Genomic DNA, 139,025 nt, shown 5'->3' with positions numbered 1-139,025 from the left:
TTTATTTATTTATTTATTTTGTATACAGTGTTCAGTCTGTATGTATGCCGGCAGGCAAGAAGAGGGCACCAGATCTCATTACAGATGGTTGTGAGCCATGTGGTTGCTGGGAATTGAACTCAGGACCCCTGGAAGAGCAGTCAGTGCTCTTAACCTCTGAGCCGTCTCTCCAGCCCTATTTTGTTTCTTTTAAAATGTTTTTATACTAGTTGTATATAAGGATGGGTTGCATTATTGACATGCTCATACATGTACGTAATTATTTTGATCATGTTTACCCCAGTACCCAACTAGCCATGCTGTTTTTTCTTTTTTTAAATTCTTCTCTCATATATTATGTCCATACTTCGGTTTCCCCCTCCCCCCTCCTCCCAGTTCCTTCCCTCCACATCTTCTTTCCCCCAAATCAACTTCTCCTTTCCCTTCAGAAAGGGTGGGCCTTTTTAGGGATACCAACCAAAGATGGCCTGTCAGGTTATAAGAAGACCAGGCACCTCCCCTCAGGGGAGGAAAAGGGTCCCAAAAGCAGGCAAACGAGTCAGAGACGGCCCCCATGCCCACAAGAAGACCAAGCCACACAAACATAACATGTATGCAGAGGATGAATCTCAGACCCATACAGACCCCTTGATTGTCTGTTGAGTCTCTATGAGCCCCTATTAGCACTGGTTAGTTGATTCTTTTGGCTGTTTTCTTGAGGTATCCTTGACCCCTTTGGATCCTACAATCCTTCCTTGCCCTCTTGCAGTATTCCCCAAGCTCTGCCTAATGTTTGCCTGTGGGTCTCTGCATCTCCCATCAGTTGCTGGATGAAGCCTCTCTGATGAGGATTATGCTAGGTTCAGGTCTACAAGTATAGCATAAGATCATTGGGAATCATTTCACTGACTTTATTTATTTACTTGTTGGTCTATCATGTTTGGCTCTATCCTTGGTCTCTGGGTTGTTCAGACACTAGTTCCTGGCCCTCCAGGCAGTGTCTGGCTGGGCTCCCTCTTGTGATGTAGGTTTTCATTTGGACTAGTTATTGGTTGGTTGCTTCACAAGTTCTGTGCCACTTTTATCCAAGCACATCTTGTAAAATGCCCCCTAATTCCAGTCATGTCTCTCAGCACTCTTCCCCCAAACCCATCCTGTTCTATCTTACACCTGTCAGAATGGCAAAGATAAAAAACATAAGGGATAGTTCACGCTGGCAAGGATGTGGATCAAAGAGAACACTCCTCCATTGCTGGTGGGAGTACAAACTTGTATAGCCACTATGGATTTACATCTGGGTCTTAATGAATTCGATTCCCATTGATCATCTTGTCTGTTTTTTTTTTTTTTTTTTTTTTTTTTTGAGACAGGGTTTCTCTGTGGCTTTGGAGGCTGTCCTGAACTAGCTCTTGTAGACCAGGCTGGTCTCGAACTCACAGAGATCCTCCTGCCTCTGCCTCCCGAGTGCTGGGACTAAAGGCATGCGCCACCACCGCCCGGCTCATCTTGTCTGTTTTTATGCCAATATCATGCGGTTTTTATTGCCATAGCTCTGTAGTACAGCTTAAAATCAGGAATGGTGATGCCTCCAGCAGTTCTTGTATTGTACAGGGTTGTTTTAGCTATTCTGGTTTTTTTGTTTTTCCATATGAAATTGAGTATTCTTTCAAGGTCTGTAAAGAGTTTTGCTGGGATTTTGATGGGGATTGTGTTGAATCTGTAGATTCCTTTTGGTAAGACAGCCATTTTTACTATGTTCATTCTACAGACCCCTGAGCATGAGAGATCTTTTTATCCTCTGGTATCATTTTCAAAGACTTGAAGTTCTTGTCATACAGGTCTTTCACTTGCTTGGTTAGTTACTTACCCCAAGATATTTTATGTTACTTGTAGCTATTGTGATGGGTGGTGTTTCCCTGATTTCTTTCTTGGTCCGTTTGTCATTTGTATATAGGAGGTCTACTGATTTTTGTTTTTGAGTTAATCTTGTATCCAGCCACTTTGCTGAAGATGTTTATCAGGCTGTAGGAGTTCCCTGGTAGAATTTTTGGGGTTGCTTAAGTATATTGTCTTATCACCTATAAATATCAATACTTTGACTTTCCAATTTATATCCCCTTGATCTCCTTTTGTTGTCTTATTGCTCTAGATAGAACTTTTAAGTGCTAAATTAAATAGATATGGAGAGAGTGGACAGCCTTGTCTTGTTCATTATTTTAATGGAATTGCTTTGAGTTTCTCTCTTCAATTTGATATTGGCTAGAAGCTTGCTGTAAATTGCCTTTATGTTTAGATATGTTCCTTGAATCCCTGATCTCTTCAAGACTTTTATCATGAAGGGGTGTTGGATTTTGTCAAAGGCTTTTTCAGCATCTGATGAGATCATATTTTTTTTCTTTCAGCTTGTTTATATGATGGATTACATTGACAGATTTTCGTATGTTGAACCATCCCTTCATCTCTGGGATGAAGCCTACTTGATCATGGTGGATGATCTTTTTGATGTGTTCTTGGATTCGGTTTGCAAGTATTTTATTGAGTATTTTTACATTAATAATCATGAAGGAAAATTTTCTGTAATTCTCTTTCTTGAATCTTTGTGGTTTGGGTATCTGAGTGACTGTGGCCTCATAAAATGAATTTGGCAGTATTCTTTGTTTCTGTTTTGTGGAATAATCTGAGGAATATTGGTATTAACTCTTTGAAAGTCTGGTAGAATTCTGTCCTAAAATTGTCTGGCTCTGGTCTTTTGGGGGGGAGAATTTTAATGGGGTCTTCTATCTCCTGAAGGGTTAGAGGTCTGTTTAAATTGTTTATCTAATCTTGATTTAACATTGGTAAATGGTATCTATCCAGAAAACAGTCCATTTTTTTTAGATTTTCCAATTTTGTGTAGTACAGATTTTTGAAGTATAAACTAATGATTCTTTGGATTCACTTGGTATCTGTTATGTCCCCCTTTTCATTTCTGATTTTTGTTAATTTGGATATTCTCTCTGTCTTTTAGTTTTTATAAGGGTTTGTTTATCTTGTTGATTTTTTTTCAAAGAACCAACTTTTTGTTTCATTGATTCTTTGTATTGTTTTCTTTATTTCTATTTTACTGATTTCAGCCCTCAGTGTGATTATTTCCTGCTATCTACTCTTCTTGGGTATATTTATTTATTTTTGTTCTAGAGCTTTCAGGTGTGCTGTTAAGTTGCTAGTAGGAGCTCTCTCCGGTTTCTTTTTGAAGGCACTTAGTGCTATGAACTTTGCTCTTAGCACTGCTTTCATTGTGTCCCATAAATTTGGGTATTTTGTACATTCATTTTCATTGAATTCTGGGAAGTCTTCAATTCCTTTATTTCTGCCTTGATCCAATGATCATTCAGTAGAGTTGTTCTGTTTCCATGAGTTTGCAGGATTTCTTTTGTTTCTGTTGTTGAAATCTGGTTTTAAATGATGCCAGGGGTTATTTCAGTTTTCTTGTGTTTATTTAGACTTGCTTTGTGATTGAGTAGGTGGTTGATTTTGGAGATTGTTCCATGGGGTACTGAGAGGAAAGTGCATTCTTCTGTGTTCAGGTGAAATGTCTGTAGATAACTGTTAGTTACATTTGGTGCACAATGTCTGTTAGCTCCAATGTTTCTCTTTGGTTTTTGTTTGGATGACCTGTCTATTGGTGAGAGTTGGGTATTAAAGTCTCCCACTATCAACGTGTTAAGGGTTGATGTATGAATTAAGCTTTAATTGTGTTTCCTTTATAAACATGGGTGTCCTTGTGTTTGGGGCATAGATATTGAGAATTGAGATGACATCTTGGCAGATTTTTCCGTTGAGTATGAAGTATCCTTTCTGTCTCTTGATTAACTTTACTTTGAAGTATATTTTGTTAGATATTAGAATGGTTACACCAGCTTGATTCTTAGGTCCATTTGCTTGGAAAATCTTTTTCTAATCCTTTACTCTGAAGTAATGTCTATCTTTGGTGTTGAGATATTTCTTGTATTCAGCAGAAGGATGGATTCTGTTTTTGCATCCATTATATTGATACTGAGAGAGATCAATGACTGGTGATTGTTAATTCCTGTTATTATGTTGTTGAGGGGTGTAGGGGTGTGTGTGTGTGTGTGTGTGTGTGTGTGTGTGTGTGTGTGTGTGAGAGAGAGAGAGAGAGAGAGAGAGAGAGAGAGAGAGAGAGAGAGAGATTATTTATTGCCTGTATTTTTGTGAGTATAGTTAAACTTGGCCTGAATCTGTGGATAGGTACTGTTTAAATTTGACTTTGTCATGGAATATCTTGTGTTCTCCATCTATAATGGCTGAAAGTTTTGCTGGGTATAGTAGTCTGGGCTGGCATCTGTGTTCTCTTAGATCTGTAGGACATCTGTCTAGGCCCTTCTGGCTCTTTGAGCCTCTATGGAGAAGTCGGATATGATTCTAATAAGTTTGCCTTTATATGTTACTTGGCCTTTTCCCTTGGCAGCTTTTAATATTCTTCTTTATTCTTTGTATGGTTAGTGTTTTGATGTGGCTCAGGAACTTTCTTTTCTGGGCCAATCTATTTGGTTTCTCTTGAGCTTTTTATACTTTTTTTTTTTTTTTTTTAAGATTTTGTTTATTATGTGTACAGTGTTCTGCCTACATGTATACCTGCTGGCCAGAAGAGGGCACCAGGTATCATTACAGATGGTTGTGAGCCACCATGTGGTTGCTGGGAATTGAATTCAGGACCTCTGGAAGAGCAGTCAGTGCTCTTAACCTCTGAGCCATCTCTCCAGCCCAGCTTTTTATACCTTTTATAGGCATCTCTTTCTTAAAGTTAGAAAATTTTTCTTATATGATTTTGTTAAAAATATCTTCTGGGGCTGGAGAGATGGCTCAGCGGTTAAGAGCAGTGACTGTTCTTCCAGAGGTCCTGAGTTCAATTCCCGGCAACCACATGGTGGCTCACAACCACCTTGAATGAGATCTAGTGCCTTCTGTTGGCATGCAGGCAGACAGCTGTATACATAATAAATAAATTAAAAAAAAATATCTTCTGGGTCCCAGAGAAACCCTGTTTCAAAAAACAAACAAAATTTTTTTTCTGGGCCTTTGAGCTAGGATTCTACTCCTTTTATTCCCGTTATTCTTAGGTTTGGTCTTTTTATTGTGTCCCATATATCCTGGATGTTCAACATGGGCACCTTAGCAGGGCTTCACCAGTGAACACTGTCTCTCCCCCTCTCCCATTGCCCAGTAGCTGTACGAGTTCTTGGCAGGGCATGGGGCATGGTGGCTCTTGAGAGGCCGGGGGATCTCTGTGAATTTGAGGCCATCCGGGTCTGCATAATGAGAGTTACATAGACCGTCTCAAAAAACTGAAATATAAAAAATAAGTGCAACATCTATGTTACACATACCTGGTGTCTGGGTTCACTGCATTCCTCCTCCTTCTAGCTCTTGCATTCTCTGAACTGTTTGTTCCATGATGTTTCCTGAGCCTTGGAGGGAATGGTGCAGTTATCCCACTTATGGCTGGGCATTCAAAAGTCCTGTATTCTTGGTTCTTTGACCAGTTACGAATTTCTGCAGTCATCATTGACTAGGGAAACGGATCAAAGAGGGTGATTTGATGGACACATTGTATCCATTTAGCAAGACAACAGCCTAGCTCTCTGGCTTGGGCCTACAAACACTCCAGCCATTGGCTTTTGGTTGCATTTACAGTAGCAGATATGAGTTCTCTTCTGTGGAATGGGCATCACCCCCAGTCCAAAAGTGGCTGGTTCCTCCTACCACAGATTTTTGGTGTACTGTTGCAGTGTGCTCATCTTGTCTGGGTCGGTATGCTGCACATGGGGTCCACAGCTGGGTGAGATTGTTGGTGGGGGTTCTCCCGTGGCATCCTGCACAGCCCATTCAGGCACTGTGGGAACTACCCAGCAGGCACAAGGAAGCCCTCCAGCCAAGTGCCAGCTTGGTTTTTCTGTGCCCCGTGTCTGTACCATGTGGTGGACTTGGAGACAGATGGAGATGGGAGTGAGGTGTGAGAGGACCTATTGATACTGATCTTCATAATTATCAATAGCCTGCAGTTCTGTGGCTTTAAGGAGTGGGCAGATTCCTTCTCTAATTGCTGTCTTGAAACTTCACTATGTCACTTGTTCTGTTTTATCAGTGCTTTGTGTGGCCTACAGTATTACATAGTCAAGAAAAATACTTTCTCTACAGGAGTCAGATTTTCTACTATTCCACTGGAGTGAGTGTGGGAATTGTGGCCTCTCTGTTAATCATCATTTTTATGCTCTCCAAGTTCATGCCCAAGGTAAGTGGTCCAGCGTCTCCTGAGTATTTAGGATAAACGTGGGCAGCTGGAGGATTTTCTTGCAGTTTTAGAATACTGGACATTTGCATTGTGGCTGATGAGTCAGTGTCGGTCCTGTCTTTGATCTGACCTCAAGCCTACAGACTCTTTATTTGAAACCATGTGCTCAGTGGGAACTGAAAGCCACTTTCTGTTTTTTGATTACACATTTAGGCTTTCCAGTTATTAGCATCTCATCTTCCTAGTGTTCCTTGCAGACTGTACCTTTTTAAGAGAAATGTTTTTATGCATTTTGAGTAGGTTGAATTTAAAAAAAAAAATGGTCTCATTTGCTTCTTTTATAAAAGTCTTAGAACTTTTGCTTGCATTTCTGCTTTGTCTAGAGAAGTCCCATTTATGTCATCCTGGTCGGAGGCTGGTCCTTTTCTCTGTACCTCATTCAGCTAGTTTTTAAGAATTTACAAGAGATATGGAGGTGTTATTGGCATTATCTTCTAGGTAAGTATCGTTGACTTGGCTTTTCTTTGTGCATGTTTATAAGCTGTTTGGTTAATTTGATTGTGAGAAGATGTTGCCTGCCAACAAGGAGGGCTAACTTGTAAAAATTTTAATTTACTACTTATTTCTAATCATCTTTTAAATTTAGATACTGGTGATAAGAATAGAACTTTGATTTGCTGGTGTTTATTTCTGCATTAAGCAAAATTTAAAACCTTTAAAAATTGGGCCGGGCATTGGTGGTGCACGCACTCTTTTAATCCCAGCCCAAGGAAGCAGAGGCAGGTGGATCTCTGTGAGTTCGAGGCCAGCCTGGTCTATAGAGCGAGTGCCAGGATAGGCTCCAAAGCTGCACAGAGAAACCCTGTCTCAAAGTAAAAAAAGAAAAACAAACAAACAAAAAAACAAACCACCACCACCACCAAAAAACCCTTTAAATTGGTTTTATTAATGTTAGTTTAAGTATGCTTGGGGACCTTGAGAAGTAAGACTGCTATGACTCTTGTATACAGTAAGAATCCTTAGCTGGGCGGTGGTGGCGCACGCCTTTAATCCTAGCACTTGGGAGGCAGAGGCAGGTGGATCTCTGTGAGTTCGAGACCAGCCTGGTCTACAAGAGCTAGTTCCAGGACAGCCTCCAAAGCCACAGAGAAACCCTGTCTCGAAAAAACCAAAAAAAAAAAAAAAAAAAGAATCCTTAAAAAACAAAACAACAACAACAAAAAACAATCCTTTGGTCACACAGAAACTTTTTCTTCTTGATAGGAACTTGATGTATTATTTGAGAACATTAATATGAATTTTTATATTTTGGGATTAAAATGAACTATTTTAGAAATGTTCGACATGTAGTTTTTAAAAAAGATTTAGTTTTTAATTACACACAGACACATACACATACACACATATTTTGGGGTGCTGTTGAGCCCTGGTGCCTGTAGATAGCAGATCAGAACCTCTGGAGATGCCATATGGTCCTGGGAACTGCACTTGGGTTCTCTGGAAGAGCATGGATACTCTTAACCTCTGAGCCATCTCTTCAACCCATTACATCTGTGACAAAAAGATAGAGTGATCTGTGTGTATGTGAAGTGGGTAAAGACTGGAGCACAGCTCTTGTCTGATCTCCTGGTTCAGTAGATGCCATCTAGTGAACTTACTGCGCTTTCCACATAATAGCTGAAGAAGAGTGACTTGTGCTGACTCCTCCCTAGGCTACGTCCTCACCGTTGGATTCATGAGTTTTGCGGTGTGCTACAAGTATGGGCCCTTGGAGAATGAGCGCAGCATCAACCTGCTCACCTGGACGCTGCAGCTGCTGGGCCTGGCTTCCATGTATGCCAGCATTCAGATACCGCACATTGCTTTTGCTCTTGTCGTCATTGCACTGTGCACTAAGAACCTGGAGTACCCAATTCATTGGCTATACATCACCTACAGGTGACTAAGGAGGCAGTGTGACTTGGTGTTGACATGTGGGGTGTGGGACACACTTTGCAGCAGAGCATGCAGAGCTTTTCCTTGGGAACCTTTGTAAGTGAGAAGGCACTGTGCTGTCTCCACCCTGTTCTGTCAGTTAAGTCTATTTTTTCTTTCTTTCTTTTTTTTTTTTTTTTTATAAAATAAAAGCATCCAGTAAAGTGTCATGTGTTCCTGTTACCACTAGATGGTGCAAATTATAGCTTTTTTTTTTTTTTTTTTTTTTTTTTAACCCTAGGCCTCAGGTTCAGTTTTCAGATCTTGTCACTGACTGCCAGATTGCTCCAGAGATCCCAGTCTTGTTTTAAGATGTAGTTCATAGCATGTTATCCTTGCAAAAGTAAATATGGAGTGGTACTTGACTCTGAGGTTGTCCATGGCTGTCCCATTGCAGATAATCAAAGTGGAACCTTCAGTTTCAGGAACTGAGTTCACGAACCACATTATAGCATCATTTTGTTGTTGTTTTTCTACTTACTGGAAATAAATATTTTGTTTGTCATTTATTGGAAAATAAGTGAATCTGACTACTCTGGTTTTTCACTCATAGTTTGGTATGTCAGGAGCTCACTGTAACAAAGGATGTCTGTGGAAGAGAGGTGGGGGTGATGACTCTCAATGTGTAGTCTGTCAGGTGTGTGCTGGGTCTCCTGAACAAGTGGAGGTGTAGGGGTGGATGGTGGGTTACTGATCACTGATGTGTGCTGTTATTTTGGTGAGCACAGAAAGATGTGTAAGGCAACAGCAAAGCCTGTCCCCCCTCGCCTCCTGACAGAAGAGGAGTATCGGATACAAGGAGAGGTGGAGACCCAAAAGGCTTTACAGGAACTCCGAGAGTTTTGTAGTAGTCCAGAGTGCTCTGCCTGGAAGACTGTATCTCGGATTCAGTCTCCAAAAAGGTAAACTCTTGGCCTGATAAGCCAAGTATTTATGGGTAGTTAATGATCTTGAATTCTAACAGAGATGGTACTTCTAGATAACTAATACATTGTGCCTCTTGATTACTGCTAACCTAGGAGTAGTAAAGAGAAAGTTATCTGTGTCATCATGTATTAGCAGCAATCCAGTTCCTGTTTTCCCAAGGCAGCTATCTCCTTGTTCGTATTATAGCATTAACATGTGAAGACTTCAGTACAATATGTAAGAGTGGCCCTTGTAAGTTTGACATAGATGTTGCACTTATTTTTTATATTTCAGGTTTTTGGGATGGTCTATGTAACCCTGGCTGTCCCAAGTTGCTCCCTGACCCTTTTGGTTGGGAGTGGTTGTACCAAAGAGTATGTGAAGTTTTAATTTGGAAACATGATAGCATGAAGTTTATAGGGCCATAAAAGCAAACAATGGTAATGCCCCTATCTCTTTATCAGGAATGTGGTGACTCAAGAAACCTTAGCACTCCGTAACTAAGGAGGACAGGGTAGCCACTGTCAGGCAGGATGAGAGTGCCCAGAATGTTGGCCTCTGAGCCCGTCCTTGTTCCCTGCCTGTTTCCTTCTCCAGTCTCTGTATCTGCAGAGCGAGGACAGGAATTGAGTTAGATTGCATATAATTTGAACTACAAGCATGCAGAGCCTTTCAGTTTGTTGTTTGGAGAGCCATTTGGAAAGGACAAGAAGCCTCCTAATGAGCAACCCTCTCTTTTGCAGATTCGCTGACTTTGTGGAAGGTTCTTTTCACCTCACGCCAAATGAAGTTTCTGTTCACGAGCAGGAATATGGATTAGGGAGCATAATTGCCCAGGATGAGGAGCTGTCCTCAGAGGAGGAGGGCTCAGAGTTCCCCACTGTCACCCAGAACAGCTTCCTGACTTAGATGGGAATCAGTTATTATTTTCACGTAGACTGGCGTGGTGCCTTGATGGTCTGTTTGTATCTGCTGTGCAATCTCCCAGGCTTTTCTAATGGCCTGAAGAGGGTGCAGAAGCTCTCCAACTGACATGAGGGGACTGAGTGGCTTACCCCTGGTCTCCAAGGGGTCCCTGAGGAAAGAATGGAGGAAGTAGTGAGTGCCATGGTAGCTTGCCTCTGACAGTTGAGCTGTTGGTCCGCTTTTCTGTTCCTGAAGCACAGCCACAGCCACAGCCAGCATGATATTTTAGCTCCTGTTTGAAAGTTCTCTGAATGATGGCGACTCTGTCACTGTGACAAACCCTCAGAAATGAATATTAAGTGCAGTAAAGCATTCAGACCATAGGCTGCATCTTCTAAGGTGAATTCTATAAATGTGAGCCATTTTTATTTCTGTCTGTTTGTATTTCAATGGGTGTTTGGAATAATCCTTCATCTAACTATTGAAGAAAGAAATACTTGTTGCTTAGCTTGTTTTTTTAAACAAATTATTTTTTTAAATGCAGCAAATTCATGTTTTAGAAGTGCTCCAGAGTGACAAGCTCTATTGATTCCCAGATATTTATTAGTATAGATATCCATGAAAACCCCTGGAGCTGTTGTGTTGAACCTTGAATTCTCACGAATTTGATAGTATGGGTTTTATTTATATTTTCCAAGCTTTTTTTATTCTATTTAACATTTGCATTTTCTCTTGCCTTTTCTCACCACTCACTTTTCTTTCTACTCAAGAAGGGTCTATATCCTTACCTGTGGAGTGTGCACAATTCAGAATCTGTCTCTTTTTGACCTCTGTCCTCTCCTTTTCCCTTCTTTTTTTTTTTTTTTTTTTTTTTGGTTTTTCGAGACAGGGTTTCTCTGTGGCTTTGGAGGCTGTCCTGGAGCTAGCTCCTCTTGTGGACCAGGCTGGTCTCAAACTCACAGAGATCCACCTGCCTCTGCCTCCCGAGTGTTGGGATTAAAGGCGTGTGCCACCACTGCCCGGCTATCCTTTTCCCTTCCTAACACGGAGGTTCCTTCACTTGTGGCCATTTTATTATTAGTTTTCTTCTCTGAGTCAGGGTCTTGCTGTGTAACTCATGCTCATCTTAAACTCTCAGTCATTTTACCTCAGCCTTTCAGTGTTAGAACCTTAAGTCTATGCTGTGCCAACCTTTTGTTTTTTCCTTTTACTTTTTTTGAGACAGGGTTTCTCTGTTATCCCTGGCTGCCCTGGAATTCATTGTAGACCAGGCTGACCTAGAACTCACAGAGATCTGCCTGCCTCTGTCTCCAGAGTGCTGGAATCAAAGGCGTGCACCACCACACCTGGCATTGCCAAACATGTCCCTTTTTTCTTGGTTCCCATATTATAGCTAGGAAGAGAAGTCTTGTTTACCTCTTCTCCCCCCAATCAGATCACATATCTTTGAGTTACTACACAATCAAGAAACTATCCCAGGGTTGGGGATGTAGCTCAGTTGTAGAGCGCTTACTGGTCGGACATGCCAGGCTCTGGCCGGATCTTTAGCACCACAACAAAACAAAACCAACCTTAACTCCTTGTCCCTGGCTCCTTTTATATACCCATTCTGTTCATGCAGCCTTCCTCACCACCTTCATCTTCCCAGATCTGGTCATTTGAGAGTCCCGAAACTATCTATAAGTTTCTTTATGTTCAGTCTTAGTTATGTAGCTCCCTACTCTGCATGGCAGATAATAGACCTTCAGGCGATCTTCCTGCCACCAGTGCTCTCAGCTGTCAGCATCAGACCCATTCCTCCTGAATTTACTGTCCCCATTTACAGTTCCATTTCTGACAGAGATGCTGCCTTCCTGTAGTGATGTCAGCTTCAGAATTCCTTGCTGTCGCAGAGACCGTTAGAAGCTAGTGGTGGTGTTTATGAGGGAGCAGACTCCCCAGTTTCTGCCATTTGCTTGGTTCTTTCATTGTGATCTTCACCGTCACACTGGAGGAAGCAGTGACTTCTGTGATTCCTTCAGCCAGGGGGGTAGGTACTCCCCCAGGTATACAGCATCAGACTCATTGTCTTAGGATCGTCCAGAAGGAAGCCCTCAGGGTTTCTTCAGACCTGCTATCAGCATTTAATTTTGAAAGACTCTGGGCCCTACTGCTAGCATTCAAAATGCAGGTTGATGCCTCTCCGGGTTGCCAGTGAGTTATTTCAACCAGTGTTCCCCATAGCCTTAAATTGTCCTAAAGTGACGACTACCTCAGCTGGTAGAAGGTGCAGCAGGAGAAGAGAAAGTGAGCAGTATCTGAGAAGGCGCCATGGGTGAAAGCTGCAGAGTACAAGATGTCTTTGTGAACTAAGAGTATGGTCAAAATCTGTGCCTAAGCTTCTGAAAGGGGCGGGGGGAGTGAAGCTCAGAGGCGCTCACTCCATGCTTGTCCAGCGGCACAAGGCTGGGGTTTAGATCCTGGCATCACAAAAAGCAAAATCCACTGCTAACAACAAAAGCCCTCCAAAACCTCTATAGAAATTGATATCCAGTATATTTAAGTGTAAAAACCAATTCAACTGTGCAAGTGGCGTTAGAGCCCTTGGTGCCTTTGCTCCCATCACTCCCTGTGGGTGGCAGCTTGCCAAAGGGGAGAGGGCTTCTGACTAGATGTTGATTTTCATGAGAAATCACTGTGAAAGACTTTGCTCTTCTATGTAGTGAATGCCCCGTGGAAAGATTTCAAGGCCATTTGTACCTGTGTTTGAATTTGGGGTGAGTAAACCAAGCTCATTTTCTTACCCATCTGGTAGTTGGAGAACTGAGTGGTGGTGTGAGAGCTGCTCTCAGACAGTGAAGTCAACCGCTGCTTTTGTATGATGTGTGTCCTTGCCCTGCTTGCCTGTGTGTCTGTCTGCTTCCAAGCTTCTGCATGCCCAGAGGCTGCTTGATGGATCTGTCTCATCCCTCAGACTGATCTCATCAGGGATTGAAGGGAGCACTGGGATGAGCTGGACACTGGGGCCATGTCTGCTGCCATGTCAGCGTCTTTGCTTAGCAGCTGTCAAGCCATAGATTGGTTCCAGGGCTCAGGGTCTCATCATTGGAAATCTATTGCTTCTAATGGGTCTGACCTGAGTTTACAGAGCATGGCTCCCATTAATGAGAACACAGAGGCAGTTGGCATAAAACTTTACAGTGCTCCTTTCCTCATAAGAACATGATGACCAAAGCCAAGGAAGGCTTAGCAACTTTGGTAACTTTGTTACCTTGAAAGGAGGAGCTGTTCTTTCCCACCTGCATATAACCTTTGTTATATGTACAATGAAGACTTTTTTTTTGCTGGTGATGGCTCTTTGGGTCCCACTGTTCTGTTTTCCATAAATACATCCTATCCTAGGACATAGCCCTCTATTGATTATGTTCCCTTTAGCCTACCCCACTTGGCATAGGTGATGAGGTTTGATGAATGAAAGGACCCAGATAGACCAGAGAATTCCCCTAGGCCTTGCTACCCTGAAGGTGCCAGAGAATTCCCCTAAGCCTTGACACCCTGAAGGGTGTGAGAATGGGTTATGTAATTGCCCTCAATCTTTTGTTCCAGGGGGAAAAAAAGAAAGATGAACTGAGATGGATGTCTGTGTTAAAATGGTCCCAGCTGTGTCCTCATAGCTCTTCTGAATTGAATGGCAAAAGTTGAAGTAGGAGGATAGGAAATTATACCCCCTTCTAGTATTCCTTTACACTCAGGTCTAGCATATGAGACGATCGTCTGTATTTGAATGAAGCGTTTTACCGGAGCGCAGGGAAGGACAGTGGGGCAGATTGAGCTGTCACATTAACTAGGCACTGAGAGCACACAGAGCAGCTGCTGTTCATGACCAAGTCTGCCCGAACTTTCCATGTAGTGAAATGATTTCTTTGGGGGAACTTAGGCAATTGTGGTAACCCAGTGGTATCTTAGTGACTTAACCGGATTCTGCTGCTGTTGGAGTCCATATGGTTACTACCTTGAACAGGTGGTTTGCAAGTCAGGCTTGGTAGTGTGTACCTGAGCTTGGAAGACTGAAGGAGGATCACTTGAGTCTGAACATTTTAAATTGGCAGGGGCAGCAAAGGAGGACCCCCCCCATCTCAAAGTAGTGTTTTGGTGCCTTATACAGCAGGACTCAGAACCCACTGGACACGCAAAGCATCCGAACACCAGTGTTAGCAGGGTCAGGGGTGGTTACATAGCCTCAAACATGGGGCTTTGGACCAATAAATGTCTTTTCCTTTGACACACTTTGTTATTTAAACAGGGTGCAACCCTGTAGCCCAGGAACTCAATATATAACTCTTTCTACAGCCTAGAACTCAGTATGTTGCCCGGGCTTGCCTAGAACTCTCGATACCCCTGCCTCAGTCTCTAATTGCTGGGATTACAGGTGTGAGCCACCATAACCAGCTTCCTCTTTCATATTTGGATGATAACTTGAAAATGGTAAAACTAATGCTTTGAACTTTGGGGCAGCATGAGCATCACTGTGTGACAGATTGCCCCTAATGTGAACCCCAAAGCCTATTTCTATGTCTATGGAATTGATACTGAAATAACAAGGCCAAGAAACTACTAGCTAAGTTTCAGCCTGTGGAAATGCCTTAGTGTTATTTAGATAAAATATCTGTCATTTACACTTAATAAATGTTAATGAATGTTCAGGAAGAACGAAGTTCCCAGGGATGGCTGTTTGCCATGGGTCTTACTTCCCCTAGTTTTCTGTAAGAAAAAGTGATGCCTCTATTTTTTTATTATTATTATATGGCTTGTAAACAATCCCAATTTTAATAAAGTTAAGTTTTATATTGCTGTATAGTGGCCTTTTTTAATTAAAATGCTTGACTATTTGGTTTGTGTGTTTATATAAATGTGTGGGTGAGTGGATACACATGGGCATCAGAGGACAGCTCAAGTGACTGTTCTCTCTTCCTTCCACCATGTGGGTTCCCAGGATCCAACTCAGGTCATCAGCCTTGGCAGCAAGTGCTCTTAGCCACCAAGTCTCTTAATGAACATACATTTTTTTGTGTGGATCTCATACTTTCAGATTACTGGCAATTAATACATAAGCTTCATATTATATATTTCCCTTTTTCCTAACCACACCTCCCTGTCCTGAGTACTGGTTTACTGTTTTGGAACCTGGGGTGGGGGATGGGTTGAGACAGTGTCTCATGAGGCCCAGGTTGGTCTTGAGCTCCTTATCTCATACCTCAGCCTCTGGAGTTCTGGGGTCACAGGCATGAGCCTGCACACCCAGCATCTTTTAAGTTACTATGGCTAGGAGGGTTGTTGAGTGAATCAGTGTGATCAGATGGCTGTCAGCTATTAGAAAACAGTGCCAAAAAGATTGGAGTTCATCATTGTCTTTCTGTCTGCTTCTTCAGAATGCAAGTTACATAAACAGTAAAATTCTTATGTTTATTGTCTAGTTGGGCTGAGTTTTGGCAGAGTCATTTGCATAGCCACTACAGTCAGGAGCCATTCCCGAATCCCACCATGTTCCTTTACATCCATTGTATGGAGTAGGCTTGTTCCCTTTTTCAGGTTGGCTCATACACTGCTAGCCACAGGCTTCACTGAGCCATACCTCATCCATGGTGTAGATAGGGTCAAAGGAAAGTGACTGCTTTACCAGTCCGCCCCACCCCACTTGAGCATGCTGGGTGCTGAAGTCCTAGCTGACTGCATGTGTGTTTTACATGTTGTAAACCTGAGAATGACCCCACTCTACGTTTCACCTTATAAAAAAAATAAACTAGAGAAGACCTAGTTTTTTTTATAAGGTGAAGGCCAGGATTTCACTATGCAGCACTGGCTGGCCTGGAGCTCCCTGTGTATACCAGGGGACCAGCTTCAAACTTGGAGAGATCCACCTTCCTCTGCCTGCCCAGTGCCAGAATTAAAAGTGTGCTGCCACACCCAGCCATGGACATCCCTCATCTTAGCTTCTAGATTTATACCTCCAGTTATATAGGAGCCCAGGCACTGGGGGTCCCAGGCAGGCCGGCATGGTTGGCAGCAGGAACTGTAATATCAGTACCAATGTTTTAAAACCAAAGTGCCATCTTGTTTTAAAGTGTGGAGTAGGCACATACACTAGTGAATGAGTAGAGGAAGACAAGCCCCAAGTGTCTGCAAACCCCTAGCACATAAGACCCAGTGTAGTGCCAGCTGTGGGAGTTTGCAGCAGTGTGTGGTCCTGGGAAAGTGTTTGTCTGCCTCTTGCTAGATCAGCAGTTACCCTGGCTCTGACACACTTACACTGCCCCACCCCTCCATAACAGGGGATTATGTTTAGATGCCACCTCTGCTTAGCTTTCTCTTTACCTTGCTTCCCTCCCTTCAAATAGATGTAGTAAATCAATAAATTATGTAAGGGCAGGTTGAAAATGGAACTGCTGATGGACCAGGCATATGCAGAGTGCTGTTGGAGCAATAGAGCACGGACCTTGAACCAAGCAGCAAAAGCTGAGAGTTGGAAAATCAAGTCTCCTTTGTTAAGTGATACAATTATCTTAATTTTCTCTTTGTTAGTAATTCTGAGAGAAGAGAGCAGGCAGAGGGGCATGCTGTCTAAGAATTTTCCTGGGTGGGCGAAGGCGTGTTGGGAAATTGGATTTTATAAGCTTGTACCTGTCCGGGGAGCCATTTTCTACTGGAGTAAAGCCCAGGAGACACCATCATGGGGTCTTATTTGGTATCCTGCCGCTGAGAATTGACTAAAACAGAAACCTCAGAACTTAGGCTGCAACCTTGGGTAGACAAGATCGGGAAAGGTGTGTCTGTCCCTGGTTCCCGATGTACTAGCTGTGGGACTGGGGCACAGGTGTCTGCCTCTATATTTTCCCATTGAATGAAGCATCTGCACTGCCGCCTCAGGGTGGGGCTGCTGGTGATTCGGGTGGTGGGTCCATGAAATGTGAGGAGCCACAGCTCAGACTTTAATCTGTGGGTCTGTATAAAGAGGTCTCACTCAGGAAGGGAAGTGGACAGGATTTGCAATTTTGTCACTTAGCCCTTCAGGACATCTGAGAATTCTGGGGCTCCCAGGAAGATAAAAAGTTAGCTTTAAGGGAGACACTGTTTCTCTGCTAGGAAGACCCCACCACCACCTCCAGCCTGCTTTCATCCATGGCAAAATCCCCAACTCTTTATTGGAAAATCTTTTCCTTGGCTATAATATCCATTTCTTTTGCTCTTATTTCCAAATTCTTGGAATAGTGGGGCATGAACTCTTCTTGAAGGAGCCCCTCCACAAAAGCGGGCAGATAGCCTTTCCCTAAAGGCAGGGAGGCTGGGCTCCATGGGCACGTGAAGAGTTAAGAGAGCCACACCCTCAGCAGGAACCGCTCTGGACTTTGTGCTGAGCAGCCATCTCTGGCCTCTTCTGGCCTGAGTGGCACAGGGACTACAGGAGGCAGCACAGAGGAAGGTCAGACGGGGGACACCATGGACAGCTCCTGTTAACGAAGGCATCTCTCCAGGCTTGGCGTTGTGGCTCATCCCCTATTGGAATTCCCCATCCCCATTCTCCAAGGACAATCAAAGTACACTCTTGTTCTGGTGTTGGGTAAGTCCTGCCTTGACCTGTCACCTTGGGGTGCCACTTCTGGATCTGTTTCTGTTTCCCCTTTCTCATCTCCAAATAGTCTTAATGCCTCTCAATCCAAACTTGAAGACGTATGCCCTCCCTACCTCTGCTTCACACTCTTTCCTGCCAAGAGGCTTCAAAGACTGTCTGTCTGTCTGTCTGTCTGTCTGTCTGTCTCTCTCTCTCTCTCTCTCTCTCTCTCTCTCTCTCTCTCTCTCTCTGTGTGTGTGTGTGTGTGTGTGTGTGTGTGTATGTGTGTGTTGAGACTGGATCTTACTTTGCAGGAACAACTTTTCAGGTTCGTCTGTAATTCACTGTGTAGCTCAGATTGGCCTCAAACTTACGGCAATCCTCCTGCCTTGGCCTCCTGAATGTTGTGATTAGAGGCACAAGCCATCATGCATGGCTACTTAGCTTTAATCTGAGATACATGGGATAATAAGAGTATCAACTTCATGTGCTGTTGTAACTGTGTAGTTAGTGTTGGGAGCCCTGCCTGGCCTGTGATGAATGGCCAGTGCATGTTTCCAAAGACTGCTGTTATCAGTATTCATATTGCAACCTAGATATTTAGGAAGTTACTGGAGCATGGGGAATGGAGGGGGGGGAAGGCGGGGTTCCTTCCTTGCCACTATTCCTGTTCTTCCTCTAGGTTCAGAGAGGCAGGAGAGTGGGGGAATGTGCCATAGTCCTGCTTGGGAGTGGCACCAACTATTGTACCAATTCTGCTGCCCCGCCTACTTGGTTCACATGCAGACGGCTTATTTCTTCCGCAGAAACACCTGCTGTATGCCTGCTGTGTGCAGCCCAACCCACATCCCTCCCTCTAGCACTCTTCCTTGCCCACTCCTGCCAGCTACTAAAGAATGGGGTGTGTCTCTTCAGCCAAAGTCCATGCCAGAAGATGATAGGAATAGGTATAAAATCTGAAGATTTTACAATTAAAGACAGGGCAGGAGAGACAGCCAGAGACTATTGGCAGTTGGGAAAGCAAACCCACCTCCACGGTCTATGGGGACTTCTGGTCTTTTGTGGAGGACTGTCTGTCTATATTCTTGAACTCATCACCTTGTCCAATGTCATTTAAAAAATGAAGTTCACTGCAGTAACAACAGAGAGGAGAGATCTCTGGAGACAGGCACTGTGGAGGGATTAGGTGGCTGAAATTGGGGTTGGGGTTGAGTACAAGCAGTGGGCCAGCAGCCAGGGAGCACTCCCTGAGGAGGAAGGGAGCACTCCCTGAGGAGGAAGGGCACTTTCAGTACCTGGCTGAGGAACAAAGCTTGGTTCACACTTCCTTCAGCCCTCTCCTTTAAGCACAATTCTGCTCCCTTGTCACTGCCTACTGATGCCACCCTTCCCCAGATGGGTGGACAAACATGGACCTATCTAATGGCCATCCCACCCCTACCCATCCGTCAGGGGGTTCCTCTACCTCCCTGGCTGGCCAGGCTGGTCCAGAGGCCCTTTTGACTAGAGGGCTCTCCTGCAGAGAGGGAAAAGAGGGCTCTCGTAGGCCCTTCTGCCCTCTTCTCCTCCCACCATGACTTAGCCCTTAAGCTGAGCAAGCAGCAGCAATTTGCCATGTTTGTGCCTAGGATCCTCAACCCTCCTGACATGCCTATCCTGGAAGGCTCCGTGGGAGTGGAGGACCTTGTCCTCCTGGAACCCCTGGATGAGGATTCCCTGATCAAGAACCTCAAGCTTCGCTACGAAAACAAGGAGATTTATGTGAGCTCACCGCGGGTGCCAGGCAGTGGGGTACCCCGAGGGTTCCGGTGTTCTTCCTGCCACGCTCATTCGCTTCAACCCCCTCCTGACCCCAGACCTACATCGGGAATGTGGTGATCTCGGTGAACCCCTACCAGCCGCTTCCCATCTATGGCCCAGAGTTTATTGCCAAATACCAGGATTACACTTTCTATGAGCTGAAACCCCACATGTGAGTAAAGGACCAGAGGGGCTAATGTCCACGAAGCTCCCAACTTCCCCCCTCCCCTCCCCTAAAGGAGGCTCTCCAGCATTCTCCCCAAGAGTCCATCCTAGGCCTGTCACTTCCAGACTAATCTCACCCGCATGACAGGGGTGGGTGGACCTAAGGCTACGGATGGAAAGATGCTGTCTTGGGCTGGATTCACATTAGTTATTGTCTACGTCCTTCCTGCAAGCTATGCTTTGGCAAATGTGGCCTACCAATCACTGAGGGATCGGGACCGAGACCAGTGTATCCTCATCACGGGTGAGAGCGGAGCTGGGAAGACAGGTGAGGAGGCATCTGGTTTGGGGGAACCAGGGAATCACATCTGGAAATGTCTCCTCCTCTCTCCAAGACAGGCCTGCCCCTGTCCTCAGTTCCCTACTTCCTCTTTAGCTTTTCTTTCTTCCTTTTTTAGCGGTTTATTTATTTTTATGTGTATGCCTGAGAGAGAGAGGGGGGGGGGGAGAATTTGCACCACATATGTGCAGGTGCCTAAGAATCCAGAAGAGGTCGTCAGATTCTCTGGAACTGGAGTTCCAGGTGGTTGTGAGCCACCTAATGTGGGTGCTGAGAACTCAACCTAGGTCTTCTATAGGAGTAGCAAGTAACACTGGGCTTTGGTGAAGCACACCTTTAATCCCAGCACTCGGGAGGCAGAGGCAGGTGGATCTCTGTGAGTTTGAGGCCAGCCTGGTCTACAGAGGGAGTGCCAGGACAGCCAGGGCTACATGGGGGTGGGGATGGGGGGTGGCAAGTGTTCTTAACCACTGAGCCATGTCTTCTGTTTTTCTTACTGCTGTGGTGTCAGATGTCAGAGTTAGGGGGGTGTGAGCAGGTATGCCCTGGCCGGGAACTCAGAGTTTCTTGTGCACAGAGGCAAGTAAGCTGGTGATGTCCTATGTGGCTGCCGTCTGTGGGAAAGGCGAGCAGGTGAACTCAGTGAAGGAGCAGCTGCTTCAGTCAAACCCAGTGCTGGAAGGTGAGCACTCCGGTCCCTACTGTGTCCATCCCCCTGTCTCTGTCCTCACCCCAGTCCCTCCAGCCTAGACATTCCTCCAAAAATCACTGTTTCCCTTTGGCACAAACAAACAAAACCCCCATGTGATTAGTTAGTAGACTGGAGAGGGTCATCGCCCTGTCACCACCCACAGGACTTCTTTCCCCTGGAGTCACTCTTCAGGAGCTGCAGTCCCCTCACCCTTCCTTTCTTCATCCCCACAGCATTTGGCAATGCCAAGACCATCCGCAATGACAACTCCTCTCGATTTGTGAGTGACCGCATCTGCCCGGGAGGAGTGGGGGTGTGTGCTGAGAGTGAGCAGGGCAGCACAGACCCCTCCCCATAGGTGGGAAGAGAAGGAGAGCCAAGGCTTTCTCTGGTCTCTCTCTCTGAAGGGAAAATACATGGATATTGAGTTTGACTTCAAAGGATCCCCCCTTGGCGGTGTCATCACAAACTGTATGTGTCCCCTCCCATGCAGCTCTCCTGCCTGCCAACTCTGTCCCCCTTTGCTCATCTGCTTCTCCAGGCAGAGACTTCCCCAACCTTTGGGAACCACTGGGGCTCAGGGTAGAATTAGAGCAATGTGTCAAGTTGTGTCCTGGACTCTCATGAGGGTGTTTCTCCACACTTTCCCAGATCTGCTGGAGAAATCCCGAGTGGTGAAGCAACTCAAAGGAGAAAGGAACTTTCATATCTTCTACCAGCTCCTGGCCGGAGCAGACGCACAGCTGCTAAGTAAGTGCTCTTCCTGGACACATGGCGAAGCACCCCAACCTTGTCCTATCCCCAGAACACTAGGCCCCTCTCCCGCCCTCCTCTGAAGCCCCTCCCCATGTCTCCTTGCCTGCATTTCCCACCCAGAGCCTTATGACTCCTGGTTGAGAACAAATCCCTGACTGCTCTGTTCTCTGTCTTTGCTCGTGTGGCTTGGCGGAGATTTGCCTTCATTGTCACTGTTCTTGTCCTAGCCCCACCTCATTCTGTTGACAGTTACATAGAGAGTGTTCAAGAACCTCCAAGAGCTTTGGTGACAGCACCTAGGGTTACAAACCCACCTCAGCCAGGAGCTTTCCAAGGTTTCTTTTGCTTGTTTTATTTTATTTTATTTTATTTTAATTTTTTCTAGATAGTTTCTCTATGTAGCTCTGGCTGTCTTGAAACTCACTCTGTAGACTAGGCTGGCCTCGAACTCACAGAGATCCGTCTGCCTCTGTCTCCTGAGGGATTAAAGGTGTGCCATTACCGGGCAGTCTTCCCTGGTTTTGTTTTTTTAGCTCTATAGAGGTTTCCTTCATTAATTCATCCATTCATCAAGTGCTTCTTGAACACCTGATCCGCTTTACGTTAGGGTTTAGCAACAGATCGGAGGGTGATTCAGTTCATCTGTCATAAAAGAACTCAGTCTTGTAGGGACCATGGTGTGTGAGCAGGCAAGGCAGTCTGGTTGGTTCCAGTAAACCTGTGCAGATAGCTACAGGAGAGGACAGCATGAATCCACTTGCCTGTCCGGGGAAGTGCCCACAACAGCCTGAGAGCTTGGACTGGCCAGAGGTGGCTCCCAGTGAGCATCACTGAGGGATCAGGTGGGACTTTCTCCTGACAACTGTTTGTCTCTCAGTCTCCCCTCCAGCTGTGAGAACCAAGGATTCCTAGCCCCTTAGGAGCCATTTCTTCGGTTCCTTGTTATTCTATGCTTGACTTTTGCATGGCTTTTTTTGGCTCCTTGAAATCTCTATGGTTCAGGAGACCCCATGGGTCTGTCTTATCCTCCCCCTTCTTGGCTTAATGGCCTTAATGATGTTCAATTTGTATGACTCACAGGCACTAGGGTTTTATTCTGCCTGGGTCCATACCTGTTAGTTTAAGTTGAGTCTGGGTAAATCTCCCTGGAGTCATTATTCCCAGGTTTTCTGACTCATTCTCTCTCTAGCTTCCCTTCCTTAGTAAGCTCCTCTTTCAGAGTCTGTGTGAGGAGGGAGCCCCCACTAACTCCAGCCTGATGTTCACTACTCTGATTCTCAGATCATTTGCATAAAATATAACCTGACTTGCCTGCTCCTAATCTGTGATCGGCCCAACTCTTCCCATCTTAGGGAAACAGCTTCCAGCATTTCCTTGACTCATTTATTAAAATGAAAAAAAAAAAATCTCCTGTTTGCCAACACAGAATATGGAGAGGAAAAGCAGCCCCAACAGCAAATCACTCATTTTGGAGGAGGACAGAAAAAAAAATCAAAATGTATCTTTCATGATGTGGGCTGGGAGAGTCTCATTTACCTCAGGGGAACACAAGAAAGCCATTCTGCTCCATGGTCGGCACTGGAGAGAGCCTTCCAGAGGAGGCAGCAGGGCCAGGGAACAGATACTGGTTGTGCTGACAGAACACAGGGCCATGAGGCTGCGGGCAAATAGGTCTTTTCTATTCTTCCCCCACTCTCTTGCCTGAGTAGGAGAGAGGGTTTGCTTGGTTGTTTTCAACATTTAGGACCCTGAGGGTGGGAATAAAAACCAGTGAGGCTCTTGTGCATCTGTCTAGCAGGTATGAATGCCCAAGCCCTAAAAACCACTTTAAAAGTTAGTTTACCAGGGCTGGAGAGATGGCTCAGTGGTTAAGAGCAATGGCTGCTCTTCCAGAGGACCAGGGTTCAATTCCCTGGCACGGCAGCTCACACCTGTCTATAACTCCAGTTCCAGGGCTTCTGACACCCTCACACAGACAAACATGCAGGCCAAACACCAATGATCATAAAATAAAAAACTTAAAAAATAAGTTGGTTTACCATCATGGAAATATATCAACCCCACCCAAAGGCCAATGGCAAGGGCCGTGGGGTGACTGCACGTGTCAACCCTTCCCCTCTATACTCACCCTTCCAGGGGCCCTAAAGCTCGAGCAGGATGCAAGTAACTACGCCTATCTGAACAGGGAAGTATCCAGAGTGCTTGGCATGGATGATGCCTCCAACTTCAGGGCTGTGCAGGTGAGGGGGGCAGACTCGAGCGCTTCGGCCATCCTCTGAACCCAGGATTTGCGAATGGAGACACTGGGCTGGCCCCTCTAGCTCAGCTCGCTTCCTGTTTTCTTCCCAAGAGTGCAATGTCAGTGATTGGGTTCTCAGAGGATGAGATCCGACAAGTGCTGCAGGTGACGGCTCTGGTGTTGAAGCTGGGGAATGTGGAGCTGGCAGATGAGTTCCAGGCCAATGGGACACCAGCAAGTGGCATCCGTGACGGGAGAGGTTGGTGCCACCTTGTAGATGGAGGTTCCTTGTCCTGCTTGCTCCTGTAGCCCCTTCAGCCCCAAATAAGCACACAGGGATATATGTTAATTATTAAAATCGTGGCCGATGGCTAGGGCTTCTTATTGGCTAGCTTCTTCTTAATTATTAACCCATTTCTGTAAATCTATGTATTTCCACGTGGTCTTGGCTTACTGGAGAATGTCTGTACCTGTTACTCCTTTGGTGGCTACATGGCGTCTCTTTGAGGCCTCCCTCTGCCTCCTTTCCCAGAATTCTCCTCATCTCCTAGTCCCGCCTATTTTCCTGCCTCTATTGGCCAAACAGTGTTTTATTCATCAACCGATAAGAGAAACATATATACAAAAGGACCTCCCCCATCGCCACCTTGCTGGAGCCCACTCCAAATCCCCTACCCCAAGTCCAGTCATTTTTCTATACCATCTCCAGCGTGACTGATTTACCCGACACACTCGCACTCAGCCCACTTGTGCTGTCCCTCCAAAGGGACTCCCCGATCACTCTACAGAAGGCACTTTGGAATGAGCTTCTGAAAGTGTTTCAGCTTTGATCTGCAACTCTCAGAGCCTTAGCGGAGTCTTCTGGGATATAGGGGCAGCCTGGCCTGTTTCAGGAGATTCCCGTATGAAAGAAGACAGGGCAGGCGGTGTGTCCCATTCCTCCTGGGGCAGCTGCATCCAGCCCCTCCCCACTGAGATGAGGTTCCCTCCCTGGCCACCTTGTACTTCTTTGTCATTCTAGGTATCCGGGAGATTGGGGAGATGATGGGTTTGAGTTCGGTGGAACTAGAGAGAGCTTTGTGCTCAAGAACCATGGAGACAGCCAAAGAAAAGGTGGTCACAGGGCTGAGTGTCATGCAGGTATGAGCCCTCTCAAATGAGCTGACTTTGAGCCTGTCCTGTGGCTGCCACATTAATGAGACTGTGCCCCACACCCCAGGCTCAATATGCTCGGGATGCCCTGGCTAAGAATGTTTACAGCCGCCTCTTCGACTGGATAGTGGGTCGCATCAATGAGAGCATCAAGGTGAGAGACGCCCTTCCCTAAAGCCCGCCTCACCTTCTTGCCCTCCGAGATACACACAGAGAGAGGAACGTGAAGAGGAAGGCACACTGCCTTTTAGGGATTTGAGTCCCACAGTCTGGTCCAGCTATTTACTGGTCTTTCACCTTCACAAAGATACTAAGCCCCGCTGGGCGGTGGTGGTGCAGACCTTTAATTCCAGCACTGGGGAGGCAGAGACAGGTGGGTCTCTGTGATTCTGGAGTTCCACGCACATCAATACAAACGATATATAATTTGATTCCTCCTTGTGGCTGAATAAAAGCCACGTTGTGTATACATTCTGTATTTCCTTACCAGCCCTAGAATGCAGTGGTTCTCACTCAACCTGTGGGTCGTGGCCCCTTTGGGGGTTGAACGACCCTTTCACAGGGGTTGCCTAAGACCATTGGAAAACACAGATATTTGCATTATGATTATTAACAGTGGTGAATTTGAAGTTATGAAATAGTGATGAAAATAGTGTTTTCACATCACGGGGAACTGTATTACAGGGTGGCAGCATTAGGAAGGTTGTGAACCACTGTCCTAAGAGAATTTAATGTCTTCCTTCTTCATGCCATGTGAACCCTCGTGAAATTCATTTGCATCTGCCCTTCCTTCCTTCCTCCTCCTCTGCCTGTCCTGCAGGAGATGCAGGAGGAGGACACCATAGTTCCTCTCCGGCTTGGTCAAGCTTACTGCAGTTCTGTTTGTCCCTACTCTAATCCTATCCACCTGGTGTGCCCAGGGGGCCATTCCTCATATTTGTGCCCCCCCTTCTTCAGGTGGACACTGGGGAAAAGAAGAAGGTTATGGGGGTGCTGGATATCTACGGATTTGAGATACTGGAGGTGAGAGAGCACCAGCCAGCCATTTAGGGGGACAGGCTCACAGTGGGTGAGAGAGGGGCCATGAGGGAGGAAGGGTCTGAGTTAAGCCACCCTCCTTTCCCTCGTAGGATAATAGCTTTGAGCAGTTCGTGATCAACTACTGCAACGAGAAACTACAGCAGGTGTTCATAGAGCTGACCTTGAAGGAGGAACAAGAGGAATACAAAAGAGAAGTAAGCTGAGTCTCTCCTAGCCTGCTAAGGGGCTTCCAGATGTGTGCCTTTCTTCTTGATCACAATTTCCTTCTAATTGTTCCCAGATGGGAACACAAAGGACAAAATGTTTTCCTCTTAACAGCTGAGCATTCAGCATTCCTAACTCACCCGGCTTCCCATCATCCATGTCCCCGGCTTCCACTCCAGGCCAGCCAGTCAGGGGACAGATGGATGGAAGGGCGTGTTTGTGTGCGTGAGTGTGTGTGTGTGTGTGTGTGTGTGTGTGTGTGTGTGTGGTGTGTGTGTGTGTGTGTGTGTGTGTGTGTGGTGTGTGTGTGTGTGTGTGTGTGTGTGTGTGTGTGTGTGTGTGTGTGTGTGTGTGTGTGTGTGTGTGTGTGTGTGTGTGTGTGTGTGTGTGTGTGTGTGTGTGTGTGTGTGTGTGTGTGTGTGTGTGTGTGTGTGTGTGTGTGTGTGTGTGTGGTGTGTGTGTGTGTGTGTGTGTGTGTGTGTGTGTGTGTGTGTGTGGTGTGTGTGTGTGTGTGTGTGTGTGTGTGTGTGTGTGTGTGTGTGTGTGTGTGTGTGTGTGTGTGTGTGTGTGTGTGTGTGTGTGTGTGTGTGGTGTGTGTGTGTGTGTGTGTGTGTGTGTGTGTGTGTGTGTGTGTGTGTGTGTGTGTGTGTGTGTGTGTGTGTGTGTGTGTGTGTGTGTGTGTGTGTGTGTGTGTGTGTGTGTGTGTGTGTGTGTGTGTGTGTGTGTGTGTGTGTGTGTGTGTGGTGTGTGTGTGTGTGTGTGTGTGTGTGTGTGTGTGTGTGTGTGTGTAGTCCTGATAAGAGTGAAGTGACAGCTGTGTTTGGCCTGTGGCAGACTGCAAGACAAATTGAGAAGGGACATTCTTCTGGGCTTGGCACCCTGCACGTCCCTTGTCCCTTTCGGTTCCCTTCTCTAACATGTCAGATCCTTTGCCTTCCCTGGGGTGCTGGGTGATGTTGCTGTCTGCTGTTAGAGCTGCATTATTCCAGAGTGACTCACAGAAGTGCACCCCGTGGTGGATTTCCTGATTTCTCTGACTCAGTGTAAACCCCTGCATCCCATGGCTAGGTGTTAGAAAAACTCTGATTAAACCAATCATCTTCCAAGTGTGAGCAAGTAAGCGAGTGGCAGGGTCTCACCCCTTAACCCTTCCAGAGATGTTCCCTGTGGGCTCTCAAGAACTGGTCTCGACGGCAGGGCTTCTGGCTACAATGCACAGAAGACTTTTAAAACATGGTTTAACACATTTTTTTGCTTTAATAAGTTAAAAGCTCAAAGGTGAAACTATATTTCAAAATTCAAAAAACTTGTAAAAGTAGGCAAATAAAAGTCTCCTCTCACCTCTGCCCCTAAACGCGCATTTTTCCTCCCCACAAAGACCAGAAGGTCTTTTACCTGTTTACACGCAACTATGTAAATGGACTTTTTAAAATATATATAACACATATATAAAAGCCAGTAAATACACTCTGTTCTGTACTTGTCATCCCTTAGCAAGGTGGAATCCTTTTTATGGCTGTGTGGTATGGCAAGGATGCCGTATTTCACTTAGGAAAGGTATTTTGGGAAGAAGTAGGAAGGCAACTTCACTGAGTTTCAGTCTCTTTTCTCTAAGAAACTGTGAGGGAAGAAGCAAAGGCTTGCGTGCCATAGCCTATGTTTGGGTATGGCTTCCTCTGAGAAGTCTGGCTCTCGGGAAGGATTACAACAGCTTCCTATAAGTGTGATGTTCAGGGAGAACTCAAAGCAGAGAGCAAGCCTTGCTTTAAAAAACTATACGGTCTAAAATATGTGCTTGTCCATATTTACTTGCGTGTGTTGTGTGTGCATGTTGTGTATGTGTGTGTTGTGTGCGTGTGCTGTGTGTATGTGTTGTGTGTGTTTGTCACAGACTTTGTGCGGAGATCAGAGGGCAGCCTGAAGAAGTTGATTCTGTCAAGCACGTGGACCCCTGGGGATAGAACTCAGGTCATCAGGCTTGGCAAAAAGGCACATTTACCCACTGAGACATCTCAGCCCTGGATCAGTAGCGTTTGAAGTGTGGTCCTGGACTGGAAGCAACCACACCCCTGGGGACAGGTTGGAAATGTCAGTTCCTGGGTGCATCCCAGACACTCTGAACTGGAAGCTAAGTTTAGGAGAAGGAGCAGTCTGTGCTTTAGCAAGTGCGTGGTGAACGCTGTCGAACTAAAACCACAGTGTGGATCTTTGAAGCTGCATCAGATTGACTTTGTTGCTGGGTAACAGCCCCAGGCCATGCCCTCTAGCTGGGCTGAGAGTGTCAGCACAGTATTCCTCTTCCCCATGTATGTGGGTCCTTCTCTCCTGCCATGCTGGGGTGAGCTCACACCTGACACACGTTTCCCTCCCAGCCCGCACCATCTCCAGCCTTTGGCATTGCCTCTGGTTTCTCCCATGTGCCTACTCAGTCCCCGAGACACACACACAAATTCTCCACCAACCTGGGAGGGCTGGGTTGTGAACTGAATCAAACCAAGGTCCTCGCCTAGTGACAGGGCTTTCGGAAGTTCCTTCCAGGGTGGGTTAAAGGAGCTGTGTCTGGCGAGGACATTGGAATTCCCTGGGACTTGTTTCTGTAACGGATGTCTCCCTTTGGCAGGGCATTCCATGGACAAAGGTGGAGTACTTTGACAACGGCATCATCTGTAACCTCATTGAACAAGTGAGTGGCTGTTCTCTCAGCCCTGGGACCTCCCTTTCCAGACTGCCTGAACAGCCTCCCTCCTCATCTCCCCCCCCTTCCCCCCACCTGTCGAGGATGACAAAAAGAGGGAAAAGGACCAGAGGCAGGGGGGGTGTTGAGGGCACAGCAGTGATGATGTGGACATCTTGAAGGACAAGGTCAAGCTTACACCAGTCTTGTCTCCTTGACCCAGAATCAGCGAGGCATCCTGGCCATGCTGGATGAGGAGTGCCTGAGACCTGGGGTAGTCAGCGACTCCACTTTCCTAGCAAAGTTGAACCAGCTCTTCTCTAAGCACAGTCATTACGAGAGCAGAGTCACCCAGAACGCCCAGCGCCAGTACGACCACACCATGGGTCTCAGCTGCTTCCGCATCTGCCACTATGCGGGCAAGGTGATACAGTAGTATGATATGGCAGCCAAAGGCAGAGGAGGGTGAGGGAGCACCGAGAGGCCCTGGGGTCTGAACCCACATCGGCTCCTCTGCAGGTGACCTACAACGTGATGGGCTTCATCGACAAGAATAACGACCTGCTCTTCCGAGACCTTTCCCAGGCAATGTGGAAGGCCCAGCATCCCCTCCTTCGGTCCTTGTTCCCAGAGGGTAATCCCAAGGAAGCGTCTCTCAAACGCCCCCCGACTGCCGGGACCCAGTTTAAGAATTCAGTGGCCATACTCATGAAGAACCTGTATTCTAAGAACCCCAACTACATCAGGTGAAAAGCCGGGCATACCGGGGAACATCCTTCGGGTGGGATGGGGTCCGTGCCCGGGGAGTTTCTTCTGGCATAGGGTTCTGGAAGCTCTCTCCTTGTGGAAGAAGGGACCAGATGAGGAGCTTGCTGAACATCCTGTGGCCAACAGGGTGGCTTCAGAAGACGGTGGAACTGGGGAGGCCAAGAGGGTCTCCTTTCACTTCTACTGAAATCCCCACCTCAGGGGCTTGGGGGGAATAGGTCAGCGTCCTTGGCGTGGAGTCTGCTCCTGAGTTTATGTTTTCTCAACTTCCTGACAGGTGCATAAAGCCCAACAACCAGCAGCAGAAAGGAAAGTTCTCCTCAGAGCTGGCTGTGGTCCAGGCTCGATACCTGGGGCTGCTGGAGAACGTTCGGGTGCGTAGGGCTGGCTATGCTTACCGCCAGGTCTATAAGCCTTTCCTGGAAAGGTACCGTTTGCTGAGCCGCAGCACCTGGCCTCACTGGAATGGGGGAGACCGGTAAGGACCACAGCGGGGAGAGAGGGGTTGAGCAAATCTTCTGAAGAGGGTGGATGGGTTCTTGGGGAAATGATGCTTCTCCTCAACAGGGCCTCAGAGGGACAGGGGAGGTGTGGATGAGGACTCTGCCCGGCACACCTCTCCACAGCTCTTCCCCCATCTGCCCCTGTAGGGAAGGTGTGGAGAAGGTCCTGGAGTCTGTGTCTGTGTCTTCAGAGGAGCTCGCCTATGGGAAGACCAAGATCTTTATTAGAAGCCCCAAGACTGTGAGTCAGGAAGTGGGGGGGGGGGCTGCGTTTGGTGGAGGCAGAATGTGGAGGTGTGAGGGGCTCCCCTGAGAAAAGAGGGTAGCAGAAAAGGCAGCATCCAGTGCGGGACTGGATGGTGCACAAGGAAAACACCACCCTGGGAACCAAGTGCTTGACCTTCCCTGCCGTGTAAGCTAGGAGCTCACCACAGGGCCTGGCCTGGTTGTAGTGGACACTAAAAGATGGGTGATCATGTAAGAAGCAGTCTGGGGAGCTCCGGTCCAGCACAGTGCAAGGGAGAGCAAGCCCCTCTTTGCCTCCACCCCAGCTTTTCTACCTGGAGGAACAAAGGCGCCTGCGGCTTCAGCAGCTGGCCACCCTCATACAGAAGGTCTACCGCGGCTGGCGCTGCCGGACCCACTACCAGCAGATGCGCAAGAGTCAGATTCTCATCTCTGCTTGGTTCCGGGGCAACAAGGTGCCACGTCACTTCCCAAACACCACTCCTGCTGCAGGGATGTGTGGTTTAGGGTGTGTCTTTTTCTAACAGTGCCCTGTTTCCTACAGCAAAAGAGGCACTATGAGAAGATGAAGGCATCAGCAATGCTGATCCAGGCTTTTGTGAGAGGGTGGAAGGTAAGGACGGGCAGAGAGCCCCCCCCCAACCGTCAGATGACGCGCCATGTTGTGACCCCGAGATTGCCTATCTCCTGCTCTGGCCTATCCAGGAGACTGGTGCCCAGGTCTGGGTGTGTTTCTGCCTTTATCTGTTGGTGACTTCGAATCATTTGTTCCTATTATAAATCTCAGCCTTCATTTATTTATTTTTCTGACTCTGCTTGGGTTGAAAACAAATAGCAGAACCTCTCCTAGACTCTCTTGTGCTGACATCTTCCTCACATATCTCTTCTAGGCCCGCAAGAATTATCGAAAATATTTCCGGTCAGGCGCTGCCCTCACCTTGGCAAATTTTATCTATGCAAGCATCGTAAGTGTCGGGCTAAGCTAAGGTGTGAGACTGGCGGAGAAGTTGGGAGAGTCTTAGGGGCGTGTGAGGAGGTGGTTGGTTCCAAGCTTTCCCTCCGAGTGTCTTCACTCTATGAGATGGAGCAGTCACATACTGGGAGCAGGCTCTGGTGTCTGTGGACACAACCACATCCAGCATCCCTTGGCTCAAGCAGATGCTGTGTGCATCCTGGGCCAAGGGAGAGACCCAGTGTTCCCACCTGAGCCGAGAACACACAGACCTGGGGAGAGACGGGCTGGGGAGTTGGCTTTCTTATGAAGTAAGTGGGTAATGAGGACACAGGATTAACTAGTCTGACCTCTAAGGTCAAAGGGATCACATCTCCCTCCTGTCTCCTCTGAATGCCCATAGAAGTGAGGAGGGGCATGTCTGGAAAGGGCTCCTACAGAAGGATGCCTCCAGCTGAGGATGGCTTCCCACAGGATGTCCCTTAGATAGTGGTGGCATTTCCCAGAGGATATCTTGAAAGCCACAGTGGGAACAGTGCCGCAGTGAAGCCTTGGATAAAAGCCAGACGAGATGGGAACGTAGGGGCCTTAGCCTGAGGACTGCAGGAAAGTGTAACTGGCCTTACTCAACTGCATTTGTTGGTTTTTAGGACCCTCGCCAAGGATGCTCAGTTGAGCATGAAGTGCCTTCATTTGGCACTCTTTGTCTTTGTCGTCCTAAAGCCTGGACTGCTTGACTGGGGAGGGGTGGAGTTCTGAAGCTGAGGCCTCCTGGCATCCTCTGCCTTTCTTTCCCCCTCCTTCTCCCTGTCTCTGTGCTAGCTTGGCCTGTTGGGCTGGCTCAACCATGCCCTGTCTCTTTCAATTCTACGTGCTGTTTGCTAGACACCCGAGGTCTGTGATCTGATTTTGCACTTAACCTCCTGACAGTCCCTTCTTTCAACTTTTCTTTCACCTGCACTTTGTCAGACAGCTGCTGAACATCACCTGGGAGCTATGTGGTTCAATAAATCACACCCTAAGAATCCTAGGTCATTGGTTCTCTCAACGCTTTTGGCACTGACAATACGCTATAATCTTTCCATACTTAATCCAAGGCCCTCTGCTTTCCCTAACTTGACAGGTTAAAAAACTAAGACCTGGGCCAGGTGTGGTGATGTATACCTTTAATTCCTGTACTTGGGAGGTGGAGGCAGGTAAATCTCTGTGAATCAGAGATCAGCTTCCTCTACATAGCAAGTGCCAGGCCAGCCAGAGTTACATACTGAGAGCCTATCTCAAAAACCAAAACAAGCTAAGACTCAGAGAGGCTGAGTAATTTGCCCTGGGCCCTATAGCTGATGAATGGTAAAGTATTTGATTTCTGAGTTTCCAGCCACTGCCTAAGATTGTCTTTCTAACAGAAGTTTTGGCAGCCCATGGCTCTAGGCAGGCTTAGACTCTGGAGATCCTGAAAAAGCAAGCACTGGGCAACTCCACAGTGGCTGGAAGGGTAGTGTGGGAGATGTTGGAGCATCTGGGAGGGCTTTGAGCTGCAGCTCACACACTGTAGAGAATCCTGGTGGCGGGAGCTGAACTATCAGATCAGCAAGAAGTAAGGTTGAGTGTCATTGTCCTTGAGCATGCCAAGAAGGAAGGGCTGTGGCAATGCTGTGGAATGCTGGGGGTCCAGGGGGTTCTGGGACAGCACCCTGGCCTCCAAGTGGAGGGTTTGAATGGCAGGGTGAGGCATCAGGCACCGTTGATTAGAGAGGAGGGCAGATGTGGTGTCCATCCATTTACCAACGCAGACAATAGCCCCAGCTGTAGGTCATTGTGACCTGGGAGACAAAAGCCAGGGGAGCAATATAGAGACTAGCTTTGATGTTGATGGTCCAGCCTCACTGCCCTAGGTGTCAGGTCCCCTCTTCCCAGACTTTCCGTTTCTGTTCTCACCTTCCAGCCCCAAAGCACAGTGCTCACCCACAGAGACCCAGGAGACAATTCTGCCCCACCTCTTCAGCTCTGCTCTTGTGTCTCACAAGGGGGCCGCTTTCCTCTTGGGTGTCAGGACCTGGGTGCGAGTCTGCCCGCCTGAGAGTGGCTCCTCTCATGACCCCATTCCTAAGACTCCGCTTTCGACGCAGGCACAGAAATTTCTCCTGGATCTGAAGAAGAATTTGCCATCCACCAAAGTCTTGGACAACACATGGCCAGCTGCCCCTTACAAGTGCTTCAACTCAGCCAATCAGGAGCTGCAGCGCCTCTTCTATCAGTGGAAGGTAAGGTCAGGCTCCTCCCACCTCTAGTGTGACCCCCCCCACACACACACACTTATTTTCCTTCTCATTCCTTTTTTTTGTGTGTGTGTGCGTGGGGGCGGGGGTGGGTTTCAAGACTGGGTTTCTCTGTGGCTTTGGAGGCTGTCCTGGAACTAACTCCTGTAGACCAGGCTGGTCTTGAACTCACAGAGATCCTCTGCCTCTGCCTACCGAGTGCTGGGACTAAAGGCGTGCGCCACCACTGCCCGGCTCCTGATTTCTTTACTGTGGTAAAATATACACAAGCAGCATCTGTCATGTTCCTATTTCTAAGTGCTGAAACTCTGGCGACAAGTCCGTTCAGGTTGTTGCAAGGCCATTGCCGCCACCCTCCTTCATACTTTTGTTCTTTGCCCTTTAGCCCTGGCCTCCCTCCCTGTAATCAGTCTACTTTCTGTTTCAGTGACTTTCGCTTTTGTAGGAAACTCCTGTAGGTGGCAACCACACAATATTTGTCCTTTCTGCGTCTGATCCTACTTCACGACCCAGGAAACACAATACGATGCCCGTGTTAGTCTAAGCCTGGTCCTGTGTGCTGGGCATCGTGTTTGGTGGGGCTTGTATTTGCTGGTGTCTGCTTTCTCGTCCACACCCTTCAATTTCCTGTCTCCCTGCATGGGTCCTCTGGGCCCCTTTCCTGTGTCTGGTTTCTGTCATGTCCCCTCGGTCCCTCTTCTCCCCTTGTGTCCTCTAGCCCCATTCTCTCACTTCCCTCCCTAGCCCTGACTTCCACCTCAGTGATCCTAGCTTTCTCCTCCTCGTAGTGCAAGAAGTTCCGAGATCAGTTGTCCCCGAGGCAGGTGCAGATGCTGAGGGAGAAGCTCTGTGCCAGTGAGCTGCTCAAGGGCAAGAAGGCCTCCTACCCTCAGAGGTGAGGGCCTGCAGACTCTCTAGCCATTTCTGTCACATGGCGCCTCAAGCTGGAGCCTGCCAGGAATGGAGACACCTGTCTGTGCCCTCCTTAAAGTCTCTGACCCAGCAGGCATGGGGGGGGGCAGGCACTGTGGTGTCGATGGTGTTGGTCCTGGGCCTTATCAATGGATCACTGAAATGAGATAGGGGAAGAAGGGGACATGGCTCTCAGGGAGGCGAGCAGGGCCTGGTTTTCACTGCACACCTCTCCTGTGCCCTCAGTGTCCCTATTCCGTTCCGCGGTGATTACATTGGGCTGCAGGGGAACCCCAAGCTGCAGAAATTGAAGGGCAAGGAGGAAGGGCCTGTCCTTGTGGCAGACACAGTGAAGAAAGTCAACCGTGGCAATGGCAAGGTAAAGAGCCACTGTGCCCAACAGTGGGGAACGGTCCGGGGCCAGCTGCACGTGTTTTGCCCAGTTGCAGGGATGGGTGACAATGCCTGTCCTCGCTATTTCCTGTGTCCTCTCTAGACATCTGCCCGGATTCTCCTCCTCACCAAACGTCACATGATCCTCACAGATGCCAAGAAGTCTCAGGCCCAAATTGTCATTGGGCTGGAAAACGTGGCTGGGGTGTCAGTCACCAGCCTCCAGGATGGGCTCTTCGGCTTGCACTTGAGTGAGGTATCTGGGCTACATGGGCCAGGTCCCCCAGAGTGGACATCCTGGCCCAGGTGGACTGGATATGCTAGAACGAAATGCACTGTGGGTCTTTGATGTCCCTCAGGCTGCTCCCAAGAGAAAAAAATATTAATCTCTACTATTTTTCCCCTTCTTCCTCAGATGTCATCGGCAGACTCCAAGGGGGACATCCTGCTGATCAGTGACCATGTGGTTGAACTGCTGACAAAGATGTACCAAGCTGTGCTGGATGCCACACAGAAGCAGCTCTCTGTCGCTGTGACTGAGAAGTAAGGCCATGAGCTGGTGATGAGGGACAGCTCAGGACAGATGACCGGACTACTGGTCATTGTGACCGGGAAATTCGTGTAATCAGAAAGCAAAGCAGACTGTGTCAGGGCAGGGCTTGGAGGTTTCTCTCAGTGCTGTCCACACCTCCCTCCCCTCACCACTGTGCTTTATGCACCAAGTTCTCTCAGGCCTTGAGTCATCTCATGGGTGGGGGTGTGCTGTGTGTTTGCTCTAGGGAGAGAACATCTAGAAAAGAGCGGGGCTGAGGGGACGGAGGCCTTAGCTTTGGTCTCTCTGTTTCTTCTCCCTCCAGTTTCTCAGTGAAGTTCAAGGAGAGCAATGTGGCTGTCAAGGTCGTCCAGGGCCCCGGGGGGAGTGGGAACAGCAAGCTGGTTTGCAAGAAGAAGGGGAGTCATTCCATGGAGGTGACTGTGCGGTGAGGAGGTTGGGGCCTCCTCCTGGAGATGCAGAACTTTTGTCCAGCTCTTTTGATCGTGAGGTGGGGCTTAGAGTTGAAGGGCCCTTAGAATCGGCCTTTCTGTTCCCTGGACCTTCTCAGAATCCTTTTCCAGATGTGGCATTCTCTCAGCTCTGGCCCTTTTGCCCACTAATAAATGTGTCTTAAAAAGGTCTGGGCAGTGTTGGTGGGTCCATATTATCTCCTTGCTCCGTTGAGTATACTTATTTGTTTACTTGACTCTGATTTTTACCCAGTTATATTTGGACCCTTCACCCCATCCCCCTATGCCATATGTCCCCTTAGGCTCCTGGGAACCAGACAGAACAGACAATAAGGAAAAGAAGGGGAATTGTCTCTGGCCTCCTTGACCGGCTGAGCTCTGGTGGAGTTTAGAGAGGCTGGAGTGGGGGTGTAGGAGTCTGGGATAGGGCTCAGGTGGCAGGTGGCCGATGAGCTGATTCATTAAGTGTGTCCCTGAGGGAAGACTTGAGGATGCCTGTCTTGGAGACCAGGTTCCTTGGCGATGTCGCCTGAAAAAGAAGCCCAAGGCTGCAGGGTCCGTGCAAGCTGAGGCAAACTGGGGTACTCGTGGGCCCTGCTCCCAGGGTATCTATCATCCTCTACCCCAGAGATGGGCTGTGTCACACCTGCCTCCCAGGAACCCTCTTCCTCTCCATGCCCTGGCGATGCCAAGCTATCTCCAGTCACTGTCCCACAGCTGGCGGCCCTTGACAGGGGCAGACTTCCTCTAGAACCGACTCCTTTCCTCTTGTCTTCCTTTATTTTCTCTGTATCACGGTCATTATTTTTTTCTTGGTCTCGGACTGTCATGCCACCTCACTGCCTCCGTTTGTGTGGGCTTTGACAATGTTAATCTGTAATGTCTTTTAGAAAGCTATTGCTTTATTCCTTCCCCGCTGTCCTTCATCTCTCTCTCCTCAGAGACAGCCTTGTCTCACTACCCTGTTCTGTCTTTGGGGAACATGCTGCACATAGCAGTGAAATTTAGATCTATACCCAGGGAGAGATTAGGGAGAACTGCCATTGTCTCTGGATGTCTCTCCCTCCTCTCACCATCTCCACCCTCCCTGCCTCCTCCTCCCCGCCTCCCCCCTGCCTTCTCCCTGCCTCCTCCACTGAGCTGAGGCTGGGTCCCTTGCAGCCTCCATCGGTAGGCAGCTCACGGGCCCAAGTAATCATGCTGGCAGGGAGACCTGATTAACTACCCTTCCTGCCTGCAGATTAATCTCTCTCTCTCTCTCTCTCTCTCTCTCTCTCTCTCTCTCTCTCTCTCTCTCTGAGCCCAAGCCCCCAGCTTTGGCACACCTTGCTCTGAGCTGCAATGGGCCCCGGGCAGACAGAGACTAGAGCCTGTCCTATTGGAGCTGGGTGGGGTGGGGCTGGACGACAGACAGCTCAGGCTCTGGCTAACTTCCCACTCCCCAGATGACAGCTCCAACCTTGACTTCTCAGAATCAGAAGATCCTGTCTGGCTGGGAGCGGTTGGTGCCCTGAGCCTGGTCGCCCCCGCTCTCCACCTCATCTCCTGCTCCCAGGGCCCAAATTGTCGTCACTTTCCCAGTGAAGTGTCTGGCCGTTTTCAGAAGCAATTTCAGGAGAAAATGCAGCTGCTGCTCGCAAGCCTGCTTTTCTTTTCCCAGGGCTGAGGGAGCTGCGAGCTCCCTGGGTGGGGGCAGGGATGGGGAGGGCTAACTAGGTCTTGGGCCTCCATTCTTCCACCATGCTGATGGATGCTAGTTCAAGGGTGGGTGGGGTTCCTACACTGTCCTCTCTCCCCCTGCCTTCTCTATGCAGTCTATGCCTCTCCATTCTTCTGGAGCCCAGGGTCCTGAAGTCCTATAGTGCTCCATTTTCCTGCCTATGGATTTCTTCTCACCTACGGAGAAGGGCTGAAATTGACTTTTCCATCGTGGGACTCGGTTTTGTCATTGGTCCTTCCCCAGCCTTCTGCATCACCACATCCAGGACTCTCAAAGTGTGGGCTGCTTCAACCTCTCAGGGCCACAAGCTCTCCTGGACCACCCTGGCTCCCCACACTGAGGAGCCACTCAAGGGCCTCTCACCTTAATCCAGCTCTGACACAGTCCAAGCTCAGTCATGTCTCCTCCGTGCCCTCAGGGCCTCTTCCTGACAGAGAGCTGCCATCCTTCTCTGTCCTGTGTCACACAGGGGCCAGCCCCACCCTCACCTTGGGATCTCTCCAAGATACCAAGGGGCCCACTGTTGAGTACATGGTGGGCAACACACATTGTCTTATGCACACTACCATGTGTCCCTAGAGAATGGCTGTCTAACTTGTCTCACCTCTGTACAACTGAACATACATACATACATACATACATACATACATACATACTTACATACATATGTGGGGTCAGGGATGGGAGTACCTGCTGCTACAGATCCTGGACTTTATGCAAGTCTTCTCTATGGAGACAGCATCTGAGATGTGCCTCAAATAAAGAAACATTGCCAAGAAAAAGCAAACAAAACCTCGATAGCCGTGTAGCAGCTCCACAGCTGCCACAGGCTCTTTACGAGTCATTTGGATGATTTGTGGGTAAAGTGGAGCTGCAACAGGCAGCTAACGCCTCCCTCCTTCATCCCCTCTCTAACTTGGGTCAGCATCAGCCCTTTCAAGTCTTTGCTAATCCCAGAGATCAAGGTGATCAGCTCCCTCCCAGCCTCGACTCCTGCCATCCTCTGTGAGATACAGCATCATCAAAGGACATTATTCATGGTGGGACCTTTGCTGATGCCTGCCTCCCTGATGTCAAGGCTTGGTGATGCTATGTTGGGGGGAGGGGCTGACCAAGCTGGGACCACCAGGCTTTTGGTCCTCAGCTTTTGAACTCACCAGCTTTTGCACAGCCAACTCCCTCCCTCTGCTCAACTTGGTCTTCTATGTCTAGATTGTTGCAGACTGGAGAGGAGGAGGTGGGAGCCATCTAGGCTAGGTCCAATTAGAAACAGAACCTGGGCTTCTCGAAGGAATGAGCACGTTATGCCATTTGCATGTGAACAGCCTCCCACCTCTATTCCTCATCCCACCAAATGTTCACAGCTCTGGGAGCTGGCCCATGTTCTTTGCACATACAGTCCTGCAATTAACTGGGCAATGAGAAGCTTTTAATGAGGCCCCATTAGCCTCTCCTATCGTAAAGAGACTTTGATACCCAGCTGCTACCCACGTTCTGGGGTGAACAAGGGCCCTGTGCAGCCAGGGTGACTTTTTATTACTGTGACCCAAGTCCCAGGGTATATGGAGTGGAGAGAAATGGGGGCCCCATTAATGCTACTTGTTTGGGGATAGAAATTTACAAAAACAAGACAAAACAAAAACCCCTTGGGCTCTGGCTTCCTTTTGTATAATTTGTTTTATTTTATTTTTTTGTGGGGGGAGGTGAGGGTTGTGACAGGGTTTCTCTATGTAGTCCTGGCTGTCCTGAAACTCCCTTTGTAGACCAGGCTGGCCTTGAATTCACAGAGATCTGCCTGCCTCTGCTTCCCGAGTGCTGGGATTAAAGGTGAGCACCACACTGCCTGGCGCCCTTTTCATAAATTTTTATTGAGCATCTATGATATGCCAAATACTATAGGGTAAGGGATACAATACAGACAAAAATTCTTGTCCTTTCGATGCTTAGTAGGATTGGTGTATTTGACTGAGACAAGAAATAAATTATCAGTGATAAAATATCAAAATGTTGGATATAAGTGCTGGAAGAAGAGAGTAGGGGGTACAGGGAGGAAGTAATTTCAAGTGGGGTGACTGGAGGTGTCTATGATAAATAGGGAGGCATATACTACTTTCTTCTCATCCCAAGATGTAAAAGCATTGAAGTTTCCAAACCTTTGAGACTCAGAAACATGGTCCTCTGTGCCTTCCAGAAGAATGAATGGTTTCCCTCAAAGGTCAACATGCCAAAGTAGTGAAAAGAGAGGCTTAGCTGGGTAGTGGCACATGCCTTTAATCCCAGTACTTGGGAGGCAGAGGCAGTGGAATCTCTGTGAGTTTGAGGCCAGCCTGGTCTACAAAGCAATTTCCAGGACAGCCAGAATTGTTACACAGAGAAACCCTGTCTTCAAACAAACAGACAGAGAGATTTGGGATAAGAAGAGCTGGATTGCTGTGTATACTGGAGCAAGTCACTGAACCTCCCTGACCTTGGTTTTTCTAATCAGAAAAAAATGGGTATATTTCTTATTTCTATTGTGGAGGTGAGGAATATCTAATCCCACTGTATGTCTAAGCTCCTGATGTGTGTATCCATACCCTGTGGCCAGGACCCAATTGCCACTTTCCCAGGGCATTACTGGCTCTCTCTGAGTTCTAATTCTGGCCCTGGCTCTCCTTCCCTGTCTCTCTGTCCTGGGCTAAGAAACTATAGAAAAGCCCCTCATCTGTACGTGATGTAAACAAGGGCTGGAAGGGTTAGAGAATGTGTCTGAGCTTTGAGGAAAAGGGGAGGCAGAGCTAAGCAGAGCAAGGTGAGAACAGGATGAGCTTGGCCACGCTGTTTGTTCGTTCTCTCCTCCCTGGAGCAGGAGGGATGGAAGGTAGAACTCCAGCAAGAGGCAGCTGAGGCAGCCGATTCAGTCAGGGAGGAGAAGGGTGAGGATATGGGGGGCCCGGGGTGGAGGGTCTCAGTCCAGCAACCCTGCTTCTCTCTTGGGGCAAGGACCAGGAGATGGGACAGCTTCCACCGGGAGGAGGAGGGCAGAAGGAGCCAGATTCATCCCCAATCTTCAAGTGGGGCCTCAGCCCCAGCTGTCTTGATGGTGGCAGGGACAGAGACACCTGTCTGAGCTGTTCCAGGCTGGTAGTCAAGCTTGGTGGTTTAAAGGGAGAGGAGCTGGTGAGTTATGAGAAAAAGGTCCGGGAGTCACACCTATTGAGCTAGACCCGGCATGCAATTTTGTGAGAGATCACATTCAACAGCATTCCTTAGAGTGCCTGCCTTGGCTGCCTTTGGAAAGTGGGCTGCTGGACAACTGTAGCTTGCTGCTGGTCCTGTGTGTGTGTGTGTGTGTGTGTGTGTGTGTGTGTGTGTGTGTGTGTGTGTGTGTATGTGTGTGTGTGTGTACACGCGCCTGCGTGTCTGAGTATGTGACTGCAGCCTGCATCTTCTTCCCTACCAGCTCTCCTCCTCCCCTCCAGCCACCCTGGGATTGGTGACTCTCAGCCCCTCCCCTCAGCTCCCCCAAACCCTCCCAGAACCTTTATCAGGGAGCTGGGACTGGTTCCTGCCACCTTCCAGAGCCCCTGCTCTCCGAAGCAGCACCAGTCAAGCTCCCTGATCCTACCGTCCATCCAGCTCCACAGGTAGGTTCTGGAAGAATGGTGTGGTGGCCTGAAGCTGGCACCGAGGATGATGGATGAGAACCAGAGGGGATAAAGGAGAGGGCAGCCTCTGATAGGCAAGTAGGGTACCAGGAAGGCCATCAGAAAGGGCCCGAGAATGGGGCTCTGTTAAGGTTTGGTGTTTGGGGCCAGAATCAAGACTGATTCTTATGGGTTAGAAAGTTTTTCTCTAAGTCTCGGGTTTATCTAGCACTGTAAGACAGAATCCCAGGTCTCTTGTCAAGCTAGGTAAAGACACAGACCAGAACAAATTCTGTGAATCTATCAATCTTACGATCTAGAGACCCCCAACACACATCATTGCTCATTGATGGGCAGATCCTGGGATGATGTTTGATGGGGACTCCCCCTTCTCAGAGATGCAGCTCACTCTCTTCAGATCAGGGCTTAGACAGGGGAGGTGGAGAGCTGGAAAAACATGATGGAGCCCAGCTGCTGGTCAGGAAAGCCTGCAGGTTCCCACCAAGCTGTCTTCCCTCCTTTTCACCTTTTGTCATTTAGGCACCATGAGGGGCTCCGTGCTGATTGCTGCCATCCTAGCGCTCAGCGTGGCTTGCAGCTTTGAGGCTGTCTGTGAGGAGTCTCAGGAGCAGGTGGCACCTGGTGGGAGGCACAGTAAGGTAAGGTGTCCCCTGACAGAGTCCAAGACCGCAGGGAGACTTGGTTCTGTCTGTCTGTCTGGAGGGAGAGACGGAAGTGGGCTGGCGGGGTTGGGGATTATGTCTCTAAATTTCTTTCTATCTCTGGTCCTCTCCTGCTTCTGTTGTCTCCAGGGTATCCCTCTGTGTCTTGGATATCTTGTAGATAAAGTGTGCCCTAAAAAAATGCTGCTTAGCCTTATGTGGACTGAGGGGTTTGCATTTATGTATTTAGGAGTATATATGTCACAGCAATTAAAGAAGAGGCAGGGATTTGAGAGAGCAAGAGGAGAGGACACGGGAAAGGTTGGAAGAAGGAAAGGAAATGGGAGAAGTAACGTAATTATATTTTAATTATATTTTTTAAATTAAAAAATATGTTGTTCAGTTTTTTTTGTTGGTGGTGACATGGTGATTGGGGGTGCTGTGGGTAAGTTGGCTACATAAGTTCTCTGTGGTCTGGCTCAGTTCTGTCTCTTGGCAAAGGACAGATCTCCCTCCATGGAGGCAGACTCAGGCAGAATTTCTCCCCCAAGTGGCCCTCTGCGTGCTATTTCATCTATGAGTTACACGAGTTCTTTTAGTTTCAAGATGCAGATACCGCCCCCATCCTCTGCTTACACACCTCCACAGTCTCAGGTGTGTCTAAGGCACTAGGGCTCTCCCTTCTCTCCTCTCCCATGCCTACTTCTAGCCTCTGCTTCGTCAGACAAGTAAAACAGAAATTGAAAAACAAGCCAGGCTGAGCCTGGAGCCCCAAAGTTCCTCCAAGAAAAAGAATAGGACTTGTCAGGGTTGGTGTAGAGGGGAGCGCAGGGAGGAAGTCTTTTCAGGGTTTTGAGTTGACAGCAGTTACAAATGCTTTTAAGAAGATTACAGGTGGGACTTATTACAAATTCAGCATGTGGAGCCTTCTGCCTCTCCAGCTCCAATCTGCTTAGCATCTCATTACAGGAGGTGGGCTGAGTATGTGAACAATTTGGAAAAAGTGGCTTCTGGGAAGCTATGAGCTGGGCAAAGGGGAAGGGAGGGAGAGGGAGGGAGGGAGAATGAGATACACACACACACACACACACACACACACACACACACACACACACACGAGAACATGCACACATGTGCTTGCTCGCCAGGGCCGCTGTGCGGGTGGCAGCAGTTGCATCAGATCCAAGCAAAACCCACTGCTCAGTAAGTATCAGGTACAGGTTGGACCTTGTGTTGTCAGGGTGGTAAGACTATCTGGGTTCTTCGGAGACAACCCTGCTACAGCACCTAGGGCACCAAGAAAACACCTCTGCCTCTCTCGATCAACAGAGACCCTCTCTCTCCCCAAGGTCTGTGAGGATGAAAGATACTGAGTAGAATTCATGTGTGTGTGTGGGTGCCTGGATGGCTTATGTGGGGTGTATCCTGGGTGTCCACTGTAGCCCAAGGACACTAGAATTCTGGAGAGGGACACAACAAGCAGAAGGCTACAGAGAAGTCAGTGAAAGGCAGGAGGAGGGAGTCGCCCATAGACACAGCACAGAGTAGGGACTCCATGTCTGCAGGTGTACCCTTGCTGCCCGTTGCTACCTGACCCCTGGACCAAGCCCTGTCCATGAGCACGGGCTAGAGGACACTTGCTAAGTGTGATTGGCGTGGGGGATTCATGGCTCACTCAGTGGACTAACCGCATCTCTGAGCAAGCTGGTTTCTGAACCTGTGGCTTTGTCACTGAGAGGTGGCAGGAGCTGGGTGGGGGTTCCAGGAGACAACCGCCCTTGGCCTTGGGAGACAGGACGATCAGCATCCCAGGGAGGCAGTCCAAGGCCACCAGGCCAGTCACCCGGAAGCCTCCACAGGGCTCCAGACTTTACCATGCACATGAACACCATAGGGTCACATTCAGATTCAGGTGGTCTCCAGGTTAAAGGTAGGGTTCTGCTTTTCTAACACGCTCCAGTGCTGCTGCCCCTGGGCCTACACTCTGCATACCCACTTCTCTTCCAGGGCAAGCCCGAGGAAATCTTGAAGGAAAGGGGGTGTTGGGTTCAGCTGTGGTGGGTTTGGGGCAAGGCTGTCTTGAGCAGGAAGAGAGCAGATAGATGGGGTGTGGACCTTGTCCCTCAGCTCTCCGTTCCTCTCCTCTCCATTCCTCTCCCCTACAAGGACTCTGACCTATACCAGTTGCCCCAGTCCTTGCTTCGGAGACTCTACGACAGCCGCTCAGTCTCTCTGGAAGGATTGCTGAAAGTGCTGAGCAAGGCCAGCATGGGTAGGAGGAGGCCCTGGAGAGGGAAGGGGCAAAAGGCAACTTTGATTAGATTGGCCTGGGTAACCCCTTCAGGGGGGAGGGAGATGGGGGGGCTGGGGGGCTGTCCTAGTGAGTTGGTGAGTGGAGGTGGGGGGGAGGGAGCAGGGGGGTGCTGTGGGCTGTAATTTGAATTCCTCTCTAATTGTTCTTTCCCCACACTCTGTGCTTGGTTTCACAGGGCCGAAGGAGACATCTCTTCCCCAGAAACGTGAGTAGCTTTTTCCTTATCTGTGCTGACCTTTTGCCCAGCATCCCACGGGCATGCAGCCTGTAGGCCATTTTTGCTGACCTCATCTCAGCTGGTGTGGACAGTTTGCCAGCTGCAATTGCTTAGCCAGCCTTTGTGAGTGGGAGATGGCATCAGGGAACAAGGAGAGAGCGGGTGTGAGGGGCATGGGAGGCCATCCTGTCCCTCACTGGTTGGTCACTGGGAACTAAGGGGCTCTCCTGAGGGCAATGAAGACTAAGCCAGGCACCTGCTGTGCTGGAAAACTGATGAAATGTGGGTGTGTGCGTGTTAAGTGAGGGGGTGGAAAGAGAAGCCAGCAGGTAACAAACCCACTAGCTATGGAGTTCAGGCTCCAATGTGATACAAAGGAGCCAGATGTGTTAACACCTTTGTAATTCCAGAACTCAGGGAAGAGAGGAGAGATGGAGAGCACAAGGCTATCCTGGGCTACACCCCAAGTTCCAGAGAAGTGTAGCATACTTAGACCTTGGAGAGAGAGAGAGAGAGAGAGAGAGAGAGAGAGAGAGAGAGAGAGAGAGAGAGAGTTCCAGTCTCAGACGTCTTGACAACATTGGCCTTTTCTTGTAGGTGACATGCATGATTTCTTTGTGGGACTCATGGGCAAGAGGAACAGCCAGCCAGGTAGGGTAAACACAGTGGGAAGGTCTGGGTACTGCTGAGGCTATGTCAGAAGTACCTCCCAATTTGTCATCAGAGAGGAAGATGAGACTTTTCTCAGTTGTAGTGAGTATCTGTGTTCCTTCCTTTCTTGGTCAGCTCAGATCTGCAGCCAGGATCAGTCACTTCCCTGAGCACAGTAGGACAGCCCTTCTGGGACTGAGAGAGACAGAAGGCTCTACCCCTCCCCATTGTTCTCCAGTGCTGTCTTTCATAGCCAGCCCTTCACTGATTTGAAAGAATTCCTCCTAACTATACTGTTTACCCCCAGACACCCCAACTGATGTGGTTGAAGAGAATACCCCCAGCTTTGGCACCCTGAAATAGGCCCCCAGTGCAGAATAAGGTAAGCACATTTGGCTGGAGGGGTTGAGGGAGAAGGATCGGGAAACTGTCAGCTCTAGTTTTCACAGAGGCTACCAATGCATTCACCTTTGAGTTAAAACACAGACACACCGCCAGTGTCCAGCATATAGTCAACTGCAGTGATGCTCAGAGATACACATGCCCTCTTTTGTCTCTTTCTCCTGTGTCATGGACCCTGTTGATTACTGAGCACAGTGAGAGGTGGTAAGAAGCAGGGAGAGGCATTCCGTGGGGCTTCTCCAGTGGTCAGCTGGTGTTTTTGGACACCGTCTTCTTGTGATCTATTCAAAAGATGGTGAGAACGTCCTTCAGTCACTGTGGATTTATTCACAGCTCAAAGTGTTTGCCTCCCAAGTAGGCTGAATTGTACTGAGTTACAGTGTCAGAATGCAGTCAGTACAATTACGATTTAGGAAGAGATTCAGGGATGCTAAAAGTCTGGAAATAGCTGGGAACCACATCTTAGCCTCCTAGTACAGCAGAATGTATTAGAACGCAACCTAAATTCAATCCTGGACCTGCCTTTCTCTAACTGTGTCCTATTGGCCAAGAGACTTAACACCGAGCCTCAGTTTCTCCATCTGCAATATAAGGATGGTGATAAAATCTCCCAAGGTTGTGGTTTTCCAAACAAAGCCTTCATAACGGTTCCTGGCACACACAGAGTCATCTATATTACGGCTCTTCCAGTCTGGAAGCTGAGCACTGGGGAGGGGTGGGTAGAGAATGTCCTCGAGTTGCCCTGGCTAGCTTTTGTCTGACAGATGAAAGACATCTAGGCCAGACCTCAGGGCTGAGTGGGCTGCGAGATTCCCCACTTGTCCACTAGTGTGAAAGCCCCTTAGGGAAGTCTAGTCAAAACACAGAAATATCTGTCTACCCACACGTGGCAACGGCCACTCAATTGATGCCTTCCTTTCTGCTAGCTTCTAAAGAGAAGGAAGACAAGGAGTGGGGGGTGGGGCTGGAAAGCCTCTGCAATCTACACAGCTCCCTCCCCTCTCCCTTTGTTCTGGAATTCACAGTTGCTGGCCTCAGGGTGGCCAGTCTGAGACCCAAAAAGCTGACCCTAGATACTACCTGTTCATGACTCCCTCAGACCAGGGACTGGGTCCGGTCTCCCATTTACTGTTGGGTGAGAGGGCACAAAGGGCTATAATAACTGTAACTTGCTGATTACATGGTGTTTACCATATCATTTTCTTCTCATTAGATGGTTATTTCAGTCCTGCCGATGGCCAGATAATTATACGGGTAGCTATATCTGGGTGACATACTCTCCTCCAACGTTATGCACTGGCCATAAAGATAATTACAGTGTAATTTTGCCATAGTATTTTACACAAATGGTAAATGCAAGTGCATTGTGGAAATCTACTTTTAATATTTTCTGGTGAATCCAAGTTCTTTCAGAGGGACTGAGCCAGTAATTGCAGCCTTTCTAATCTCACCACTGAGGGTATTCTAAACCTGTTAGGTGCCAGACAGATGGGACATGCGGTCCCCAGGGGCTAGCATTTAAAGATGATTAGAGGAAGTGGATCAACACGGATGACTGTGTCATTTTATTTCACTCACATGAAGCTACTGGAAACAGAAGTCATTGAGGGCCTGTCTAGGAAGGAGGACTGGGCTAAGCAGTGGAAGGAGCAGTCACTGGAGATGGGCTGTGCTAGCCTCCTGGGAGTGTTGGGTGACAGGAAGCAGTCACTTCACTGTTCTGCATGCACTCCGCAGACCATGACACAGCATTTAGAACATTGTGGAAGGGGCAGGCACCTGCTGCCAGCCCAAAGGCTGCTGGGACAATGAGAGTGAAGCTTTCCCTTCTGCAGAGACAGCCCTTGTTCCCTTGTTCCCTTGTTCCCTCAGTGGGTGGGACAGTGGGCATTTTGTTTGACAAAGATGTGGTTTTAAAGCTTTATTTGTTTATTTCTGTCTTTAGCACTCCACTTCTGGACCCCGGACCCCATCATCAGGACATTGTCTCTGTACCAATCCCAGAGCATGCTCCCGACTCCCTTTCTCTTTTCCAAGCTTGTACGATCCTCCTTTTGACTCCTTCTCCTGCTCAGCATGGAAGCTGCATATGAATAGTTTCAGTCCCTTGGGCACTATGGTTTCTGTAGTGTCCCGCATTAAAAATACAATGTCTCCTTTTCAACAATAAAGGGTTTTTACATAGGCGTGATGCGAGAGACTGGTTGATGAATGAGTGGGTTTTTCCAGACATGCGTATGTGCAAAAAGATACAGGGGCCTGCAAGGTGGTTCAGCAGGGAAAGGGGCTTGCCACACAGGCCTGATTACCTGAGTTCAATCCCTGCAATCCACCAAGGAAGGAGAGAATGGAGTCTCAAAGATGTCCTCTGATCTCCCTACATTGTGCCATGGCATGGGCCCCTTCCCTTACACACACACACACACACACACACACACACACACACACACACACGGGGGGGGGGGAGGTTGGGGAGGCAGACGACAGGGAGGGAAGAGCAAGACTAAAATTTAAACAAAAACACTACACATGATAGTTAAATAGACACATCTTCATTTTGAACACATACTAATTGTTCTAATAGAACCCTAAACAATTCTTCATACAATTAACACTGGATTTGGTGATTAAAAGAACAAATATACACCATTGTGGCAGCATGCACCTGTAACCCCAGTGTCGTGGATTATTTTAACTAGGCACAGATGTGTTAGATTTGTTTATGCTGTGGAATATTTAACTGTATAAAGGTGTGTTAGTTTTGTTTATGCTGCATATGTTTAATTATGAAAAGCTCTTTTACCTTGTCTGCGTAAGGTACCCAATTGGTCTAATTAGGAGCTGAATGGCCAATAGCTGGGAAAGGATAGGCTTTGGGGAGGGCAGAGAATAGATCAAAGGACTGCAAGGAGAGAAAGAGGGCTACATCGGGGCAAGATTGGCCAGCTAAGTATAGCGAGGCGGTGAAAGTAAGATATACAGAAAGAAGATAAAATGACCCAAGGCAAAACACAGATGAACAGAAACATGTTAAGTTAAAAGAGCTAGCCAGAAACGAGCTTAAGCTAGGCCAAACACTCAAAACTAGTAAGTCTGAGTCATGATTTGGGAGCTGGTCGGGGGCCCAAAAGAAAAAGTCTGGTGCACCACAGCACTCAGTCTAGGCCACAAGGGAGACTGTGTCAAGGGAGAAAAAAAATCCTCACATTTGGATAGTTTGTCGCAATCAAGGACTTCATAGTTCAGTTTCAGAAAAAAGGAACACAGACATTCCCAGCCTGGAAAAATTCAGCCAGCACTTGCCGAGCTTCGTAATTGGGGGGCTGTGTAAAGACACCCCCTCCACTCTCCAAATGTTAGCAGCGAGGGTTCTAAAAGATCAGGGGATGAGATGGTAACCATTGCCCGGTGCCGTTCCCTCTGGCTTACATCTGATTATTGCTGTCTTCAGTCAGAGCAGCTGTGATCTTCCCCCACGAGGCCCTCCTGAGGCTGGCTTATTAACATTCCTGCGTGAAAGGAGGTGGAAGGCTAAGGAGTCCTGCCCCTCTCCAAGGATGTGAAGCGATAAAGCAGGGGACCTGGAAGCTGGCTGGGACGAAGCTTTCATGAGTGTTGCCCATGCTGGGGACGGGGGTGGGGGGGTGGGGGCGCATTCCCACAACATAGCTATCCAAGTAGCCTGCTCCTGGAAGTAACCTGAAACTCCAAGTTCATAGGTTCACAAAGCTGACCTTTAGACACGATTGTCTCTTTGGTCTGTTGTTAACCTTGGACCAATAAAAATTGTCCCCCCCCAAAAGACCCCACAACTCCCATTTGTGGATTTTGTAGTATGGCGGGGTTTTGGACAAGTTGCTACAGAGGCCAAAAGAGAGAGGCAATGTCCTAGGTATTAGCTGGCTGTAGTCCTAGAAAAGGCAATCACTGCCTCAGATTCTTCCTCTGCACTGTGCCCATTACCAGCCCTTTCAATACTGGCATAGTAGACCCCAGAATGTGGCCTTACATGTCCTGGGTGTGGGTGTCTTTTAGTCTGATGTGCTAAAGATCACAACCCCACTGATCCAAACGGTGGCTCTGTACCCCAAGGGAACATTATGGGAAATCCCCGAGCTTCCCCTCATCACCAGGTGTGGGGTTGTTGTGCACTTGAGCTCTTGAGCTGGAGAAATGCAAAGATGAAGCTCAGCCTTCCCAAGGCACCATCAGGACCAGGTGTGGGAGCCAGATGCCGCTTCCTGCAGTTCTTTGACCTCAGGGAAGTTCTAGTTTCCAAATGGGTGTCCTTTTGACCGACAGCTGCACAGTATAGGTGGGGAAAGGAGAGAAAGCTGCCACTCATAGTCAGGTCAGAAAGTGACTATGCACTTGCTGGTGCTGAGGACTACAGCTGAGGATTAGAGACACTGAGGGTGTCTGTGACAACCTGCCCCTCACCCAAGGAAAGGGAGGGAAACAGTCTAGGCGGGTGGACATTGAGGAGAGGTGGGGTCCTTGAGGACTGAGAAGTTTCTGCACCATAAGTCTCTCCACCAACACAGCAGTCCAACTCAGAGAAAATCAAACCGAATTAGAAAAAGCTCAAGTTTGCCGGGCGTTGGTGGCACACGCCTTTAATCCCAGCACTCGGGAGGCAGAGGCAGGCGGATCTCTGTGAGTTCGAGACCAGCCTGGTCTATAAGAGCTAGTTCCAGGACAGACTCCAAAGCCACAGAGAAACCCCAGTCTTGAAAAATAAAAAACAAACAACAACAAAAAAACAAAAACAAAAACAAAAAAGAAAAAGCCCAGGTTTAATGGATACAATGCTCCCAGATGATTTTCTAGCTCTCCAGAGAAGAGAAAGAAAACTGAGGACAGTTTAAATACTCTGTGGGGGTGTTCTTGAGCATTTCTGGGGGGGGGGAGGAGGAGTCATCATCTGATAGCCTTCTGAGATGCAGCAGGTTTTGGAGAGAGATGGGGGTGGGAGACTTGGGGTGAAGTTCCCGCCAGTGCATCCCAGACTCTGGGTAATGGATAATGGACTGGGCTGAAGCTTCCACCAGAACAAGGGTGTGATGGAGATGAAGATGATGAAGGGTGGCTCTGCACAATTAGTTCCTGTTCTTAGCTTCTGGCTCAGGGTGGGGGAGGGGAGGACTCTTTGAGGGGCTGACCAAGCCCTATGAGTATATGGGCATCGAAGACTGTATTTGGTCTAATTTTTTTAGCCAGGGGTGGGGGGTGGGGGGAGGGAGGAGGTGGGAGGGTGGACCTGGGAGGAAGGGGAAGTGAGTGTGAATATTATGTTACAAAAAACCCCCAAATATTATGTTGCAAAAAAATCCCAGAACAAATATTATGTTGAAAAAAAAAAAAAGTGACCCTACTCCAGATTCTAGAGCCATTCCCTAGAAGTCATCCTTTTGACCTTTCACCATGAATTGTCTCCAGGGTATTTGAGACACTTTTGCAGGGTCTGGGAAGATTTCTTAGGGCTGTGATAGCCAAATGAATTCTGCTCAAACCTGGCGTGTATGCTGAGCTTTGACAGTTGTCTGCGGAGAAGAACATAAATGCAGAGAGGTTGCTCCCTGGTGGGGCAGGCAAATATTACAGCTCCAGGGATCTCAGGAAAACCAGTCTCTCTAAAACCAATCTTTTCCCCTCACCTTCCTTTCTTCCCTCACCACACAGCCTCAAATTCCCCAAATCCTCCTGCCTTCCAAACACTGGGAGGTGATACCGCATCCACCTTCTCAAATTTCTATTTACTGCACTTAGAAAGGCAAGCAGGGATCCAGATCCTCTTCCTGTTATAAAAAGGTTGACGTCTACAAAGACTTGATCCCTCTACTAAATTCCAGATCCCTCCTTCCCTTTGTAGCTTTGTGCACCTGTATCATTGTGACTGTGTGGTGATTTTCTTTTAACAGCACTAGATAGTAGTAAGTGGTACACACTTTGGTCTATACCTTCCAGGTGGTTTTTGCTGGCTGATGAAGCTGGCTAGGCTCCATACTCCAAAGATGACTAAGGCAACTGGTGAGATCTTGTAAGACCTGTGCCTGTGTCTAGAGTCATGGCTGAGCTCTGGGGGCTGCCTTGCCCAGCTGTGGGAGCCAGATCAGTTGTTGGAATATAGCATCAACCTTCAAGAAACTCTTCATTGCAGACCAAAATGAAATCCCCCACCCCACACTATAAGAACAGGTTGAGTGGCAGTTGTGTGAACTTTTGTGGGAGACAGGTGTCTGGTCACCCCAGATAAGTCACCAATGGCCGACCAAAGAAATAACTCCACCTGAGTCTGTCTTGGTTAGTGAGTGGAAAAATAAATAAATAAATGGAAAGGACACAAAACTGCTCCCAGGTATGGTGGAGGAGAAGGATTAGTGTAGATAAAAGAGGAGGCACAGCAGAGGTGGGGACATCTGGGAGAGCCCAGAGTGGACATGACCAGACTTAGCTGGACCATTTCAGGAGAAGAAGGGAAAGGAGAGAGGAGAGCAGGGGAACCGGTGCAGCAGCCAGGAGACCCAAAGGTACAAGAAGAATACAACCAAAATGGCTGGATTATACAGAGAAGGGCAGCCCAGGCCCCTGGTCTGGAAAGTTCAGGGTCAGGGTGGTATGCCAGCCAGGAGGGCCCTGTGACCGCTAGGAATACTGGGATGATGGGGCAGCCAAAGAGGAATCCAATGCCTGCTTTGATATGTTAAGTAAACAGTTCATCCATTTGTCCCAGGTGTGAAACCTAAGTTTGCTAAATCAATTAGGGTTACTTACAGGAGCACGAGAGGGGTTAACAGCTCATACACCCTCAGGAAAGTGGGTGTCCTCCACGCCGCAACCATTAACTGCCCATGCCCGATAGTTTCTTGTCAGTCTGTCACAAGATAGAGTCACCTGAGAGAAGGGAACTCAATTGAGAAAATGCCTCCATGAGACCAGGCTACGGGTCAGCCTGTAGGAATATCTTCTTATTGAAGATCTATGTGGGAGGGCCCAGCCCACTGTGGGTGGTGCCACCCCCAGTGTTAGGAATAAAGCATAAAGGGTTGGGACCGCAGGTGACAGGTCCCGGCCCTCCGTCCAGTGGCGCAGTGGGTGATGGGAAGCAGCAGGCAGATGGGAAACAGAGACCTGTAGACATGATTCATACTGGAAGTTTTATTGAGGGGAGAGGTAAAAAAAAAAATAAGGGAAGGAAAGAGAAAAGAGGTAAAGAGACAGAGACAGAGGAAGACAGAGGATAGGAGAGAAGTGGGGAGAGATAGGAAAATCCTGTCTGCCCCTTCAGAGGAACGGGGTGAGGGGTAGGGGGTGGGAGGGTGAGGGAGAGAACAGAAGTGGATGGAGCCTTTCTCTTAAAAAGTCAGGGTACATATTCCTGCCACGCTTAGGTGAGTGAGAGGTGGGGCCAGGTTTGCCTAACCCGGTAAGCAGTGTTCCTCCATGGCTTCTGCTTCAGTTTCTGCTTCTGGGTTCTTGCTTTGGCTTCTCTTCATGACAAACCATAAACTGTGAGCCAAAGAAACCCTTTCCCATGTTAGAGTTTAGAGAGTACCCTGGTGTTTCGGGGCCAAGGAATGCCGTAGAAATCACACCGTGCAACAGATCACGTGAGAGATTTATTGGTGGTGGTGGTGGTGGGGGGGAGCAGAAGGCCATCTCTGAGTGGGGACAAGAGAGAGACAGAGAGACAGAGTGGGCCATCTCTGAGTGGGGACAAGAGAGACAGAGAGACAGAGTGGGCCATCTCTGAGTGGGGACAAGAGAGAGACAGAGCGGGCCAGTGATGGTGAGGAATTTTTAAAGGGCACGGGCACGGGGTCGGGGTAGGGGACCTGGTTCCTAACATCCTACGAGCTGCTTTTGGTCCTGGTGTTTTATCACATCAATACACATCCTAACAAGGACACTGCCTATATGTCCTGGAAAGGGGTGGGACCTCCTGAGCCCCCACTCGTGACAGCTACTAATGCACCCAGTTTAGTCAGTCACAGCTACTGAAAAATTCCGGAGGTCATCACTGCCTTGTCATGCGCCGAGGATGGTGAACCCTGACCCTCCCCGCTTCCCCCTGACTCTTGTGTTCTTTTCTCCCCCTTTTTTTGTGCTGTTCTGTTAAACCTGAGATTCGTGAGGAGAAAACAAACAAACAAAAAACCCAACAAAACAAGCCCATGGCTGTGGAAGTAAAGCAAGCTGTATTTTGGGGTGCACCTGGGACTGGCTAGCCAGCTGCCTCACCCTAAATCAGGATTTGAGACAGCAGCTCCACTGGCCTCCTGAAGTCCCTCTTCAGGATAAGGTGTTCACAAGGTTGGTAGTTATACATTGTTAGAGGGATACACTGAGAAGGGAGAAAACGGAGTTTCAAGCAGTTTACATCAACCCTTAGAAACAGGAACTTCTTAATTACAAATAGAAACCTAATTTTGCAAGGATTTAACCCAGGACAAACAGGAAATTATTCTTTAACAAGGATTTAACCCAGGACAAACAGGAACTTCTTAAATACAATTGGAAACCTTAACTTTCGAGGACTTAGCTCAGGACAAACAGTAACTTATTCTTTATCTGTCTTAACACAAACAGAACCCTTAACCTGCATGGTCTATTTTTCTTATTTTGGTCTCCCATTAACTTTTGAAATGTGTTGTTCCTGGTTTGGTCTCACAGTTCCCAGAGCCCTGGAGGGAGAACTGAAGACATTTCATTCAGGACCGAGCATGCGATAACCACTTATTCTCAGTAGTTATCAGATATGTGTCTCTGCAGTTAACCACTGCCCGTTGCAAAAAAGCAGTTTCCGAGACCAAGGATGACAGCGACAATAAAATATAGGTATAAACATAAACGTTTGGAAGGCAATTTGAGAAAATGGAGTGTGATGAGGTCATGATGGTGAATCAAACTGTGTCTATGAGACCAGGAGATTGGGTGTAAGAAAGTCAAGGTAAAAAGACACAAAATAGGAAATAAGAGAAAGAGCCCCAGAAATCAGAAATAAGCAGAATTTCTCTGCAGAGAACCCAGCTGACACGCCCCACCACACCAATAAGAGCTGAGCTGGAGCCTGCCAGGACTCCACCAGGCATGGCTACATCAGAGAGACAGATAATGCTGCTGTACAGTCAAGCTAGACACTGAACTCATCTGGCCTAGCGAGGAAAAGCCCCAATACAGCAGTTCGAAATGAATACTCTCTGATTATCATAGCTTCGTGTACTGGGCTGTTAAGGCCCCTATGTAAATGCTATGCCACAGATTCTGTCTTCCTCTGAATTAAAGTTCAGACCTGAAAGATAGCTTATATTACTTCTACTTCACCCCTTCCTCACTGTCTTAATTTTCCACTGGTTTCAAGTTTCAGGAACCCACAAGGGGCTGGCTGTTAGCACAGCTCTTCTAGGCTTTCATGTAGCCCAGGCTAGCTTCAAATTTGCTATGTAGTTGAGGATGACCTTGGCCTTCTGACAGTTTTATATAAACTGACAATATGACAGTTCCATGGTATGGTTAAAAGGGGAGGCTTTTATTGTAGATATGAGATGTAGACATATAGGCACCTGGAAGAGTCCAAAGTAGAGACCGTATGGCCGCCAGACTGGACTTGGCCATGAGAGATCAGAAAACATAGCAGGGTTACTAGGATGAGTAGCTGGTAGGAGGAAAGTCTGTGCTGGGGGCAGTTTAGGGCAGGGGAGGATGTGAGAAGGGCTGGGATGCTGGCATGGATTCTGAAATGTGTAACAGGTACTAGGGGAACCTGGGAGCCAACTTGTGTTTTGGTAACCATATGTCCCTTCTGCCAGTGATCAGGGAAATGACCCCTTTTAGTAGAGGGGAACCAGCTTTAAAGTTCCTGAGGAACGCTGACTTTTATCTAACTGCCAGAAATCCTCCTTTAGCCAGGTTGAGTTTATTTCTGGATATTTGGACTACCTTTTGGAATTTTGGGAAATGTAGTGTCCTTTGGATCTGATGCCTTCTATCTTTACCTGCTGTATTCTGGGATTATGAACGTATACCACTACACCTGGTTTCTGTAGCACTGGGGATAAAAACCAGGCTCTCATGCATTCTAGGCAAACATTCTTCCAGCTGAGCTTCATCCTCAGCTCATGATTTAATTCACATTCTCTTCTCCCCAACCATTTAAACTGCAAGCCAATAATCACCGACTGCAGCTCTGCCACCTCAGAGTCTAGTATCTATATGCCTTTTGTTCATACATAGTAACAGTGACTCAGCACCAACAGCCATGTCATCACCAGGTGCCAGATGCGACATGCGTGCCCTCTCAAGAGTCCCCGCCATCACGGTTGGGTCAGTCTCTCTGTCTCTCTTGTCCTTGCTCAGAGGCGGTCTTTCACTCCTCATCCTTGCATGAGTAAATCTCATGCACATATCTCTTGCATGGGAGCTGTTATGTGGTGTGATTTCTGCAGCATTCTTTGGCCCCAGTCTGTCAAGGTACTCTTCTGCCGCCAAACCCTAACAGTAATTCCTCCCTTATGTAGGCAAATTTCTGGGTGGACAGTGGAGGCTCAGTTGCATGGCTTTATTGCCCAGGACAGGGACTATGCAACTGATGCCACAGCTGCTTCCATTCCAACCCCCTTTCCATATTGCTACTTTCCAAGATTGTAATGCACAGCCTAGTCTGCGGGTCACTCTGGTGACGATGTCCGTGCACTCTTGTGGGAGACTCATTCATCAAGGAAACTTGCCACTTGATGGCCACCAGCAGACACTGATCCACCCTCAGATGAGCAGTCAGAGTCGTATGTCTCTTCACCCACAGCAAGGTCAGTGCAGCTGAAGCAAGAAGACATACCATTGCATACCCTCATTCACCATGGGGTGGGAGTGTAAGCTGGTGTGGCCACTATGGGAAACATAGTGTTTCTTAAAAAGCTAAAAATAGAATTACCATGCAACCCAGACATATCACTTCTGGGCCAAAGGGTTTGACACCCTGCTGCAGAGATATCTGCTCATTCGTGTTATCCTGGCTGTATCCACAACAACCAAGGGAACGGAATCAACCTAGATGTCCATCCGCTGGCAGATAGTAAAAGCAGTGTGTATGTATGTTGTATAAGCGGCTTTTATTCAGCTGTAAAGCAAAGTGGAATTATGAAATTTTGAGGGAAATGGTACCAGATCTCCTTCAAGGTGGTTGTGAGCCACCATGTGGTTGCTGGGAATTGAACTCAGGACCTCTGGAAGAACAGTCAGTGCTCTTAACCGCTGAGCCACCTCTCCAGCCCCCACATTCTCTCTTATATGAAAGTCTTTCTAATTTCTAACTTTTATGTGTTTGTATTTGGGTGGGAGTGTGTTTAAGGCTCGCACACATGAGAGGACAAGAGAGGAGAGGATAATAGAGCACTGTGCTTTGAAAGCGGAATCCTAAGGATGGGAGTGAGGAACAGAAAAGATGGAGGAAGAGAAGGGGTGATGGTGGCAGTCAAACAAAACTATATATAGACACGAAAATGTTATAAGGAAACCCATTGCTCTGTAGCTAATTATAGAAGAGAAGGAAGACAAGACCTTTCCCAGAAATCAGGAAGGGGGCGGGGCTGCTTGAATACCACCCTCACTACAGGGGTCAGGGGACCTAGTCTTGTGATGATCTGTGCTAGTGATTGTAGCTGCTGACAGTTCAAAAGGGCCACAACCTTTTCATTGCCGGAGGACAGACCTAGCTACTAATAAAAACAATATTTTTGGAGCCTTTGACACACGACTTGTTTTTCAGTGTCATCTACCACTTGGTAGTGGGAATGAAAAACACACCACTTAGCAAACTGAAGGATTACTGAACCAGCTTAGGACAGTTAACAACACCCACCGTGTCCTCTCCTTCCAGTTTATCAAGAATTACTGAATCCTGCCACATGCCTGTTCGGGACCTGTGCCAGGAGGTCCACTCTCTCCAGGCAGGACGAAGGCAGGGGAGATAGTTGTGGTTTTACGGCTAGTCCTGAGCAGGAACATTTGAAGAGAGGGCTCAGGAGAAGGGTGAAGGCGGGCGATGGAGTTCTAGTCTAGGAGCCCACCCAAGGTGCAGGCAGGGAGGGAATCCTGTGACTCCGTCTGACCGTCCAGGGGGAAGGAGGGTCAGTTTAGGACTATCAGAAGAGCTCCCCAGGGGCCTAACCTGAACTACTCCGTTCGTTCATCCGTTCATCCGTTCACCCTGGTCCCCGTCCCACACACCCGCACCCACACACCCGCACCCAGGCTTTAGGAACCGCCTAGGAAGGTGGTAACAAACAAAACACGAGATAGGGGCTCTTGCACAACCACAGATCCCGGCCTTCAGGAAGCTCACAGGAGGAGACATTCATTAACCAAACAAGCGTATAAATTCTTGTAAAGCCGGTGGAGGACGGGCTCAACTCGGTTTCTCCACTCTCCGGGGGCGCTCAGTGTGAGCTCCTGGCTCCGCCCGGCCGTCGGGGGGCGCTGGCTCCTCCGGGACGGCGGGGGGGCGCTGCGGGCAGTGCGGCGGGGGCGCTGGCTCCTCCGGGACGGCGGGGGGCGCTGCGGGCCGGGCTGCGGGGGCGGCCCGGGCCGGCGCGGCGAGCGGCTCGGCGGATGGAGAGTCTGGCCGCGGCCGGCGGCGCCGCCTCCTCGTCGGGCCGGGCACGGCGGGCCGGGGCCTTTGTGTGAGGCGGCGGCGGCGATGGTGCTCGGACCCCGCGGAGCCGGGTAAGCGCTGCCCCTGGCCGAGCCGGACTCCCCGCTCGCTCTCTCGGCCTTTTCCGTCGCCCTGGCTGGGCGCGCCCTGCCGGTGTCCCCAGCCGGCTCTATCTCCCTCCCCGCGGCCGGGCCGCGGCTCTCGGGCCTCGCCTCGGCCGGCTCCCGCGGCTCCTGGCCTGGATCTCCCAGGGGCAGCCCGCGCTGTCTGGGGCGGCCGATGTGTCCCCTCCCCGCGGGGTGCGTCCCAGCCCAGTCCGGCCCCTGCCTTGGCGGAGAGGAGGGGACCGCGGCGGCGCCAGACCCTTGGGGCGCACTCCTTGCAAGTTCCGAGTCTGCCGGGTACCCGGACCCGCCCACGGTGGACCAGTGACCGCCAGGGCCCGGGAGACGCGGGGTCGGTGCCCAGGAATACTCAGACGAGTGCCGGGCCCCGGAAAAAGTTGGGAATTGTTGGTGCGGTGCAGAAAGGGGCGAGTTGTGAGACGCACAGCAAGTGACTAGCTGTCTGTCTGTCTGTCCTTCCGAGGTGTGTGGGAGCCGACGGGGGGGAAAGTATTAAAAGGGCTTAAAGGACTCTTCCCTATGCCACAGATGCCTTTCATAAGACATCCAGTTGTTAGTGTGAGGTTGATAAGGAGAAATGCAGCGTCCCCAAGTAATGTTAAATATCACAGTTGTGTTCGCTCCCCTTTCTTCTTTGGTTATGAGTTTAGCTTCATCTGCAGAAGGCCAGTAGCGTTGAGAAAGCAGCGTCTGGTACTGCTCTGGGAAGGGCCAGAGGGTAGGCGCATAGCCTAGGAAGGGCGAGATGGGGGATTCAAGCTGTGTCTGGTCGCTCATATTTGTATTTTAGCATTTGGGAGGTGGAGAGGCAGGAGGACCATGAGTTCCAGGCCATCCTTTAGGAACAGAGCAATTTCAGAGTAAGCCTAGGCTACGTAAGACCCTGGCTCAAAAACATAAAAGAGAAAGAGAGAGAGAGAAAAAAAAGAATAGAGAGTGTGGGAGTTATCTGGAGGCTTGAAATGGCAGCGGTGATAGGCAACTCAAGTGCAACTCTTACTTTTCCTCAGTAGCTAATGGAGCTTTGATAATGGTGTTCAAGTTATTTGTGGCATTTGGCATTGTCAGGGAAGAGGGTACACTGTTAGTGAAAAAGAAACTTTATTTAGGAAGTTAATAAAGAAACCCAAGCCCGTTGTTTTGGTAGTAGAGAGGCTTGTGTTCAGTAGCTCTACCCCCCACAGTTGGAAGGCTCCTAGCTTGACACCCACACCCCATACCCTTCTTTGTAAAATGTACAGTCTGGCTTCCTAGCCCAGACTGTCCTAGAACTCCGGATACTCCTGCCCTAGCCTACAAACTGCTAGAATTATAGATATATACTATCGCACCTGGCCTCTTAGGTTTTTAAAAGTATTTTATTTTTGTTTCCACAGTGTGAATGTTTGTCTACATGTATGTAAATGTGTGTAGGGAGCATGTAGACAGACAGGCAGAAGCCTGGCTGGAAGGAGATTAGGAATGTGAGCACAGGCCACACATGCACGGTCTCATTCATTCCTGTCTCTGGTAGTTGGGTAACCAGCCTGTGCTCACTTCCCTAATCTCCTTCCAGCCAGGCTTCTGCCTGTCCGTTTACATGCTCCCTACATTGTGTCATGTGGTTCTGTTGCCTGAAGAAGCCAGAAGAAGGTGTCAGGTCTCCTAGAACTAGAGTTATGGACATGTGGATGCTAGGCATGGAACCTGGGTCTTATGCATGAAGCTTTCAATGGTTGAGCTGTCTGCAATTCCAGCTTCTTAGATTTCCAAGACCAAGCTAATCGATTTTTTTCCCTCATTCCTTTGGGACTTTGCTGTGATGAATCTCTAGTTGGTTATATATGTAGGGAACAGATCATTCTCCGCCACTTGTTATCTTTGGCTTCAGTTCTCCTTGTCCATTTACTCCTGCTCAGAGCCCCCCTCTTAGGGATGTTTGGCTATCTTTCTTTCTTTTTTTGTTTTTGTCTTGTTCATAGATTGACCTTGGTGACAGAGGCAACTTCCTAGGAGCTGCTAAGATGGGCATGAGAATCAAACTGCAAAGCACCAACCACCCCAACAACCTGCTGAAGGAACTCAACAAGTGCCGGCTGTCAGAGACCATGTGCGATGTCACTATTGTGGTGGGGAGCCGCTCCTTTCCCGCCCACAAGGCCGTGTTGGCCTGCGCAGCTGGTTACTTCCAGAACCTCTTCTTGAATACTGGGCTTGATGCCGCCCGGACCTATGTGGTGGACTTCATTACGCCTGCCAACTTTGAGAAGATTCTGAGCTTTGTCTACACCTCAGAGCTTTTCACAGACCTGATCAACGTTGGGGTCATCTATGAGGTCGCTGAGCGCCTGGGTATGGAGGACCTACTTCAGGCCTGCCACTCTACATTTCCTGACCTAGAGAGCACCGCAGTAGCTAAGTCCTTGACCAGTGATAGCCAGTCTGGTACTCTGAGATGTCCTTCCGTGGATCCCACTCACTCCCTTGGGGAGCTCCGGGGGAGTGGGGAACATTTTGGTCCTGAGAGAAATTATGTGTTGCCTACTGATGTTGGCGGGAACTATAAAGAGGAAGAGAGGAATGTTACCAGCGACACTAACCACAGCTTGCCCCTGCCACCAAAGACAGAAGACCACGATGCCCCTGTTCCATTCACGTCTGTTCCTAGTATGGTGACCCAGTCAGTCCTGGGCAATGTCAACGCAGGCATCCAGACGGGCACGAGTTCTTGCCAGCCATACAAAGTTCAAAGTAATGGAGACTTCAGTAAAAACTTCTTCACCCCCGACAGTGCCATGGACATTACAACCGGGACCAATTCCTGTTTAAGCAATAGTGACCACTCCAAAGATCCAGGCTTTGGGCAGGTGGATGAGCTTCAGCTGGAGGACCTGGGGGACGATGATTTGCAGTTCGAGGACCCGGCTGAAGAGATTGGGACAGCTGAGGAGGTGATCGAACTGAGCGATGACAGTGAGGACGACCTGGCTTTTGGTGAGACTGACAACCGGGAGAATAAGGCCATGCCCTGCCAGGTGTGCAAGAAAGTTCTAGAGCCCAACATTCAGCTGATACGGCAGCATGCTCGGGACCATGTGGACCTGCTCACAGGCAACTGCAAGGTCTGCGAGACCCACTTCCAGGACCGAAACTCCCGGGTGACCCATGTCCTGTCCCACATTGGTATCTTTCTGTTTTCCTGTGACATGTGTGAGACGAAGTTCTTTACCCAATGGCAGCTAGCCCTGCACCGACGGGATGGGATATTTGAAAACAACATCATTGTCCACCCTCATGAGCCCCTGTCTGGGAAACTGGGTCTCTTCTCAGGGGCAGCCTCCCCCGAGTTAAAGTGTGCTGTCTGTGGGAAAGCATTGGCCAAAGATTTCCATGTGGTCCGAGGCCACATCCTTGACCATCTGAACTTGAAGGGCCAGGCCTGCAGCATCTGTGACCAGCGCCACCTCAACCTGTGTAGCCTCATGTGGCACACACTCTCTCATCTGGGCATCTCGGTTTTCTCCTGTTCCGTCTGTGCCAGTAGCTTTGTGGACTGGCACCTTCTAGAGAAGCACATGGCTGTGCACCAAAGCCTGGAGGACACCCTGTTCCGCTGCCATTTATGCAGCCAGAGCTTCAGGTCTGAGGCTGCCTACCGCTACCACGTGAGTCAACACAAATGCAACAGTGGCCTCGATGCGAGGCCTGGTCTGGGTCTACAACACTTAGCCCTCCAGAAACGGAAGCTGCCGGCAGAGGAGTTTCTGAGTGAGGAACTGGCTTTGCAAGGCCAACCTGGGAACAGCAAGTATAGCTGCAAGGTCTGTGGCAAAAGGTTTGCCCACACAAGTGAGTTCAACTACCACCGGCGGATCCACACCGGTGAGAAACCTTACCAGTGTAAGGTATGTCACAAATTCTTCCGAGGTCGCTCGACCATCAAGTGCCACCTCAAGACACACTCCGGGGCACTCATGTACCGCTGTACAGTCTGTGGCCACTACAGCTCCACGCTTAACCTCATGAGCAAACATGTTGGTGTGCACAAAGGCAGCCTCCCACCCGACTTCACCATCGAGCAGACCTTCATGTACATTATCCATTCCAAAGAGACCGAAAAGAACCCGGACAGCTGACGGGGTCTCCGCAGAGGGAGCTCCCAGGGGGCAGCCAGGATACTGATTTTCTAAAGGCTGTTGGTCTTTCCCCAGCTGATGCTACAGTTTTGCCTTGCTAGGAATTCTATTCTGTGTTGTGTTGAAAGAAGAAATAGCACATAAGCTGTTACTGTTTTTGAGAGGCAACAGCCCTGTTACATTTACCTCCATACCTACTCTTGCCCAAGGAGGGCTGCATTCTTGATTCTTTTGGGGCTGGTTTTTAGGATCTAGTCAAGTGGCCCTGTCAGCTAGGTCCCCTTTGCCAGTTTCTCTAGTTTTAGTTTACTGATAGTTTTTATGCTGCTAAGAATCCGGCCAATAGCCTCACTGGATGGAAGAGGCGGAGAGAGGTTTTTCACTGTGGGTGTGACTGTCCGACCTCTGGCTGGGCAACAGCTATGAGAAGGTTTGGGGAAATGTGGTTGTTCAGAAGGGACTGGCAGCAGGGCAGTTCATCTGGGGTTCCCATTCCCTCCTCAGCAGGGACAAGGTGTCAGGACCGAGGGCAGCTCGAATCTCCTGATTGGACACTGAAAATCTCTTGGCAGCTAGATCCAAACTGAGGACCAAGCTTTCTGTTTAGGTTGGAAAGCTTGGGTGTCCCATGGTGCCGCCCGATGGGGAGCCTGGATGGATGGAAGAAGATACTCCTCTTTTTCCTCATTTCCAAAGAAACATGATGATTTTTTTTTTTTGTTTTGTTTTAAGAGTATGTCCCTGGATGTCAAGCCTCTCTCACGAGCAGAGAGGACAGAGAGCCACTCCGATGTAGTCATCTGCCACTTGGCCGCCCCCTTAACCGTTTGTGGTCTCCTGGGCAGGAAGAGACCCCTCTGACAGCAGCAGTCTTGCCTTAATTCACATCGAGTCTCCCACTCAGGATGGTTCGACCTACAGCGTGAATGAGAAGACCCTGTGAGATGGTGGAGCCCAAGTGACTGGTGGGCTATAGCAGGGTGTGGCTGTCCCACTCTGGTCCCTTGTTTGCTTGGTGGTAACAGTCTGGTAGCTATGATTGCATCACCTCCAGGTGGCACTCTTGGATGGTAGCTGGCTTAGGCCTTCCAAATGTGGCTATTTGGCTCCTTTCTTAGTCTTTGAAGGGGCCTTGCCCAAAAACGACTGGAGGAGAGGACCCTTGATCTTGCATACTTAGAAGATGGCACTTCAGTAGCTCATACTACCTCACCCTGCTCAGGTGAGCTCTGAGAGTCCCTAATTTTGGGCCCAGCCGCTGACGCTGCCCCCTGGTGGGACTCAGCAGCACCCTGGGCTGTTCCATAAGCAAGTGGTTTTTAATTAACTCACAAAGCCTTTTTAGACATTAGTATTTATTTATTTTTTTGTTTTGTATACATATTACCCAGTATCTCTTTTCAATAAGTGACTTTAGGAAAATTAGTTTCTCTCAAGCAAGGAGTCATATTCCACCACATGGGTATGCTGTGGATTTGGAGAACAGGGGTGTAACTATGAGAGAATGTTCCAGGCCTTTTAAACAGCACATTTTTGTTTCTCCAGGTATTTTTTCTAGCAGAACAAATCTAGATCAAGTCACATGAAGGTTTTTGCACAGTTTTTTTTATCCTTCCAGCTTAGGGAGCCTCCTGTCCACATATGTTAAGACACAGAGGTAAACCAAAGCTGTATCCTTGTTGGGCCAGCTGCCTCTTTCCCCAGTCTTGAACTGAGAAAGCCTGTGAGTAAATGCTCAGGGCATTTTGGTGAGCTCAAATGATGAGACCGAGACAGTGGCCAGTCAAAGGCCGCCTTTTGCTATCTAAACTTCTGACATTTTTATCAGGAAATCATTGCTGTGACTTCCCATTTTTTTACACTGGGGATGTGTAACAAGCTACAATTATGTATCTGCTGAGTTTTCCAAGACTGCTGGTGAGGAGTGAGTATGGATGGCTGATTTGAGAGGGGTGGTACTTGATCTCAGCCAGGTTGCTGAGAGTGCTTTGAGAGACCCTTTTCCTTAGCATATGGAATCATAGATGCTGGGTGGTCTGTCTGCTTAACCTGAAACTGTGAAGTTTTCCCTTTTTGCCATAAACCAAAAAGCAGATCTTTGACATTTTGCCCTTTAAACACTAAAAACCGTACCCTCTGATCCCTTGAGGTTAGGTGATCAGGGAGGTCCAATTGGTCCCAGTCAGACATGTAGCACGTGGAGTCAGAGGCTCATGAGGCTCATTGTCCAAACCACGCTTCTGTGGGTAGCCCCACATTCATACCTGTCTCCCCTTCTGTGTGAAGTTGTGTTTGCTTTCCCCAGAGCTAGTTCATCCCTCTCTTGAGTTGATTTACTTGAAACATTACATGGTAGTGAAGGGTACTCAAGGCTACCTGGTGGAAGGTGATAATTGTATTTTGCATTTTTAGTTTTTAACTTAACACCTGTTTGATTTCACTTTCTCCTCCCTTTTGAATTCCAGTTTATCACTAGCCCCTGCTGTATCGCTTTAGAGTTCTCTTTGATCCTTGAATGTTCCATCTTTGCCTGTCACGTCCCTCCCCTCCCCCGCCCCTTTTTGGTCTGTACTCAGGACCAGCTGCACAGTTTTCAGAACTCTCTTGTCCAGCAATTGCAGTCCTAGCTTGTTTCCTAAGGGAGGTTGTAGTGCTGGTGTGGCATGCTGGCACACACAGCGTGGACTGCTTATGGCCCGAGAACAGGATGTGTCCTTGTGTGCCAGTGACCCCTGATGGCTCAGAGATGCCACACACTGCTGGAAGCTCTACTGAGTGAACCCCAGTATTCGGTTCTATGTTTTAAGATTCTGTGGAGTCCTGCAGTTCATGTTAGTCAGGAAGAAAAGGGGTGGTATTGGTGTGGGTTAGGTAGCCCTAAGGACCAAGAAATAGGAAAGAATTACATTTTATTTTATGGTGACATATCCACAGCCCCTTGTCTACAGGGCAAGCCTGTATGCTTCAGTACTTTTTCACCCAGGCGGGATTTTGCTACTGACTGGCTTCCTTCTCTGGCTTCCTGCTGTGCCGTGTCCACCAGATCCTAGACTACTCCACTTGCAAAGTTAATTTAAATCCCTTTATGGATGGACACCGAGACTGCTGGCATGGGAGGGGGCCCTACGAATTGGTCTCTGCCTATCCAGGAGCACCCACGTCCTCTCCCCTAAATCTTGCAGCAAGTGAGTCAGAAAGTGCACAACATTCATTTCAGCGTGATTATCATAATCCGTGTCAGAACGAAAATGACACTTGTGATGATGTTTTGACACCTTCCCAATGTTTGTCCCCACCCTCCCCCACCTGGAGTAGCTCAAGTCTCTTTTGAAGCAGAGAAGCTGCTGCTGTCTAACTCCTTCCATTAAATTAAGAAGTACTGACCTCCTAATATTTAAGTGTTTACTATCTGCTGTAAAGTTTTGTATATTTTGTAAACCTTTCCTCCCAAATAGTAGACGTCTAAAATCGTACATCTGATTCTTTTATATCCCATTGTTCAGCACAAAGTGTGGTTTTTATTTAGAATAAAAAAGAAAAAAGAAATTTGAAGTGGGAGTTGTTTTTTGTTTTTTTTTTTGTTTTGTTTTGGTTTGCTTTTTTTACCCCCCATGTGCATGCACAAATTTGCTCAGGTCTGGAGTTCAGATATCTGGCTCTGGCCAGCCTCAGGAGCTCACGCCAGCCCAACAGATGCCAGGATTCTTTCAGGCAACACATGGTGTTTTCCTGTGGCTGGAATTCCCCAGGACCTGCTTGTTGACTGTTTTGTAGTAGGTTTGAAGTCAAGCACTCAGTTTCTCAGGGAAATATCCCCGTGGTGATCTTTCAGCCTGGAGAGAACACTGGGTCTCTGTATAGGTCTCAGCCCAGAGTCAGGAAGCAAGGGTTCTGGCTATCACCACTTCATGATGAAGTAGCGTGTCTGAGTGGGAGCGGTCAGTGGGGAAAGGAAGAGCCAAGAGCGAGACTTGGTGCTTTGTAAGATAGAGACTCGTGTTTTCCCTCAGAACATGGCCTGCGGTCCATTTGGTCCTGAAGCCTGAGGCCCAGCCATCATCTGCTTGCTAAGTGTCTGCTAAGCGGAACAGCCTTGTAGTCAGTACATCTATTTCTGCTCACCTCTTCCATGGGTGGAACGGCCCCCAGGAGATCACTGAGTGGCACCTCACCTAAGGGAGGTGGCCTCTATGGTTACTGAGGTATAAGATGTATGCCAGAGCTCACATCACTGGTGTGGGCATCAGGACTTACCCTGTGTTTGTAAATGGGGGCAAGTGAAGAAGGGCTTTTTAATGTATTTTCTGCATTATTTGGTTAAATTTTTACTGTGCCTTAAGCAGCAACTGAGACTTCTGGGTCAAGCCAGACAGTGGTGGTGCGCACCTTTAGTCCCAACACTGGGGATGCAGAGGCAGGTGGATCTTCTGAGTTCAAAGTCAGCCTGGTCTACAGAGTGAGTTCCAGGACAGTCAGGTCTACACAGAGAGACCCTGTTTCAACTCCCCCCCACGCCCCAAGAAAAAAGACTTCTCGGTCAAAAAGCAAAGCCCTGCTCCTGCGTAACTGTCTAACTTAAGACCCGTCTAAGCTTTGGAATCAGTGAGCAGAGTTGGTTTCCCCTTACACATTTGACAGCACCTGTGAGGAAATGGTTTAATAGGTGGTTCCCTGGAGCTTGCTGGCCAGGCAGTTCAGCCAGTGATGAACTCTCAGTGAGGAACCCCATCTCAAAAGAGAGGTGGGAGAGCAATTGATGAAAACATCTGATGTTGACCTTTGGTATGCATACGTACACACGCGCACACACACACACACACACACAAACACACACACACACACTTATACTCTACACTCCATTCCAGTGTACTCCATTCCAGGTACACTGCTGGTGAGCAGAACCAGAGAGACAGTGAAGAAATGAGAGGAAACTATGGGGGCACCCATTACCGGAGCAGACTGGGTGATTGCATCCGCAAGTCTACCACTCACCAGATGGCATCCAGAGGCCAAGGACACAAGGCAGAAGCTAGAGTCTAAAGCTCTTATGCCGGCTCTCCATGTTCACCACCCTCGTTTCCCAAGTCTGGTAATGGAGCCTTTGCCAGAGGCTACTTATTAACAAGAGGACATCTTATCTATAGTGTTAATAGACAGGGAAACTATAAAAAGGCTTGGTTATGCCAGGCAGTGTTGGCGCACGCCTTTAATCCCAGCACTCGGGAGGCAGAGGCAGGCGGATCTCTGTGAGTTCGAGACTAGCCTGGTCTACAAGAGCTAGTTCCAGGACAGCCTCCAAAGCCACAGGGAAACCCTGTCTCAACCCCCCCCCCCCAAAAAAAAAGAAGGCTTGGCTAGAGAAGAACTTACTGTAGAGTCCTGGAAGTGGGGAAGTGAGTCTTTGACCTTCTCTCTCCCTGCAGGGGGACAAAGGCAGAGGCACAAAGTGAATGTCCTCTGATACTGTGATCACTTTTGCTGTGATCTGGGAGTTGGGGCGGGAGTGGGGTCACTGATGCCTCCCTAGGAGATGGGGTATCCTAGGTTCAAAGCTGGGAGATCATTACTGAGGAGGATGGGGGGGGGATACTATAGGGAAGTGGAGCCAGGTTTCCTGGCTGGCTGGGTGGAGGGGCCATCCTGCTGAGCCAGCCACAGGGTGCCTGCCTCAGACCCAGCTGCCGGACTGTCATCCCCACCCCCACCCCCCCTCACTTATCACCACACTGGATGATGCACAGCTAGGGAACGTCCTGCAGGAGCCTCCTGGGTCCTTGGCCTCTGGCCTCTTGTCCCCACAACTTGCAGAGTGAGCTGGAATACCAACAAGTGCACAAACACGAAAGCAAAGTTTTGCAAGGTTCCTGCGGGGCTGATTCCTTCCGGCCAGGGTGATTTATGAAACAAGGGCATCTAGTTCCCTCTGCAGAACGTCCCTGCCTTCCTAAACCCAGCTGGAAGCGTACAGCCCTCAGAGATTCCCAGAACGGCTGTCTCTACTGTTTATTTATTTCATGCCCCTCCTCCAGCTGTGTGGTCCTTTAGCCAAGGCGACCCAAACAAATAATATACCACCCAGGGGGACCTAGACTGTCCTTCCCAACCCTTCTCCCTCTCCCCACAAGCAACATTTTGATATATTTAAAATTGACTCTGGACAAGCCAGTCCTCCCCTGTCCCCTCCCCCAGATGCGCACTTTGTTAGTGATGGAAGAAAAGTCTGGAATCCACCTCAGCTGGCTATGGAATTGCAGAATGTCGATGAGGCGTTCCGAGGCGGAGAGGATGCCCCAGAGTTCCGTGTGGGATGGGGGTGGAGCTCTGCAGCCGGCAGGCTGCCCTCCTTAGTGATGATGATGGAGTGCTGGGTGGAGGATGAGGAGGAAGCCCGACGGCCTGCTGCTCTGGCCTGCTCCTTGGGAAGGTAACGGACCACAATGCTCAGCAGCCGGCCCCGGAAGCTTGGGCTGAGAAAGTTGTAGAGGATGGGGTTGGCGACGCAGTGCAGCATGGAGAAGCAGTCGATGATTTCGTAGAAGAAGTAGAGCAGGTTGACCAGGTGGCAGTGGAGGAAGATGTGGGTCGCATGCAGAGTGAGCAGCAGCATAGTCACATGGTAGGGCAGCCAGCAGATGACAAAGACGGCTATGTAAGCCCACAGCAACAGGCAGTGGCGCCTGCTCTCTGGCTGTCCTTGCTTCCGAAGCCGGCAGGCTGTCAGGATGTTGAAGACTGCAATGAGAGGGAAGGGCAGTAGGAAGCCCAGGATGGTAGCAGACAGGGCCACCGCCAGGGCCCACGTGCTGTACGTTTCAAAAGGTGCTAGGAAGAGGCACATGGGCTCCGAGCCGTCCATCAGCTGGATGTGTACCACCTCAGGCAGTGGGATGATGGCCGAGAGGACCCAGACCCCTGCGCACACGGCCCTCCGCACTCGGTGCTGGTGGCGCTGCCAGGAGGGAGAGGGGTTGGCGAGACTGACATAGCGGTCAATGCTGAGGCACGTGAGGAAGAAGATACTACTGTACATGTTGGCAAGGTAGAAATAGTGGGTGAAGCGGCAGGAGAAGCTGCCCCAGAGCCAGGTGTAGTCCAGCATGACCTCCAGCATCCAAACCGGCAGGGACAGGACGATGCCCAGGTCGGCGATGGCTATGTTGAGGACGTACAAGTTCAGCAGCCCTGCCCGGCCTGAGCGGCGCCAGTTGACACATATCACCAGGACGTTCTCCACTAACCCTACCACAAATATGGCCAGGTAGACGACAAAGAGGACTACTTGTTTGGCATTCTCGTTGAATTCCGTGTGGCAGTCGGAAAAGGTGTGGTTGAAAAAGTGGAGCAGTTCTGTCCAGTTGTGGATCTCTCCGAAATCATTGCCCGGCGCTGAAGTCGGGCTGGGCCCAGGGCTGGATTTGACTGACATGAGGACCAGCTAATGCCTGTTGGGAAAAGAAGGGAGGGTTGTAATAGAAAGTGGAGGGGTCCCCCAAAGGCAGTCTTTGTCGTCTCCCCCCACCCCCCAACTAAAAGCTACAGGGGCTAGGGGGGATTTGGGGAAGATTCTGGGGCTGAAGAGAAGCAGAAAGTATGTTTAGAACTCAAACTGTGACCGCCCAAGTTTGACCCAGGAACAGACATTTTGTAGGAACGTCAATGTTATTTGTTCCCATGGAGGCTTCTTTCCCAGCATTGACAATGCCGGCTTACCAACAGTCCCCAACTAATACTCCCCTCTTGAGACTTTACTAACTTAGTGCAGTTTTCATTAGGCTTTTAGGTATGGGATACACAGACACACAGACAGGCAGACACACACCCCTCACACCTCTGAGTCACCCCTGGGAAAGCCATTTGTCTCCAGTCTCTGCCTGCTGTCTTCCCTGGGAGAACACTCTCTCACCTGAATATCTCCTGGGAGCACCTATCCCAGAGACCCTGCCGATGGGGTGTTAGCTGTCAGGAGGCTGCAGAAGCTGAGGATGGGGAGCCCGCTCTGCTATTGCCTTCAGGAAGCTCCGCTCGCCTGCTGGAAGCGGCTATCACTGGCCAGGACTCTGTGGGAGAGGGCTGGGGTTTTTCCTGTATTCTCCCAATCCAGTCCAAGGGGACAGGATGTCCTAGAAAGGCTAACTGTGTGTGTGTGTGTGTGTGTGTGTGTGTGTGTGTGTGTAGATGGGAGTGTCAAACTGCAAGCATTAAAACCCAGACTTTCTAGCTGTATGATTTGGCCTACTTAAGCCTCAGTTCTTCTCACCTCTGCAAAATGGGGTAACTACAGTATCTAGTAAAAGTGAGATTTCAAGGCAAAATTAACTAATTAATTAAAAATTAGAAAAAGACCTCATGGCAAATTTCTCTTTTCTTTAATTAAGAAAAGAAGGTTTTTTTCATGGTGACAGATACGGATCTATCTGCAATTGTCTGCATGTCTGAATCCAGTTATGTCAGCACCATTTGTTGAAGATGCTATCTTTTTTCCATTGTATAAATTTAGCTTCTTTGTCAAAAATCAGGTGTTCGGGTTAATATCAGGGTTTTCAATTCGATTCCATTGGTCTATCTGTCTACTTTTGTGCCAATACCAAGCTGTTTTCAGTACTATGGCTCTGTAATAGAGCTTGAAGTCAGGGATGGTGATGCCTCCAGAAGTTCCTTTATTGTACAGGGTTGTTTTGGTTATCCTGGATTTTTTGTTTTTCCATATAAAGTTGAGTATTGTTCTTTCAAGGTCTGTGAAGAACTGTGTTAGGATTTTGATGGGGATTGCCTTGAATCTGTAGATTGCTTTTGGCAAGATTGCCATTTTTACTATGTTGATCCTACCTATCCAAGAGCATAGGAGATCTTTCCATTTTCTGGTATCTTTAATTTCTTTCTTTAAAGACTCAAAGTTCAGCCGGGCATTGGTGGAGCATGCCTTTAATCCCAGCACTTGGGAGGCAGAGGCAAGTGGATCTCTGTGAGTTCAAGGCCAGCCTGGTCTACAGAGCTAATTCCAGGACAACATCCAAAGCTACACAGAGAAACCCTGTCTCGAAAAACAAAAACAAACAAACAAACAAACAAACAAAAAAGACTCAAAGTTCTTACTGTACAGGTCTTTCACTAACTGACAATCTAGGCAATGGTGGAGAGGCTACCCTAAATGCTCTTCCCCTATAATGAGACTGATGACTGCCTTATATGCCATCCTAGAGCCCTCATTCAGTGGCTGATGGAAACAGAGCAGACACCCACAGCTGTACACTGAACTGAACTCTGGAACCCAGTTGCAGAGAGGGAGGAGTGATAGCAAAGAGGTTGGGACCAGGCTGGTGAAACCCACAGAAACAGCTGACCTGATAAAGAGGGAGTGCATGAACCCCAGACTGAAGTCTGGGAGGCCAGCATGGGACTGATCCAGACCCTTGAACATGGATGTTAATGAGGAGGCCTTGGCACTCTATGGGGCCCCTGGTAGTGGATCAGTATTTATCCCTAGCATAAAAAGGGACTCTGGGAGCCCATCACACATGGATGGATGCTTTCTCAGCCTGGACACATGGGGGAGGGACCAGGCCCTGCCCAGGATGATATGACTGACTTTGGAGAATCCCTATGGAGGGCTTTACTCTCCCTGGGGAGCAGAGGGGGGATGAGGTGGGGGAGGTGGGAGTTGGAGGGAGGGGAGGGAGCAGGGATTGACATGTGAAGCAGCCTTGTTTCTAATTTGAATGAATAAAAAAATCTCTTGGGAAAAAAGAAAAGGTTTATTTTATGTGTATGAGTTTATTTTGCTTGCATGTAAATGAATGCATCATTTGTGTGCCTGGTGACTTAAGAAGTTAGAAGAGGATGGATCTCCTGGAACTAGAGTTATGAATGGTTGTGAGCCACCAAGTGAGTGCTGGGAACCACACCTGGGACCTCTCCAACAACAGTAAGTTCTCTAACTATTGAGTCATCTTGCTGGGTGGTGGTGTGTTGGGACCCAGCCCCCACGGGGTCTCTAAGAGTTGTTTTCCACAGGTACCTCCTGTTTTCCTGACCTCAGCCCACTGGAATCAATATCCTGTTGTGAACCCTTTCACCTGGAGTTTTTGTAAGTTTGTATATAAAGCTGCTCCACAATAAAGGTGAGAGACACTCTCTCAGAAAGGATCAGGCATATAGTGGTTCTTCCAAATCTCCAGGCTTTTGCCCAATACTCGGAATTAGTTGTGGTGCAGGCAGCCACAGTGGTGGCTCACACTTTTAATCCCAGCCCTTGGGAGGCAGAGGCTGGCAGATCTCTGAGTTCGAGGCCAGCCTGGTCTACAAAATGAGTTCCAGGACAGCCAGTGCTGTTACACAGAGAAACCCTGTCTCAAACAAAACAAAACAAAACAAAAACCCAACAACAATGAAACTATTGAGTCATCCTTTCAGTCTCATGACAAATGTCTTATATGAATACAGAAATGTATGTTTTCATCTCTCCCAATGGCTTAGAGTCTCACTCCCAGTGTGTCTTGGGTCTTAAGCAGTGTGTATTTTCCTAATACACACAGGAAATCACTCAAGCTTTTGCTTGTGGCATCTCTGTCACATCCACCCTTGTCACCCTCCAGAGGTGTAAGTCTGCCATTGTGGGGAGTTAAGTTTCTGGACCCTCTCTGGGGCCCAGAGGTTGCCTGTCTTATACCAGTCATGTTAGGGGGACACCATAACCATGCCTCCTAGGGCCTGGCTACAGGTGTGCCTGACGGTTAGGTTGCTCTGTAAGTAAGGCATCTCCCTATTAAATACTTTAATATCTTCACCTGGCTATGCATGGTAAATCACCAGTTATACAGTCATACTGCACCAGACAGGACTTGGGCCTGCGTTCTGTAGGATGTAGGGCCAAAGGTGTGCTTAGCCATTTTAAAGATTTTTGTTTTGTTTTTCAAGACAGGGTTTCTCTGTGTAGCTGTGGCTGTCCTGGAACTCATTCTGTAGACCAGGTTGTCCTCGAATTCAGAGATCTACCTGCTTCTGCCTCTCTAGTGCTGGGATTAAAAGCTTGTACCACCACCGTCTGGCTAAAGATTTGTTTTTATTTATGTATACATGTATGTTTCAGTGTATACCATGTGTGTGCTGGTGCCTATCAGAGGCCCGAAGAAGGTGTTGGATCCCAGAGTTATAGGCTGTAAATCACTTTATGTCCTCTGAAAGAGCAGCAGGTGCTTTTTGGTGCTAAGTTGTCTCTCCAACCTCCAAATTAACCATTTTAAACTGTACAATTCAATGACGGTCAGTGCATTCCATGCTGGCTAGTTATATGTGAGCATAATACAAGCAAAAGTTATCTGAAAGGAGGGAGCCCCAGCTGAGAAAATGCCTCCATAAGATCTGGCTGTAGGGTGGTGCCATCCCCGGGCTGCTGGTCCTGGTTCTATAAGAAAGCAGGCTAAGCAAGCCAGTAAGCAACTCCTCTCCATGGCCTCTGCATCAGCTCTTGCCTCCAGTTCGTGTCCTGACTTCTACATAGAAGCTAGATAACCCCTTTCCTCACCAAGTTGCTTTTGGCCATGGTGTTTCATCACAGCAACAGTGAGCCTAACTAAAACACACAGACACCCCTTTCTAAGTCACTATCCCACCCCAAACCTCTACACTCATTAAGTCATGTTCTTCACTTGGCCTCTTTTGGTTATTGTTTCTTTTTGAGTGGCAGGACAAACTTTATGGAACCTTTCCGTTCTGGCTTTTTCCCACCTGCATAGCCGCAGTACCATGGAGATGCCCGGTCCAGTGGGCAGTGATGAGGCTTACCTTAGCTTGCAGGAGCCTCTCTGAGGGTGGTTTGCACGCACTCTAGCGATCACCACCACAAAGGAAGGGTTGCTCCACAGGGTTTATGGGCACACGCTGTAGGTGTGACCAGCGGTTCCTTTTTGCCTTTTTCCTGTGGTGAGTGTGGCTGGTTTTTAGGATGGGTTTATCGGTTCAGTTATTCCAGGCTTCCTCACTGACCACCAGTCTTTTTTAGGAGGATGGCAAGGAAATGGTCTTCACTGAGTTGAGGGCTACTTGTCGCCCATCATTGAGGCTGAGGGTTGCAGGTCAGCGGTGGCATTAGTCATTTCTGGAGACTCAATCTAGCTACCACCACTCACCAAATTGCACAGGATGGCACCCTCAGGCATGGTGCCCTCGGCAAGAACATTGCCAGTGCTGGCCTTCTTGCTACAGTACAGAACTGATTGGGGGTGGTGGGGTGGGGGTGGGGTGCCCTCAGGCAGCAATGAACAGCTGCTTCTGCTTCAAAACCTTGCTGTGTTTCCCAGTGTCCTCAATGAGGACATGCTGCTTGGGCAATCCACACTGTTCTTGTGACACATTCCTTAACACGTGGAATGAATTTCCTTTGTCCTTAGATGCTGAGGCCGGTGGGAGGCTGTGATCTTAACTGTGGCAGAGGCAGCAACCCAGTGCCAATCTGCTCTTTGCTTGTGTGACTGTTTCCGGGGCTAGTCACAGTGTAATGTGCGTGGACACTTAATTTCCTGTCATGGCTGTGTAGTGTTCCATTGTATGTACAGACCACCCACATTGTATTCATTCACCGAGGAAGGGAATTTTTAAAGTCTGTTAACTAGTCTTTCATTGTGGTGAATCCAGATAACGTTTATCACCTAAATCATTTTAAAGGGTACAGTTCAGTATTGCCATGACACTGTCATACACATCTCCATGGGAGAGGCCACAGTAGCTCTCTAACTCTCCCTCTGCCCTCTCTCCTCTCCTCTCTTTCCCTTCTCCCTCTTCCTTCTTCTCTCTCTCCCCTCTTCCTCCTCCCTCTCCTTGAAGGGTTCTGGTCATTTAAAAATCTTCAGAAAGCTTTTTTTTTCTCTGTGTGTGTGTGTGTGTGTGTGTGTGTGTGTGTGTGTGTGTGTGGTGTATGTGTGTGTGTATGTGTGTGTGGTGTGTGTATGTGGTGTGTGTATAGTGTGTGTGTGTGTGTGTGTGGTGTGTGTATGTGTGGTGTGTGTGTGGTGTATATGTGGTGTGTGTATGTGTGTGTGTGTGTGTGTGTGGTGTATATGTGTGGTGTGTGTGTGGTGTATATGTGTGGTGTGTGTGTGTGTGGTGTATATGTGGTGTGTGTGTGTGTGTATGTGTGTGTGTATTGCAGGTGTGTGCCTGTGGTGGCCAGAAGCCAACGTTAACTGTTCTTCTTTACTGCTCTCCATGTTATTTACATATTTTAAATAATTTATTTTTGTGTGTTTGCATGTCCATACATGTATGAGCAATGTGCTTGTGAGAATCCTTGAAGGTCAAAAGAGAGTGTTGGATCCTCTGGAGCTGGAGTTACTATTGTGAGCTATTCCACGTGGATGTTTCCACCCCAGCTCAGGTCTCTGGAAGAGCAGCAAGCTCTCTTAACTGATTTAACTAATGAGCTACCTTAGCTCCCCTCTTACAGATCAGCTATAAACTGATCGGCAGACCACTGGAATTCTCCTGTCTCCACTCTCCCTCAGCACTTTGGTGACAGGTAAACTCGGGTGTTGGTGACTTCTTTAATCACAAGGTCACCCTGCCCCCCCCAAAGGCTGAAGACTTTGGCATCCTTTTCCTTCTTTTTTATTTCCCTTGGGGGTGGGGCAGAATCTCCTTGTAACTTAGGCTGGTCTGGAATTCAATATATGGCACACATTGGCCTCGAACTCTTGACTCTCTAGCTTTGGCTTCCCTAATGCTGGGACTATGACTGTGCACCACCATGCCCAGCCCTAATTTTGCTGTTTTCCTAAATCTTCCTATTTGTAAATGAAGAAATCTGTCCTGAGCTGTGAGGAAGGTTGAATTTTCCAAACAGTTCTGCTTTCTCTTTCTCTTACTTTTTTTTTTTTTTTTTTTTTTTTTTTTTTTGGTTTTTTCGAGACAGGGTTTCTCTGTGTAGCTTTGGAGTCTATCCTGGCACTCGCTCTGGAGACCAGGCTGGCCTCGAACTCATAGAGATCCGCCTGCCTCTGCCTCCCAAGTGCTGGGATTAAAGGCGTGTGACACCAACGCCCAGCTTGCTTTCTCTTTGCACACATAGCTCTAGTTTCTCTTGTATTAGGATTTTTTTCCCCTCAGTAAGGACTTAGAATTTTCACTCCCTCTTCTATGCCTTTACACCACTCAGGTGGAGCCTCTGCCGGACCACACTTCTTTCCAAGGAAGGCCCTTTCTCTGGCCTCTTCACATTCATACACTGAATACCAGGGCCATGCTTTGGCCTTTTACTAGCTCTGTGAGTTTGCCCTCACAGGTGGAGACATCACCCCCCCTAAGCAGCCTTGTCTCACTGTTTGCTGGCTCTCCTTCCTCCTTTTGCTCTCTGCATTTGAAGCAAGAGGGAGTCCCAGGGCACTTTCCAGCAGACCCTCAGAACAGCTTCTCCTTGTAGTGTGTAGGCTCCTTGCCAGCCTGAGTCATACAGTTTTGCCTTAAGCAGAAAGAGCAGCCACCTTGAAACAATTCCTGGAAATTCACTTTCTCCCTCCCCTCCTAACTACACTTTTTTTTTTCACCCAAAGTATAGACAAGACACCCAAAGTATAATCAACATTACAGAGGAAGGAAGGTAGGAGGGGAGAGATATTGAGAAGAGAGATAAGCCTGGCAGCTTCTCAGAGTTGGTCTGGGCAAAGGGCTTGTGTTTTGACCCTGAAGAAAGGCTGAGACAGGCTGTCCCAGTATCCTGCTTGACTTGCCTGACCTGTGTGGCAGGGGCAGGTGGATAATGGAAGGGTCAAGGCTGAAGACTTTGGCAACGATCCCGAGTGAGCTTCTAGATGTTCTGAGTGAGAAGCTAAGTGTGGTCTCAAAAGCTGCTTTGCCCTCAGGCTCCCCAAAGAGTGGGACCTACCCCACATCCTCGGGCTCAGTTCTCTCTTGCTCATTCCGTCTCTGGAAGGCATGGCAATGACACCAACTCTGGGATCAGACCCAATTTCACTTATTCTACTGAGTAGCTGTGCAAAGTTGGACAAGTCACTTAAGCTATCATCTTCCATGTTTCTATCTGTTTGGTAGGATAATGATACTTCCCTTGAAGTACAGTAGACAGTGACTGCAAATTGTCGAGAGCCTGGAAGCTACCCTCTCTGGCCTTGTTACTCACTAGCCATTTTTCTCTAAGTTGGGTCAATATCAACTTCCTCTTCTAATTAGTTGTCTGGAGTTGCATTTCTCATGTAGAAGGAAGGGAACAACCCCAAAGGCCACCACCAGTCACCACAGAGGGGATGTGATAGGAGCAGCTAACATTAATTGAATATTCACTTTTTTTTTTTTTGACACAGCTGTAAGGGACATTAGTTTAAGAAAATCTCATAATTTATAAGGTGAATATTATCATAGATGAGACAATACACAGAGAGGTTAACCTGCTCAGGTCATGCTGCTGACAGGTCAGTAATCCTGTCGGGGTAGCACAATGGCTTCAGACGTGACCCCCGGCAAAGTTCTCTGTCTGCCTACAAAGTACTGTCTGCCTACACAAATTTCGTCTGCTATGTGCTTATTTATTTATTTATTTATTTTAATCAGGACTTCCTTAGATTCTCAAAAGGGGCCAAGATGTCCAGATATTAAACATGACTGTCCATGGACACCAGCTAGGATGAAAAGACAGAGGAGGACATCTACTCCTGGAGGTGCTGCAGCCCTGGGAAGTCTCCTCAAGGCACCTGTGGGTTTGAGGTGGTCTGCAAAGGGGCCTGAGAAAGGGAGTCACCATCACAACCCTTACCACAAGGTTAAGCACAGCTGTTTACTTACTGTCTCTGCCTTCCTGAGCAGGAAATGGGAAGGTGCAACTCCAGCAAAGGAAGAGGAAACTTAGGAAGATAAGAGACCCACAGGGCACCAGATACCAGTTTCCCCTCCCCAGCCATGATACCACCCAGAAATCTCCCAGCAGGCTCCGCCTTTGTGTCCTCCTTCCTTTCCCATGCCTCCCCCAGGCTCTGTTCCTTGCTCAGCTTCCTCAACCTCCCCCAGCTGTTCTGTGGATGTCCCTTGCTGACTCCAGAGCTATTCAGTTCCCGGTAACAGAAATTTTTTTTTCTCTCTCTGAATTCTCCAGTGCTTCCTGTGGCCTTCGGTTTCTGTTTCCACCATTTTGAAAAAACAAAACAAAACAAAAAAACCCACACACAGAGTTTCAGACGCCCCACAAGTTAGAGTTGAGAGGACTTGCTGAAGTCATCTGGATTCTTATCCCTGATAAACGAGGAAGGAAATGGAGGCTCTGGGGGAGTCTCTTATTGTCAGATGCCATCTGAAGCACAGGAGAAGAAGGAAGTCTTCTACCTCAAGTTTATTCACCTCTGCTGGATGTTGGGCCTCAACAGGTGCTTAAAACACAGAAATGGGGCTGGAGAGATGGCTCAGAGGTTTGGAGCACTGACTGCTCTTCCAGAGGTCCTGAGTTCAATTCCCAGCAACCACATGGTGGCTCACAACCATCCATTATGAGATCTGGTGCCCTCTTCTGGTGCAGATACACATGGAAGCAGAATGTCGTATACATAATAAATAAATAAAATCTTTAAAAAATAAAAAAAATAAAACACAGAAATGGTTGTCAGACCTTGTCTGCAGGGGGTCTCTAAGTCCAGCAAAGCTCTAGTGTCTGCATACTCAGAACACCATCCTGGCTCCTTCAGTCAAATGAAACCAGGCTAGGTCTAAGATGGAGGCTTCTAGATGACTACCATTTTCCTCTGAAAAAGACATTGGTTATTTTGCTATTTTGCAGGAACACCTTCCAAGGGAAGGTGTTCGAGAGGCACAGGCCCCTCCTGGATCCCTCTTAGGAAAGAAGCTAGATTGAGCCCAGCAGATCTGAGCAGTCAGGACATAGTGTGTGGGTACCATGAGAACAGGCCTCAGTTCCCCACTTTGCTCTGCTGAAGTGAGGCCCTAGCCAAGGAGCTTAGGTTGGTCTCAAACTTGTCATCCTTCTGCCTTTGTCTGCTGTGTGGGAATTACAGACCCACGCTGCTGTATCCAGCTTAGTTCTAGGTCTTCGACAGGAAGAAGGAAGGGCATCATTTCAGATGTGGGTTCCTGTCCCTGGTTAGAAGGATGTTGCAGCCTGAAGGGCTAGAAACTCATTTGAATAATCCCGTGTAGCCCAGACTTTTACCAGCTTTGGGATATGAAGAGGCGGTATGCCCTTACAATGGTGGGAACAGACATCACGGGATGCCTTGGAGTCCAGGGTGGCAGATTCCAAGCTAACAATATGTCAAGACTGAAGTGCTGGAGACGACCCGTAGAGACGAGTGGCTCTTGCTAGACTCTGGTTTCTTGTTTTAGGAGAAAAAAAAAACAAGATTTAGTTCTTTTTACATGTATGTATGTGTGCCAATGGGGGTGCAGGTGCCCAAAGAGATGGGATTATGGTGATTGTGAGCCACCCAGTGTGGGTGCTGGCAACTGAATTTGGGTGCTCTAAAAGAGCAGTAAGTGTTCTTAACTACTGAGTCATCTCTCCAGCCCCAGACACTGGTTTCTCTCCCCCTCATCTAAATCTTCATCTTCCCTAATTAAAGGACAGAATGCTGGGTAAACATGGGAACCAGTCTGGGTCATGAAAGCCTGGGTTCTGTCTCTGCCCATTTCTTTTTTTTTTAATTTAATAATTTTAATCACATGTAAGTCCCTTCTTCCTCTCCCTTCCCTCCCCCATCCATCCTCCCCCACCCCAGCCTACCCCCACCCCATCCACCCACCACTCCCCAGGCAGGGTAGGGCCCTCAACAGGGGCTCTGCAAAGTCCACCAAATCTTCCTGTGCTGGTCCTGGGCCCTTCTCCATGTGTCCAGGGCCAGAGTGTAATCCTTCATGTGGGATGGACTCTCAAAGTCCCTTCTTGCACCAGGGAAAAATACTAATCCACCACCGAGGCTCCCTGGAGTGCAGAGGCCTCCTTATTGACATCCATGTTCAGGGGTCTGGATCAGTCTTGTACTGGCCTCCCGGACAGCATCTGGGGTCGATGTGCTCTCCCTTGTTCAGTCTGCCCATTTCTTTAGCTCCTTGATCCATCTTCATCCTGACCCCCGCGCGCGGGGTGTGGCATCCTAGAACTCCACATAGGCGGTCCTATGGGATCCAGACCCTGGTCCTTCCCCAAGGCCTGAGGGAAATGCTATCCCATTTGTCCTGCCAGGATATACATTGAACTAACACCTTCCCTGTGGGTATGACTTAGGCTCTTGGTGCCTGGCTGAAGTTCAGGTTATCTTGTCATCTCTGTAGTCCTTGTCTAGCTGAGACTTTTCTGCTTCTACAGTGTCTGAGGAGCCTGGAATCTAGGTGTGTGTGCAAGAAAGGCCCCAGAACAGGAAGGGGAAAGACGATGATGGTACCCAAGGCTGTATGAGGACCAGTGCCCTCGTGTTATAAGTCTAAAAAACAAAGCAGACAGGGTAAGGAGTCCTCAAAGTGAGTATTAGCTTCTCCTGTGGTAATGTGACCAGAATACCTGGTAGAAGCACCTCAGGGAAGAAGGGGTCATCTTGGTTCACAATTTCAGAAGATTTCAGTCCATTGGTGTGGGGGAGCCATGGCAGAGTAACTGTTCTCCGTGATTTACAAGGCAGAGGGGCCAGGACTTAGAACCAGGGGTTGGGGGTTATAACCTACAAAGGCCCACACCTAGTGAGCGTCTTTCTCCTGCCATTCTCATCTCCTAACGATTCCTCAGTTTCCTTAACTAGCACCAACAGCTGAGGAGCCAGAATTTAAAACAAGAGCCTGGGCAGAGACATTTCAGATTCAAAGTACAAGAGTGAAATTTATGGAGGAGATTGCGACAGTTAAACTTGATCTTTAACCTGACAAGGCTTAGAGTCATCAGGGAAATAAACTTCTGGGTGTGTTGGTGAGGCCATTTCTAGAGAGTGGCAGCACCATGCCGTAGGTGGAGCCCTGAACTGAATAAACAATGAGAGGGCAGGCGTGTCATCAGCTTTCATTTCTCTCTGCTTCCTGCGGAAAATATATGGCCAGCCACCTCATGCTTTTGTTGTCGAGATGGACCGTACCCTCAAATTCTGAGCCCAAATAAACCCTTACTCCTTAAAACCCCGAGAACAGTCGGATCCTTGCAGTTCTTGTGTCAGAAAGAGGGACGAAAGTGACTTCGTCTTTGCTGAGAGAGACTTAACACTGGAACCAGAGTCGGGCACATCCCTGATGCAGGAGCCAATGGCAAAACTCTGCATACTTCTAGAGGAGTTTGTTAACATACCCTTTGCCATTGGCAGAAGCTAGGCAGGAGAAGCTGGCTTGTGCTCATCTGAAGCAATCATGGCTCTTACATATCAAGGTGGCTGCAGTCGTGCAAGCTAAGTCCACGCAGCTGGGGAAGAGCTTATACAAGCCATTCTCCTCTTCCCTTTCAGTAGCTCTGGGTGTTTCATTCATGGGTATTCCCAGACCCCATTATCTTTCTTTCCTGCTTTCTCTATGCCCTGTTCAGTTCTTTGTCATCTTAACACAAGTTATCTGGGAATGGGAATCTCACTTGAGAGAAATGCTGCCACCAGGTTGCCTGTAGGGACATGTTCTCAACCTGTGGGTCTCAATACTTTTGGGGATGGACCACCGTTTCATGGGGTTCACATATCAAATATCCCGCATATTGGGTATTTGCATTGTGATTCATAACGGTAGCAAAATTACAGTTACAAAGTAGCAACAAAAATGATTTTATGGTTGGGGGTCAGCACACCCTGAGGAACTGTCTTAAAAGGTAGCAGCATTAGGGAGGTTGAGAACCGCTACTGTAGGGCTTTTTCTTGATTAATGATGGATATGGGAGGGCCCAGCTCACTGAAGGTAGTACCAGCCTGGGCAGGTAGTGCTGGATGGTATAAGAAAAGCAGGCTGTGCAAGCTACTGAAGGGACCAGCCCCCACTTTAGCAGCTATGACAGGCTGCAGAAAAGATTCAACATATGTTCGCCTGACCTTGCCCCTCCTCCCAGTCACTAGATACCCACGTGGCAAGGAACCAATCAGAAGTTAGCTGATGTGCTTTATGGCACTTTATGGTAAAAGTGGCATGCAGAGCATAGCAACCACCGTGGGAGGGCCTATAGACCATAACAACCAGTTGACCAATCAATAGGAGACAGTTCGTCTAAGCCTGGACGCTCACCAATACCCTCTAGACACTCCCCCACCCCAGACAAGGTTACTCTGGGAAGGGAACTGATGTGTTTTGCTTCCTCCTTTGGCCTTTTCCTGTTGGCCTGCAGGGAATGACAGAGAGTTAGTTTGCTGAGTGCTGTAGTCAATGAGGAAAAGTGGGCTCAGAGAGGAATTTCCCTGTAAACGTGTCTATAGTCCAAGTGTACCTTCCCAGTGGCATTATACCTGTGTTCAATGATGCCTTGTAGCACACAAGGAGTTTGAGCCTAGACCTTGACTCATGTGGGCCATGAGTCATTTGGCATAGATGGATCTTACATGTGTGCAGGAGGGCAGAAGTCAGTGGACCAATTAGGGAGGGGTTGCTAAGTAGGAGGTGCCCAAGGACGTTTGTATATCAGTACAGAAAATCAACCTGAAGAACAGAGGTGCAGCAGGATTTAAAAACAAAAGACGAATGTTACAGAGAAACAGTGATCAGAAAGGAAAACTAGGCATCCTTGTCAGAAGCCTGAAGGTTACCCAGCCAACCACAGACTACTGTGTTCCTATTTCTCCTGTCTCAACGGCCTTGGCTCACTTTGTTGCCCAAGAGTCTGTGCTTGTCTTCTGAAAGCCATGTGGCTCTACCTGGTGGCTCTAGTGGGCATGTGGACCCTCCTGCGCTGGTACCGTGAGAGGCAGGTGGTGAGCCATCTCCAAGACAAGTATGTCTTCATCACGGGCTGTGACTCGGGCTTTGGGAACCTGCTGGCCAGACAGCTGGACAGGAGAGGCATGAGGGTGCTGGCTGCATGTCTGACGGAGAAGGGAGCCGAGGAGCTGAGGAGCAAGACATCAGACAGGCTGGAATCAGTGATCCTTGATGTCACCAAGACAGAGAGTATTGTGGCAGCCACTCAGTGGATGAAGGAACGAGTTGGGAACAGAGGTACCACTGAGACTCCTGTCTGTGTCTGTTGGTTTGACTCTGTTTGAAAGGGTCTCCCCTTCACACTCCCTGGCAAGATTCCTGAAGGGGTTTGGGGCACTTGAATAACAGCAGCCTCTTGCCCTCTCCTGACATTGCCTGAGTGCTTTCTCTCTCTCCAGCCCCTTCCTGCTGTCTCCTAAGCTCCCTGGTCTTGGTAAGAAGGTGTCCTGGTGAGGATTCTCCTTCTCACGTTCATGTCTGTGCTGTCATCTTTTCTGTGCAGAAAACCTAGCCTGCTGGATGCTGGTACCACCTTAGAGCAGGGCCCCTTTCTGGAGCAGAGGGTAGGACTTGTCCCTGGGCTCTGTGTGCAGGGAGGGTACCTGGGGCCATGCTGGAGTGATCTCCTGTGTCAGCACCGTACTTGCTCTTACTTGTCACCTGCCATCTCTCTGGAGGCAGACAAGATGGTTCCTGTGGAGAGCAGGCCAGGACAAGATTAAGGACTGACTTGAAAGGCTTTCCCTTCTTTCACCAAGTTTGCAGTGTTAATTGTAATTGGACAAAAGAAGAACCTTGGTTAAAAAAAAAAAATATATATATATATAAAGAGAGATCTATCTATCTATCTATCTATCTATCTATATCTCTCTCTATATATAAGAATAAGTTGAAAACATAGTGATTGTTCACTAGAGCATGTAAAACAACAAAAATTAACCCAGTGGACAAGAACTAGTAACATTTTAACCTGCATGCATTAACTAAATACATCCTTTTCACTTAAAAAGGGTGAGGAGTTTTTAACATTCTCAACAACGTTTCTTTGATGATTTTGTTTTTGAGAGGGGGTTTCTTTGTCTCTTGACTGTCCTGGAACTCACTCTGTAGACTAATCTGGCTTCCAACTCAGAGATCAGCCCTCCTCTGTTTCCCAATTGCTGGGACCAAAGGCGTGTGCCAGCATAGCCTGGCTTGCATGATACTACTTAATGAAGTAGAAAACGTTAGCCGTTAAGAAGGCTCCACTAATGAAGCTGCATCTTGGCATCGGAAGCTGGGGTTGCCTGGTGCAGCTGTGCTTGTTTCAGCTTGGGTTTTTGGTACTTGGGATCTTGATACTGGGCTGGCCTTAAGCACATGCTCTTTCTGCCTCAGCCCCTCCTGTATGGGGAGCACAGGTGTGTGCCACCACCTACAACTTGTTTCCTGCATTTGTGATCATAAGCACTATCTTAGGAATCAGTTTTCCTGAGCTTGTGTTGGGATCCTAATATTAAAACATCTCAGTTAAACAGTTTGCACCTCCAGAAGGGCAAGCTCTGGGTTTGAAGCCGCACATGGCTTTTGGGGCTAATTCTTCAAAACCCACAAGTAACACTTAGCCTTAAATCAAGTAGCCCCCAGCTGACCAGGCACGGTGGACAACAGTGACGACGTGCCATTGACGTGCACAGCCCCGACAGGGTGGTTGCCTGAAGATCTGTAACAGTGACTGAAAGAGACAAGTGACCGTGTCCTGTGGATGAGTGGGAAGAGAGGGCTCTGTTTTCTGGGACAGAGTGTGGACCTGTGCCTCAGGTAGGCACCTCAGGGAAGCTGGTCAGTATTGATGCGGGACATGCCAGATGATGCCCTCAGGTGAGGTTGTTGTCAACCTTGTTTTTGTGGTTTTTATTTATGTGGTTTTTGTTTGCTTTGTTTAAAAAAAAAAAAACACCAAAAACCTCCCACCTTGGCTCACAGCTTTGTCTAGGCTATTGGGTTTGTAGGCTCCTGTATAGGCCTCCCCAGTTCTGGGATGATAAGCATGCTACCGTTCTCAGCTTTTTACATGGGTTGTGGTACTCAAACTCAGGTCGTCATGCATGGGAGGCAAGTTCTATATGCACTAAGCTATCTCCTAACTGCCTTTCTCCTGTCTTTGCCACTTGAAAGACAAAGGCAGCACCATCTGAAAATGTAACTGAAAATGTGAAATATCCCTGTGTGTGACATCAGTCTGTAAAACACAGACAGGGCTTCCTGGTCTCCAGATAAGCAGAGGCACACCATGTCTTCAACATCCCTTCTTAAAACTAGCAAGTGAGGCCTGGAGAGATAGCTCAGAGGTTAAGAGCACTGACTGCTCTTCCAGAGGTCCTGAGTTCAATTCCCAGCCACCACATGGTGGCTCACAACCATCTATAAAGAGATCCGGTGCCCTCTTCTGGTGTGCAGGCACACACATGCAGGCAGAACACTGTATACACAATAAATAAACAAATCTTAAAAACAAAAACAAACAAAAAAACTAGCAAGTGAGAAAGGACTGCTTCTTACTTCCTAGGCAGGGAGCTGGCCATGAAGATTTAAAGGAGGAAGTGATCCATGCTGTGATCCCTAATCCTAGGGATTAGTGGGATTAGTTCCCCAACCCTGAGCCTAGGGCCTGTGGGATGGGTTCCCCAACCCTGAGGAAACCAGGCTGTTCTTCATGGCATTCTACTCTCAATTAAACACATGTCTAAGCAGTCTTACCTTGTTGAATATACATTTCATCCATAACTATACCTGGCTTGTGTGACTCTCTCTTCTTTCCACTGTCCCCAGGACTCTGGGGCCTAGTCAACAATGCTGGCATCTCCATTCCCTTGGGTCCCAATGAGTGGCTGAACAAGAAAGACTTTGCAAAAGTCCTGGATGTGAACCTGTTGGGCCTGATCGAGGTGACTCTGAACATGCTGCCCTCAGTGAGGAAGGCAAGGGGCCGTGTGGTCAATGTCTCCAGTGTCTTGGGTCGAGTGTCTTTATCTGGTGGTGGTTACTGCATCTCCAAGTATGGTGTAGAGGCCTTCTCGGACTCCCTCAGGTAATGGACAGGGATGTGGGGACCAGAGGGAAGTTTTGTCAGGACTTTTATTTAATCAAGGCCTTTAGGAGGCCATCATAGAGAGGACACTCTCTGGTTTTGGGGTTCTCTCATTGTTTTCTTGTTTGAGGTAGGTGATCATTCCCTGGGAACACATGTCCATGTCTCTAGTAAGGGCTGGGCTGAGACAGGAGTTCAGTTCATCTTTGTTTCTTTGTTTTAGAAACACAGTCTCACTATGTTACCTTGGCTGGTCTGGAATTCATTATGTAGACCAGGCTGGCCTCAAACTCATATAGATCTATTTCCTGAGTGCGGGAATAAGGAAATGTTAGGGTGAAGGATGTGAAGATGTGTACCACCATCCTGTCAAATTCAATTAATAGTACCCTTCTTGGGCCTGGAGAGATGGCTCAGTGGCTAAGAGTACTGACTGATCTTCCAGAGGACCCGGGTTCAGTTCTCAGCACCCACATGGCAGCTAACCAACTATCTGTCACTCCAAGATCTGACACCCTCACACAGACACACATGCAGGCAAAACACCATTGCACATAAAAAAAGTTATTGTCTTCCTCTGGAGGAGGGTGAACGAAGGGAAAATTTTTTGAGGTAAAGCTACATATGTAGGAAGAGTCCAGACCCTTGACCTTTAGTGATGCTCAGCTTGAGGATGTCCTTGAGGTGGGCTGAGCATCTCACTCAGCTCATATAGAAGTTTCTAGACTCTTGTTATAGTCTACAGACTACTTATCCTAGAATCACAAGAAGGCTCTCCCCCCAGATCCTACAAACTTTGGCAGCTGAGAAATTGGAAGAGGAGAGGGAGAAACTGGGCTGTCCTTGGAGTGGCCATCTCCAGGTCCTCAGTGGCGACCAGAGCAGTCATCTGATTTAGGGTCCTCTGGCAAGGGTCCAAGTGGGAACCTAGCAGTCTGGTTAGGAAGGCTGGTGGGGAAATCTGTCTGTCTGGGGCTCTCTGTGGCCATTGACTGATGGAATGTGCTGCTGGTTGCTGCTATTGGACAAAAGGTCAAGTCACATGATACAGGCAAGCAGGAGCCCGAGTGCCACGGACAAGAGTGTGCTTCATGTCCTTCACAAGGCAAATCTGAAGAGATTGAGTCAGGGGAGCCATTTGTACCATTAACCTGTTGGCTGCAGGGACCTGGGTGGTGATAAATGTGAGGCACTACAGAAGCAGCCGAAGAGTTGCTCTCGGAAGATCCTGCAGGAGCCATAGGGGTGCTGGCCTGAGAGCTTCCTGGGACAGGTTTGGGGAAGGTGCAAACTTAAGAGTGAGGAGGAGGTGACTTGGGCAAGGGTGACCCTTAATACTCGATTGTATAGAGAGGTCTTACCTAGAGCCTGTCTTTAGGCCGGTGAGGTGCATACGCCAAACAGTGTGAGATTCAAAAACACAGAGGCAATGCCCTCACCACAGGTTTCTTCCCCATCTGCCGCACAACCCAGATCTAAAGCTCATGACCTCTCCTCACCTCAGGATCATGTTGGCATGTGAATGTACTGTTATTGTGAGTTTTCTCTCAAAGTCCTCTATTGATGTCTGTCTGTCTTGCAGGAGGGAGCTCTCCTATTTTGGGGTGAAGGTGGCTATTATAGAGCCTGGAGGCTTCAAGACTGGTGTGACCAGTAATGACACGCTATTGCCAAGTGTCAAGATGCTGTGGGACCAGGCCAGCTCAGAGGTCAAAGAGATCTATGGCGAGAAGTTTTTGTTATCCTGTGAGTGGGTTTTGGGGATCAGAACAAAGTTGGGTCTAGAATTCTGAGTCTCCTGATGGTGTTGACAGCAGTTATCCCAAGGTGTTTCTCTACAAAATGAGGTTTTTAAGTTCTGTTTCCTTGGTGCTAGGTGGGCATCTTACCACATAAAGAGGTCCTGGCTTCTAGAACACAAGGCATTGTTTCATTTGAATCTCTTATTAACGTGACTTGAAAGTAGAGCCTGTGTCAGGAAGCAGTGATTTTCTGTGAACTTGGGCTAGTTCCCACTGTTCCAGAGACCAGAATGTGGTGATATCTTGCTTGTACAAATAAAGCTTGTCTGAAGATCGGGATGGACCTTGTCACTGGCTAACCATAGAGATCTGGAGGTCAGTACAGACAGACAGGAAGTGAGAAGGCTGGGAGGAAACAGGAAGTGAGGTAGCTGGGTGGGAACAGGAAGTAAGATGGCTGGGTAGAGAGGGGATATAAGTGGGAAGAAAAAGGAACTCTTAGCTGGGAAGCTAATGGGGTAAAAGTGGCTTTGGCTTGCTCCTTCTTCACTCTGATCTCTCAGCATTTTCCTCCATATCTGACTCCAAGTTTTTATTATTTAGACCAATTAAAACTCCATTTACACCACAGAGATCTCTAAACAGAGACCCAGGTGTGTTGTTGGTTTTTTTTTTTTTACTCTTTTGGCATTTTGGACACTTTTTTTGAGGGGCCCACCACCTAGCTCCCAAATAAATCACACATGGAATCTTATTACTTATGAATGCCTGGCCTTAGGTTGGCTTTCTTCTTGCCAGCGTTTCTTAACATAAATTAACCCATCTATATTTTGCCTCTGGACTTCTCCTGTTCTGTTCCTTTCTTTCCTTTTTACTCTATGTTTTGCTGTGTAGCTGGGTGGCTGGCCCCTGGTGTCCTCCTGTCCTCCTCCTGCTCTCCTCTTTCCTCGGTTCTCCTCCTGTTTATCCTCTCTGCCTGTCAGCCCGTCCCTCCTTGCTCCTGCCTCACTATTGGCCACTCGGCTCTATATTAGACCACCAGGTGTTTTAAGCAGGCAAAGAATCACAGCTTCACAGAATTAAACAAATGCAGCATGAACAAAAGTCACACAACTTAAAAATAATATTCTACCACACAGGTGGTGAGTGTGCATGGTTCTTCCTTGAAGCTGGGTTGTGGTCCATCCTCAGGACCTGGGACAGGCTGAGCTTGGGCATGGCTTCTGATGTGGGAGGCATAGGATCTAGAAAAGGTTCCTCCATGGGAGGCAAACACCATCTGAAACTTTTCTCATTCTGCATAGATCTGACAAATCTAAACTTATTGGACCAGATCTGCAGTGAGGACCTCTCCTTGGTGACGGACTGCATGGAGCACGCCCTGACTTCCTGTCACCCTCGCACTCGATACTCAGCTGGCTGGGATGCCAAGCTCTTCTACCTCCCCCTGAGCTACCTGCCCAACTTCCTAACAGATCCCATCTTCTACTGGATGTCCGTGAAGCCTGCCAAAGCTCTGTGAAGCCTCCACATGTTTCTGTAGTGAATGTCAGGTCATGGATCCTCAGGAGAAGGAAGGTTCCTGGGCTCAGTACAACCTTGCCATTGAGAGGGACATCCATAGGTGCCTGATTTTCTCCCCTCGGTGTGAACATGGGGGACATCGAGTGACAGGAGGAACTGCTGTGTCTAAACAATGATTCCCAACATGGTTGAAAATAGAAAGTGATCTTCCACATCTCAGTGTCATCATTTCCTTATTTTATTTTCAAAGATTTGTTTTTTATTTATCTGTCTGCATGTGAGTCTGTATTCCATGTGTGTTGGAGTACCCACAGAGTCCAGATCATTGCGTCCTCTGGAAGGCAGTTGTGAGTTACCTAGAGTTACCTAACCATGGAGTTGGGAAAAAAATTTGGGTTCTCTAGCAGAGAAGTAAATGCTCTCACCAGCTGTCCCTATGCCTAAACACATTCTCTCTCTCTCTCTCTCTCTCTCTCTCTCTCTCTCTCTCTCTTTCTCTCTCTCTCTCAAGATTTATTTATTATGTATGCAGTGCTCTGCCTTCAGACCAGAAGAGGGCAGAAGATCTCATTATAGATGGTTGTAAACCACAATGTGGTTGCTGGAAATTTAATTCAGGACCTCTGGAAGAGCAGCCATCTCTCCAAACCTGTCTAAACTCGTTATTTATATTTTTAGTTAATCATTTAGTTTATTTGAGACAGGATCTCATTACACTAGTACTTTATGACCTTCTAAATCTCCCAGTTTGCTACAGGATATCTGGTTTAGGTCTGAAACCCAAAGGGAATTTGAGGTTCCGTGAGGGAATGAAGAAAGGACAGACACACATAAAGAAAAGCTGGAACCCAGTGGCTTGCCCGTGCTTTGATGGAGACTCAGGTGCTTCCCCTGTACCCTGGGCCCTCAGCATGTTTATTATGGACAGCATAGTGGAGGGGTGGGCTATTTTATGTAGGAGGTCTGAAGGCAGCAGTCTCAGGCTGTAAACATCCTGGAAGGCTCAAGTCTTCTTCCATCATTTTATGTTACTGCAATAATAGAAACCCTAAGACCGTGACCACACAGGGATGCCCCAGAAAAGGAGGGTAGAGAGCTTTACAGTGGGCATCCAGAGTATATTCTCAGGAGCCCATCGAGTCTGGTGTGTGAAGCCTAACAAAGTCCTGTGGGTAGAGCAGTGCACAGAAGACATCTTGCTGGAGGACTTGCAGACAGAAGCATGGTCCTTGATTGCAGTAAGAGAAGTTTGAGCCCTTACAGGTCAGGACAGAGTGGTGGAAGAAATGGGTGAGGGAAACATGGCTTCCTCTCTGATGGAACATGCCTGGTTTATTTTGAGCTGGCGTCTGAGAGTCACCTGTGCACGTCTCTAGAGCCAGGAACCAGATACAAAGCTCTAGACACTACTCTAGAGGTTGTGAGTAAGGCTTTCTGGGAAATTAAGCCAGAAACCCTGTCTCAACCTAGTCAGGGGCATTCATGAAGGCTAGAATTCAAGATGGCTAAGCTCATGTCTGCTTGAATTCATGCAGCCAGAAGACGGGCATCTTGAGGTAGCAGTCATTTCCTCCCCCACATCATCTCTGAATCTTAGGGATCTGGGGTCCCAGGTGCCATCACCTTATTTTCCTTTGGAGTCAGACTTCCTGTTTGTGGCTGGCCCTTCCTTCTTCCAAGGGAGCTGCTGTACCAGAAAGACACAAGTGCGTCCTGACTTCTCTTTAGCTGCCCTGAAATTCTAGAGACAAGGAGAACTACTTTGTTTTTTGAGGAGAGTTTATGTCTGAGGAACCTGAGCTCAGAGCAGGATTTTCTTGTGAATGTGTCCTGAGCCCAAGTACAGGTTGAGCACCTAACTGTGTTCATAAAGTTCTGGGTTTGGAGCACTGGAGTGCAAGATGCAGAGACCCAAGGTGAGCCTGGGACTTGACTGTAGTGGGCGTGGGTAAGGAAACATGCATGCAATCCCACATGAGTAAAATCAGAGATCATAACTGAAGGAAGGTGGGTTACTGAATGACAGTGGTGTTTTCTTGGCAGCAGGTAAGGGAAGGCCAAAGGCCATTATATATCAGATGACCAACCAGGTGAAAGAGCAGAGAAGTGAGACAGCAATAAATATCACCACAGACAGTGGACAGAGAACAAGGTGCAGACTCCCTGCTGGAAGCCTGTGTTCCGCTGTGTCTCCCGAGTCCTCAGTGCCTGCTTCATCCTCTGTGAATAGAGGCCAGGCTCACTTTGGCACAGACTCTATGTGCCTGTCCTTTTCAAAGCCATGTGGCTCTACCTGGTGGCTCTAGTGGGCCTGTGGACCCTCCTGCGCTGGTACCGTGAGAGGCAGGTGGTGAGCCATCTCCAAGACAAGTATGTCTTCATCACGGGCTGTGACTCGGGCTTTGGGAACCTGCTGGCCAGACAGCTGGACAGGAGAGGCATGAGGGTGCTGGCTGCATGTCTGACGGAGAAGGGAGCCGAGGAGCTGAGGAGCAAGACATCAGACAGGCTAGAGACAGTGATCCTTGATGTCACCAAGACAGAGAGTATTGTGGCAGCCACTCAGTGGGTGAAGGAGCATGTTGGGAACAGAGGTACCACTGAGACTCTTGTGTGTGTCTGTTGGTTTGTCTGCCTGTGTGAAGGGAATGCCTGTGTAGCCCTGAAGAGATTCCTGACGAGGGTGCGGATGGAAGTGAAGTGACTGAAGACTCTTCCCTCTCCAGCATGACAGTCCTTCCTCTTCCTCCTACAGTCAGTCCCTCAAGCTCTCTTCTTGGTCAGCTGGTGCCCTGTGTAATTTCATGTCCCCACTTCTGCCTGTCCTCTTGTGTCATTGTATGCAGAAGGACTGGACTGTCGGCTGCTGAGTGCTAGGTTGGAGACTGAAGAGGAAGGAGGGCCTGGCCCCCAGCTCGGTGTGAAGCTGGCTGGTCATGTGCCAGATGCATCTCCTCTCTCAGTACTGGGACCTGGTCTCACCTTCCACCTGCAATTCTTTATGGGGACCAAGGTCATGGCCATGCTTAAGTGCAACATCCAACCCTGGAGGAATGCCTTAGGAAAGTCAACACACACACACACACACACACACACACAAACACACATACACACACAGAGACAGACAGACAGACACACACAGACACAGACACACAGACACAGACACACATACACACAATAAACACACAGAAAGACAGACACACACACACACAGACACAGACACACACACAATAAACACACACACACACAGACACACACACACACACACACATACACACAGAGAAACACACACACACACAGAGACACAGACACACAGACACAGACACACACACAGACACACACAGACAGACAGACACACACTAAACACACACACAGACACACACACACACTAAACACACACACACACACACACACAATAAACACACAGACAGACAGACAGACACACACACAATAAACACACACAGACACATACAATAAACACACAGACAGACAGACAGACAGACAGACACACACAGACACACACACACAATAAACACACACACAATAAACATACACACAGACAGACAGACACACACAGACACACACACACAATAAACACAGACACAGACACACACTGACACACACACACACTAAGACAAAAAAAAAACTAAATGAAAAACCACAAATCAACAGAAAAACAAGTTAAAAACAAAACCAACATAGAACAAATCAACATGAAAAAAACCCCTTAAACAATTAATACTTGGAATTCATTTTCTGTTAGCCAACCACTTCTGGGTATGAGGCTCCAATGTCAATACAGTGGATAAAACCGTTATTCCCTTTGCCAGCAGATATCTGTTTACAAATAGTTGCTTGGTTAGAGGTTGGACCTTGCATCCTTTTCCCCATCTCAGTGCTGGGTCACGTCTGGAACCTGTGCAAGTTTCAGGAATGCTGTCCCAACCTGTGAGTTCATATGCACATCAGTCCTGATGTGTCTGGAAGATAGCTGATTGGAGACATCTGTCATCTCTGGCTTTTTTGTTTGCTTGTTTTTTGTGTTTACAGTGTTCTGCCCACATGTATCCCTGGAGACTAGAAAAGGGCACCAGATCTCATTACAGTTGGTTGTGAGACACCATGTGGTTGCTGGAAATTGAACTCAGGACCTCTGGAAGAGCAGTCAGTGCTCTTAACCTCTGAGCCATTTCTCCATCTCCCACTTCTGGCTCTTAAAACATTCCCACATCCTCATCTTTATAGATCCCTGAGCCTTGAGGAGAGTGTTTGATGAAGTTTCCCTTTTCCAGGACTGAGTGTTCCAAAGTCTCTCACTCTCTGAGCATTGTCCAGGTGTGGATCTCTGTGTTAATTCTCATCTATTGCAAGACAAATGTTTTCTGGTGAGGGTTGAACAAATCACTGGTCTGTGTGTCTAGTAATAAGTATTAAATGTTATTTTAGTGTATTCTTTAGCAGAATAATAATATTAGGTTTTCCCTTAGGCCCATGACCTATCGATTATTCTTGGGTTTTTGACCAGTAGAGTCAGGTGTGGGCTTCATCTCATAGAGTGGGCCTTAAATCTAATTAAAAAGTTCTTAGTTACAACCATGATGTTTGTGGCTCTATTGTACCAGTATATCTTAAATGTTGAAGGTCATGGGGTTTGTAGCTAGGTAACACTGGTAACCTTTCTCCTCTGGTAGTGTAAAGAGTGTCATCCTGCACCTTGAATGCTAATCAGTAGGGGTAAGCTTTTAGTCAGGCACCCGCTCAACTTCTCCTAGTTTGATGACCTGAGTATCCTCTTTAGCAATATGGCCTTTCTATCAGGATGTGGAGAGCATTGAGAAGCCTCGGCAATGTCCTGTGATGGGGGTTGGGAGTTGGGCTCCATGGGGCCCTTTTGGCCATTGACTCACCAAGATGTAACCCATTCCTGTCACTGGAAGTTTTAATTGGTGCCTTGGGATGTCTAGGTCAGGTCTCCCCATCCTATGGTGGCCCCATTTAGATTCCTTTCATGTGCACATGTATTTTAGGAAGCTTCTACAGGAGATTTCCATATGGCTTTTCAAAACAAAATAAAGTAGGATTTAAAAAAAAACCATAAAACTCGATGAAAGAATATGGATATCCAGAGGGATGAGACATGCTTTTGAGACAAGGAGCCATACCACTTATTGAGGCAATTATTTGAAATCAGCAAATGTGATGCCTAACCTCAACCAACCAGCCTCCAATGCACTCTGCATAGAAATTGAGGATCCACGACCTAAACACCAAAGGGGGTGAGGAAAGGCAGACTGTGGGTGAGCTCCAACAAAGGGCACCATTTTCTGCTGTTAGGGTGGAGCAGCAAGCATTGTTACCTCCCTCACCCTGTCCCTGGTTTTTGTAAGCATCTGAGGAGAGATGCTCAATATCGATGACTTTGCAAGGCCATCTTCATCAGAGCCCAAAACAAAGCACTGTTTTCCCATATCTCCCCAGTCAAGTCTAAAGTTGGTTGTTTCTCAACCTATTTTCACCCAAATATTAATTTTGTTTTTTAAAATCTGTTTCCTCTCTCCCTAATCCTTCCTTATTATTTTCTTCCTTTGCCATTTGAAAGACAGAGGCAGCAATGTGTCTTAGTCATTATTCTGTTTCTGTAGAGGGATATCATGACCATAAAATTTTTTTTTATGCTTTTGAATAAAAGGTTTCTCTGTGTAATAGTCCTGACTGTCCTGGACTCACTGGACTTGAACTAACAGAGACCCATCTGCCTCTGCCTCCTGGGTGCTCAGATTAAAGGCATGGTGTGCTAGTACCATAACTCTTATAAGGGGAGGCATTTATTTGGGACTAGCTTACACTTTCAGAGGTGTAGTCCATTATCAGCATGGCAGGAAGCCTAGCTGAACACAGGCAATCATGGTGCAGGAGAAGTTGAGAGTTCTACATCCAGATCAGTTCTGCATGCGTCCTTCCAGGTAGCAGGAAGATTGAGACAAGGGTCAGTCTGGCTTGGGAATTTGAAACCCCAAACTCACCCTGAGGGAAACACTTCCTCAAGCAAGGCCACATCTTTAATCCCTCTCAAGTAGTGCTGTTCCCAACAACTAACCTTTCAAATATATGAGCCTAAAGATCAAATTCCTATTGAAGCCACCACCATAAGATAAAGAATAAAATATCTTCAAGAATGAGAATAATCTGTAAAATAAAATCACGGTTTCATAGTCTCCAGATGAATAGAGGAACAGTACTCTTTAACATTCCTTCTTAAAACTAGCAAGTGAGAAACAACTGCTTCTTACTTCCTAGGCAGGGAGCTGGCCACGAAGACTTAAAGGAGGAAGGTATCCATGCTGTGAGCCTAGAGCCTCTGGGATGGGTTCCCCAACCCTGAGGAAACCAGGCTGTTCTTCATGGTTACTCTCAATTAAACACATGTCTAAGCAGTCTTACCTTGTTGAATATGCATTTCATCCATAACTATACCTGGCTTGTGTGACTCTCTCTTCTTTCCACTGTCCCCAGGACTCTGGGGCCTGGTCAACAATGCTGGCATCTCCATTCCCTTGGGTCGCAATGAGTGGCTGAACAAGAAAGACTTTGCAAAAGTCCTGGATGTGAACCTGTTGGGCCTGATCGAGGTGACTCTGAACATGCTGCCCTCAGTGAGGAAGGCAAGGGGCCGTGTGGTCAATGTCTCCAGTGTCATGGGTCGAGTGTCTTTACTTGGTGGTGGTTACTGCATCTCCAAGTATGGTGTAGAGGCCTTCTCAGACTCCCTCAGGTAATGGACAGGGATGTGGGGGCCTAAGGGAAGCATTGTCAGGGCTTTTATTTAATCAAGGCCTTTAGGATCCCATTGTGGAGAGGACACACTCTGGTTTGGTGCTCTCTCACCTTCTCCCCCCTGAATCATTCATTGGGAAGGTCATTTCCATGTCTCTAGTAGAGGGCAGGAATGAGACCTGAGTTCAGTTCAACTTGTCCTGTCATGGAAGAGGGAGGGCATGGGGGACATTACTGAGGTAGAATTGGTTCTGTGAGTATTTTGGGCCAAGAATCCAGAACCCTGAGCTGTATGGTGCTAAACATGTTTTTCAGTTGGGATGAACATGTCATTCAAACATACAGGTAATTGTCAGGCCCCTAGAGAGTCCACAACCAACCTGCCCAGCATTAGAGAAAGGCTTGGAACCTCACCTGAAGACTATGGCAACAGACAGATTGAGATCGAGGGGACAGAAGTGTGGCTTTACCTTAGCCCAGTCAGCTGTGACAGCCATGCTTGTCACCTGTTTGTCAGTGTCCTGTAGCAGGACTGGGCTGCAGCAGAGTAAAGGTTAAACATGGAAAGCTGGAACCTGTATGTGTAGGTGGATTCTCCATGGGGGACAGGCCAGGCCAGATATGGAGGAGGAGGGTCACCAGGCAGGCTAAGGTGGACTTGTGGAGAGCCTGAGGGTGCTGGACAGTATGTATTTCATGCTGTTGCCAATTAAACCCTTAAGGGATGTTGAAAGGGCCATTTGGGGCAGGTACATCCATGGCTGCAGGGAACTGCAAGGCTGTGCTTGGGAGGGTGTGGCAGGCAGGGCCTTGCTCTCTGAAGACAGCTGCAAGAACAAAGTGGGACATGTCCTCAGAACTTCCCGAGACACATGAGGGTAGACTGAGACTTGTGACTGAGAAGGAGGTGACTCGAGCAAGCATGGCAATGATCCTCAGCGTCTGCAGTGCATGGACAGAGGTCTTACATGGTGTCACGGGACAGAATGCCTAGCTTTAGGCCAGTGAGCTCCATCCACCAGATATCCAAAAGTGTGACATCCAAAAGCACAGAGGTAATGCCCTCAACACTGGTCTCTTCCCCGTCTGCTGCACAACCCAGATCCAAAGCTCATGACCTCTCCTCACCTCAGGCTCATGTTGGCACCTGACTGTACTTTCATTGTCAGTTTTCTCACAGAAAGTCCTCTGAAGTCTCTGATGTCTGTCTGTCTTGCAGGAGGGAGCTCTCCTATTTTGGGGTGAAGGTGGCTATTATAGAGCCTGGTTACTTCAAGACTGGTGTGTGCAGTAATGCCACTCATTTGTCAAGTGCCAAGCTGCTGTGGGACCAGGCCAGCTCAGAGGTCAGAGAGATCTATGGAGAGAAGTACCTGGCATCTTGTAAGTGAGGTGCAAGGATCCAAACCAAACCTAGTCCTGAATCCTTCGTCTCCATTCCTGTTGCCAGTAGTAATGCTGTTATCTTTCCAATCAAAGAAAGCACATTTAAACCAATGGGGTGGGGAGAGTGGGTATGGGGTCTCATAGTTCTTTCATTCAGAACATGCAGCTCTGTTCCATCTGAAACTGTCACCATCACAAAGCTGAGAATGAGTCAGCGAGGGAGGCGGGGTTAGACAGAACTTCCCATGAGCTAAGACACAGGACGTGAGGTGCATGGTTCTTCCTTGAAGCTGGGTTGTGGTCCGTCCTCAGGACCTGGGACAGGCTGAGCTTGGGCATGGCTTCTGATGTGGGAGGCATAGGATCTAGAAAAGGTTCCTCCGTGGGAGGCAAACACCATCTGAAGCATTTCTCATTCTGCATAGATCTGACACATTTAAAGTCACTGGACCAAAAGTGCAATGAGGACCTCACCTTGGTGACAGACTGCATGGAGCATGCCCTGACTTCCTGTCACCCTCGCACTCGATACTCAGCTGGCTGGGATGCCAAGCTCTTCTACCTCCCCCTGAGCTACCTGCCCACCTTCCTAACAGATGCCATCTTCTACTGGATGTCCGTGAAGCCTGCCAAAGCTCTGTGAAGCCTCCACATGTTTCTGTAGTGAATGTCAGGTCACGGATCCTCAGGAGAAGGAAGGTTCCTGGGCTCAGTACAACCTTGCCATTGAGAGGGACATCCATAGGTGCCTGATTTTCTCCCCTCGGAGTCAACATGGGGGACATCGAGTAACAGGAGGAACTGCTGTGTCTAAACAATGATTTCCAATATGGTTGAAAATAGAAAGTGATCTTCCACATCTCAGGGTCATCATTTCCTTATTTTATTTTCAAAGATTTGTTTTTTATTAATCTGTCTTCATGTGAGTCTGTATTCCATGTGTGTTGGAGTACCCAGATCATTGCACCCCCTGGAAGTGGAGACATAGGCACTTGTGAGTTACCTAGCCATGGGGTTGGGAATCAAATCAAATTTGGGCCCTCTAGCAAAGATAGAAGTGCTCTCACCAGCTGTCCCTGTGCCTAAACTCTATTTCGTTAGTTTTAGACAGAATAGCACTATGTCACAGAGGTGCATCACGATATGATGAATACCTAGTTTTACTACAGCATATCCTCTGGCTTAGGTCTGAAACCCAAAGGGGCTTTGGGGGAAGTGAGGGACTAAAGAAGGGACAGACACACAGACACATGTACAGACAAGCTGGTACATCGTGGCCTGCGTGTGCTCTGATGGAGCCCTCAGCTGCTTCCACTGCACCCTGATAGCATGACCAAGATGGAAAGGAGCCAAGAATCTCCAAATGCTCCTGTGTTGTTCATTCAGGTCAGCCCAGGTTCTCTTGGAAAGTCGAGCAAGACCAGTGTATGGTGGGTCACTCCTACAGTGTCAGCATTGTTCCAAGGTGAGCCAGGAGGATGACTGTGAGTGAAGGCATGTCTGAATGTGAGCTTCTTGGATGAACAGTCTCTCTACACCCTTAAGAACACAAAACACACAACACACACACACACCTTCACTCACAATCACATTTTAGAAGAACCAATAGCAATTCTCCACTTTGTCGACTGTGAGGAAACTGATCAGGAGGGCTGAACCCACCTGAGAAGCTTTCTCTGGAGCATCAGTGATGGCTGAGGAGTCAAGTTGTTGCCCTCCATGCTGGGCTCCACTAGGGTCAGGGGCAGGCCTAGCACATAGGACATATCTACTGTCCTAGCCATGCATAGTGGACCAAGGGCATTTCGGTGTGACTGAGCAAAGTGTGATCAGAAGGAAGAGCCCCAGAATGTGGTTAAAGTCCACGATCACACCCTTGGAGGATCCCCCTCTCCCCCTCTTGCAGATTTCTTCATTGGGCGAACACTGGAATCTACTCAGGGGACCTGTGAGGGACTCTCCAGATGCCACAGAAACTGTCTCCCTCACTCCCTGTGCTGAGGACTGTGCTGCAATAAATCCCAAATCACGTCTTACTCGATCCTGTATGAGGAGTTACTTTATAGAAACCCCAAACTCAGGTCTCCAGCCCTAGATCCTTAGTCATCAGAAACTAACATTCCTTCATTTCCGGGACCCTGGGTAAGACTAAGCAGGGGCTGCATGAAGGTTGGACTGGAACAGGCTTGCACAGTGGGCCTGTTTCCCACCTTTACATCTCTGATTCCAGGCTCCATGCCACCCCTTCCTGGATGTGGAAGAAAGTGTGGTCTGGAGCTGCCCTGGCCTTCACTGGATAGGTGCTTCCTGCCTGGCTGAGTTGGACTCCTGTGGAGTCTTTGTCCCAGTAGATGGCTCTGCTCAGACTCTGCCTCAGCACCACAGCACAGACATCAGAACAGCTGAAGGGTTTAGACACTCACAAGTTCAGCCCTGAAATGGGACCAGGTGCCCCTGACCCAGGACAGTGGAGAGGACCAGCTGGGCACTGTCAGTTGGGTTGTACAGGAATCTCATTGGAGGGTTGGATAGGCTGAGGGAAGCTCACAGGACAGGCAGGTGTCTCTGAGGATTTGTCTTCAGCCCTGAGGCTCTAGGTGAGGGAGTTGCACCCAGACTCCTATTCTTACTGACTTCATCTGGAAATTCCAGGGACTGGTCTACTAGAAGCCCTTGACAGCAACTGGAGTGCATATTCTTGTCAGGACCAGGAAGGAATGAGCAGTAGGTGTGAGTGGGTTTTGACACGAATGAATGGACCTAGCGAATTCACACTTGAAGAGACGTGTGTTCATGGGAGGAAAAAGTACCTTCAGTCTCCCTTTGTTAAGGAGGCCCCTGTGTTCACTTTGTAAGGTTCAGAGCACTCTAGATTTTTAGGTCCCCTTGGCTGTTAAGATCATTTAAAGTCCCTTGGTCCCTATTGCTCTGGTTAGCAACTATTTCTGCAGCAGTGATAAATTAGGATGCTGGAAAAAGTGTACAGTGTGTAGCAGTTACTGTTCACTGCTCTGATAAAACTTCATGAGCAAGACAACTTTCAAAAGAAAGCAGTTAATTGGGTTTGGGCTCCAATGAGTCCATGATGTGCGAGCAAAGGCCTGGAGACAGGCCGCTGGAGCAGCATAGGAGCTCACATGTCAAGGAAGCAGGGAACAGGGCTAATGAGTGGAGGGAATCTTTTGTAACCTCAAAGCCAGCCCCCAGTGACACACCTCCTCCAACAAGACCACTCCCCCCAATCCTTCCTGAACATTCTTGAGACCCAGGATCCAGCATCCAAACATCTGTGCTTATCGGGGAACCCATGAAGGATCAGGAGCAGGGGGAGGTAGGGTAAGGAGCAGGTAAGGAGGAGGAACAGGAGTGGGGGCAGATACCAACCCACTGTGAAGGAAGAGTGGCCAGCTCCACGTCACACTTGTGACTCCAGGTCACAAGTCCCTGCTGGAGAGCAAGGCTCAGTCCTTGTGGTGGAGCTGAGGTCTATGCCACTGTTCTTACTCTGGTTGGGTCAGACACACTTGAGCTGTTGGACAAAGCCTACCTACATGTATGGCATGACTTTCCCTTTAGAGAACTGATGGCTCAAGGTGTCTGGCAGCTGCTCAGAGCCTTGAAACTTTGGCTTTTCTCTCTCTTCCAACCCTTCTAGCTCCTGCCCTCCCTTGTCCATCTCCTTGAGACCTGGCACCCTGTACTCCTTGTGGACTCCTCAATGGACAGTTCTGTGGGATTCAGATTCTAGCCCTGTGTTGGGACCCTTGGGGGAAAACTCCTAATTACACATGTAACACATGTTGGGCAGCACCTATAGGTGTGGGCAGACTCTTAGGGGTCTCTGGGTCTGGATAAGTTCCCGGGAAACCTGTTGGCGTTGTGGTCCTTGTTCCCCTGAGATTCCACTCATTTTAGACCCTTAGGAGGAGTCTTGATTCTGTATATGTGACCATACAGAGGAAGCCGCAGAAATGGATGATACAGGGCAAAATGATCTGCGCCCACATCCTGCTTTCGAGATCTATGAAGTCCTAGGGAATGAGGACCAGACATGAGGTGCTGTGAGACCTAACAAAGAAAGGCAGATAGACGGAGTTTGTGTAGCAAATGCACTGCATCGGAGGACTTCCTGAGTAGAAATCTGATCTTTGAGAAAGACAAGACTATCTGATCCATGCAAGTTGAGTTAGAAAGTGGTGAAAATCGTGGGTAAGGAGTTATGTAGCCGTGTCCTTGTTGGAAGGTCCCTGGTTTATTTCAGCTGGATTCAGAGACTCAGCCGAGAATGTTCCAAGAACCAAGCTCCGAGTATCTGTAGACATTTAGTGTAACTAGGTTTGCTTGGAAATTATGCAAGAAATCCTGGCTCAGGTTACTCTGGGGCATTCATGGTGGTTACAAGGGAAAATTGCTACCCTTATGTCCAGTTGAATCTGTAGAGCCGAGAGAAGGGTGTCTGTCTTCAATATCCTTCTATTGCTGTGCAGAAACACCATGGCTGAAAGCAACATGGGGAGGAAAGGGTTTATCTCACCCTACAGTAGACAGGCTTCATGAAGGGAAGTCAGGGCAGGAACTCAAGGCAGGAACCTGGAGTCACAATCTGAAGCAGAGAGCATGGGGTGATGTTGCTTCCTGATTTGTTCCTCTTGGCTAACTCAGCCACTTTTTTTTTTTTTTTTTTGGTTTTTCGAGACAGGGTGGAGGCTGTCTTGTAGACCAGGCTGGTCTCGAACTCACAGAGATCCGCCTGCCTCTGCCTCCCGAGTGCTGGGATTAAAGGCATGCGCCACCACAGCCCAGATCTCAGCCCACATTTTAACACTGCTCAGGACCACCTGTCCAGGGGTGGCTCTGCCCACAGAGGAGTAGACCTTCCTCCACAATTAACAATCAAGGAAATGCCACCCCAGACTTGACTATGGGCCATCCAATGGAAGCATTTTCTCAGTTTAGGTTCTTCCCATTTGATTCTGGCTTGTGTCAGTTGACAAAAACTAACAAAGAAACCAACACCAACAACAAAACTAACAAGGATGGCATCTTGAGAAGGTATGTCATTTCTTCCTCCACATCAACTCTGAGAGAGTCATTTTGTGCCTGGGGTTCCCAGCCACCATCACCTTTTGTTCCTTTGGGGTCAGACTTCTTGTTTGTAGTTGGAACCTCATTCCTCCCAGACAGTTGCTGTACCAGGAAGACACCAGCTTGCCCTGTCCTCTCTTTAGCTACCCTGGAGATTTAGAGACAAAGAGAGCTACTTTGTTTTCTGAGGATATTTTCTGACTGAGGAACCTGAGGAGGAAACCTGAGATCAGAGCAGGATTTTCTTGTGAATGTGTCCTGAGCCCAAGTACTGGTTGGCAGCAGCACCTGTTTTTAAAAACCCCTGGGTTTGGAGCACTGGAGTACAAGATGCAGAGACCCAAGGTGAGCCTGGGACTTGCCTGTAATGGGTGTATGTAAGGAAACATGCATGTATTCTCACATAAGTATTGGAAGAAAGATCATAAGAGAACAGAGGTGTGTTGCTTAACAGTAAGTGTGTTTTCTTTGGCAGCAAAAAAAGGGCATTTGATATCAGGACACCAAACGAGGTTCAAAGAGCAGAGGCCAGGCACAAATTAAATGCTCCAGAAATACCGTGGCCAGAGAGGAACGTGTGGACTGCTTGAGAGAAGTCCATAGTCCTCCTTTCCTACTTCTTCCTGTGCGAGTTGATGTCAGGCACATTTTGACTCAAGAGTATCTTGCTCTTGGCTTATTTTCTGCAAGCCATGTGGCTCTACCTGGTGGCTCTAGTGGGCCTGTGGACCCTCCTGCGCTGGTACCGTGAGAGGCAGGTGGTGAGCCATCTCCAAGACAAGTATGTCTTCATCACGGGCTGTGACTCGGGCTTTGGGAACCAGCTGGCCAGACAGCTGGACAGGAGAGGCATGAGGGTGCTGGCTGCATGTCTGACGGAGAAGGGAGCCGAGGAGCTGAGGAGCAAGACATCAGACAGGCTGGAATCAGTGATCCTTGATGTCACCAAGACAGAGAGTATTGTGGCAGCCACTCAGTGGATGAAGGAACGAGTTGGGAACAGAGGTACCACTGAGACTCCTGTGTGTGTCTGTTGGTTTGACTCTGTTTGACTCCCCTTCACATTCCCTGGCAAGATTCCTGAAGGGGTTTGGGGCACTTGAATAACAGCAGCCTCTTGCCCTCTCCTGACATTGCCTGAGTGCTTTCTCTCTCTCCAGCCCCTTCCTGCTGTCTCCTAAGCTCCCTGGTCTTGGTAAGAAGGTGTCCTGGTGAGGATTCTCCTTCTCACGTTCATGTCTGTGCTGTCATCTTTTCTGTGCAGAAAACCTAGCCTGCTGGATGCTGGTACCACCTTAGAGCAGGGCCCCTTTCTGGAGCAGAGGGTGGGACTTGTCCTTGGTCTCTGTGTGCAGGGAGGGTACCTGGGGCCATGCTGGAGTGATCTCCTGTGTCAGCACCATACTTGCTCTTACTTGTCACCTGCCATCCTCTCTGGAGGCAGACAAGATGGTTCCTGTGGAGAGCAGGCCAGGACAAGATTAAGGTCTGACTTAGGGAACTACATACTAGGAAGTTGTTTGCTTTTGTTGTTGTTTGTTTGTTTGTTTTGTTTTTGAGACAAGGTTTCTCTGTATATCCTTGGCTGTCCTGGAACTGACTCTATAGGCCAAGCTGGCCTCAAACTCACAGAGATCTCCCAGTCTGCGTCTCTCAACTCCTGGGATCAAAGGCATGTGTCATCGCTCCTGGCTGCTCTTCTTTTACTATACTAATAGCAAGAAAAGAGAGTGGTTTGAAGAAATCTAAATTGAGAATAAGCTTATTGTTCAAAACACTGGGGAATTAAAGTCAAAATAAAAATAACCAATGTTCTCCTTCCCCTCACATAAATCCTGGGAACATTTTTACCTATACGGGATTAAAATATGTGAATTCTTTTCATAAAAAATGATTAGTTTAACTACTTCAAGAACATTCCTTCAAATAATGGTGTTCAGTGACTTAGGACCAACATTTAACAAATCGCTAAGAATTTAAATGTATCTTGGGGCTGAATCCTGGAGCCTTTGCACATTTCTTTCTTTTCTTTTCTTATCATTAGTACTGTTATTATCATTTGTAAACAGGTCTTTCTTGCATGTGCCATCATGCCCAGATTGTTTCTTACTTTTTTTTTTTTTTTTGCTATAAGAATTGTCTTGGCAAAATCATTTATTTCAGTTATTAGCAAGCATGAATATGTTGAGATCCTAGAAATAAAATACCTCAATTAAACAATCTTCATGTCCAGAAAGGCATGGCACTGTTTTAAACTGAGGGGGCATCTGACTTATTGAGCCTGAACAAAAAAGTGACATGCTTTTTCCAAATCAGCTAGTCCCCATTCTTCATGCGTGGAGCTTAGCAAGTCAATGTGCTGTTGCATTGTTTAGGTGATGGTAGAACTTGCAGGGTGGGCCCGAAAAGGGTGAGTGAGGGTGACCTGTGTGCACACGTGAAGAGAGGCCACCATTTTCTGGGGCAGAAGGTGGAGCTCATGTCCTGTTGTTTGTAGCAAGTTTCACCCCCTCTTTCACACTGGCCTTGTGTTGCAAGCATTCCGGGAAAGTTGCTCAATATATATTTAAGACATTTTATTTATTCTTTGGTGATTTCATACATTAATGCTATGTGTTTGTATTATAGTCTCCGAACTCCTCCCCCTTCCCTCTCGTTCCTCCTTCTCCCTTCTTCCATATTCTCCTTCGTAACTCCACATCTTCTTTGTAAACAGAACACACCAAGTTTGATAAGTCATTCAGCAGTGATCACGCTGGACCTGCCAAAGCCAGCTTCCTTCAAAACACAAATTCAGCATGGTTTCCCCAAATTTCCTCCAACCAGGACTTAGAGTTTACGTTTCTCAAATTCCATGAGGATAGTAGCTTTTCCTCCGCCCCCTCGTCCCTTTTCATTTTTGTCTTTTCCTCTGCTCCCTCAACTGCAAGGTATTGTTAATCTGTAAGATGCAAACTTAGTTTCCGTGTGTCCAGATTAAGGGAGGTGTCATATGTCTTCAACATCTGCTCTTATTATCAGCAAAGGTGAAGTGGTTGCTTGTTGCTTCTCAGATAAAGAGCTGGCCTGCCAGGAATCAAAAGAAGGAGGTCTCCATGCCGTGAACCATGCCCTCCAGGACGGGTAGCACCAGCCCACAGACATCATGCTGTTATTTGTATTCTACTCTCTATCCAATGCCTGCCCACATGGCCTTACCCAGTGTAATGTGAATTTATTCATAACTAGACCTGTGTAATGTGATTCTTTCTTCTTCCCAGGACTCTGGGGCCTGGTCAACAATGCTGGCATCGGAACCTTTGCTGTCAATGAGTGGCTGAACAAGCAGGCCTTCGCAAAAGTCCTGGATGTGAACCTGTTGGGCCTGATCGAGGTGACTCTGAACATGCTGCCCTCAGTGAGGAAGGCAAGGGGCCGTGTGGTCAACGTCTCCAGTGTCTTGGGTCGATTGTCTTGCTTTGGTGGTGGCTACAGCATCTCCAAGTATGGTGTAGAGGCCTTCTCAGACTCCCTCAGGTAATGGAGAGTTATGGAGGTACTGTTGGGAACCTTCATCAGGGTGTTTTTGTTTGATCCAACCTCTGAAGAATTTTTTTCTTTCTTGTTTGGGGGACACTCTTACCCTCTCCATACCCCTGGTAGATGACCAAGGCCTAGGTTCACTTACCCTTGTACTGCCCTGGAGGACTGCCCTATGTACAGAAGGGACTTATCTGAGATGGCACTGGACATGGCCAAGAGTACAAATCCTCACCTTCTTGGATGCTCAGGTTGGGACTGTTCTGGAGGTGGCCTGAGCATCATATTCAATTCAACTTGTGCTTATCAAGCTCCTATCAAAGTCCACAATTCTAGCATGACATTGCTAAACAAACAACCCATCAACAACAAAACCCTAGCAACTGAGAGAGCAAAAGAAGAGAGAAAGAGAGAGCATGCCCAAGACTGAGAGATTTTTAGCAGTAGTGACCATGTTAACCATCGGACTTGTGGAGGGCCTGCAGCATGGGTCTGAGGTGAGGTCTGAACAGACAACAGGACAGTCTGGTTACATGGACTTCCTGGGTAAGAAAATGTTGACAGCCTAGGCCCAGTGTGATTGTTAACAGATGCCTTTAGTGCTGTGTCGTCCTGGAGCAAAGGGCGTGTCAGTCCTGGCAGACTGTCACGGGGTGACTTTTGGAGAGTCTGAGGGTTCAAGACAGATATAGATATAGATACAGATGATACAGATGCAGATATAGCAGGCGGTGGCATGGTCAAACAACTGAAGCTGTTGCATCACTTCAGCAAAGTGGGTTAGGTTTACTGCTAGATGTGGGGCAAAAAGTTGGAGTGCTTCAGCTGCTGACACAGAATAGCTCCTTGAAGATGTCTGAAGGAGCCAGGCAGGAACTGACCTGAGATTTCCTGTGCCAGTAGAAGGTGAAGGCAGGACCCAGGAGTGAGGGGGAACTGGTTTAAGCAAGCCTGGTGAGCCATTGTGTGTGTCCTATATGGACAGAAATCCTACTTGATTGTTGCCATAGGACAGAAATATCTAGATTTAGAACAGTGAGCTGCACACACCAAATATTTGGAGGGATGCTGAAAAGCACATAGTCAGTGTCCTTGCCACAAGATTCATCCCAATCTGCTGGCCATGCCAGACCCAAAACTTCTGACCTTTTCTCACCACGGGCTCTTGTTGGTATGTAGTATTGTCGAATGTATGATTTTCCTCCAAAGACCTCTGAATTCTTTGACCTTTGCCTGCTGTTGTCTTACAGGAGGGAGCTCTCCTATTTTGGGGTGAAGGTGGCTATTATAGAGCCTGGAGGCTTCAAGACTGCTATGACCAGGAGTGACACGCTACCATCAAGTATCAAGATGCTGTGGGACCAGGCCAGCTCAGAGGTCAAAGAGATCTATGGCGAGAAGTTTTTGTTATCCTGTGAGTGACCTATAGGAACCAAAGCTAAGCCTTGTCCTACATCTCAAGTCTCCTGAACCTTATGCTACTGGCACAAGGCCTGACCAAGGCTATCTTTTCTCACAGTGGAGATGCTTAGTCCCAATTCCTTGGGAGCCTATGGGATTCTGGCTGCTAGAACTTGGGGCTCTATTTTATCCAAATCTTTCATTATCTCACAGATGAAAGTGAAGCCGGGGGTGGGAGGCAGCACCAGGACTACCGCTCTCCATAATCTTGGGCTTGTTTCCAGTGTTGGGAGAGACCTTCCAGCTATTCAGCCAGAGAGTTCTCTGAACAGGGACACAGGTGGCTGAGTGTGCACAGTTCCTGAGGACAGACTAGGCTTAGATTTGGGCTTCTAATCAGAAGGAGGCATAGGTTCTAGAGAAACTATCTTCGGTTGGTCACAGAGCTGCGGTGATGGGATGTGGAGTCTCCCGAAATAATTTCTTTTTCTCTCCAGTGCTAGAAACAGTGAACTCAATGGTGGAAGCAGGCTCAGGCGACCTCACTTTGGTGACGGACTGCATGGAGCACGCCCTGACTTCCTGTCACCCTCGCACTCGATACTCAGCTGGCTGGGATGCCAAGCTCTTCTACCTCCCCCTGTGCTACCTGCCCACCTTCCTAACAGATGCCATCTTCTACTGGATGTCTGTGAAGCCTGCCCAGGCCCTATGAAATCTGTACTTGTGTGCAAAATTGGGAGAGTAAGGTGGGTGGAGGGAGTGAATGGTACTGCCATACACTGGTCACTGTATTCATTAACATGATTCTGCTTTCACACTGCTCAAGACCAGTGAAGTCCAGAGGAAAGAGCCAAAGAATTCTGCCAAGGAAGAGGGATACGAAGGTGCTGGCAGTAACTTGTTAAGCTGGGCAGCTTCCCAAGACTCTGAGCATCATGGCCTATTGAGAGAATCCATAGAACAGGATGGGGGAGGGGAAGTTGTGAACACCTAGGACATGCTTTGCCTCCAGCCCCTTTCCTCAGGATGTGCATGGGCCTGACTACTCACACCATCATGTAACATGGAAAGAGCCCACTTCTCAATCGCCTTTGTCTGTGGTGTCAAGTGGGAGGGCCATCACCAGTACTCCCTGTCCTAATGCCACATCAGCAACCTTCGGTTGGGAGACGGTAATGCAGGCGGTGTGCAATCTGGCCAAGACAGAGAAACCAATTGTTGATTTGTCTTGAAACCATGGCTTTCTCTGGATTCCTTTCATTATAGAATAAATGCCAAAAGGATTTCTTTGTGTCCTGTGCCTTGAACTAGAGGAGCAGTGAGGTGTGGACCATTGGGAGACAGAGTTAAGGGAGAGGGTACTGTCCTGAATATTACATCTGCACTTGCTGAGTTCCTCCCCCCATGGAGGAGAGTGACCATTGTTCCCCTTTCAAGCAACCTGATTCACAGGATAAGACAAAAGAGTGGGCATCAAAGTCAGAGATGCTCTTGGACTTGTCCTGGCTTCTCAAGACCAGGCTCCATGTGTCAGGAGGTTTGGGACATTCTTTTCAAGTGAGGGATGAGCAGAGGCACCATTTTTGCAGTAAGTGGCAAAGTCCTGGGTTTAGTTCTAAACTACCAATGGAAGGAACCTCCCCAGATGTAATGGTGTCTTCCCTAAATTTTAGAAATGGAGGCCATGGTGTCATTGATGAATCTAGTTTCACTGAGCAATGACTCCTGTTTCAAGAGAAAACAGACATTGACGTCCTGTTGCAGGGCTATTTGTTTTGTCCATTTTAAGCATTTTATTTGTTTTGGTTTTGAGACAGAATCTGGGAACATGACTTTGTGTCAATATACAGAAATCCATATCAATGTAAAATATTTGAGAATAGTGGTTGTTCAAAAGTAGAATCAATAATCTACCCTTTATCCCATCATGTCTATGCTATATCTCCCCCTTTCCCCTTCAGAAAGAGATCCCTGAATCTAACCTCCTTTGTTTAGCTTTCTTTCTGACTATGACCAACAACAACTTGTAACCAACCCCCCTAAACAATGACAAATATCCATAACCCACTGAATGACGAAAACCACTCAACTTCACCTCTTGGGAATGTAGGCATTGTGTTCATTAGACTGATTCCTGTTGTCTGGGGCCAGTGGCATCTTTTATTAGACCCTGAGAAAGTTGGGATAACAGTCAAGTCCTGGGAGAGCCAGCTGTTGTCTAGTCTTTGTGTGATGGGAAAATGTATGTCTTATCTGAGGTCTGGCTGGAGTAGTCTGCGAGGTTGGACCATGTCAGCCAGCAGCCTTGAAGCTCACAGCACTCACTGGTGGCTGGCTCCAGCTCACGGGTGGCAGCCAGTAGCTATGTCTCTCTATATACCGCCAAGAACCAGCTGGCCTAAAAGACTGTGAGCCTAGGAAGCCATAACTGCCTCCGTGTCAAAAGTTTTCTTAGCTTTCTCAGGCCTTATGAGGATAAATGTGGCTGGATGTTGGACTCAAGTCTTTTTCTGTCTCACCAGCGAGCTCCCAAGTGACCATATGGAGACTTATTATTAATTATGAAAGTTTGGTCTCTAATTTAGGCTTGTTTCTAACTAGCTCTTATAACTTAAATGAGTCAGATTCTATTCGTCTATGTGCTTCCAAGTGGCTCATGGCCTTTACTTCTCATCCTGTGTGTCTTGCTGGTGACCCCTCCTTCTTCCCAGAATTCTCTCTGCCCCCCAAATCCTGCCTAACTATTGGCCATTTAGTTTTTTATTAAACCAATCACAGTGACATGTATTCACACAGTGTAAAAGAATATTCTGCAACATGACCTAGGCTGAGCTTGGCTTTCTTTTTTCTTTTTTCTTTTTTTTTTTTCTTTTGGTTTTTCGAGACAGGGTTTCTCTGTGTAGCTTTGGAGCCTATTCTGGCACTCACTCTGTAGACCAGGCTGGCCTCGAACTCACAGAGATCCGCCTGCCTCTGCCTCTCGAGTGCTGGGATTAAAGGTGTGCACCACCAACGCCCGGTTTGAGCTTGACTTTCTTACCCTCTGCCTCTCTCTGCCTCTGGGTGGCTGGCATTTCTGGTATACACATCACAAAACCCACCTTAGCTTATTGTTATTTGGCAGGTCTTTAAATTTTTCTTTCTTTCTTTCTCCTTCCTTTTTGTGTGTATATGTGCATATTTGTGTATGCGTGTGAGTGGGTCTTATATGAGTGTGTGTACGTGCCTGTGAGGTCAGAGGACAACCTCTGCTGTTGTTGCTCTGGTACCCCCTACCTTGTTTATTTGTTTTTGTTGTTGTTGTTTTGTTTGTTTGTTTGTTTGTTTTTTTGAGAAAGTGTCTTGAACTAGATTAGCAGTCACCAGTAGAATAAGCTGTCTGGCTAGTGAGCCCCAGAGGTCTGCTAGCCTCCACCTTCACAGTATGAGATTAATCTGTGGATGTCTGTCTATGCTTCTATCAGCCGCTGGATGAGGGCTCTAGTTGCAGATTGGTAGGCGGAAAGGGAAGGAAGTGATTCCTTGGGTTTCAAATGACCCTTTCACAGGGGTCACCTAAGAGCATCAGAAAAGAGATACTTACATTATAATTCATAGCAGTAGCCAAGTTGTAGTTATGAAGTAGCAATGAAAATAATTTTATGGTTGGGGGTCACTACAACATGAGGAACTGTGTTAAATGGTCAAACAGCATTAGGAAAGTTGAGAACCCCTATAGATCTTCAGCCCTTAGAACACAAATGTTCCTTCATTTCTGGGACTGGCTCGTTTTTTGTGTCAATTTGATACAAGCTAGAGTCATCAGAGAGGAAGAAGCCTCAGCTGAGGAAATGCCTCCCTGAGATCCAGCAGTAAGGCATTTTCTCCATTAGAGATCAATGGGGGAGGGTTCAGTCCATGGTGGGTGGTGCCATCCCTGGGCTGGTCCTGGGTTCTACAAGAAAGCAGGATGAACAAGCCAGAGGAGCAAGCCAGTAAGAAGTTTGTAAAATTAATTTTGGATTCCTATCTAAGTTAATTTGTATGTTGATACAAATTCAAAATTATATTTGTGTATGTTCCTGTTTCTGTTTATATATTGTGTATGTTCTTATTTCTATTTTCAAGATTTTTGTACACAAATGTAAAATTATTTTTGTCATACTGGTATGTTTCTACTTCTGTTTAAGATATTTTGCATACTGATACAAATTGAGGGTGTTTTGTCTTTGCACTATACATTTCTACCTCTGATTAAGATATTTTATATATTATTGCCATTTTGAGGTCACTGTCCTCATGCTGCACATCTGTTTATTTTTATAATGTGAAGCTTTGTCTTTAAGCTATGTAGGTTATGGAGAATTATAGGTTAATAGTCACCCACATTTGTCATAGTTATGTTAGTTAGGTTCTCTAGATGCACTGAAATGTACTCTGCATAGATAGAGGATCTTCAAACACTTCAAAGACCTACAGAATATGGCATTTAAATGTTTTAATAATTTAGAACTCTGTTGGTGTGAGACATGACTGCTCCTGGCAGCACTGAGCTATTCCAGAGAGTATGATGGGCACCAGATACACTTCATATGGAGCTTGTTTTCTCCTTGGCAAAACTGGCCTATTGGGAAAAGAACTGCCCTTGTCTCAACTGCTGACAGTAAGCATGCTATCTAATCTGGACAACCAGGATACAAGGAAAAGAGACTACTGAACCTTGCCAAGACAGGATAGGACAGTCTTTTGAATTTTCCTGCTTCTGAAAATGGTCTGTCACATATTCTAGGCCTATAGCTAAAGTTGGTTGCCCAAAAATTGCAGAGAGACTTTGAATGACTCTCTGGGTAGTCAGCTGTTTCTATCATTTTTTGCATCTTTTGGAAGTCACTTGTTTGTACTTTCTACTTATTCAGGTAATATTATTTTCCTTCTCAGGTCTTTCAAGGGGTTGAAAACGAGATGACCACAGTTATTATCCTCTCTAAGGCATATTAGGTACAAGACTTAGACTTTTCAGGATAGGATAGCAACTGGAATAATCCCTGTTATTTGCCTATTACCTATTGCCTGGACAATTAGTGCGTGTTTCTTGCTTGATGTTGTTCTTGTTGGTTGTAGTTCCATTTTTATGTAGTTATTGCCATTTCTTTTTCTGGACAATACTTGATAATTGTTCTTTGTTGGTTTGGTTGGTTTTTTGTTTTGTTTTGTTTTGTTTTTGGGTTTTCAACATAGGGTTTCTCTGTGTAGCTTTGGAGCCTATCCTGGCACTCACTCTGGAGACCAGACTGGTCTCAAACTCTCAGAGATCCGCCTGCCTGTGCTTCCTGAGTGCTGGGATTAAAGGCCTGTGCCACCAATGCCCGGCTTTATTTTTTTTAAAGATTTATTTATTTATTAATTCATTCATTCATTCATTCATTCATTTATTATGTACACAGTTTTCTGTCTGCATGGATCCCTGCAGGCCAGAGGAGGGCACCAGATCTCATTACAGATGGTTGTGAGCCACCATGTGGTTGCTGAGAATTGAACTCAAGACCTCTGGAAGAGCAGTTAGGGCTCTTAACCTCTGAGCCATCTCTCCAGCCCAATAATTGTTCTTATTGTATATAGTTCTATGTTAGATTTAGAACCACCTTATTTAGACAAAAAGGGGAAGTATTGTGGAAAATAATTCTGCCAATAGACTTGGGGTACTGGCCTTAGGGCATGGCCTCTTACCTGCAGACATGACCTCTTATGAGAAAGTAGGGCTGTTGCTTCCTCCTTGGGAGGTCAAAGCAGAAGCAATCCTTGTGAGTGATCACATCTCCCCAGGGCAGACAGCAAGACACAGCAGCTGGATCCACAGCAGCTGGTTTCACCTTGTCCTGTATAAGTGAGTTTGTATTTCCTGTTAAAACCTCATAATAAAGATTCTTGTAAATTCTCATCAAATCAGAGCGAATAGGGACAAAAGGACTCTAAATGATCATAACAGCCAGGGGACCTCAAAACACTAGAGTGGTCTGGACCTTACAAAGTGAACACAGGGGCCTCATTAACAAAGGGAGACTGGAGGTACTTTTTCCTCCATTGAACACGTCTCTTCAAGTGTGAATTCGCTAGGTCCATTCATTCGTGTCAAAACCCACTCACACCTACTGCTCATTCCTTCCTGGTCCTGACAAGAATATGCACTCCAGTTGCTGTCAAGGGCTTCTAGTAGACCAGTCCCTGGAATTTCCAGATGAAGTCAGTAAGAATAGGAGTCTGGGTGCAACTCCCTCACCTAGAGCCTCAGGGCTGAAGACAAATCCTCAGAGACACCTGCCTGTCCTGTGAGCTTCCCTCAGCCTATCCAACCCTCCAATGAGATTCCTGCACAACCCAACTGACAGTGCCCAGCTGGTCCTCTCCACTGTCCTGGGTTGGGGGCACCTGGTCCCATTTCAGGGCTGAACTTGTGAGTGTCTAAATCCTCCAGCTGTTCTGATGTCTGGGCTGTGGTGCTGAGGCAGAGTCTGAGCAGAGCCATCTACTGGGACAAAGACTCCACAGGAGTCCAACTCAGCCAGGCAGGAAGCACCTATCCAGTGAAGGACAGGGCAGCTCCAGACCACACTATCTTCCTCATCCAGGAAGGGGTGGCATGGAGCCTGAAATCAGAGATGTAAAGGTGGGAAACAGGCCCACTGTGCAAGCCTGTTCCAGTCCAACCTTCATGCAGCCCCTGCTTAGTCTTACCCAGGGTCCCGGAAATGAAGGAATGTTAGTTTCTGATGGCTAAGGATCTAGGGCTGGAGACCTGAGTTTGGGGTTTCTACAGTAGCTCCTCATACAGGAACGAGTAAGATGTGATTTGGGATTTATTGCAGCACAGTCCTCAGCACAGGGAGTGAGGGAGACAGTTTCTGTGGCATCTGGAGAGTCCCTCACAGGTCCCCTGAGTAGACTCCAGTGTTCGCCCAATGAAGAAATCTGCAAGAGGGGGAAAGGGGGATCCTCCAAGGGTGTGATCGTGGACTTTAACCACATTCTGGGACTCTTCCTTCTAATCACACTTTGCTCAGTCACATCGAAATGCCCTTGATCCACTATGCATGGCTAGGACAGTAGATATGTCCTAGGTGCTAGGCCTGCCCCTGACCCTAGTGGAGCCCAGCATGGAGGGCAACAACTTGACCCCTCAGCCATCACTGATGCTCCAGAGCAAGCTTCTCAGGTGGGTTCAGCCCTCCTGATCAGTTTCCTCACAGTCGACAAAGTGGAGAATTGCTATTGGTTCTTCTAAAATGTGATTGTGAGTGAAGGGGTGTGTGTGTGTGCGTGTGTGTGTGTGTGTGTGTGTGTGTGTGTGTGTGTGTGTGTTGTGTGTGTGTGTGTTGTGTGTTGTGTTGTGTTCTTGAGGGTGTAGAGAGATTGTGAGTCCAAGAGGCTCACATTCAGACTTGCCTTCACTCACAGTCATCCTCCTGGTTCACCTTGGAACAATGCTAACACTGTAGGAGTGACCCACCATACACTGGTCTTGCATGACTTTCCAAGAGAACCTGGGCTGACCTGAATGAACAACACAGGAGCATTTGGAGACTCTTGGCTCCTTTCCATCTTGGTCATGCTATCAGGGTGCAGTGGAAGCAGCTGAGGGCTCCATCAGAGCACACGCAGGCCACGATGTGCCAGCTTGTCTGTACATGTGTCTGTGTGTCTGTCCCTTCTTTAGTCCCTCACTTCCCCCAAAGCCCCTTTGGGTTTCAGACCTAAGCCAGAGGATAATCTGTAGTAAAACTAGGTATTCATATTGTGATGCACCTCTGTGACATAGTGCTATTCTGTCTAAAACTAACTAAATGATTAACTGAAAATATAAACAAAGAGTTTAGGCACAGGGACAGCTGGTGAGATCACTTCTATCTCTGCTAGAGGGCCCAAATTTGATTCCCAACCCCATGGCTAGGTAACTCACAAGTGCCTATGTCTCCACTTCCAGGGGGTGCAATGATCTGGGTACTCCAACACACATGGAATACAGACTCACATGCAGACAGATAAATAAAAAACAAATCTTTGAAAATAAAATAAGGAAATGATGACTCTGAGATGTGGAAGATCACTTTCTATTTTCAACCATATTGGGAATCATTGTTTAGACACAGCAGTTCCTCCTGTCACTTGATGTCCCCCATGTTGACTCCGAGGGGAGAAAATCAGGCACCTATGGATGTCCCTCTCAATGGCAAGGTTGTACTGAGCCCAGGAACCTTCCTTCTCCTGAGGATCCGTGACCTGACATTCACTACAGAAACATGTGGAGGCTTCACAGAGCTTTGGCAGGCTTCATGGACATCCAGTAGAAGATGGCATCTGTTAGGAAGGTGGGCAGGTAGCTCAGGGGGAGGTAGAAGAGCTTGGCATCCCAGCCAGCTGAGTATCGAGTGCGAGGGTGACAGGAAGTCAGGGCGTGCTCCATGCAGTCTGTCACCAAGGTGAGGTCCTCATTGCACTTTTGGTCCAGTGACTTTAAATGTGTCAGATCTATGCAGAATGAGAAAAGCTTCAGATGGTGTTTGCCTCCCACAGAGGAACCTTTTCTAGATCCTATGACTCCCACATCAGAAGCCATGCCCAAGCTCAGCCTGTCCCAGGTCCTGAGGACGGACCACAACCCAGCTTCAAGGAAGAACCATGCACCTCACGTCCTGTGTCTTAGCTCATGGGAAGTTCTGCCTAACCCCGCCTCCCTCAGTCACTGACTCATTCTCAGCTTTGTGATGGTGACAGTTTCAGATGGAACAGAGCTGCATGTTCTGAATGAAAGAACTATGAGACCCCATACCCACTCTCCCCACCCCATTGGTTTAAATGTGCTTTCTTTGATTGGAAAGATAACAGCATTACTACTGGCAACAGGAATGGAGACGAAGGATTCAGGACTAGGTTTGGTTTGGATCCTTGCACCTCACTTACAAGATGCCAGGGACTTCTCTCCATAGATCTCTCTGACCTCTGAGCTGGCCTGGTCCCACAGCAGCTTGGCACTTGACAAATGAGTGGCATTACTGCACACACCAGTCTTGAAGTAACCAGGCTCTATAATAGCCACCTTCACCCCAAAATAGGAGAGCTCCCTCCTGCAAGACAGACAGACATCAGAGACTTCAGAGGACTTTCTGTGAGAAAACTGACAATGAAAGTACAGTCAGGTGCCAACATGAGCCTGAGGTGAGGAGAGGTCATGAGCTTTGGGTCTGGGTTGTGCAGCAGATGGGGAAGAGACCAGTGTTGAGGGCATTACCTCTGTGCTTTTGGATGTCACACTTTTGGATATCTGGTGGATGGAGCTCACTGGCCTAAAGCTAGGCATTCTGTCCCGTGACACCATGTAAGACCTCTGTCCATGCACTGCAGACGCTGAGGATATTGCCGTGCTGGCTCGAGTCACCTCCTTCTCAGTCACAAGTCTCAGTCTACCCTCATGTGTCTCGGGAAGTTCTGAGGACATGTCCCACTTTGTTCTTGCAGCTGTCTTCAGAGAGCAAGGCCCTGCCTGCCACACCCTCCCAAGCACAGCCTTGCAGTTCCCTGCAGCCATGGATGTACCTGCCCCAAATGGCCCTTTCAACATCCCTTAAGGGTTTAATTGGCAACAGCACGAAATACATACTGTCCAGCACCCTCAGGCTCTCCACAAGTCTACCTTAGTCTGCCTGGTGACCCTCCTCTTCCATATCTGGCCTGGCCTGTCCCCCATGGAGAATCCACCTACACATACAGGTTCCAGCTTTCCATGTTTAACCTTTACTCTGCTGCAGCCCAGTCCTGCTACAGGACACTGACAAACAGGTGACAAGCATGGCTGTCACAGCTGACTGGGCTAAGGTAAAGCCACACTTCTGTCCCCTCGATCTCAATCTGTCTGTTGCCATAGTCTTCAGGTGAGGTTCCAAGCCTTTCTCTAATGCTGGGCAGGTTGGTTGTGGACTCTCCAGGGGCCTGACAATTACCTGTATGTTTGAATGACATGTTCATCCCAACTGAAAAACATGTTTAGCACCATACAGCTCAGGGTTCTGGATTCTTGGCCCAAAATACTCACAGAACCAATTCTACCTCAGTAATGTCCCCCATGCCCTCCCTCTTCCATGACAGGACAAGTTGAACTGAACTCAGGTCTCATTCCTGCCCTCTACTAGAGACATGGAAATGACCTTCCCAATGAATGATTCAGGGGGGAGAAGGTGAGAGAGCACCAAACCAGAGTGTGTCCTCTCCACAATGGGATCCTAAAGGCCTTGATTAAATAAAAGCCCTGACAATGCTTCCCTTAGGCCCCCACATCCCTGTCCATTACCTGAGGGAGTCTGAGAAGGCCTCTACACCATACTTGGAGATGCAGTAACCACCACCAAATATAGACACTCGACCCATGACACTGGAGACATTGACCACACGGCCCCTTGCCTTCCTCACTGAGGGCAGCATGTTCAGAGTCACCTCGATCAGGCCCATCAGGTTCACATCCAGGACTTTTGCAAAGTCCTTCTTGTTCAGCCACTCATTGGGACACGAGGGAATGGCGATGCCAGCATTGTTGACCAGGCCCCAGAGTCCTGGGGACAGTGGAAAGAAGAGAGAGTCACACAAGCCAGGTATAGTTATGGATGAAATGCATATTCAACAAGGTAAGACTGCTTAGACATGTGTTTAATTGAGAGTAGGGTACCATGAAGAACAGCCTGGTTTCCTCAGGGTTGGGGAACCCATCCCAGACGCTCTAGGCTCACAGCATGGATACCTTCCTCCTTTAAGTCTTCGTGGCCAGCTCCCTGCCTAGGAAGTAAGAAGCAGTTGTTTCTCACTTGCTAGTTTTAAGAAGGAATGTTAAAGAGTACTGTTCCTCTATTCATCTGGAGACTATGAAACCGTGATTTTATTTTACAGATTATTCTCATTCTTGAAGATATTTTATTCTTTATCTTATGGTGGTGGCTTCAATAGGAATTTGATCTTTAGGCTCATATATTTGAAAGGTTAGTTGTTGGGGAACAGCACTACTTGAGAGGGATTAAAGATGTGGCCTTGCTTGAGGAAGTGTTTCCCTCAGGGTGAGTTTGGGGTTTCAAATTCCCAAGCCAGACTGACCCTTGTCTCAATCTTCCTGCTACCTGGAAGGACGCATGCAGAACTGATCTGGATGTAGAACTCTCAACTTCTCCTGCACCATGATTGCCTGTGTTCAGCTAGGCTTCCTGCCATGCTGATAATGGACTACACCTCTGAAAGTGTAAGCTAGTCCCAAATAAATGCCTCCCCTTATAAGAGTTATGGTACTAGCACACCATGCCTTTAATCTGAGCACCCAGGAGGCAGAGGCAGATGGGTCTCTGTTAGTTCAAGTCCAGTGAGTCCAGGACAGTCAGGACTATTACACAGAGAAACCTTTTATTCAAAAACATAAAAAAAATTTTATGGTCATGATATCCCTCTACAGAAACAGAATAATGACTGAGACACATTGCTGCCTCTGTCTTTCAAATGGCAAAGGAAGAAAATAATAAGGAAGGATTAGGGAGAGAGGAAACAGATTTTAAAAAAACAAAATTAATATTTGGGTGAAAATAGGTTGAGAAACTACCAACTTTAGACTTGACTGGGGAGATGTGGGAAAACAGTGCTTTGTTTTGGGCTCTGATGAAGATGGCCTTGCAAAGTCATCGATATTGAGCATCTCTCCTCAGATGCTTACAAAAACCAGGGACAGGGTGAGGGAGGTAACAATGCTTGCTGCTCCACCCTAACAGCAGAAAATGGTGCCCTTTGTTGGAGCTCACCCACAGTCTGCCCTTCCTCACCCTTTTTGGTGTTTAGGTCGTGGATCCTCAATTTCTATGCAGAGTGCATTGGAGGCTGGTTGGTTGAGGTTAGGCATCACATTTGCTGATTTCAAATAATTGCCTCAATAAGTGGTATGGCTCCTTGTCTCAAAAGCATGTCTCATCCCTCTGGATATCCATATTCTTTCATCGAGTTTTATGGTTTTTTTTTTAAATCCTACTTTATTTTGTTTTGAAAAGCCATATGGAAATCTCCTGTAGAAGCTTCCTAAAATACATGTGCACATGAAAGGAATCTAAATGGGGCCACCATAGGATGGGGAGACCTGACCTAGACATCCCAAGGCACCAATTAAAACTTCCAGTGACAGGAATGGGTTACATCTTGGTGAGTCAATGGCCAAAAGGGCCCCATGGAGCCCAACTCCCAACCCCCATCACAGGACATTGCCGAGGCTTCTCAATGCTCTCCACATCCTGATAGAAAGGCCATATTGCTAAAGAGGATACTCAGGTCATCAAACTAGGAGAAGTTGAGCGGGTGCCTGACTAAAAGCTTACCCCTACTGATTAGCATTCAAGGTGCAGGATGACACTCTTTACACTACCAGAGGAGAAAGTTTACCAGTGTTACCTAGCTACAAACCCCATGACCTTCAACATTTAAGATATACTGGTACAATAGAGCCACAAACATCATGGTTGTAACTAAGAACTTTTTAATTAGATTTAAGGCCCACTCTATGAGATGAAGCCCACACCTGACTCTACTGGTCAAAAACCCGAGAATAATCGATAAGTCATGGGCCTAAGGGAAAACCTAATATTATTATTCTGCTAAAGAATACACTAAAATAGCATTTAATACTTATTACTACACACACAGACCAATGATTTGTTCAACCCTCATCAGAAAACATTTGTCTTGCAATAGATGAGAATTAACACAGAGATCCACACCTGGACAATGCTCAGAGAGTGAGAGACTTTGGAACACTCAGTCCTGAAAAAGGGAAACTTCATCAAACACTCTCCTCAAGGCTCAGGGATCTATAAAGATGAGGATGTGGGAATGTTTTAAGAGCCAGAAGTGGGAGCTGGAGAAATGGCTCAGAGGTTAAGAGCACTGACTGCTCTTCCAGAGGTCCTGAGTTCAATTTCCAGCAACCACATGGTGTCTCACAACCAACTGTAATGAGATCTGGTGCCCTTTTCTAGTCTCCAGGGATACATGTGGGCAGAACACTGTAAACACAAAAAACAAGCAAACAAAAAAGCCAGAGATGACAGATGTCTCCAATCAGCTATCTTCCAGACACATCAGGACTGATGTGCATATGAACTCACAGGTTGGGACAGCATTCCTGAAACTTGCACAGGTTCCAGACGTGACCCAGCACTGAGATGGGGAAAAGGATGCAAGGTCCAACCTCTAACCAAGCAACTATTTGTAAACAGATATCTGCTGGCAAAGGGAATAACGGTTTTATCCACTGTATTGACATTGGAGCCTCATACCCAGAAGTGGTTGGCTAACAGAAAATGAATTCCAAGTATTAATTGTTTAAGGGGTTTTTTTCATGTTGATTTGTTCTATGTTGGTTTTGTTTTTAACTTGTTTTTCTGTTGATTTGTGGTTTTTCATTTAGTTTTTTTTTTGTCTTAATGTGTGTGTGTGTCAGTGTGTGCCTGTGTCTGTGTTTATTGTGTGTGTGTGTCTGTGTGTGTCTGTCTGTCTGTGTGTGTGTTTATTGTGTGTGTGTTTATTGTGTGTGTGTGTCTGTCTGTGTGTGTGTGTGTCTGTGTGTTTATTGTATGTGTCTGTGTGTGTTTATTGTGTGTGTGTCTGTCTGTCTGTCTGTGTGTTTATTGTGTGTGTGTGTGTGTGTGTTTAGTATGTGTGTGTGTCTGTGTGTGTGTTTAGTGTGTGTGTGTGTGTGTCTGTCTGTGTGTGTCTGTGTGTGTGTGTGTGTGTGTTTATTGTGTGTGTGTCTGTGTCTGTGTGTGTGTTTATTGTGTGTGTGTCTGTGTCTGTGTGTGTGTGTCTGTCTGTCTGTCTGTGTGTTTATTGTGTGTGTGTCTGTTTCTGTGTGTCTGTGTCTGTGTGTGTGTGTGTCTGTTTCTCTGTGTGTATGTGTGTGTGTGTGTGTGTGTGTCTGTGTGTGTGTGTGTTTATTGTGTGTGTGTCTGTGTGTGTGTGTGTCTGTCTTTCTGTGTGTTTATTGTGTGTATGTGTGTCTGTGTCTGTGTGTGTCTGTCTGTCTGTCTCTGTGTGTGTATGTGTGTTTGTGTGTGTGTGTGTGTGTGTGTGTGTGTGTTGACTTTCCTAAGGCATTCCTCCAGGGTTGGATGTTGCACTTAAGCATGGCCATGACCTTGGTCCCCATAAAGAATTGCAGGTGGAAGGTGAGACCAGGTCCCAGTACTGAGAGAGGAGATGCATCTGGCACATGACCAGCCAGCTTCACACCGAGCTGGGGGCCAGGCCCTCCTTCCTCTTCAGTCTCCAACCTAGCACTCAGCAGCCGACAGTCCAGTCCTTCTGCATACAATGACACAAGAGGACAGGCAGAAGTGGGGACATGAAATTACACAGGGCACCAGCTGACCAAGAAGAGAGCTTGAGGGACTGACTGTAGGAGGAAGAGGAAGGACTGTCATGCTGGAGAGGGAAGAGTCTTCAGTCACTTCACTTCCATCCGCACCCTCGTCAGGAATCTCTTCAGGGCTACACAGGCATTCCCTTCACACAGGCAGACAAACCAACAGACACACACAGGAGTCTCAGTGGTACCTCTGTTCCCAACATGCTCCTTCACCCACTGAGTGGCTGCCACAATACTCTCTGTCTTGGTGACATCAAGGATCACTGTCTCTAGCCTGTCTGATGTCTTGCTCCTCAGCTCCTCGGCTCCCTTCTCCGTCAGACATGCAGCCAGCACCCTCATGCCTCTCCTGTCCAGCTGTCTGGCCAGCAGGTTCCCAAAGCCCGAGTCACAGCCCGTGATGAAGACATACTTGTCTTGGAGATGGCTCACCACCTGCCTCTCACGGTACCAGCGCAGGAGGGTCCACAGGCCCACTAGAGCCACCAGGTAGAGCCACATGGCTTTGAAAAGGACAGGCACATAGAGTCTGTGCCAAAGTGAGCCTGGCCTCTATTCACAGAGGATGAAGCAGGCACTGAGGACTCGGGAGACACAGCGGAACACAGGCTTCCAGCAGGGAGTCTGCACCTTGTTCTCTGTCCACTGTCTGTGGTGATATTTATTGCTGTCTCACTTCTCTGCTCTTTCACCTGGTTGGTCATCTGATATATAATGGCCTTTGGCCTTCCCTTACCTGCTGCCAAGAAAACACCACTGTCATTCAGTAACCCACCTTCCTTCAGTTATGATCTCTGATTTTACTCATGTGGGATTGCATGCATGTTTCCTTACCCACGCCCACTACAGTCAAGTCCCAGGCTCACCTTGGGTCTCTGCATCTTGCACTCCAGTGCTCCAAACCCAGAAATTTGTGAACACAGTTAGGTGCTGGTGCCAACCTGTACTTGGCTCACTTGGGCTCAGGATACATTCACAAGGAAATCATGCTCTGAGCTCAGGTTTCCTCCTCAGGTTCCTCAGTCAGAAAATCTCCTCAGAAAACAAAGTAGCTCTCTTTGTCTCTAAATCTCCAGGGTAGCTAATGAGAGGACAGGGCAAGCTGGTGTTTTTCTGTACAGCAACTGTCTGGGAGGAATGAGGTTCCAACTACAAACAGGAAGTCTGACCCCAAAGGAACAAAAGGTGATGGTGGCTGGGAACCCCAGGCACAAAATCACTCTCAGAGTCGATGTGGAGGAAGAAATGACATACCTTCTCAAGATGCCATCCTTGTTAGTTTTGTTGGTGGTGTTGGTTTCTTTGTTAGTTTTTGTCAACTGACACAAGCCAGAATCAAATGGGAAGAACCTAAACTGAGAAAATGCTTCCATTGGATGGCCCATAGTCAAGTCTGGGGTGGCATTTCCTTAATTGTGGAGGAAGGTCTACTCCTCTGTGGGCAGAGCCACCCCTGGACAGGTGGTCCTGAGCAGTGTAAAAATGTGGGCTGAGTTAGCCAAGAGGAACAAATCAGGAAGCAACATCACCCCATGCTCTCTGCTTCAGATTGTGACTCCAGGTTCCTGCCTTGAGTTCCTGCCCTGACTTCCCTTCATGAAGCCTGTCTACTGTAGGGTGAGATAAACCCTTTCCTCCCCATGTTGCTTTCAGCCATGGTGTTTCTGCACAGCAATAGAAGGATATTGAAGACAGACACCCTTCTCTCGGCTCTACAGATTCAACTGGACATAAGGGTAGCAATTTTCCCTTGTAACCACCATGAATGCCCCAGAGTAACCTGAGCCAGGATTTCTTGCATAATTTCCCAGCAAACCTAGTTACACTAAATGTCTACAGATACTTGGAGCTTGGTTCTTGGAACATTCTTGGCTGAGTCTCTGAATCCAGCTGAAATAAACCAGGGACCTTCCAACAAGGACACGGCTACATAACTCCTTTCCCACGATTTTCACCACATTCTACCTCAACTTGCATAGATCAGATAGTCTTGTCTTTCTCAAAGATCAGATTTCTACTCAGGAAGTCCTCCGATGCAGTGCATTTGCTACACAAACTCCGTCTATCTGCCTTTCTTTGTTAGGTCTCACAGCACCTCATGTCTGGTCCTCATTCCCTAGGACTTCATAGTTCTCAAAAGCAGGATGTGGGCGCCCATCATTTTGCCCTGTATCATCCATTTCTGCGGCTTCCTCTGTATGGTCACATATACAGAATCAAGACGCCTCCTAAGGGTCTAAAATGAGTGGAATCTCAGGGGAACAAGGACCACAACGCCAACAGGTTTCCCTGGAACTTATCCAGACCCAGAGACCCCTAAGTGTCTGCCCAACATGTGTTACATGTGTAATTAGGAGTTTTCCCCCAAGGGTCCCAACACAGGGCTAAAATCTGAATCCCACAGAACTGTCCATTGAGGAGTCCACAAGGAGTACAGGGTGCCAGGTCTCAAGGAGATGGACAAGGGAGGGCAGGAGCTAGAAGGGTTGGAAGAGAGAGAAAAGCCAAAGTTTCAAGGCTCTGAGCAGCTGCCAGACACCTTGAGCCATCAGTTCTCTAAAGGGAAAGTCATGCCATACATGTAGGTAGGCTTTGTCCAACAGCTCAAGTGTGTCTGACCCAACCAGAGTAAGAACAGTGGCATAGACCTCAGCTCCACCACAAGGACTGAGCCTTGCTCTCCAGCAGGGACTTGTGACCTGGAGTCACAAGTGTGACGTGGAGCTGGCCACTCTTCCTTCACAGTGGGTTGGTATCTGCCCCCACTTCTGTTCCTCCTCCTCACCTGCTTGTCACCCCACCTACCCCTGCTCCTGATCCTTCATGGGTTCCCCAATAAGCACAGATGTCTACATGATGGATCCTGGGTCAGGAAGGATTGGGGGGAGTGGTCTTGTTGGAGGAGGTGTGTCACTGGGGGCTGGCTTTGAGGTTACAAAAGATTCCCTCCACTCATTAGCTCTGTTCCCTGCTCCTTGACATGTGAGCTCCTATGCTGCTCCAGCGGCCTGTCTCCAGGCCTTTGCTCGCACATCATGGACTTGTTGGAGCCCAAACCCAATTAACTGCTTTCTTTTGAAAGTTGTCTTGCTCATGAATTTCTATCAGAGCAGTGAACAGTAACTGCTACACACCGTACACTTGTTCCAGCATCCTAATTTACCACTGCTACAGAAATAGTTGCTAACCAGAGCAATAGGGACCAAGGGACTTTAAATGATCTTAACAGCCAAGGGGACCTAAAAATCTAGAGTGGTCTGCACCTTACAAAGTGAACACTGGAGCTTCCTTAACAAAAGGAGACTGAAGGTACTTTTTCCTCCAGTGAGCCCATGCCCCTTCAAGTGTGAATTCTCTTACATCACCCATTCCTGACAAAACCCACTCCTCACACCTAGTGCTCCTTCCTTCCCAGTTCTGACAAGATATGTACTCCAGTAGCTGTCAAGGAACTCTAATAACACATCAGGATCTAGGCCAGTCCCTGGAATTTCCAGATGAAGCCAGTGAGAGTAGGAGTCATGTATCAATATACATATATGTATACCAATGTAAATTGTCTAAAACTAATAGTTGGTAAAATAGTTTACAGGCAGATACACTAATCCACCTTATTATCCTAGCCTATCCCCTTTTTTTCTATACTAATGAGATTCTTGAGTCCAATTATTATTAATCTGTCCACAACCCAACACTAGCATTACCAACCCTGAGAAAAACCAAAATCCATCCATCCCATCTGTTTGGAGAGGGGGCATCATTTCCTACAATTACTTCCAGCTGTCTTGGGGAAGATGCTATCTCTGTGGGATCCTGTAAAAAAAAAATAAAGCAATCATTAAGTTTCAGGAGGACCAGGTATAACATTTGTAGTCTGTCTCTGGGTAGTGGGTAAGACGTATCTGAAGTTTTGTCTAATGTGGACCATCTCAACCAGCCAGTTTGGAATTGTCTTGAGTAGTTTCTGTCCAAAGCCAATCCTTGAGGGGTGTATTTCGGCGCCATGGCATCATTTTAAAGCAGGTAGGATCATTGCTGTGCTACCCCATCTTCTTCTGGAGACTTCAGAGTTTACTGTTAGGAAAATTTATTGTTCACTGTGGAAAACTTAAACATTATTAATATCAAATGGAAAGTTTAACTTTAATATAGATATTTATCCAAAAAAGGGACTAAAGAGGTCAAAGGGACTAAAGGTACTGGGAGAAATAGAATTTTGGGGAGATAATAGGGTTTTGGCAACAATAGTCCCTAGATTTTTGTTTTTCTTCTGTCCCACACCAGGTGGCTCTTCTGACATGAGACAGAAATTTTATTCTAAGAACATGCTTGGATTTAGAGAAGGAGAGAGCCACGCTCCAACTCTAAGTCAGCTTTGATTTTTTAATTGAGTCAGGACTACAACTTTTCTGACAAGTAATGAGATGTAGATGTTAAGGTAGTGGGATTCTTGTCCTTCACAGACTATTGATACCATAGGTCAAATTTCCCTTCACTTGGTAATTTTTTGAATACCTTTCTCTTCTTCTTAGATGTCTTGATGTCCATGATCTTTTTATTTCTTTAAGATGGGTATTTTTATTTTCCTGTAGGGACAAGAACAGAACCCTGCCCTGACCCTTGTGAGGTTTCCTTACAATCTGTAGGATTGTCACCTCAGTGGCTGAGTTATCATTTCTCCTATCAAGAGGTTTCTCCTGTTAGAATAGAATCTCGGTTAATTTTGATGGTATCCATAGCTTTTCTTCTCCTGTGTGATGGGGCATGTCCTTCTGTGTATATGTTTCTCTTATTGATTGATGAATAAAACACTGATTGGCCAGTAGCCAGGCAAGAAGTATAGGCTGGACTCCCAGAGGAAGAGAATGCTGGGTAGAGGACATAGAGAGAAGCTGCCAGGGGAGATGGCAGCCGAGGAAGGAGTAAGAGATCCAGATCCTTCTCCGGTAAGATAAGAGCACATGGAGATACTTAGATTAATAGAAATCGGTTAATAATTAACAGAAAGCTAACCAGTAAGAAGCCTGAGCCCATCCACCAAATAGTTTCTAATTAGTATAAACCTCAGTGTGCTTATTTGGGCAGTAGGACTAGGTGAAACAGAAACTCCAACTACACCTGTGGAATTAAAAGTGAAACCCCTTCCCCAGGGTATGTAGCACAACTCCTGGTTTCCACTCTGAGGTCAACACATCTTTGAAGTGCACAGGCTGATTTAACTCAGAAGTTTTCTATTGTTCAATGTCTTTCCACAGCTGTTGTTCCTTTCTCATTAGCATTAAGAAAATTTCAAGGTTAATAAGGCATTATGTAGCCGGGTGTTGGTGGTTTTTAAGCATTTATTTTAGAGTGTAATTCGATCTTTCAACAACTGCTTGTCCTGTAGGATTGTGCAGTGTGCCTGTAATATGCTTTATATTATAATATGCAAAAAGCTATTTCATTTACTAGAGACATACACTAGAGCATTGCCAGTCTTAATTTGTGCAGATATTCCCATGATGGCCATGACTTCTAATAGGTGTGTAATTACAGAATAAGCTTTCAGAACTCAAAGCAGCCACCCATTGAAATCCTGAATATGTATTGATGGTATGTTTTACATATTTTGATTTTCCAAATTCTGCAAAATGAAGCACATACATTTGCCAAATTTCATTTCCTTGCATACCTTTAGGGTTACTTCCTGTAGGTAAAGGAGTTTGGCTAGAGAAGAAACAAGTAGAGCTTTTAAATAATGATTTCCTTGGCTTGTTGCCAGGTGATGGAAAAATCCTTTTTTTTTTTTAAATCTTTGGTTTTTTTTTTATGATATTCTGAGGCCTCCAGCACCCTTCCTATTAATAACTGATCAATTTCATCATTAACTTGTGCTTGAGGGCCTGGCCGACCTGTATGGGATCTGGTGTGTGTTATATGTATATATCAGATGATTTCTAATCCTGACTATTTCCTGTAATTGTATAAATAACAAAGTTAATTTTGTTTTGTCCGGAATAAATTCAGCAATTTCAATGTGTAAAACAACTCTTTGGGCATATTGAGGGTCAGTAAATATACTGAAAGGTTCTGTAAAATCCATTAGTACCATGAGAATGGCATACAATTCTGCATTTTGCACAGAGTTATAAGGGCTTTTTGAACCACTTTGCTTAACTTTATGTATTTATATCCTGCCTTTCCTGATTTGTTTGCATCAGTATAGAACGCAGGGATGCCAGAGATTGGTGTCCTCCATACAATGTGCAGAAGGGCCCAAATGTTTTGTTTTGTTTTGTTTTAAGAATTTAATTCTCTCACTTTGGGGATAATTTGTTGCTAATCTTTCCCCCAAAATTACTGTAAGTTCTTTGCCAATATTCATTATCTTTCCCAAAAGAGGAAATTTCCTCATTAGTTAAAGGTACTATAATTTCTGCTGGGTCCATTCCTGTCAGCTGACGAAGTCTTAATTTTCTTTTTAAGATCAAATCAGAAATCTTTTCTGCATATGTCTTTAATTTCTAATTCTGTTTATGTGGTAGAAATATCCACTCTAATATACTACTTCCCCTCTGCATTAGAATCACTGAAAGGGATTGCCTAGAGGGTAATATAACCAGAATGCAGTTAAGCTTCAGCTCCACACAATCTGCATGTGTATTTTATAATTTATTTCCCACCAAAGCCAACTCTCTTTCATCTTCAGCTGATAATTCTCTTGGACTGTTAAGGTCCTTATCCTCTTTTAGGGTTCTGGCCAAATTATTCAGTTCCTCAGGTTCTATCCCAATAGTGGGCCATAAATAGCAAATGTCTCTTAGCAATCTTTGAAAGTCATTAAGAGTCAGCAATTGGTCTCTCCTGATCTGTACTTCCTGTAGTTCCATTTTATATCCTAAGAAATTAATAGAATCTCCTCTCTGTATTTTTTTTTTTTTTGGTTTTTTGAGACAGGGTTTCTCTGTGTAGCTTTGGAGGCTGTCCTGGCACTCGCTTTGGAGACCAGGCTGGCCTCAAAGTCATAGAGATCTGCCTGCCTCTGCCTCCCGAGTGCTGGGATTAAAGGCGTGTGCCACCAATGCCCAGCTTCCTCTCTGTATTTTTGTCAGGAGCAATTTTTAATCCCCAGTGTGGCAAAACTTTCTTTACTTCTTTGAACATTTTTTCTAAAGTGTCTACCTTTGAATCAACTAATAAGATATCATCCATTTAATGGTAAATTATAGATTGTGGAAACAGTACACAGATTATTTCCTGTGTTTTTTGCACAAAATATTGGCACAGGGTGGGGCTATTTAACATTCCCTGTGGGAGGACCTTCCACTGATATGTCTTACTGACTGATAATTATTATAAGTAGGTACCAGGAAGGCAAATTTTTCCCTATCTTTTTCTTGTAAAGGTATAGTGAAGAAACAGTCTTTTAAGTCAATAACTATCATAGGCCATCCTTTAGGTAACAGAGAAGGCAAAGAAAGGTATTCCAGGCTGTAGAGAGCCCATCGACTGAATTACTTTATTTATGGCTCTCAGGTCTGTAAGCGTTCTCCATCTTCCAGATTTCTTTTTAATAACAAATATGGGAGAATTCCAAGGACTGGTAGATTCTTCAACATCTATAGCATTTAGCTGTTCTTGAACCAGCTGTTCTGAAGCCTGTAGTTTCTCTGATGTCATAGGCCAATCCCCAACCATTTCAAGGGTAGGGCCATTGGTACCTCTAAGAGTTCAACAGCTGCTGTGCCCTGTTGTATAACCTGAATGGTTGCTGACTTTTTGTTGTTGTTTGTTTTTTTAAAGATTTATTTATTATGTATGCAGTGCTCTGTCTGCATGTGTGCCTGCAGGCCAGAAGAGGGCACCAGATCTCATTACAGATGTTTGTGAGCCACCATGTGGTTGTTGGAAATTGAACTCAGGACCTCTGAAAGACTAGCTAGTGTTCTTAACCACTGAGCTATTTCTCCAGCCACCTTGGTGACTGTTTTGTTTTGTTTTGTTTTGTTGTTTGTTTTTTTGTTTTAAAATACTCTTCCCAGAAACATAAGTTGCCTTAAGGTCTGTTTCTGAGACTGGAGGAATGTTAATCTGGGTTTTCCATTGCTGCAACAGATCATGGTCCCACAGATTCACTGCTATGTTAGCAAATATGAACTCTGCCTTCCTCTGTGGTGATATTTTGTTTATGATCTAATAAATTTTGCCTGATGATCAGAAAAGCAAAAGAGGCCAGCCACTGGAGAGTTCTCACCTCTACCAAGGCTGGGCAATCCTGTTCTTAGCATGACTGCAGACTGAATACACCACACTCCTGTCTCCACCTGCCTTATCTTCCTCTCTAGTGCTGGGGTTAAAGGTGTGCACCACCACTGCCTGGCCTCTATGGATGTGGCTACCTTTGCATTCTGATCTTCAGGTAAGCTTTTTAGATCATAAACAAATTATCACCACATTTCCTTTTGTTGGGTTAGAATAAAAAAAAGAAGGCTATATCTAACATAAGAAAAACAATGTACAATAAGTTTAATAACTATATACAATATATACAGGCAATAAGTACATTGACAATGTCTAGTCCATTTGCATTTGACAAATTCAGAGAAAATACTCCACTATCTATCCTATCTTGGTGAGTCCAAAAGGTTGTACCTAATTCACATTCTAATTTGCATTATCAAATTTTCTTATATTGTCTTTCAACCTTTTGCATTTTATACCTCCTTAGTGAGTTTCTTTTCTGAGTCTGGTAAACAAGCTAAACTGTAACTATAACTATCTAGTCTTCAGCTCCCTCAGAGACCCGAGAAGGAAATAATGTTAACTGAGTAAACAGGGAGTGCAAGCAAGTGACTACCAAAAGGATGTGAGAAATGTCAAAAACAGCTGGCTGCCTGGACAGTCACCCAAGTTTCCTCTGCAACATTGGGGCATCCATCTTTGGCCTACAGATCTAGCATCTCTGACAGACGTTCCTGTGAAGCAGGACTTTTGAAGCACTGTCCACCTTGTCTTGGCAAGGTTTGCAGTCGATCTCTTTTGTGTCCTGCTTGTCCAATTTGGACATCATACCATCAGCAGTCATCGATGAACAATTATAAACCAAATTGAATCCTTTCTTCCCCAAATCGCTTTTTCGGTCATGGTGCTTTGTCACAGCAATGGAAACCCTGACTGAGACAGTGGGTATGGGGAGTCGTAAATGACACTGAGTGGATGGACCTAGGGAATTCACAGATGAAGGAACAAGGAGCCACTGAGGAAATGAAGCCTGCCAGTTGTCCTGGGTCAGGAGCCCTTCGTTCTTCTGTTAGTTGGATGTGAGCAAGGATGAGAATTCACAGGTCCTATTGGCTGCTGAGAATCTTCTACCCTCTTCTCAGTCACTGAAATAAGGCAATGAAAGGGGCTGCCGGCAACTCCTGCAGAAGCCGGAGCCTGAACAGGAGAAAGAGGTGAAGCTAGAGGAGGAGCAAGAGGAAGAAGAAAGAGCAGCAGGAGGCAGGTGAGGAGCTGGAACAGGAGGATGGGCAAGGCCAGAGGAGGGCCTGGAGAAGGAAAAGCAGGAGAAAGAGGTAGAGAATGTGGAGGAACAGGAGCAGGAGCAGGAGCAGGAGTAGCAGAAGAAAGAGGAGCACAGGAGGAAAAAGAGGAGGAGCAGAAAGAGGAGAAAGAGCAAGAGGAGGAGGAGCAAGCCCCCACCTGGTGGATTGCTAATCCAATTCCAGGTGGAATCAGCTCCTGGCTGATACCCAGTACACAACCCTCACAGGCAAAGTATGCTCTATAAGCCACATCGCCCGCTCCCCCGTGCACACATTGGGTCAAGCATACGATTGAGTCTGGTTTCTGCATGGAGTCCATCTCTTCTTTGAACATCTTTTTACCCATCAGAAGTAAGAAACATAAAGCTGCCCAGACCCCTAGGACCCTGGCTTCACCTGTCTTCTCTCCACTAACTTCCTGTGCTTCTTCATCCCCCATCCCCCAACTGTTGTGGTTAAGTGACAGTCTGTTCTCACCCTAGAACACTCCATGGACAGTCATGTGGGGTCAGACTCTGGCTCCTTCTTAAGGCATCCTGAAAGGTAGTGTCTGTCCACACTGACAGCTCCCTACCTTTGCAGTCCTTGAGCAATGGGGTCTCTGCGGGGGTCTAGGGTCTAGGAATGTGCACAGGAGAAAAGCAGGCTGTTCCAGCATTGGTGCTGTGGATCAATTTGATGCAACAATAGGAGAATCAACCCTAAGGTGCTGCAATCTTGGATAGCAATAAAACCAGTTGGATCCCTGCAATCTGGATCAGGAAGAGGGTTGTATCTTAAAGTGACTTCATCACCTCATCACCATTCCATTGCTGGGGTGAGGGTGGGGCTGTGGGCTCATAAGGCCACACCTCCCCCTGGGGAGCTACATGCATTTCATGAGGGAGGGGGGAGTCCTATTCCTCAATGGTGTAGTTACTGATAAGCTGCCCTTGCTCAAGTAAACAGCTCCCCACCCATGCTTATACAGCAACCCTAAGTAGTGCAAAGATACATATACAGAGCAGGAAATTGGGCCAGAGCCTTGTTAGGAAGACAATGTGGTTCGGTGGGAGGAGGAAAGGGGTCATAGGGAGGGGAATGATCAAAGTATATGTTTTATCTATACATATATATATGTGTGTATACACACACATATGTAATTGTAGAAAAATAAATTTCTTTAAAAGTGACTTCATTAGGGGCTGGAGAGATGGCTCAGAGGTTAAGAGCACTGACTGCTCTTCCAGAGGTCCTGAGTTCAATTCCCAGCAACCACATGGTGGCTCACAACCATCCCTTATGAGATCTGGTGCCCTCTTCTGGTGTGCAGATATACATGGTGTTGTATACATAATAAATAAATAGAATGTTGTATACATAATAGAAACAGAATGTTGTATACATAATAAATAAATAAGATTTTTTTTTAAAAAAGTGACTTCATTATAGATGGAAGTCACCGTGTTTATTTTAAACTAGGATCAAAGAGTCAAATTTGCCCCCCAAAGCCAGGAAACTGCAGACAGCAGGGGGAGCCCTGAGTGAGTGAAGCCCTGAGTGAGTGAAGCCCTGAGTGAGTGTGTACTGCTGACATGGGTACCGCCATGACATGGACCAAGGCCTCTGACCCATAGCAAATCAGCAAAGCCTTCCCTATATGGGTCAGGCTCAGAATTGGCCAAGCCTTCTTCCTCTGGTCCAAGTTCAGGTGTTTATGGATGAGGGATCAGTCTTGAGAAAGCCGCCTGGAGGTTCTAGCCTGAGTTGCTGCCTTCAAACCTCCTACAGACAATAGCCAACCCGTCCGCTATGCTGTCCATAATAAACATGCTGAGGGCCCAGGGTGCAGTGAAGCACCTGAGGCTCCATCAAAGCACACGCAAGCCACCAGGTGCCAGCTTTTCTGTACATGTGTCTGTGCGTCTGTCCTTTCTTCATTCCCTCACATCCCCTAATAACACTTCCTGTTTGGAGACCCCAGTTCCTGTTTCCATCTAGTTCTTCTACTTGGAGGTCACCAAAGCCTTCCTGAACTCTCCTCCCGCCCTCTCCTGCAGTTGTAGGGAAATAGAATTATTTCTAAGGAAGGATTGTAAACTTGATGAGAAAATCCCCAGATTAACAGAGGATTTTCTCTGTGAAGCAGGGATTTGGGGGGAGGGTGGGAATGGAGAACTGTGGGTTGAACCCAGGGTGTCAGCAAAAACTCCACCAGTTAGATGCATCGGCAGATTTCTTAAAACAACTTCATTATGAAACAAGTTCCTGCTACCCTGCCCAGGCTGGCCTTGACCTTGCAATACTCCTGGGTCCACCTCTGAAGTGGTGGGTATTCCCAACACAGGTGGCTGTAAATGTGTTTTGATGCCAAGTCCAGGTATTAATGGCAACTACTTGTGTTCAGAAAGTCCCTGGTTCAAGGGTGCTTGCTAGCCTCCGAGACATTAACACACAGTCTGAGCCTGGAACTTGACTAGGGTAGAACACCTATGGATTCACACATAGGTGTAGGAGTTGAGAGAAATCAAGGAACTAGCAGGGTTTTGCTGAATACTGAGTTGTGTTTTTTTGGGGGGTAGGGCAGGAAATATCCAGGGATATTTGTCTATCAGATTACTAAAAGCTATTCAAAGAGCCAAGTGGGGCTGGAATAAAATGCTACAGAAAGTCAATAATTGGGGGAGAAACTGAAGACTGCATGTCAAAAGCCTGCAGGCTGCCCTGCTTACCACAGCCCTCGTTGTTCCTACTCCTTCAAGTCTGAATGAAGGCCAGGCCCATTTTGACTCAGAGTTCAGTTTCTGATCTCTGTAAAGCCCTGTGGCTGTATCTAGTGGCCATAATGGGCCTGTGGAATTCACACAGGGAGAGGCAGGTAGTGAAACATCTCCCAAACAAACATGCCTTCATCAAGGCTGCGACTCCAGCTCTGGGATCCTGCTGGCCAGACAGTTGGACATACGAAGAATGAGAGTGCTGGCTGAATAATTGTGGGAGAAGGAACAACAGAGGAACAAGACCTCAGACATGTTGGAGACCATGACCCCAGAAATCAATAAGCCAGAGCTTTGCTGTAGCCTCTAAAGGGTGAAGGGATGTGTAGGGGGTTGGGGAGCAGACAAAGGTCCTACCCAGATTCCTGTCTGGGTCTTGTCTCTGTGTCAAGAGGACATCTCCTTTGTGCTCAAGGGCAAGATTCCTCAAAAATCTGGGAGGCTTGGAAAAAGTAAAATAATACACACATACACACACACACACACACACACACACACACACACACACACACTCACAAAAAAAAAAAACCCAACTGTTAGCTTCCTTTTTTTTTCCTCACCCACATGCCATCATGAATGAGCCTAGGAGGTGGGAGGCTGGCAGGTGGGCACAGTTTGTGGCCCAGATGATGAGAGTTTCCTGCAGAGGAAAGAACTGAGGGGTGAGGAGTGGCACCATTGGGGAACCAGAAACTCTTACAAAGTTCCCTCCTGATTTAGAACTGAAAGTAGAAGTGGAGAGATTACATTAAAGATCCATTCATTCCAGACAGACGTCAAGGTCCATGACAGTGTTCTGACAAGTTGAATCTGCTCTTTGTAACAGACTCACAGAGAACATACTAACTACTCATACCATCCATAAGTAGCACTCACATGGCACTCAAGGGGCACCCACGTGGCACTCACGTGGCTGGGACTCTGAGGTTGCTCTCCTCACAAGCTATACATCTACCTTTCTGATGGCTTCCATGGAATCCCCCAAGGTACTATGAAGCCAAGATCAGAGAACCTGGTAGGGTCTAGTGGGTTGCTGGGGGACAGGTAATGTGTCATGGGGTGTAGAACAGAAAGATAAGAGGAACATTGCAAGACCCCAGGACCATGCAAGCTCTCCACCTCCTCACATCTGACCCAAGTTTTTCCTGAGATAGTATTCAGGATTCTAGGGAAATACAAGGAAGAGCAAACTACATTTTTCAGCTGAGGAATTGTGTATGTGTGCACAGTAAGTTTTGGTGTGGCCAGTGCCTGCCCTCCCACGGGATGGAAATGGCCTGGAGGAAACCAGACCTTTTTCTTCTGAAGGCTCCTATGGATCTGAGTGGGCTTGAGAGGAGACATAGCAGCCTGAACTCTCAGGCTTGAAATGCCAATGAGGTGAGGAGAGCTGGCCTTTGGAAACGGGAGGCACCCCCAACCTTGTATGTGACCCTACAGCCCTTAGCCAACATTTTTTTTTTTTTTAATTTGAATCCAGGCAGCCACTGCCTTAGCCAGAGTCAGTAGAAAGGCCTAGAGGGTGACTGGATCCAGTATAGGCCTGCTCCAGGTCAGTTCTGAATTATTTTTCTCTGGGGACAGATACCTCAGTCTTACCCGTGTCCCCAAGAACTGGAATGCTTGCTGTCCCTCAGCCTGCTCAGCCTTGAGGAACACTGACATCCCCTGGGCATAACTTCCTTGATCACTCATCCAGGAGGCCGACACAGACTGGAGGCTGCTTGCCAAGGCTGTACAGGATGTGCCATGGCCTTGAGGAAGGCACGGAGCACGTAGGTTTCTTGTCATCTGCCACTGCCCACCTCCACTGCCCCCGGGCCTTTCCTTCAGAGATGGGCTAATGACCTGGTCCCAAGCCCCAGATCTTTGATACAGAATGATCCAGCCTTGTTGTGTGAGGCCTAAAGTTACGATTGAAGTTTAAATGACTGTGCTTAAGAGACCTGTCAAACAAAATGCCTTTAACCTGTAAGCCCCACTTGCCCAAGGATGGATAACTTGCTGGAGTGCTGGGGGCTGTTGTTCACATAAGATAACAAGCCATGCATTTTCACGTGTGTAAACGAGGTTGGTTGCCCCAACTGCACAGAATGTGCTTGATCACATGTAGGCAGGAGGTATGTCAGGATGTATTCTTGCCCCCCCCCCACCACCATCAGATGAAGTTAAGAAGTAGGTAGCCTTGTGGGTTTTGCCTTTATAAGCACCTGACTAACCTAATTCACAGCCATTCTATGAGACTCCCAGGCATAGACCTGGCCAGTGTCTATACCAGTATTTAATAAGCCTTGTTTCAAATTTGGCTCAAAATTATGGTAGTGGACTTATTCTTGCCCTGTGGGATTAACCAGGTGGTGTGACACCCTCTTTACCTGCATAGCTGGCCAGCATCGGTAAATAGTGGAGCACAGAGAGGCACCCGTTGCTCCCCTCGATTTCTGTACAGGCCCTCTAAACACAGAAGAGATCAGCGCATGACCAGTTTCATCCTGACTGTCCTGGATGTGGAGCCAAGAGAGCAGGCAGCATTGCTCGGTCCCTGCAGTTTGTGCAATGCTGGGCGTGGCCACGCAAGACTCACACCCAGGTTGCTTTCTTCTCTCATTTGCTTTAGCAGCTTCTGTCCTAACTTTCTGTAAGCTCTCCACTCTATTGCCTGGGACACCTCTCTTGGCAGGTTCTGCCCCTGACACTTTCCAAGTCTCAACCCTGCTCTCCCCTCAACCCTGCTCTCCCCACAAATCATCGCCCTTGGACTCTGCCTTAGCTCCTCCCACATTTCCCATGGGCCCATGGGGTCCATTCCCTAACTTCCCTATCGATGCTGTGTCTTGCCTCCCGACTTGTCTGTCCTTGGCCCCATACATTCTAATCATTCTAATCTAATGCCCTCCTTTCCTTCTGTAGATCTAATTAGCTACAGTGTCAAATGGTTTGATAGCCCCTTCCCTGCACTGTCACCCTCTGTGCCTTCAGTCCCTTAAGTTCATCAAGCCACCTAGAATGCGCTGGGCCTTTGGGACAGCAGGGAAGACACCTTCCTGGAGAGCCCTTCCTTAGAGTGCCAGTGTCTCCTTAGTATTGTACGCATACAATGGCCTGGCCACCAGGGGACTGAATACTGGGTATGGATGTTCCCTGCTGGTAACTTAAATATCACCTGCCCTACCACCACCAAGGTTCTGGCTGATATTCATGTTTTGTTTGTTTGAGACAGGGTTCCTTGCAGCCCAGATTAGCCTCTGGCTAGCTATGTAGCTGCGGATGACCTTTGAACTCCTGGTCCTCCCACCCCTTCCTCCCAAGTGCTAAGATCACCGGTGTGTACCACCACACCCGCATGTTTTGAGTCTTTCCACTTTTTAGAAGTTGAAACTCCCATCTCTAGCTTCCCCCTACAGATGCCTCACAGCCTCTGGAGCCAGCACAAGGGAGTCAGGCTCAGCCTGGGAAAGCCCTGTAATTTTTATCGTCTCTCATAATGGAGACTCACTCAACATCTCCAAAGAAGCTGGTCATGGTGGCACCTGGTAGAGGCAGGAGGAGTGTCACAACTTGGCAAGTTCAGGCTAGGCCAGCCAGAGCTATGAGTGAGACCCTGTCACAAAATTAAACTAAATTAATTACCTAAAGATCTTAAAGAGATGATGCCCTGGGGTCCATTTCTCCTGGGACTTGGCGGGCTCAGTTCAGCTGAACCCTCCTTTGCCCTCTCGTACCCCTTCCCAGAATGTACTTGAATGCACACTACTGAAAATTTCCCCATTTTTGGCTCCCTTCCCTGAAAGGTCAAGGACAGAGATGGAAGCAGTCACCAGGGCAGTTGTTTTGTCAGAGGTGACACGCTTCAGGTTGGACTTGAATTTCTTGCATCTGAGCTAATTGCTGCGCTGATGCATCCACCTATAAAATTACAGAGTGGCTCACCCAGGGCCCCTGTTTCTGTTGCAAGTCCCAGAAGCTTTCCCTCCCTGTGGGCTCCGGTAGGCTGCCTGCTGGGCTCTGAGGACCAGCCTATCCTACCATCTCCTGGACCCATCCTGGGACATCAGCTCCAATGGCAGCCCTCACAGACTTCTCTTTCATGTACCGCTGGTTCAAAAACTGCAATCTGGTTCGAAACCTTTCAGAGAAGTATGTCTTCATCACGGGCTGTGACTCTGGCTTTGGGAACCTGTTGGCCAGACAGCTCGTAGATCGGGGCATGAGAGTGCTTGCAGCTTGCCTCACTGAGGAGGGGGCCCAGAAACTCCAGCAGGAAACCTCCTACCAGCTGCAGACTATCCTCCTAGACGTCACCAAGACTGAGAGCATCAAGGCAGCAGCCCAGTGGGTGAGGGACCAAGTGGGCGAGCAAGGTGGGGTGAGCTGCATTCTTCAACATTCTTGTGCTCTCTCTCTCTCTCTCTCTCTCTCTCTCTCTCTCTCTCTCTCTCTCCTCCCCTCTCTCTGTCTCCCTCTCACTTCTCATTCCCTTCCCTCTCCCTCTCCGTCCTCCTCCCTCTCTCCCCTCTCTCTCTCTTTCCCTGGGACCCTGAAATGCAAATGGAATTGGAGAGATGAAGTAGGGAACAGGCCAGGAGGGCTTTGGTAAAGTTGAATCTGGAACCATTGCATGGTTTGGCCAATTGACATGAGGAAGCATCATCCTGAGGACATTTTTCTCCCTCAGAGGTTCAGGACAGAGGCAGCAGATGTAAAGTTCTGAATGTTCAAATCTCTA

General features: G+C 47.6%; 10 protein-coding genes across 15 annotated transcripts in view; 8 read left to right on the top strand and 2 right to left on the bottom strand.

The window, feature by feature from the left end:
- Positions 1-10,927, top strand: part of Nemp1 (nuclear envelope integral membrane protein 1) — a 23,252-nt gene extending 12,325 nt beyond the window's left edge. For 4 of the 6 annotated variants that reach the window (XM_027392183.2, XM_027392181.2, XM_027392184.2 and 1 more), the window contains 5 exons: positions 6,178-6,271; positions 6,655-6,769; positions 7,984-8,209; positions 8,974-9,147; positions 9,895-10,927. In XM_027392183.2, coding sequence (XP_027247984.1) covers positions 6,178-6,271; positions 6,655-6,769; positions 7,984-8,209; positions 8,974-9,147; positions 9,895-10,060 — 775 coding nt within the window. In that variant the 3' untranslated portion in view covers positions 10,061-10,927. Of the gene's footprint in view, positions 1-6,177; positions 6,272-6,654; positions 6,770-7,983; positions 8,210-8,486; positions 8,755-8,798; positions 8,883-8,973; positions 9,148-9,894 lie in introns of those variants that run through there. The other 2 variants (XM_027392185.2, XM_035450901.1) reach the window with 2 other exon arrangements.
- Positions 10,928-19,048: 8,121 nt separating this feature from the next.
- Myo1a (myosin IA) lies at positions 19,049-35,930 on the top strand. Its single transcript, XM_035450902.1, has 26 exons — positions 19,049-19,403; positions 19,499-19,614; positions 19,841-19,935; positions 20,525-20,629; positions 20,872-20,918; positions 21,046-21,388; positions 23,531-23,634; positions 23,745-23,892; positions 24,655-24,773; positions 24,853-24,939; positions 25,743-25,808; positions 25,916-26,020; positions 28,651-28,713; positions 28,928-29,128; positions 29,224-29,450; positions 29,750-29,950; positions 30,123-30,216; positions 30,527-30,676; positions 30,766-30,834; positions 31,112-31,186; positions 33,300-33,434; positions 34,238-34,344; positions 34,608-34,740; positions 34,858-35,010; positions 35,170-35,297; positions 35,612-35,930. The coding sequence occupies exons 1-26, from the start codon at positions 19,257-19,259 to the stop codon at positions 35,736-35,738; spliced, it is 3,345 nt and encodes a 1,114-aa protein (XP_035306793.1). The 5' UTR covers positions 19,049-19,256; the 3' UTR covers positions 35,739-35,930.
- A 4,510-nt stretch (positions 35,931-40,440) lies between these two features.
- On the top strand, positions 40,441-47,493 carry Tac3 (tachykinin precursor 3). Its single transcript, XM_035451712.1, has 6 exons — positions 40,441-41,764; positions 43,934-44,039; positions 44,257-44,286; positions 44,896-44,949; positions 45,257-45,331; positions 47,297-47,493. The coding sequence occupies exons 1-5, from the start codon at positions 41,651-41,653 to the stop codon at positions 45,310-45,312; spliced, it is 360 nt and encodes a 119-aa protein (XP_035307603.1). The 5' UTR covers positions 40,441-41,650; the 3' UTR covers positions 45,313-45,331; positions 47,297-47,493.
- Positions 47,494-57,930: 10,437 nt separating this feature from the next.
- Zbtb39 (zinc finger and BTB domain containing 39) lies at positions 57,931-65,792 on the top strand. Its single transcript, XM_027392179.2, has 2 exons — positions 57,931-58,071; positions 60,087-65,792. The coding sequence occupies exon 2, from the start codon at positions 60,129-60,131 to the stop codon at positions 62,238-62,240; it is 2,112 nt and encodes a 703-aa protein (XP_027247980.1). The 5' UTR covers positions 57,931-58,071; positions 60,087-60,128; the 3' UTR covers positions 62,241-65,792.
- A 2,179-nt stretch (positions 65,793-67,971) lies between these two features.
- Gpr182 (G protein-coupled receptor 182) lies at positions 67,972-70,349 on the bottom strand. The gene is made up of 2 exons (XM_027392178.2): positions 70,144-70,349; positions 67,972-69,682 (listed from the first exon to the last, which is right to left on the bottom strand). The coding sequence occupies exon 2, from the start codon at positions 69,664-69,666 to the stop codon at positions 68,473-68,475; it is 1,194 nt and encodes a 397-aa protein (XP_027247979.1). The 5' UTR covers positions 69,667-69,682; positions 70,144-70,349; the 3' UTR covers positions 67,972-68,472.
- Positions 70,350-82,835: 12,486 nt separating this feature from the next.
- LOC100751871 (retinol dehydrogenase 16) lies at positions 82,836-89,649 on the top strand. Its single transcript, XM_027392176.2, has 4 exons — positions 82,836-83,345; positions 85,920-86,178; positions 87,761-87,924; positions 89,225-89,649. The coding sequence occupies exons 1-4, from the start codon at positions 83,033-83,035 to the stop codon at positions 89,440-89,442; spliced, it is 954 nt and encodes a 317-aa protein (XP_027247977.1). The 5' UTR covers positions 82,836-83,032; the 3' UTR covers positions 89,443-89,649.
- A 2,076-nt stretch (positions 89,650-91,725) lies between these two features.
- LOC100761577 (retinol dehydrogenase 16) lies at positions 91,726-98,247 on the top strand. The gene is made up of 4 exons (XM_027392174.2): positions 91,726-92,038; positions 95,958-96,216; positions 97,438-97,601; positions 98,030-98,247. The coding sequence occupies exons 1-4, from the start codon at positions 91,726-91,728 to the stop codon at positions 98,245-98,247; spliced, it is 954 nt and encodes a 317-aa protein (XP_027247975.1).
- Positions 98,248-103,381: 5,134 nt separating this feature from the next.
- Positions 103,382-108,324, top strand: LOC118237619 (retinol dehydrogenase 7-like). The gene is made up of 4 exons (XM_027392177.2): positions 103,382-103,694; positions 105,950-106,205; positions 107,459-107,622; positions 108,107-108,324. The coding sequence occupies exons 1-4, from the start codon at positions 103,382-103,384 to the stop codon at positions 108,322-108,324; spliced, it is 951 nt and encodes a 316-aa protein (XP_027247978.1).
- Positions 108,325-115,751: 7,427 nt separating this feature from the next.
- LOC100773622 (retinol dehydrogenase 16-like) lies at positions 115,752-122,520 on the bottom strand. Its single transcript, XM_027392173.2, has 4 exons — positions 122,208-122,520; positions 117,931-118,189; positions 116,547-116,710; positions 115,752-116,114 (listed from the first exon to the last, which is right to left on the bottom strand). The coding sequence occupies exons 1-4, from the start codon at positions 122,518-122,520 to the stop codon at positions 115,897-115,899; spliced, it is 954 nt and encodes a 317-aa protein (XP_027247974.1). The 3' UTR covers positions 115,752-115,896.
- A 15,839-nt stretch (positions 122,521-138,359) lies between these two features.
- The window catches only part of Sdr9c7 (short chain dehydrogenase/reductase family 9C member 7), an 11,921-nt gene continuing 11,255 nt past the window's right edge, over positions 138,360-139,025 (top strand). The window contains exon 1 of the mRNA XM_027391869.2: positions 138,360-138,660. Within this exon, the coding sequence (XP_027247670.1) occupies positions 138,360-138,660 (301 nt within the window). The remainder of the gene's footprint in view (positions 138,661-139,025) is intronic.

This window comes from Cricetulus griseus (genome assembly GCF_003668045.3).
Source record: "Cricetulus griseus strain 17A/GY chromosome 1 unlocalized genomic scaffold, alternate assembly CriGri-PICRH-1.0 chr1_0, whole genome shotgun sequence".
Taxonomy (NCBI): Eukaryota; Metazoa; Chordata; class Mammalia; order Rodentia; family Cricetidae; genus Cricetulus; species Cricetulus griseus.
Note: the sequence above shows the minus strand (reverse complement) of the source record. Positions and strands in the feature narration are given on the sequence as shown.

Bases quoted from the DNA above. Each gene is read 5' to 3' on its own strand.
- Myo1a (XM_035450902.1), top strand. From the start codon at position 19,257: ATGTTTGTGCCTAGGATCCTCAACCCTCCTGACATGCCTATCCTGGAA. The intron at 19,936-20,524 runs GTGAGGAGGCAT...TCTTGTGCACAG, and splicing joins GAGCGGAGCTGGGAAGACAG to AGGCAAGTAAGCTGGTGATG. The intron at 35,298-35,611 runs GTAAGGCCATGA...TTCTCCCTCCAG, and splicing joins TCTGTCGCTGTGACTGAGAA to TTTCTCAGTGAAGTTCAAGG.
- Tac3 (XM_035451712.1), top strand. From the start codon at position 41,651: ATGAGGGGCTCCGTGCTGATTGCTGCCATCCTAGCGCTCAGCGTGGCT. The intron at 41,765-43,933 runs GTAAGGTGTCCC...CTCCCCTACAAG, and splicing joins CTGGTGGGAGGCACAGTAAG to GACTCTGACCTATACCAGTT. The intron at 44,040-44,256 runs GTAGGAGGAGGC...TTGGTTTCACAG, and splicing joins GCTGAGCAAGGCCAGCATGG to GGCCGAAGGAGACATCTCTT.
- Zbtb39 (XM_027392179.2), top strand. From the start codon at position 60,129: ATGGGCATGAGAATCAAACTGCAAAGCACCAACCACCCCAACAACCTG.
- Gpr182 (XM_027392178.2), bottom strand. From the start codon at position 69,666: ATGTCAGTCAAATCCAGCCCTGGGCCCAGCCCGACTTCAGCGCCGGGC.
- LOC100751871 (XM_027392176.2), top strand. From the start codon at position 83,033: ATGTGGCTCTACCTGGTGGCTCTAGTGGGCATGTGGACCCTCCTGCGC. The intron at 83,346-85,919 runs GTACCACTGAGA...CACTGTCCCCAG, and splicing joins GGAACGAGTTGGGAACAGAG to GACTCTGGGGCCTAGTCAAC. The intron at 86,179-87,760 runs GTAATGGACAGG...TCTGTCTTGCAG, and splicing joins GCCTTCTCGGACTCCCTCAG to GAGGGAGCTCTCCTATTTTG.
- LOC100761577 (XM_027392174.2), top strand. From the start codon at position 91,726: ATGTGGCTCTACCTGGTGGCTCTAGTGGGCCTGTGGACCCTCCTGCGC. The intron at 92,039-95,957 runs GTACCACTGAGA...CACTGTCCCCAG, and splicing joins GGAGCATGTTGGGAACAGAG to GACTCTGGGGCCTGGTCAAC. The intron at 96,217-97,437 runs GTAATGGACAGG...TCTGTCTTGCAG, and splicing joins GCCTTCTCAGACTCCCTCAG to GAGGGAGCTCTCCTATTTTG.
- LOC118237619 (XM_027392177.2), top strand. From the start codon at position 103,382: ATGTGGCTCTACCTGGTGGCTCTAGTGGGCCTGTGGACCCTCCTGCGC. The intron at 103,695-105,949 runs GTACCACTGAGA...TCTTCTTCCCAG, and splicing joins GGAACGAGTTGGGAACAGAG to GACTCTGGGGCCTGGTCAAC. The intron at 106,206-107,458 runs GTAATGGAGAGT...GTTGTCTTACAG, and splicing joins GCCTTCTCAGACTCCCTCAG to GAGGGAGCTCTCCTATTTTG.
- LOC100773622 (XM_027392173.2), bottom strand. From the start codon at position 122,520: ATGTGGCTCTACCTGGTGGCTCTAGTGGGCCTGTGGACCCTCCTGCGC. The intron at 116,711-117,930 runs GTAATGGACAGG...TCTGTCTTGCAG, and splicing joins GCCTTCTCAGACTCCCTCAG to GAGGGAGCTCTCCTATTTTG. The intron at 116,115-116,546 runs GTAAGTGAGGTG...CATTCTGCATAG, and splicing joins AGAGAAGTCCCTGGCATCTT to ATCTGACACATTTAAAGTCA.